This window comes from Schistocerca nitens, chromosome 7 (assembly GCF_023898315.1).
Source record: "Schistocerca nitens isolate TAMUIC-IGC-003100 chromosome 7, iqSchNite1.1, whole genome shotgun sequence".
NCBI classification, from domain to species: Eukaryota; Metazoa; Arthropoda; class Insecta; order Orthoptera; family Acrididae; genus Schistocerca; species Schistocerca nitens.
In genome coordinates, this window is record NC_064620.1 from 169,257,970 (window position 1) to 169,402,148 (window position 144,179).

The window sequence follows — 144,179 nt, forward strand, 5'->3', positions numbered from 1 at the left end:
AGTTAGTTTAGGGTTTTGTACAGAAGTAGTTTCTGTGTCTGCTGACACTGGATCATCTTCTGGCAAAATGTGGCTGCAAATTGTTTTGTTATTTTCTCTAGCTCCTTCACAAATTTTTCATCACACGGTTTTCTGATCATTTCTGTGCACCAGATTTATGTGCATAGCGATACATTACCTTGTAAATAAATATATTTACACAAATAAGGAAAGCTTTAAATAATAAAAGTCAAAGTAGTAGCACAAAATTATTTTTAAGATTTTGTAACCTTCTCTGATTAAATACACTCCTGGAAATTGAAATAAGAACACCGTGAATTCATTGTCCCAGGAAGGGGAAACTTTATTGACACATTCCTGGGGTCAGATACATCACATGATCACACTGACAGAACCACAGGCACATAGACACAGGCAACAGAGCATGCACAATGTCAGCACTAGTACAGTGTATATCCACCTTTCGCAGCAATGCAGGCTGCTATTCTCCCATGGAGACGATCGTAGAGATGCTGGATGTAGTCCTGTGGAACGGCTTGCCATGCCATTTCCACCTGGCGCCTCAGTTGGACCAGCGTTCGTGCTGGAAGTGCAGACCGCGTGAGACGACGCTTCATCCAGTCCCAAACATGCTCAATGGGGGACAGATCCGGAGATCTTGCTGGCCAGGGTAGTTGACTTACACCTTCTAGAGCACGTTGGGTGGCATGGGATACATGCGGACGTGCATTGTCCTGTTGGAACAGCAAGTTCCCTTGCCGGTCTAGGAATGGTAGAACGATGGGTTCGATGACGGTTTGGATGTACCGTGCACTATTCAGTGTCCCCTCGACGATCACCAGTGGTGTACGGTCAGTGTAGGAGATCGCTCCCCACACCATGATGCCGGGTGTTGGCCCTGTGTGCCTCGGTCGTATGCAGTCCTGATTGTGGCGCTCACCTGCATGGCGCCAAACACGCATACGACCATCATTGGCACCAAGGCAGAAGCGACTCTCATCGCTGAAGACGACACGTCTCCATTCGTCCCTCCATTCACGCCTGTCGCGACACCACTGGAGGCGGGCTGCACGATGTTGGGGCGTGAGCGGAAGACGGCCTAACGGTGTGCGGGACCGTAGCCCAGCTTCATGGAGACGGTTGCGAATGGTCCTCGCCGATACCCCAGGAGCAACAGTGTCCCTAATTTGCTGGGAAGTGGCGGTGCGGTCCCCTACGGCACTGCGTAGGATCCTACGGTCTTGGCGTGCATCCGTGCATCGCTGCGGTCCGGTCCCAGGTCGACGGGCACGTGCACCATCCGCCGACCACTGGCGACAACATCGGTGTACTATGGAGACCTCATGCCCCACGTGTTGAGCAATTCGGCGGTACGTCCACCCGGCCTCCCGCATGCCCACTATACGCCCTCGCTCAAAGTCCGTCAACTGCACATACGGTTCACGTCCACGCTGTCGCGGCATGCTACCAGTGTTAAAGATTGCGATGGAGCTCCGTATGCCACGGCAAACTGGCTGACACTGACGGCGGCGGTGCACAAATGCTGCGCAGCTAGCGCCATTCGACGGCCAACACCGCGGTTCCTGGTGTGTCCGCTGTGCCGTGCGTGTGATCATTGCTTGTACAGCCCTCTCGCAGTGTCCGGAGCAAGTATGGTGGGTCTGACACACCGGTGTCAATGTGTTCTTTTTTCCATTTCCAGGAGTGTACAATAAAAGAGAATTGCCTGTTAGATTCACAGCTACCTGTGATACCAATGCAAGAAAGGAAACCAATTTACTTGAGAAGTTGCATACTGCCTTCACTTCTGATGTTAATCAAATAAATGAAAACAAGCACAACACTTAAATCTGAAACACACCACATGTAAAACACCAGGAAGCTGACAGTGGAGCCAAGTGCAAAAAGAACAGTCATCAGTATTGTTGCCAATGCTGTTCTTATGAAAATGGTAAGGTCAAAGTATAAATTCCTGTAAGACTTTTATCAATGGAATAAACATTATTCTTTATACCAAACGGATTTTAGAAAGTCGCTCCATCCATATTTAAATATATTTAATCCTTAGAAAAATTATAATTACTTGTCACTGACAGATGTGCCAAACACTGGATGTGGGGATTTACTGTTTAATTTGGGGATAGCTGTGTTCAGTGATCATTACAATCGGTTTTCAATATGTATTGTAAAATTGGTTGTGATAGTTATGAGGCTATGGCTTGTCCAACTTCCCTTGTGTTGTGTCAGAGCCTAGGGCGGCAAATGAAGGGTAAGCACTATTGTGGCTGTGGGGCTAGGAATGTTGAGCGGGAAACATCTCTTGACAGTTCTGACAACTTTTGCAGCTCATACTACATTCTGACCACTTGCCGTGGTCATGGAAGTAACAAGATTTCATGAAAGTGCATTAAAGTGATGCTCATATTCAACATGTGGTACTTACTTGTAGCTATGAAAGTGATATGAAATTAAGACCAAAGCTCATTGTCAAACAATAAGGAGAGTATTGTGTATTAGCTACTGCAATACCACTCAATATCAGCTTGCGTAGATAGGCAACAGTTACAAGCTCAGTGACAAGCATCACAAAAACTTATGAATTCTGTGGTGTGTACCAAGCAGTACTATGAGGCATTGCCCAAGAAAAGTTAGTCAAATTATAAAATCTTTTTGTTGATTTATTTTCTATTCCAATGAAAACATCAATAGCAACATTGAGTGTACAAGCTTTTATGATCACCCAACATGGACAGTTTGGTGAGAATTTCAATCTTCAAGAAAATCACAATTGAATAAAAAACAAAACTGTACACCAGTGGCAGAATAACAATGCTGGAATAACAATCCTGACTCCAGCGAACAACTCAAGCCTGACTTATACACTGCTCGTAGCTTCTACCGCATTTTATGCTACTACTTATGCTCACAAGAAATTAATTAACTTAAGGATGGTTCCAGCAACACCAGAAATGGTTGCACTAAAGTGAAAGAACTTCACTACAGTTATAGGTAAAGTAAATCATAAGGATGTAGCAATGTCAGGCTGTGTCCTACCTGCTCCCATCCTGTGTATCAAGCAAAGTTGCACAGAAAAGTATTCAGGGTCATGATGAAAGAAACTTCATTATTTCAAGAAACCAATTCTGAACATTATATTCCACAATAATTGACACAACCAATCTGAACCAATGCGTTACATCATTAATGACCACTATTAGGTGACGTCCCAGCAAGTGTCTTAAGTTACCGCCCTTTTCCCAGTCTCAGGAAGCTATGTTGCAATAAATTGCTGACTGCTTTAGGGATCGGGTGTACCCTGTAAAGCCAGTATGCTGCATGCCAATTTCTCTCACGTCTCTTGCCAGAGCCTCCCAGTCTCGTAGCTGCTGTTTTTGCTGATGGTTGTGGTTGATGGTGGTGCACTGGACCGTATTGCCAGAGGCTGAGATGAATGGTGGCAACACTCTGAAGTCTCCACTGCCAGCACTCGTTGCTCATCTGGTAACATGCAACTCTCACTGGCAACAATCCATCTGTGCCTCCCCAGCAGTCCTGCCATTAGCAACAACTGAAATGTTGCTTCCTCCAAGCCTTCCCCCCACCAAGGGACACTCCCCTTTGTTAGAGTTACCAGCCTCCTGTTTCTTTAATATGTTTTGTCTTTGCCTGGTACAGAAAAAGATTTATATTTATTATTTACAATTTTAGATTAGTCTCTACTTCTCCCCTTGTTGCCAGTATCAAATTTAATTTTTAATTACTTTAGTTAGGTTAATGTTAGATATAGTGAGAATTAGTGAAGTTCGGTGGCAGGAGGAACAAGACTTTTGGTCAGGTGAATACAGGATTATAAATACAAAATCAAATACGGGTAATGCAGGAGTAGGTTTAATAATTAATAAAAAAATAGGAGTGCGGGTTAGCTACTACAAACAGCATAGTGAACGCATTATTGTGGCCAAGATAGACACAAAGCCCAAGCCTACTACAGTAGTATAAGTTTATATGCCAACTAGCTCTGCAGATGATGAAGAAATAGATGAAATGTATGATGAGATAAAAGAAATTATTCAGATAGTGAAGGGAGACGAAAATTTAATAGTCATGGGTGACTGGAATTCGTCGGTAGGAAAAGGGAGAGAAGGAAACATAGTAGGAGAATATGGATTGGGGGGAAGAAATGAAAGAGGAAGCCGCCTTGTAGAATTTTGCACAGAGCATGACTTAATCATAGCTAACACTTGGTTCAAGAATCATAAAAGAAGGTTGTATACCTGGAAGAATCCTGGAGATACTAAAAGGTATCAGATAGATTATATAATGGTAAGACAGAGATTTAGGAACCAGGTTTTAAATTGTAAGACATTTCGGGGGGCAGATGTGGATTCTGACCACAATCTATTGGTTATGAACTGCAGATTGAAACTGAAGAAACTGCAAAAAGGTGGGAATTTAAGGAGTTGGGACCTGGATAAACTGAAAGAACCAGAGGTTGTAGAGAGTTTCAGGGAGAGCATAAGGGAACAATTGACAGGAATGGGGGAAAGAAATACAGTAGAAGAAGAATGGGTAGCTCTGAGGGATGAAGTAGTGAAGGCAGCAGACGATCAAGTAGGTAAAAAGACGAGGGCTAATAGAAATCCTTGGGTAACAGAAGAAATATTGAATTTAATTGATGAAAGGAGAAAATATAAAAATGCAGTAAATGAAGCAGGCAAAAAGGAATACAAACGTCTCAAAAATGAGATCGACAGGAAGTGCAAAATGGCTAAGCAGGGATGGCTAGAAGTCAAATGTAAGGATGTAGAGGCTTGTCTCACTAGGGGTAAGATAGATACTGCCTACAGGAAAATTAAAGAGACCTTTGGAGAGAAGAGAACCACTTGTATGAATATCAAGAGCTCAGATGGCAACCCAGTTCTAAGCAAAGAAGGGAAGGCAGAAAGGTGGAAGGAGTATATAGAGGGTTTATACAAGGACGATGTACTTGAGGACAGTATTATGGAAATGGAAGAGGATGTAGATGAAGACAAAATGGGAGATAAGATACTGCGTGAAGAGTTTGACAGAGCACTGAAAGACCTGAGTCGAAACAAGGCCCCAGGAGTAGACAACATTCCATTATATCTACTGACGGCCTTGGGAGAGCCAGTCATGACAAAACTCTACCATCTGGTGAGCAAGATGTATGAGACAGGCGAAATACCCTCATACTTCAAGAAGAATATAATAATTCCAATCCCAAAGAAAGCAGGTGTTTACAGATGTGAAAATTACCGAACTATCAGTTTAATAAGTCACAGCTGCAAAATACTAACGCGAATTCTTTACAGACGAATGGAAAAACTGGTAGAAGCGGACCTCGGGGAAGATCAGTTTGGATTCCGTAGAAATGTTGGAACACGTGGGGCAATACTAACCTTATGACTTATCTTAGAAGAAAGATTAAGAAAAGGCAAACCTACGTTTCTAGCATTTGTACACTTAGAGAAAGCGTTTGACAATGTTAACTGGAATACTCTCTTTCAAATTCTGAAGGTGGCAGGGGTAAAATACAGGGAGCGAAAGGCTATTTACAATTTGTACAGAAACCAGATGGCAGTTATAAGAGTCGAGGGGCATGAAACGGAAGCAGTGGTTGGGAAAGGAGTGAGACAGGGTTGTAGCCTCTCCCCGATGTAATTCAATCTGTATATTGAGCAAGCAGTAAAGGAAGCAAAAGAAAAATTCGGAGTAGGTATTAAAATGCATGGAGAAGAAGTAAAAACTTTGAGGTTCGCCGAAGACATTGTAGTTCTGTCAGAGACAGCAAAGGACTTGGAAGAGCAGTTGAACGGAATGGACAGTGTCTTGAAAGGAGGATATAAGATGAACATCAACAAAAGCAAAACGAGGATAATGGAATGTAGTCAAATTAAATCGGGTGATGCTGAGGGAATTATATTAGGAAATGAGACACTTAAAGTAGTAAAGGAGTTTTGCTATTTAGGGAGTAAAATAACTAATGATGGTCGAAGTAGAGAGGATATAAAATGTAGACTGGCAATGGCAAGGAAAGCGTTTCTGAAGAAGAGAAATTTGTTAACATCGAGTATATACTTAAGTGTCAGGAAGTCGTTTCTGAAAGTATCTGTATGGAGTGTAGCCATGTATGGAAGTGAAACATGGACGATAAATAGTTTGGACAAGAAGAGAATAGAAGCTTTCGAAATGTGGTGCTACAGAAGAATGCTGAAGATTAGATGGGTAGATCACATAACTAATGAGGAGGTGTTGAATAGGATTGGGGAGAAGAGAAGTTTGTGGCACAACTTGACTAGAAGAAGGGATCGGTTGGTAGGACATGTTTTGAGGCATCAAGGGATCACAAATTTAGCATTGGAGGGCAGCGTGGAGGGTAAAAATCGTAGAGGGAGACCAAGAGATGAATACACTAAGCAGATTCAGAAGGATGTAGGTTGCAGTAGGTACTGGGAGATGAAGAAACTTGCACAGGATAGAGTAGCATGGAGAGCTGCATCAAACCAGTCTTAGGACTGAAGACCACAACAACAACAACAACAACAATTACTTTAGAAAAACACTTTTTGAAAGTCCCTCTCTTTCTTTCCACCAGTGACAGATGTCTTACTTGTTGCCAGGGTCACTCACCTTTCCCCCGCCTTGGTTTGCAACCCCACAGCAACTAAAGCATCTGTTTGGAACCTTGACACTTTATTGCACAACATCACTAACCTTTTTTTTTTATTTTGGCTGCAATACAACCTTTACACAGGAGGTACTTAGGGTACTATAACCATTCTTTGTACTGACAAGTTTGAAGTACTGTCTCCCACTGAACCGAAACTTGAGACAGTTCACTTGTTGGAAAGCCTGCTATGGCCTGTGTCAAGAGGAAGCACATGCAGGTGTGCTGTTAATCACTGGTAATTTGGACACATGATGAATAATGGTGCCCCTTAGGGAAGTGGCTGCAAGGGATGCAACTAGTGTTTGTGCCTGTGAGCCTTATTTAACATGTTGAAGAGGTTGCTGTGCCATCCATTGAGAGAGTTGGGTGCAAAACAATGCCAGTTGTCTTGGCTCTGAGGCCATACTTGGATCATTCCAGTTACTGACGGGGAAGAATGAGAACACTGTGAACCTAACTCTTCAATAGTTCCACGGCACGCTAGGCTGTGACTTTCTAGACTTGTACCTTAGGGCTGTCAATTGTAGGGTTCCTGTAAAAGGGGCACTACTACGCTACACACCAGAGGCTGCTGTCACGGCAGGTGGCTATTATTATTATTATTATTATTATTATTATTATTATGTCAAATATTTATAGTTGTAGGAGACCCCAGAGAAATTCCCTCTACAGATAATACTTTTGAAATCCTAGTGACCAGCTGTCAAAGCAGTCACAGCTCCAAAGATTGAAGCATTCCTAAACAACACTGGAGCTCACATGATACTAGGTACAGAAAGCTAACTGAAACCTGAAATCGACAGTATTGAGAATTTTTGGGTAAATTTAAGTGTATATCGAAAGGCAATTGGGGCACTGAGATGGTGTATTGGTCACTGCAAACAAGAAACTCAAATCCACCAAGATAGCTGCTGAAGCTGCATGTGAGAATGTTTAGTATCCGGGGTTGGTGAAAACTTATAATTGGGTCCATCTATAAAGTACCAGACTCCATCCCCAGATGTAAGCAAAAGCTATGGAGAAAAACTCACCACATACCAATGTAAAAATTTCTCAATCATACTGTCATCATTGGAGCACACTGTAATCACCCAAAAATGAATTAGAATATAACAGTTTTGTGAGGGGTAAGCATGAAAGACATCATGTGAGACAATACTAAGTACCTGCGCTGGAAAAGAATTTTTCACTCATTATATTAATATATTAGATTTAATGGTAACAAACAGATCTGATCTTGAAGATGTCCACATTGAAGTTGTGATCAGTTACCATGAGGCAGTTGAAGTAACAATGGTTACGAAAGTATTAAAGGAAACTAAAATAAATAGAAAAATTACACTGAAGCGCCAAAGAAACTGGTATAGGCTTGCATATTCAAATACAGAGATATGTAAACAGGCAAAATATGGTGCTGTGGTCGGCTACACCTACATACGACAACAAGTGTTTGGCACAGTTGTTAGATTGGTTACTGCTGCTGCAGTGGCAGGTTACCAAGATTTAAGTGAGTCTGAACTTGGTGTTCGCACATGAGCAATGGGACAAAACATCTCCGAGAAAGCAGTGAAGTGGGGAGTTTCCCCTACAACCATTTCACAAGTCTACCGTGAATATCAGGAATCCGGTAAATATCAAATCTCAGACATTGCTGCTGCCGGAGAAAGATCCTGCAAGAATGGGACCAACAATGATTGAAGAGAATCATTCAATGTGACAGAAGTGCAACCCTTCCACAAATTGTTGGGCCATCAGCAAGTGTCAGCATGCGAACCATTCAACAAAACATCATTGATATGGACTTTCAGAGCCGAAGGCCCACTCGTTTACCCTTGATGATTGCATGACACAAAGCTTTATGCCTCACCTGGGCCCATGAGCACCGACATTGGACTGTTGATGACTGGAAACATGTTGCCTGGTTGGACGAGTCTCATTTCAAATTGTATCGGGCGGAAGGACATGTACGGATATGGAGACAACCTCATTAATCCATGGAATCTGCATGTCAGCAGGGGAATGTTCAAGCTGGTGGAAGCTCAGTAATGTTGTGGGGTGTGTGCAGTTGGAGTGATACGGGACCCCTGGTATGTCTAGAAATGACTCTGAAATGTGATACGTACTTAAGCATCCTGTCTGATCATCTGCATCCATTCATTCCCATTGTGCATTCTGACAGACTTGGGCAATTCCAGTAGGACAATGCGACATGCCACGCATCCAGAATTGCCATGAAGTGGCTCCAGGAACATTCTTCTCAGTTTAAACACTTCCGCTGGCCACTAAACTCTCCTAACATTAACATTATTGAGCATACCTGGGATGCCTTGCAACGTGCTGTTTAGAAGAGATCTCCACTCAACTGTACTCTTACAGATTTATGGACAGCCATGCAGGATTCGTGGTGTCAGTTCCCTCCAACACTACTTCAGACATTAGTCCAGACCATGCCATGTCGTGTTGTGGCACTTCTGCATGCTTGCGGGGACCCTACATGATACTAGGCAGGTGTACCAGTGTCAGCGTACATGTTCAGTACACCAGATAAAGCGGCAGTAGCATCTTATGTCAAGGAGGTACTTGAAATATTTAGCACCGAGCAGGGGCATGTTGATGATGGATGATGATGGAGAGGGTTGTATGGGCGCATGACGACAAGGTCTTCAGCGCCCGCTCAGTAACAGATTGAGACGGGTGTCAAGAAAATACCCAGAACAGTAACTTAAAATAGAACGTAAAACACAGGTAACAAGGTTGGAAAAATATGTGCCTACCCACACCGAAACTTGGGACGAAGCATGCCATCAGCAGTAAAACATGGACAACACAAGAAGAAAGTGGTAAAGGGAGCTAAAGCAATATAGCAGATGGTAGTGGCTGGCTGACCACAAGGAAAAATGGGAGGAGCCAGTCACTTTGCAGTACACTAAAACCTCCAGCCTAAAAGTTTAGGCCACAGTCCAGACACATCACAAAACTTTAAAACTCTAGACACATGTCTCATCATTAGGTAAAATACAGGGCAGATCCCCATCAACTTGTGCTTCTGCCCTTGCATCACGGTATTAAACACAGTCTGTTAAAATGTGCTGGGAAGAGATGTGCACATCACAAAATGGGGGATCCTCCCGCCATAATAGAAAGCTATGTGTGAGAGGAAAGTGGCCAATCCGAAGACGTGTGAGGGTCTCTTCCTCCCGCCTGAGCAACTGGCAAGAGGAACGCCATGGCTGAGTTGTTGACTTCACCAACCGCAATTTATTGGCCGTCACTGCCAGCCATTCTTCCTCCCACAACTCCATGCACTTCTTGTGGAGTGCAGAAATGACACACTGCAAGGGAATAGGACACTGGACCACATCCTGCTCTCTGCAGGCCTCCTTGGCAGCCCGATCGGCCTGTTCATTGTCCCATATTCCTACATGACCAGGCACCCAGCAGAAGGACGCCTCCTTACCCCGCCATTGGAGCAAGTACAGTTGGTCATATATCAGCTGGACCATCTCCTCAGTTGGGTACAGATTCTGCAAGGATTGCAAGGCACTAAGTGAATCGGAGCAGAGGAGAAATCGATTGCCCTGAACACAATTCATCTGCTCCAGTGCCTTCAGGATCGTGTGGAGCTCCGCTGCGAAAACAGTACATTCATCAGGGAGGCGAATCCGGGTAACATGATCAGGAACACTACAGAACAGCCAAGGAAATTCTCTTGTTTAGAGACATCAGTGTAAACGACGGTAAAACTGTGATGCACATCTAAAATGTTAAAAAACAGAGATTGGAACGTACAATCTGGTGTACTTTCCTTCTTAAAATTAGTCAAATCTAAAATAAGTCTGGGTCTCTGGAGGAGCCAAGGTGGAAATCTGCTCCAACCGTGACGGAAAACATGAAGATCAGCCATTTCCATTGCAGAGAGGCTATCCTGTGCGCGAATCCCATAGGGCCGTGTCGCTCGTTGACGGTTATGAAACAGCCGTGCCAGAGGAAGCTGAGCAACGGTATGGTATGCAGGTGTGGACAAAGTTTTATACACCTGGCGCACCGTAAGTAGCCGCCGCCGCATATGAGGTGGCGGTTCACCAGCCTCTGCTCAGAGGCTTGGTATGGGACTAGTTCTGAATGCCCCAGTGGCCAACTGAAGTCCTTCATGGTGCACAACATCCAACATCTTTAAGTAAGAAGGCCTCTCAGACCCATACACCGTGCACCCATAATCGAGCCGAGATCGCACAAACGCCCTGTAAAACTGGAGCAGACAAGTCCTGTCGGCTTCCCGTGTCCCATGGCTAAGACATTTTAAAATACTTAAAACCTTAAGTGACCGTCATTTCAGGTCTTTTAAGATGAGGTAACCACGTAAGCTTCGAGTAAAAAATGAGCCCCAGAAATCTCACCGTGTCTTTAAAAATAAGGACAGTGTCTCTCATCCTCAGGAAAGGTTAAAATCAAATGAGAACGATGAAAAAGAACACATATGGACTTCTTGGTGGAATATAATATTCAGAATTGGTTTCTTGAAATAATGAAGTTTCTTTCATCAAAGCCTTAAACATTCATGACCCTGAATACTTTTCTGTGCAACTTTGCTTGATACACAGGATGGGAGCAGGTAGGACACAGCCTGACATTGCTACATCCTTATGATTTACTTTACCTATAACTGTAGTGAAGTTCTTTCAGTTTAGTGCAACCATTTCTGGTGTTGCTGGAACCATCCTTAAGTTAATTAATTTCTTGTGAGCATAAGTAGTAGCATAAAATGCGGTAGAAGCTACGAGCAGTGTATAAGTCAGGCTTGAGTTGTTCGCTGAAGTCAGGATTGTTATTCCAGCATTGTTATTCTGCCACTGGTGTACAGTTTTGTTTTTTATTCAATTGTGATTTTCTTGAAGATTGAAATTCTCACCAAACTGTCCATGTTGGGTGATCATAAAAGCTTGTACACTCAATGTTGCTATTGATGTTTTCATTGGAATAGAAAATAAATCAACAAAAAGATTTTATAATTTGACTAACTTTTCTTGGGCAATGCCTCATAGTACTGCTTGGTACACACCACAGAATTCATAAGTTTTTGTGATGCTTGTCACTGAGCTTGTAACTGTTGCCTATCTACGCAAGCTGATATTGAGTGGTATTGCAGTAGCTAATACACAATACTCTCTTTATTGTTTGACAATGAGCTTTGGTCTTAATTTCATATCACTTTCATAGCTACAAGTAAGTACCACATGTTGAATATGAGCATCACTTTAATGCACTTTCATGAAATCTTGTTACTTCCATGACCACGGCAAGTGGTCAGAATGTAGTATGAGCTGCAAAAGTTGTCAGAACTGTCAAGAGATGTTTCCCGCTCAACATTCCTAGCCCCACAGCCACAATAGTGCTTACCCTTCATTTGCCGCCCTAGGCTCTGACACAACACAAGGGAAGTTGGACAAGCCATAGCCTCATAACTATCACAACCAATTTTACAATACATATTGACAACCGATTGTAATGATCACTGAACACAGCTATCCCCAAATTAAACAGTAAATCCCCACATCCAGTGTTTGGCACATCTGTCAGTGACAGGTAATTATAATTTTTCTAAGGATTAAATATATTTAAATATGGATGGAGCGACTTTCTAAAATCCGTTTGGTATAAAGAATAATGTTTATTCCATTGATAAAAGTCTTACAGGAATTTATACTTTGACCTTACCATTTTCATAAGAACAGCATTGGCAACAATACTGATGACTGTTCTTTTTGCACTTGGCTCCACTGTCAGCTTCCTGGTGTTTTACATGTGGTGTGTTTCAGATTTAAGTGTTGTGCTTGTTTTCATTTATTTGATTAACATCAGAAGTGAAGGCAGTATGCAACTTTTCAAGTAAATTGGTTTCCTTTCTTGCATTGGTATCACAGGTAGCTGTGAATCTAACAGGCAATTCTCTTTTATTGTATTTAATCAGAGAAGGTTACAAAATCTTAAAAATAATTTTGTGCTACTACTTTGACTATTATTATTTAAAGCTTTCCTTATTTGTGTAAACATATTTATTTACAAGGTAATGTATCGCTACGCACATAAATCTGGTGCACAGAAATGGCCCTTCACTCTAAATACACCCTCACATCTTCCTTGTCCCAGGTGTTAGTAGACAACCCTCACATGGTTAGGTCGTCCTCGGTTTTCGTCAAAAAAGTAATTTGTCCTCTGAGCTTTAATTCCTTGAAGTGGAGCACACATATAAGTAACTTGTCTAGAAAACTATCATCTGTGTGGTATGGCCTAAGAATTTTAAAGGCTACAACAAGCAAATTGCTCTTCTTCAAGCCTTGCAACAACAAGGCGTCAGTTGCAACTTACTCTTAGACGTTTGGATGACTGGACGCAGAAGAGTGGTTTTAAGTTTTCCACAATAATTGACACAACCGATCTGAACCAATGCGTTACATCATTAATGACCACTATTAGGTGATGTCCCAGCAAGTGTCTTAAGTTACCGCCCCCCCCCCCCCCAGGGGATCCACAACTCTTTTGTGGATACGTGCGTAGCGAGCACGGGACCCCGAGCTGATGTGGCCTTCCTTCCTTTCCGGGCTGCATGCCTTCCCTTTCCGCATCCTTCCCCATCCCCCATCTTCGCCCCCCTCCTCACCTCTGGCTCTTTCTTTCCATTTCTCCCCTTCTGGGGTTCTGGTTTGTGCCTACGTCCGGAGACGGACGGTTGTAAATATACTACATTCTTCGCCTTCCTTGCTTGTAAGTCTTCATCCTTCCTTATCCTTCTCTTTTCCTTACCTCTTCTCTCTACCCTTTTCTCCGCTGCGGCGTTTGAGACCTCTCTTCTTTCCTTTCTCTTTTTTCCTCCCTGTGCCTGTCTGAAGGCCGACCCACGCACTTCCATGCGTAGCTGGTGACGGGGTAACGCGTAATTCCCCGCCCCGGGTAGACAGGTAGGACACGTACGTACCCCCTGGTAACGGCCAGGCCCAGGGAGGGGTGATTACCCGAGCTGATACCTTCCGAAAGTGCCGATTGGTCCCTCCGTCCGTTTGTCGGGAGGTGTGACCTGAGGTGTGAACAATCACCTAAGGCGGGTGTGCCCTCAGTGAGGGCCCCCACAAGGGAAGAGCGCGCCATCGGAGACGCCGGTAATCATGGGGGATTCTTCCGCAATGGTTTCCTCACCTTCCACTATGTCTGCTCACAAACGTAAGTTCACTGAGTCTCAGCCACAGTCAGTTCTTCCATCGTTGCCACAGTTCCTTGTTGTTTCTCGGTCTGACGAAGGTCACGACTTCTCCACGGTCAACCCTTTCATTATTCAGAAAGGTGTTGACGCAATTGCAGGTCCTGTAAAGTCTTGTTCCAGATTACGGACAGCACCCTGTTGTTAGAAACACACAGTGCCCTCCAGGCACAAAAATTGCTGCGTACTTCTCTGCTCCACACCTTCCCTGTCCGGGTGGAACTGCACCGTACCTTAAATTCCTCGCATGGAGTAGTTTATACACGCTCCCTCGATGGATTGTCTGACTACGAAATTCAGCATTACCTGTCTGACCAGGGCGTAACGGCTGTTCATAGAGTTCTGAAAAGGGTTGACACGAACATCATTCCCACCCGCACTGTCTTCTTGACATTTGACAAAGTTCAACTCCCATCGAAAATCAAAGCCGGCTATGAGATAATTTCCGTTCGCCCTTACGTCCCAAACCCTACGCGTTGCTATCGATGCCAGCGGTTCAATCACACCAGCCAGTCCTGTTCCAATCCGGCCAAATGTGTTACGTGTGGCAAGGATGCCCATGAGGGTGCTTGTCCACCTCCATCCCCTCGCTGCATCAACTGTATGGGTGACCACGCTGCTTCCTCTCGAGATTGCCCCGTTTTTAAGGACGAAAAACTCATCCCGGAAATAAGAGTGAAGGAAAAGGTGTCGACCTTTGCTGCTCGAAAATTATTCGCCAGTCGACAGCCCACCATGCCTCAGAAAGGAAAATACAGCGCTGTCCTTGCTTCTCATCGGCCAACAAAGGAGGCGGCCACGCAGACTTGCGACCTCACCTTTAGTACCACGGTCGTCAGATCGGCCAGCGCAAAGATCTCCCGTTCAACCTCACCACTTTCGCCTGCCCACTCTATGGCTCACCCTTCGTCGGGTTCTGCTAAATCTCGAGCCCAAAAGTCAGACGCCAAGTCTTCGAAAAAAGAGCATACTCGTGAAGAGTTTTTACGTACGGCAACTTCCCAACCATCGGTTCCTCCTTCCTCTAAACATCATACTTCCAAGAAGGCTACAAAGAAACCCAGTTCCTCTCCTTCTCCGCCAAGGCATGTCCCATCTACAGCACCACCTGGCGGAAGTCGCCCTCGGCCGTCTTCTGTGTTGCTGAGGCGCACTGCTGGCGGCCGATCAACCGGCAGGTCGCTGGTGGCAGGAGCTGCTCCTGACCAACCTATGGATCAGGATCTTCTGCCTTCGGCTGAATGCCATTCCATGCTGTCGGTCGCAAGCTCAGAGCAGTCGTTGAGTTGACAGCGACCTTGGTTACATTCCTCCATTTTCTGTTCACCCTATGTCCATTATCCACTGGAATATCCGCGGTATTCGAGCTAATCGGGATGAATTGTCGATCCTCTTACAATCCTACTCGCCGGTCATCTTCTGTCTTCAGGAAACAAAGCTGCGTCCCCACGACCGCTTTGTTCTACCTCATTTTCAGTCCGTCCGATATGATCTCCCCTCTGTTGAAGGCACTCCAGCACATGGAGGGCTCATGATTCTTCTCCATGAAACTCTCCATTATCACCCAATCCATTTAAACACCTCCTTCCAAGCTGTCGCCGTCCGTCTTTCCCTTTCCGGATACACGTTCTCTCTTTGTACTGTATACATTCCATCGTCCACACCAATGGCACGAGCTGATCTTCATCTTCTTGGTCAGCTTCCACCCCCATATTTGCTGGTTGGGGACTTCAATGCCCACCACCCGCTTTGGGGATCTCCACATCCTTGTCCACGTGGCTCACTATTGCTAGACGTCTTCCACCAAGCAGATCTAGTTTGCCTCAACACTGGGGTCCCTACATTTTTGTCTGCCTCCACGACAAATTTATCTCATTTGGACCTCGCGGTCGGTACTGTTCCGCTAGCTCGGCGCTTCGACAGGTTCGCCCTTGATGATACACACTCGAGTGACCACTTTCCATGTGTCCTTAGACTGCAGCCTCAACAGCCATATATGCGCCCGCGACGCTGGAAGTTTGCCCAAGCCGATTGGACACTTTTTTCGTCTCTAGCGACATTCGATGACCGTCACTTTCCCAGCGTCGACGATGAGGTCACACATATTACCAACGTTATTCTTACAGCTGCGGAACATTCAATACCACGCACCTCCGAATTGCCCCGGCGCCCCCCAGTTCCTTGGTGGAACGAGGCATGCCGTGATGCACTACGTGAGCGGCGACGTGCTCTCCGCGTTTTCCGCCACCATCCTACTTTGGCCAACTGTATCCGCTATAAGCAGCTCCGAGCGCGATGCCGTCGTGTCATCCGCGATAGCAAGAAGGCAAGCTGGAAATTCTTTATTAGCTCATTTAACACCTTCACTCCCTCCTCGGAAGTTTGGAGTCGGCTTCGACGGTTCTCAGGCGCACCTAGTTTCTCCCCGGTCTCTGGGCTCACTGTCGCGCATGACACATTAGTGGACCCCGTCGCAATTTCTAACTCGTTGGGTCAGCACTTTGCCGAGATTTCGAGCTCTTCAAATTACCCGCCAGCGTTTCTCCCGAAGAAACGTGCAGCGGAAGTGCGACATCTTGCTTTCTCCTCTCAAAATCGCGAAAGCTACAATACTGTTTTCTCCTTGCGGGAACTCCAACATGCACTCTCTTCTTCTCGCTCCTCCGCCCCAGGACTGGATGGTATCCACGTCCAAATGTTGCTGCATTTATCAACCCATAGTCTGCATTACCTCCTTCGCCTTTATAATCGAATTTGGACCGACAGTACTTTTCCCAGACGATGGCGGGAAGCTATCGTCGTTCCTGTTCCGAAACCTGGAAAGGACAAACATCTCCCCTCTAGCTATCGCCCCATTTCTCTCACGAGTAGTGTCTGTAAGGTTTTGGAGCGTATGGTGAATTACCGTTTAGCGTGGTGGCTGGAATCCCGCAGTCTTTTAACACCTGCCCAATGCGGATTCCGAAAGCATCGTTCTGCAGTTGACCATCTTGTTGCTCTCTCCACTTATGTCATGAACAATTTTCTCTGGAAACTCCAAACGGTAGCAATATTTTTGGATCTGGAGAGAGCATACGATACCTGTTGGAGGACAGGCATCCTCCGCACACTGTTCTCTTGGGGCTTTCGAGGCCGGCTGCCCCTTTTTCTTCGCGAATTTATGGCAGAGCGCACATTTAGGGTGCGGGTGAACACTACTCTCTCCCGCACTTTCTCCCAAGAAAACGGGGTACCCCAGGGCTCCGTGCTGAGTGTTGTACTGTTTGCCATCGCTATAAATCCAATTATGGATTGTCTCCTTCCTGATGTCTCGGGCTCCCTCTTTGTGGATGATTTTGCGATCTACTACAGCTCTCAACGGACCAGCCTTCTTGAACGACGTCTTCAAGGATGTCTCGATCGCCTCCACTCTTGGAGCATCGAAACAGGCTTCCGTTTCTCTCCCAGTAAGACCGTTTGTGTTAATTTTTGGCGACGTAAGGAGTTTCTTCCGCCCTCCTTACATCTAGGACCTGTCAACCTTCCGTTTTCAGACGCCGCTAAATTCTTGGGTCTTATGTTTGACAGAAAACTGTGCTGGTCCTCCCACGTTTCCTATCTTTTGGCTCGCTGTCTGCGATCGCTTAACACCCTCCGTGTCCTGAATGGTACCTCCTGGGGAGCGGACCGAGTGGTCCTTCTCCGCCTCTATCGCGCCTTAGTGCGCTCGAAATTGGATTATGGAAGCATAGTCTACTCCTCTGCTCGGCCGTCTATTCTTCGGCGTCTCGACTCTATCCACCACCGTGGATTACGTTTAGTGTCTGGAGCTTTTTACACTAGCCTTGTGGAAAGCCTTTATGCTGAGACTGCTGAACCTCCGCTGTCCAATCGGCGAGCAGTCCTTCTAAGTCGTTACGCTAGCCATCTATCTTCCATGCCTGCTAATCCGGCCCATGACCTTTTTTTCGACGCCTCCCTTGATGTAGGGTATGCAGGCCGCTCCTCCTCCCTACTACCCCCGGGAGTCCACTTCTGTCAACTGCTCCATTCTCTTTCCTTCCGCTTTCCTAAAACCTTCTTGACAACTTGGGGTACAGCACCGCCTTGGCTCCGTCCTCGGTTCTGCCTGCTCCATGACCTTTGTCGATTTCCCAAGGATGGTACCCCTACACTTGTTTATCGTCGGGCATTTGCTGCTCTATGTGCACAAATGACGGACGCCACATTTATTTACACCGATGGCTCGAAAACATCGTTAGGTGTAGGGAGTGCCTATATTGTTGGTGACACCCCAAATCAATTTCGGCTTCCCGACCAGTGTTCGGTGTATACTGCGGAGCTTTACGCTGTTCTCCAGGCTGTCCACTACATCCGCCGCCATCGGCGGATACAGTACGTTATCTGCTCAGATTATCTCAGCTCTCTCCTCAGTATCCAAGCTCTTTACCCTGTGCACCCTCTGGTCCACCGGATTCAGGACTGTCTGCGCTTGCTCCACCTGGGGGGCGTCTCGGTGGCGTTCCTCTGGCTCCCGGGACACGCTGGTATCTGTGGGAATGAGGCGGCCGATATAGCGGCCAAGGCTGCAGTCTCTCTTCCTCGGCCAGCTATTCAGTCGCTTCCCTTTACCGATCTACGGAGCGGTTTATGTCGAAAAGTTGCTCATTTATGGCATGCGCATTGGTCAACACTTCCCCATAATAAATTGCGGGAAGTGAAAGCCCTTCCTTGCGCTTGGACCTCTTCCTCCCGAACGCGTCGTCGGGAGGAGGTAATTTTAGCCAGACTCCGGATAGGGCACTGTCTTTTTAGCCATCGACATCTTTTAAGCGGCGATCCTCCCCCACTCTGTCCCCACTGCTCTCAGCTGTGGACGGTAAGACACCTTTTAATTGAATGCCCCTATTTTAATCCGTTACGCTCCCGTCTACAGCTATCGCCTGATCTCTCGTTGATTTTAGCAGATGACACGCGCTCAGCCGACCGCGTTCTCCAATTTATTAGTGACAGTGACATGACGTCAGTCATTTGAAGCCTTTTATGGGGACAACCAACCCCTTTCTGTAGTGGATTTTCAAGCATTCCTTCTGCTTTTAGTTTCTCCAATTTTATGACTTTGTTCCCATTGCTGCTGGTTTTCAATTTCGGTTTTTTACTGTTTCCTAAGTCACGGGCTGGGCGCTAATGACCATAGAAGTTTTGCGCCCTCAAAAAAAAAAAAAAGTTACCGCCCTTTTCCCAATCTCAGGAAGCTATGTTGCAATAAATTGCTGACTGCTTTGTGCACCAGCACTGTCACTGACCCTTCCTGATCCCCACACCCAACAATTATCACAACACAATGGAAACAACGTCCACGGAAAGAAGACACAAGAAAAGGGTAAATAAAATTGTGCAAAAAAACATGCAAAATATAGGGAAAGAAGTGGAGGAAGAATCCAGCCACTGCGGAGGCAAGGCCAATGCTAACTGAGGGACTCCAGTTCCTGAGGGAAATTCAAGGAATTAAAGCTCAGAGGACAAATTACTTTTTTGAAGAAAACCGAGGACGACCTAACCATGTGAGGGTTGTCTACTAACACCTGGGACAAGGAAGATGTGAGGGTGTATTCAGAGTGAAGGGCCAAAAGGCAGGGGCAGACTAGCAAAATATGGGTCTCTCTGAGGGGACATCCGCAGCTACTATAGGGGGCATGGCTCAATGTGGAGTAAAAAACTTTGGGTCAACTTCGTATGACCAGTACAAAGATGGCAGCGGATGATAAGACTCCTGCTGGGAGAGGGAAGAATGCCTTGTGATGGAAGTCTCCCTGATTGCATGAAGGTTATTAAAAAGGGGAGTGACCTCCCAAAAGTCAGCCCATGACTGAGCAAAATGGGATTTGATATGAAGCTGCAAATCTGCCCCAGATGTATAACCGAGAATGAGGGGCAGGTGGTTGAAGACTTGCTGTTACAGGGCACAGAGGCAGGAGGATCCTGCTCCATGAGGTCCATAGAAGCGTCAACATTCTTCTTCTGTTGGCCTGCGGAGTCCAAGGCAAAAATACAGTTGGTGGTGTGCACCGGCGACACGGGGTCGGCCAGCGGCCGGGTGAGGGTATCACATGGCGACTACGTCGAAGAGGATCTTTGAGTCAGCGAAGGAGACAGTTTGCCTTTAACCATGATCCTAAATTTGAGGTCGCATGTCTACAGGGCCATGTCATTTGTGGAGCGAGATGTAGCAAGAACAGTACTATAGGCACCATATTGTAGAATGCACACTTTCCAAAAGCCACCAACTTGCGAGTGACCAGGTGCGGCACTTTTTCCTTCACCCTGATCTAGAAAGCCCGTCCATTCAGGTACATGGGACAATTCGGGAGCAGGCAGTATGTCACCATTGCAGTTGATGCAGCAGGGAGAAGGAGGCGGACAATCGCCCTTGTGAGCATCCGTACCACAGGTTACATATTTGGCTGGGTGTCAACAGGACTCTCGAGTGGGGTTGTAATGATGACACTGGTAGCAGCACATAGGGTTCAGAATATATGGAGCAACTGTGATAACATAACCTGCTTTGATCTTGGACGGAAGAACCACTCTATCAAAAGTGAGAAAGAGAGAGTGTGTGTGGGCACTAAGGAGACATAAACTATTTCAGCAGCTGATAGACTGGAGTGACATCCTGATCAGAGAGGTACATTTGGAGTTTTGCCTCTGTCACAACATCGAGCAGCCTAGTGCATACACCACCATGGGAAGCATTCAGCTGCGAGGGTCTTTGAATCATTAGCCTTATTATGTTTATGTTTTGTAGCCATTGAATGTGAAGATGATTGGTTCATTGCGAGAAGAACCCCCTCCCCGATTACCAGTGTCTCTGATGGTGCGGTGCTTCCAACTGGGGACCTGCTTTATAAGTGGGCACACCCGCCTTAGGCAATTGTTAACACCTCCCGAATACCTGACAGAGGGGCCAATCCCCAGTTTGCGAGGGTAGCAGCTCAGGCAATCACCCCTCCCTGGGCCTGCGCTGTACCACCAGGGAGTTTGTGCAAACCCTACCTGTCGACCCCGGGCTGGGGATTACACGTTATCCAGTCACCTGTTACGAGTTAGATGCATGGGCCAACCTTCAGGAGCGCACAGGGAGGAAGACGAAAAAGAGGAACCTCAAACGCCAAAGCGGAGGAAGTATAGGAGAAGGTGAACGAAGAAAGAAAAAAGGAATGAAAAACAGTGGAGAGAATATTGACTACTGAAAATGCAGAATACATTTCCAAAACCAGCCCAGACATGTTCTCCAAGTGAGGGGAAAAAGAACAGCAAGAGGACAGACATGGAGCATGGAAGGGAAAAGATGCTGCAAAGGCTGGGGCCCCGTGGTAGCCTAGCAAGAACCTGCCAAAGAGTGGCCAGCCCCCTGGTGTCCGTCCATCTGTGTGTCGTCTATCTTTATAAATTTGATTTGTTGTTGTTACACATAGTGTTTGATGCTTTTGAGGCTATTAAGTAAATAAATAAATGTCTCTCTACCATGTTTCTTTGTTTTAAGTATTTACTAATTCTTTTTTCTTTCAATGCCTCTCCTACCCTTTGCTGAAAAGCTATTCTTTTTTATATGTTTATGTATCTTTTGTTTAATTTAGCAACCTGTTGTTACTTACAAGCTCAGCATTAAACAATGAAATAACAGTATCCATCAAAACTAGCCAGTACTGGTATCTGGATCTTGACAGTTAGTTCATAACACACTTCTACAAAGACTCTCTCCTAACTCAGCATTTGAATAAACTTATCTTCTTTCAGCACGTGTGAGTTTTACTTTTTATTTATATTAGCTATCTTCTCACTTACCCTATGAGTAATACAGGAATTTTTAAACTTTATTTTGTATTCGTCATGCATTCTGATGGGTGGTTACCACTCTGTCCACATATGTCTCAAGTACAGTTTTAAATAAAACTTCACTTACTATACAGCAAAAGGTTTTGCAGACTTTTGTAAATGATCATTCACCTCACGTAGTAGTGTTAACCACGCATGGACTGAAACCCGAGGAAATTATTTACTTTAAACTAGATGGCTATTTCCTAGGAAATAGCTACTGTAGACAGCATCATAAAGGTGGAGGTGTGGCAGTATTTGTTAGAGAGCAGCTCAAAGTAAATAAATTAAACCATCTAGATCTGTATAATAATGAAGACTTGACTGAAGTGACAGGCGTTGAACTCCATATCAAAGGTTGTGGAAAGGGCACGGTGAAACAGAAAATTATTGGGATTTATCGTCCACCAAAATTGGAGGTAGGGCGTTTCACAGATATTTTTAGTAGAATAGTGAGACACTGTGACCCAAACGAGGTAACAATACTTGGTGACTTGAATATAGAGGCAACATCTTGCAATAACCATAACAGCAGACTAATAGATACCCTTAACTCCTATAATCTTATGAATGCAGTAAATTCAGATACAAGAGTAACTCAGTCTACTTCTAGTAGAATAGACTACATAATACTAAGTAAAGAGGTAAAAGATAGTATTAGATGCTGGAATGAGGACTTCCACTACTCAGACCACAAATGTCAATTTGTAGATTATGAACACACAAGCACCCAAGAAAGGACTCAGATCTTAGAACATAAAAGAATGCTTAAAGAGAAAAACATTAATGCTCTTAAAAGTAAACTAGCATCTGAGGAATGTCAACTAGTTGTTCAGCAAAAAGGGTCCAAATAAAAATGGGCCAAATTTTATGATATTATTTTACAATATCCTGATTTTTGCTGCCCAGTGAAAGAAATTAAGAAAGTAGTAACTCACAACCAAAATGTAAAAAACTGACTCTTCCAGCTTACATTATTAAACTCAGGCAAAATATTGAGGATCTAAGTGTGCTATATAAGTCAACTAAATTGCAGATATTTAAGGATAAGTACAATCAAGCTAAAAAATAATTTCAGGAACAGCACTCAAATATAAGAAAACAGATCAGTCAACAAATATAGGGAAGACTTCATGGAATATAATAAATAGATATAGCAAAGCCATCCCTAAGTTAGATGCTCAAATAGACAGAATCCAACATGAAGGAAACCTTATTAATGATCCAGATAAAATCTGCAATATATTTAATGAATATTTTATATCTTCAGCTGTGAATCCAATTAATAACACAGGTCTGACTCTGATAGTAAAGCCTTACCCTAGGCTGGAAACTGCTTTTGAATTTAAGGAAGTGAGTGTGGAAGAAATAGGAAAAATAAAAAATAAATTAAAGAATAAGACCTCATCTGGCTTGGATGGACTGAGTAGTGTTATAATCAAAAATGCAATAAGGAATTAGTTGCAATAATTACCCATATGATGATCAACAGTAGTATCAGGGAGCACACATTTCCAAATATATTTAAGAGAAGTACAGTTAAACCTGTGCAAAAAAAGGATCGAAAGAAGAGCTATCAAACTTCAGGCACATATCACTAATGCCAATTTTCGGTAAAATATTTGAAATTGTTTTGTTGACACAACTTATTGATTATTTCACAAAGAATAATTTACTAGCAGAAACACAGCATGGCTTCAGAAAGCATCACAGTACCATTACGGCAATTACCGAATTTATCCACAAGTTGTATGATGCTCTGGATGAGGGAATGCAGACAGCAGGAATATTTCTACACCTTACTAAAGACTTTGACTCAGTGAACCATGAGCTACTACTAAGCAAACTGGAAACTTACAATATAAATGCCACATCCATACAACTACTGATCACTTATCTAACCAATCATAAGCAGTGTACAAAGCTGAGTTACGAAATTAATGATCAGATCATACATTTCCAATCCAGCTATGAAACAGTAAAACAACGTGTACCTCAGGGCTCCGTATTGGGCCCTTTCCTTTTCCTGATCTACATTAATGATTTAGAGGCACCTCTGTACTCACAATTAATAAGTTATGCAGGTGATACTTAACTTTTGTTCTTTTGCAAACAAACTAATGACTTGACATTGGCTGCAACTGATGGCTAAAGTCAAATAACTACTTACTTCCATGATCAAGGTCTAAAAGTCAATATTAGCAAATCCCAGCTATTACCATTTAAACTTGGTAATTCATACCAAACCTGTATTGATAATATAAGTGGCATCAAAAAAGTAGACACTGACAAATGTAAATTTTTGGGGATATACCTAGACGAAAATCTTAGATGGGTAGACCATATTAATTTTGTATGCAAGAAAATCAGCAGTTCACTGCACTTAATTAGCAAACTATCAAAATTAGGCACATGAACAGAATCCTAACACTGCAGAAAAGAGCAATCAGGACCATGCATCGACTAGGATACAGAGATTCATGTAGGGAAACCTTTGTACAATATAAATATCTAACAGTATATTCCTTGTACCCGTACAAATTAATAACATTCTTTGTGGACCATAAAAATAATGAAACTAAGTGCTCTGATGTGCATACCCATAACACAAGACAAAAAGATTGTTTCTTCAGAAACAGAACTAAACTACAGACAACAGATCATAGTCCTTGGATTAATGACCAGATATGGTTTAACAAACTGCTAAGTGCTATAACTTCTTCAGAAACAGAACTAAACTACAGACAACAGATCATAGTCCTTGGATTAATGACCAGATATGGTTTAACAAACTGCTAAGTGCTATAAGATGCCACAGAGGTAAAGTATTCAAAAGGGAATTAAAATCATTCTTAACTCTCAAATGTTTGTACTCACTGAATGAATACTGATATTAAAATGTAGCTATTCCTAAATGGAGGCCTAACTCTTCTATCAATACGATGTACTATTCTGAGGTGATTGTAATTTATAACAACATGCTGTAAATTCAAATACCTATACTATGTAACAACTGTATATTGCATTATGAAGTACTGTATCATATATTGCCAAGTGTACAAAAATTGTATAAAAATGCTATGGTGTAAAAAAAAAAAAAAAGAGAGAGAAGAAGAAGATAATAAATAAAATCACAAAGTTACATAGAGATTGTCATCTACACATGGAATGCAAGTTATTTTCAAGGAAAACACTTTACTAGCACAACATTCTCATGGAGATGATTATGCAGTTCCAGTGACACATTAGAAGAGAGGCACTGTGCATCACATGATGCTTACTGTTAAAATTCTGAAAATGCACTTTTATCACACGAGTACATCAACATATTATTTCCTTCTAAATCTACATACATACCACACTCTACAAGCCATCATATGGTGTATGGTATCTTGTACCACTGTTAGCAATTTCTTCTCCTGTTCCACTCTCAGAGTGAGGGGAAGAGATCTGTCTATATGCTTCTGCATGAGCCCTACCTTATCTTTGTGATCATATCAAGATTAATCAGACAGTAAAATAAGATAAATGAAACTTAAGACAGTATTATGAAAAGGATATATTACTACTCACCATATAAAAGGATATGCTGAGGCCTGCCCTCAGCCCCCCCCCCTCCCCTCAACCGGTCTCCCTAGTGCTCCTAGCTGCTCTGCCCTGTCCCCATCACATCCTTCCTTGCACCCACAAGCAGCACTTTACTGTCCCTGCCCCATATCCCTACCCTATCCTTCCACCTCCCTGCCCTAGCCTCCTCCTTACCCCCAGCATCCAAATTGCTTCTCCTGTCAGATGCAACTGCTCCCAGTCTGGCCTCAGTGGTCATGTGTGTGAGAGTTGTGCTTGCATAAATTTGTGTGTGTTGTCTAGTTTAGAAGAAGGCTTTTTAGCTGTAAGCTCACATGTTTAGCACATCTTTTTGTAGTGCCTGTGACTCTACATTGCCTCTATATGGTGAGTAGCTATCTATCTTTTCATAATATTATCTTAACTCCTTCCTGGATTTTCCATTGTTTGATAAATTAAACTATGGTTCTTCTAACACACTATTAGAAAAGAATTTTTTATATCTTTTTTTTCCCCACACTGGCTGCTGTAATAGTATTACATTATGTACTCTCTGCCATACACCATAATAACTCCTAACTCTGTCCAAATAAGCCTCGGAAGGCTCAATGGTATCAACCAACTGCCAGTAGGCATAACTGAATGGGGATATAGAAGGGCGTGTAGTCAGTGTTCCGCTCTCCCAGCTGTTGTCAGTTTTCATGACTGAAGTCGCTACTTCTCAGTAAAGTATCTCCTCCATTGGCCCTGAGGGCTGAGTGCACCTCATTTATTAACACTGCTGGGCAGACCCAGATGGTCGCCCATGCAAGTCCTAGCCAAGCCCGACAGGGCTCACCTTCAGTGATCTGACAGTAACTAGTGTTTCCACTGTGGCAAGGCTGTTGCCCATAGACAATAGTAAGGGTGTTTACAAAATATAAATTCAGATGTAGAAATTTTCAGTGTGTGTGTGCGTGTGTGTGTGTGTGTGTGTGTACATCAGTCAGGGTGGTAACTGCATTTCTCAATCATCTTTTTTAACCTAGAAGCTTACACTTAGCATCTTTACCTCACATCATAGCTTAAACTCTAAATGGTTGTTATATGAAAACTTTTATTACAACTATACACAAAATAAATTACTGCACAATTATTGCATTTGGATGTTACATATGTAGATTGATCTGGACCTACAAATTTCCAGTTATTGCACATTCACACTCACACATGCATATACAATTAAGTAGAACATACTTTAAATGAAACACACTTCATTCCTTCTGTACAAAAGTCAAAAGTTGAAAACAGTCGTCATTTAAATATAAATAACACTTAACTCTTTGAATGAGCCAGTGGAACATGGGTGTGAGAATATTGTTTCCCAAGTTCGCAGTATGCTAGCATACAGGAATAACTATCGAGGGTAGCTGGTGGTCCCCAACATTCACACGCATTTGTGGTCACAAATTTTAAAGTTCACAGCAACTTGATAGGTTTATTTGAAGTCTGTCCATTTCACTGTGGACAATTCACATTATAAAATATTCTGAGTGCCCTTAATTACTCATTTTCCCCATTTGTAGCATCAGCTGCTTGAGTCAGATAAACAGGCGTCCCCCCTCCAGACTGCGGGGCAACCTGTAACAGTTAATGAAGACACTTTAGTAAACATGTACAAGATCAAATTATATCACTGTAAGTTTGGTCAATAACACTAACAAACCTGTATGATCTGTGGCTGCCCTGCCTGCTGTATCGTCTGTAGTGGGGCCGTCTGAATTATAATTGGCTGATTTGTACCACCTTGCATCTGCATTCTTATCATTTGTAGTTGTTGCGGAGTTAACTGAATCTGTAAAATGGAACACACACAAATGAAGATAAGGAAACAAATTCTAAAATAATATACAGTACCACATGTACCGGTATGAAATGAGCGTTAAGATACAAATGTGTCGATAGGGAACATTTGTTGTGAACGAGCCTTAATTTTTTTTTTGTTTGGTTGGTATGACATCTGTCAAAGATATTTATTATACATCAAGTCATGGAACAAACAACATCATATGTTTTCATCGTGTTAACAATGTCGAATTTTGTACCAGAAAGTGATGATTTGCGGAAAGCATTAATTTTTTGTTTTCATTTGAAAAAAAGTGCTGCAGAGTCGCATCGAATGCTTGTCGGGACATATGGTAATCATGCTCTATCAGAAGCAACATGCAAAAGATGGGTTCAACGGTTCAGAAATAATGATTTTGATGTAAGAAATGAAGAACATGGAAGATCACCAAAAAAGTTCGAAGACGCCGAATTGCAAGCAATACTGGATGAACATGATACTTTGAGTCAGAAGAAAATGGCAGCAATGCTAAATGTTGCACAACAAACAATTTCTGACTGTTTGAAAGCTATGGGAAAGATCAAAAAGTGTGGAAAATGGGTGCCACATGAATGAAAGACAGATGGAAAACCGAAAAACCATTTGTCAAATTTTGCTTCAAAGACATGAAAGAAAATCAATTTTGCATCGAATTGTTACTGGCGATGAAAACTGGATTTATTTTAAGAAGCCTATACAGGAAAAATCATGCGTTAATCCGGGACAACCATCAACATTGACTGCAAAACCAGATCGATTCGGCAAGAAGACAATGCTCTGTGTTTGGTGGGATCAGAAAGGTGTGGTGTATCATGAGCTTCTAAAACCCGGTGAAACTGTGAATACTAATTGCTACAGACAACAAATGATCAATTTGAACTATGCATTGATGGAGAAAAGACCAGAATGAGCCAGAAGCCATGGAAAAGTAATTTTTTTACACAACAATGCACCTGCACACAAAGCAAAACTGGTTCAGGATACAATCAAAAGACTTGGCTGGGAGCTGCTACCCCACCCGCTGTATTCACCAGACTTGGCCCCTTCCGACTACCATTTGTTGTCATCAATGGGACACGCATTAGCTGAGGAACACTTCGATTCCTACGAAGAAGTCAAAAATTGGGTGTCTGATTGGTTTGCTTCAAAAGACTAACATTTATATTGGCGTGGTGTCCACAAATTGCCAGAAAGGTGGTCAAAATGTATAGAAAGCAATGGTCACTACTTTGAATAAAATGTTTTTACTTTTCAATTCAAAATTAGTGTTTCAATTTCACAAAAAAACGCTCATTTCATATCGGTACACCTGGTATAAATATGCTTCTTTGCACCAGTTGCAGACCTGCTGTAGACTGGAGGTATAATTCTTCTTAATGTTCAAAAATTTTAGAACTACAATAAACAAGCACATATGACATTTAATTTATTTTACTTATTTTGTAACAATCTAACACACTAATATATTATATCTAAAAACAAAGATGATGTGACTTACCGAACGAAAGCGCTGGCAGGTCGATAGACACACAAACACAAAATTCAAGCTTTCGCAACAAACTGTTGCCTCATCAGGAAAGAGGGGAAGGAGAGGGAAAGACGAAAGGATGTGGGTTTTAAGGGAGAGGGTAAGGAGTCATTCCAATCCCGGGAGCGGAAAGACTTACCTTAGGGGGAAAAAAGGACAGGTATACACTCGCACACACACACATATCCATCCACACATATACAGACACAAGCAGACCTTGGAGGTGAGAGCAACTCCTAGTAGCTGAAGAAAGATTATGGGTGAAAGTGACTCGGATGAAGAGCACCCCGCCTCCCTCCACCCCTGGTCAGACCAGGAGATGACAGGACCAGTGACAGGCAGTCCAAGCCGGGATCCCTGGCAACATCCCATGGCGGTGTGGAAGGTGAAGGTGACTCCAGTGCAGGATGAGGCCACGCAGGATATACTGAACTGGCGAGGGCAAGTCCGCCATCTGGAAGGCCACTGGAGCTGCTGCCAGTGGCTTTGAGGTCGCAGGCTCATCAGTCAGAGGTGCTGACACAGGGAAAAGAGGAGGCTGGAATACTGGTAGATAGGCAGGACCCAGTGACCATAGCACTGGAGAATATGGCAGTGCAGCCATGGGAGGGGGGGCACCAAGACGGGTAGCTGATTTCAATTGTGCTGGAACTCCCAATCTCTAGTCTCGATGGTGTAGATACGACAGCCGTTCTGATACACAGTGATTGGCCAGTCTCCAGGGGGGGCACCAACCAAAACCATGAGGCCAGACTACTGTCCCTGGTGGAAAGCTTACTACAGCAGAACATGATGGTGGGCGAGATCCTGGACAGAGGAGAGGAGCAGTGTCCTTGGCTGGCACCTGTGGAGAAGCTTGGCTGGGCCACAGGAACCAATAGCAGTTATCCGGTAGGCCATCAGAAAAAAAAACTGCTAATTCCTTCCTTGGCAGGAAAGTCTAGCAGATATTTTTTCTCATTTGGGTCGGACCATGCTCTCATCTTCCAAGTTAGATTGGGGGTGAGCAAACATGGGGAATGCCTGACTGCACACAGAAATCACAAAATGCCTGAGACAGGAACTGAGGTCCACTGTCAGAAATGAGAGTAATTGGGAGACCTTCCACATAAAAAAGTTTTGCGAGAGCCTGAATAGTGACTTCAATAGTGGCCAAGGAGAGGAGTACTGCACCGAGTATGGTAAATGTGAGAAAGCGTCAATGTCAATCAGCTAAAACACATTCAGAAATGGACCCACAAAATCCACATGGATGTGTTCCCAAGGCTGGGTTCCTGGAGGCTATGGGAGAATGAAGCCTTTGGATCCACTTGCTGACTAACACACTGGGAACACACAGCAACCAAACGCTCCAGCACCTGGCCAATACCAGGCCAGTACTTATGTCTATGAGCCAATGCTTTGGGGCAGGAACACCCCAGTAACCCTCATGCAACAGTTGCAAGACCTCCCGCCGCAAACTCCTGGGAATGACCACCCAGGGAGCTGCGTTGTCTGTGGAGAGCAAGAGGACATAGTCTAAGACAGGAAATGTTAGTACAAGACAAAGTAGTTATGAAGCGGATCAGAAGTGCGGTCCAGAGGACGACAAGACCAACCCTGCTGGATAAGGCAGACTACTTGCTTGAGAACGGCGTTGAACACTGTTGCCTCAGTGACTCAGGCACTAGTGATCAGAAACCCATCTACCGCTTGGCGGGAGATGATATACAAATGAAAATACACTAGCTCTTCTCAAACTTGGGTGTTGGGCCAACAGGCAGCCGGGATAAGGCTCCATATGGGCACAGTACTCAGTGGGGTGAAATGAATGTCATAGTTGTATTTGGAGAGAAACTGGGGACCCAGAAGGAAGGAAAGCACCTTGACACAGTGCCGACCTGAGGTGTTCGTTTAGTGTGGTGAAGGCCTAGTAACACACTGGAGACCAGGGTAGCAAGTAGAGATGATGTGCAGTGGTGAATGGCCCAGGAATGAATTGGCGGTAATAGCCAATTTTTCCCAGGAAGTCTGCAGTTCTTGCAACGATGAGGGATGCAGCACATCCATAATGTGCCAGGGTGAGACTCTCCACGTATCGGATGCCCTGCTGCAAGACGGCATGGATCACACACAAAATGATTGGAAAAATCTGGACTTCTACAGATTGCAATGCTGACCCATGACCTGGAGCTTTTGACAAAAGGCCCTGAGATTGTGCAAGTGGTAACTTGTAGTAGTCCAGTAATGATAATGTCATCCAGAAAGTTTAAACAGTACGGAATAGTGGACGTGACTTGTTCCAGAAAGCATTCAAAAATTGCGGAGGCTCATCTCAACCCAAACATCAACAACTGGTATTGATACGGGCCAAAAGACATATTACGAACCATGATATACTTGGGGACTCCTCATTCAGGGGTAACTGGTGAATTGGTGATATGTGTCAGAAATGTCAAGTTTGGAGAAGAATTGACCTCTGCTAAGTGTGTGAAAAGCTCCTCCAGATGTGGGAAAGGCTGTGTGTCACCAACAGACTGTGAATTCATAGTGACCGCAGAGTCGCAATTTACCTGAGGGTTTTTTCACGGTGACAAGGGGTGTGGCCCATTCACTAGAGGAAACGTGAACCACAATCCCGAAGCCAACTGCTTCAAGGTTAAGTGGACTTGAATGTTGTGACACACCCTAGGCTTTCTGCAAAGATATTCTGAAATTCTGAGCACAGAGATTCCAATGATTGATGGGGGCTTTGGCAGATCCTAATGTCTGGAGTTGGTGACAGAAAAGCCAAAGGGCAGAAAGATATCAAACCTAAAAATGTTTGCTAAACTAGCACAGTGGACAACAATAAAGGTAATAGGCCAAGTCACTGTTTTATAGGTAACTTCAGCCATGAATTGGCCAAGTAAGGGGATTTGCTGTTTATCAAATTCCCAAAGGCACCCGTTTACCAGTGACAGTGGCGGAGAGTTGAGATCTTTGTTTCCGCATTATGCAGGGAAACTGCTTTGCTGGTGTCTACATATGATGACAACAGGGAGTGCTGTCTAGAATGCCGTTCGTGTGCTGTGTGGAAGCCATTGGATTGACAGCTTGCACCACCACAGTATTGTCCTCCCTGGACACAGCTGGGCCATCTTGTATCACTACAACACTGCATCAGGCATGCAGCTGCTGACCAGCAGTGTGAGAGACCTCATACGACTGAGCAAATGACGAAACCTCTTCAAGGGATGAATTCTACAATTGGAGGGTCCATCACTGGACTGACTTATCTGGGGCAGTGCAGATGATAACATCGCAAACCATGATGCCTTCATACAATTCTTTTGACTTGGCCATGACCAAACGGCACTTGCTACTACGGTTGTGATGGTTCACGGCCCAGGCACGATACAACTGATGCGGCTGCTTCTTGCATACTGATGCACCTGCTTCTTGCATTGGTAGAATTCAACTCTAGCTGCCACGATGCATGTGCAGCAGCGATAATAGGAAGATGACAACAAACATAAATTGTCAAAGGACAACATGGAAGGTTCCTGCTATGGGATCAGCTGTTGCAACACCACACCTGATACATGGCATGAGAAATCCATGACAATGCAAAAGCAACCACATAATGAAAAACACATGAAAATATGACCCTACTCATCGCCAATGTATTCTTACCACAAGAACACACAGAAAATGATACTTTATTATGTCTCGAAATAACTTGTTACAAGTAGGCAGTTGCTACGGAGTGGTTACACTAATAGTCCGATAAGCCTAGCCAGAATGTAAACATTTAACTGAAGGCAAGAATGGCTGGGCCCAACTCTACAAGATGTCAGCTGGCTGGTAGCATGCACAGAGGAGAGGCTGTGTGTGCACATCCGTGAGTGGTGGTCTCCAATGGTTCTAATGTCTGCAGACTTCTGTGGTGTGTCTTACAACTGTGCATCGAGATCTTGGGTGTGCAATATATGCAGGTCAGTACACATACTGCTTCCTGTGGAGTGCATCCTTTGTTAGCCCAAACAGATGGAAATCGAAAGGTCCAGATGAGGAAGAAGAATCTAACGAAATTTTGTGAGCTCACCTCAGATGTGCAGACTTTGTATGCGAGGCTCTGCATTGGCACAGAGAAGGAGAAGTTAATTTGCATTTTTGTGGCGATGAACTTGCAGAAATCATTTCTTCCGTTTCCTGAGGGTAGCAGAACACACTTCAGAGGTGATTGTTGCACCCTGAGGGAGGAGACGAAACACAATAAACCCTTTACAGTCCTTTAAGACCGTTTCCAGGACATTACCAGCTGAGGGTGCAGCTTTGAACTTTCCCTTTGGAGGAGAGGTGTCACTTTTTTTTCCAGTTTGAAGTGATAAATCCATGTTTCATTTTCACTGCCTGGGACAATTTTCGGGCGGGGGGAGGGGGGAAGGGCTACAATCAGCCTTGCAATGTGCAGGCAATTCCACACAGATGGCTCTTCGTTGCTCAATCCCTCAATCACCTCGAATGAAAGTGTCCACGTTTCAACACTGCATGAGTCACAGGTGTGTGCACTCGGCTGGCACACGGTATATCAGACAGGTTTTCGCGACCTCGTTGCAATGATGACAGATGCCCGCGCCCCCCCCCCTCCCCCCAACAACTTACTGTGATTTTGTTCACTGCCAGGTCTCGGTATACATTCTGCAAGCACCTATGAATATCTGTGATGCTATGTTTTCCTCCCAAAAGAAAACGCCTCTGAAGAAAACGCCTCTGATACAGATGCCATTTTGAAGGCTACATATAGTACCACCAACTATTGGAACTTCATGAAACTATAGGGGAACATTCCTTGATGTCCCATTACAAATTTAGCATTTTTTAAACTAACATATGATGCGAAAAAAAGACACACATGTTGCAATACTTATTGAATGCCCCTTGTAAATTTACATAAAAAGTCTGCCTCAATCATGTACATATTACTCTTTTCAAAATATGCTACTACTATGAACATGTCAAATGCATCATAAACATAATTCACAAAGCACTATTAAAAATTTCCTCAAAAGTAACTAGTGAAGCCCACACACCATGGCCTAATACTATGACTCAGACCAAGGCCAAACAAAAACAAATAATTACCGGTACTTGCTGTATGTCTCCAGAGGGGGCAACAATTTGCTGGACTATCTGTATCCCGCCTGCGGGCTGTGCAGCAGCGACCTGCCCTGCCTGCTGCAGCTGGATGACCTGCGCTGGCTGCTGTGCAGCTGCCTGATGCTGCTGTGCAGCCACCGTTGTTGTAGTTGCGGAGTTTGTCCCAACTTGTGTCACCTGTACAATTGAATACTTCATCATCTGGACTTCACCAACTCATATATTTAATATTTACTTTATTGTTGTATGAATTTCACGAACAGAATTTTTATATCGAATTTTTCATAAATTATTCTGTAATATCTTGGCAGGTTAATGTGGCAGTACTTGAAAGATTTATCTCCTGTCCAGAATGAGGTTTTTAGGATGGAACACCTCAGAAGGGTGGGAAAATTAACAGGTCAGTTTCCTGACAGAGTAATCATTTCAGTATTCACCAGAAGTTATTTTGATTTGAGTTAAATGTCCTACTTTGTTAAAGAGTTGGAGTACAAGCTCTGATTGGATGAGGATAGGGCAAAAGTTAGGCAGAGCACTGGTTAAAGCAATGAACTTTTATTTGTAGGAGTGGATTTACAATCTAAACCAAGATTTGAGTTTTCTGTGGCTTCCCTAAGTTGCTGGGGGCTTTGAACATGAACCCCCGCCGTAACCATGGCACAGCCACAACTGGTGTTATACAGATATTTGACTCCAGGTCTCTTATTTCGTTAAAAGTCTGATTTTATGAAACTTTGATTCTTTGTTAAAGTTTAAGTCCCTTTATAACCAACTGGGTAATTCAATTCAAACATCGGGGAAAAGAAATGGCTTACCACCTCTAACAGGACCACGCCTCATAAGGCACTGTGGTGTTTCAACTAATCTCTGGACTGATGTCAGCTTTACCTTTAGCAGGCACATCTGTTTGTGAAAGTAATAGCTTAGCTATCAGTTTATGGAAAGCTCAATGCTTATTTCAAGGAGAGCGAGTTTCAGTTTCAAACTCAACATATTACAGATCTTGATGCTATTACAGCCACAGCACTGGCTCAGTTGGCAAAGGAACCATCATGGCATACTGTAGTTAGTTTTGAAGACAACAGATATTTGAGCTACCACTGTTGAAGAGTTGTCTGAAATCCATGAGTCCATTACCTTGAGCACTATAGTATAATGACAGAAGAGTCTCAGTACGGTAATTTTATTTTGCTTATTGTTGGAAGAGGTGTGACCACTACCAGATTACTTTTCACACGCTCGATACAACATAAGTTTGGAAAGCTCAAAAATGTTATTTTTGTGCATTCCATTAGTAACAAAATGGAAGGACTAGCATTTTATATTTAATGATTTGCACACTTTGCAACATTCGTAATACAGTCAGCAATAAATCCATTGAAGGTGCAAAAGTTTACTTTTCTTACAAGGGCTTTAGTCTGTCAATAGATTGGGAATTACAATATGCAGTAGTTTTTATACAATACATCATCAGCTTACACTGCAAGGGAAAGAAAAAAAATTCTAATCACACTGCAGCAATGTGACTATGTGAAGTACTACATATCAAGCCATATGACATTCCCCAACCATTATCCCTACCCCAAGGTTCCTACCCCTACAAACAATGCCACTTAAAAAATCTGCCCCATCCACCCTCCCACTACCACCTACTCTAGCCTACCATTGATAAATTCTACAATATCAAAGACAGAGCAACTTGCAAAGCCAAGCATTCTGTTTATTAACCCTTTGACTGCTACAGACATGCTCTCTGCATTCCGTCCATGGTTTTGTTGTTGCTGTACTGCTTGCCCAATGCTGCTCCCTGTGCTCAGAGACGGTTTTCCAACCACTATAAAATACTTACCATTTGATTTTACGAAAATATGTTTGCACGTTTACAGTCTGATATCTTCATCTGATAAAGCACTAGATTTCATTTCATTGTTCACCACAGTTACTGTGCTGCATCAAATTAATTAAACCATTATGTGAAATTTTAAAGAATCTGCAAAGGTAAAAACGCATTGTGTAAACTTTGTGTATGGCCGATTTTAGCTCGTAGATTGATGTGTATGAAATGCACACAAGATATCAAATTTTATTTAAAATGGAGCTCAGAATTCTCTCTCACTTCATTCTAAAGTTGTTGGTTTTTATATCCAGCAGATAGTGACGTGTGGCACATCAGGAATCATGCAGTAATAACCATTATCAATTTCATAAATGTTTCAAGGTATTGTAATGAAGTTTTTTTTTGCAAATGACAGCATACAAAGAAGCACATATGTTGCATGATAAATACTTGACACTTTTTTATTCACTGATATATGTAAGTAACTCTGCTGCAGCAGTGAGAGGGTTAGTTGAATGGGATATATAAATACATCAAGGAAAACACAGAGGCCGTGTTTCAATACGTCCTCAGTACCTGGGAGCAATGGGCACGACAAGTTAACTCATCCACAGATGTCAAAGGGTTAACTGGTGTCCATCCACACCATTTTATATACGGAATGAGCACCATTAAACTGGCTGAGTGCATGAATGGCCGTAGAAGACTTGTTCTCCTTGGGAACAGCCACTGCCCAATTAATGAACATACAGTACAGCAGGACCCAAGTGACCTGAATGCTTACTACATCACACAGGCTACTTCAATTCTCCAAATTTATACTAGTTTCCATGAACTTCAGAGATGGGAATTTGTTCTCAACATATCGTAGCATATTCCAACATCCTCCTGGAACATATTTACCCCTCTTATCATCACCATAATTTCATTATATTTTATATACTCCTTATTTATTTTATCCCATATTTCCTTAATTTTCTTTCTGCTTCTACTGCTTTGTCTTCATTCTTCCCTGTTGCCCTTTATCTTTATCTCTAGTTTTTAATCATAAAATTCAATTACCTTCCTCTTAGTGTTTTACATCTCACTCTGGCATCTTTGGAGTGAAGATTTCATGTACTATCTTTCACTACCTACTCTTTCTCATGCCCCCCCCCCCCCGCCCCCCCTGCACTCTCTCTTGGCTGCAAAAGTGAACTTCCATAAATTTTGTGAGTAAAAAATATTGTCATGAATAGCTACTTAAGAAATCTCAAACAAACAAGTTAACTACCAGTAAAAAGCCTGTTAGCAACAGCTTGAAACAATTGTATTGAGATCTGCTGGGAACAGCAGTATTATATATAAATAACAAAGGTAAATTACTTATCTGCACATGTTGGCAGCTGTTGTGACTGACAATTCGCAATTTTTCACAAACACAACTTTTATTGGTGTAAGTTCACAAGGTTGATGACTGAACAACAAACGAAAGGTAACAATAATGATGCCAGAGAAGTCTCCTAATCGAGGCAAACAAAAGTCCACTTCTAATTTTCCACAAAGCTTTATGGTAATACACACACACACACACACACACACACACACACACACACACACACACACACACTAGTAACAGTCCAATTCAGAGACGAAGACGTAATCTTCAACGGTCGCAGTACACGAGATCGGCATCCAGCGTGAACTTAACTTTGGGGCTGGTTCTAGCCCCTAAATAGCTGTCTCCAGCCAAGCGGGTTTTGGCATAGTGATACTTCCTGCAGGCTGTGGCTCAAGCTCCCCCTGCATGAAGTAGTGCTCGGAATGTGTCTGTTTCCATTATCTTGTATGTAAGTAGCCGGTGTTTACCATGATGCTTTTGGTACGCCTTGGGCATAGACAACCTCGACCTCTGTGGAAGGGGCTACCTTGGCTCCGGTATAACACCAGCCTTAGAAATAAACACAGATAACTGGACCAACCTCCTCAACAACCGAATGCAATTGTTGCTGGGGATTGTGGTTAAAGAATACTGAGATTAATTCTTTTGATAACCCTGAGAGATCAGAACTGCTGGCGCCATCAACTGTTTTGTGTGCTCTAGGTTCAGTATTTAACAATATATAAAAGGAAACTTTGCCACAGTTATTTAGAATTTTATTAAGTCTTCATCCTGACTGCATTTAGCTGGAAAACAGATGACATCAGAATTGGACAGTGAATAACGAAAGTTACAGCAATTAATACGAACTTCCTAAAACACATTGTTTCAGTTGGAGGATTATCTGATTAACTACTTAAGAGAATTAAACAAAGAAATTTATTTTTTGTTGCTAACAACAGCAAAAATGTTAGTTATACCTGCTCAACTGCAGCATTAGGAATAGCAACAGTCTGAACCTGTCCAGGCTGTACTATCTGAATAGTTGCTTGATTTGCTGATCCAGTTTGTTGATTTGTCTGCTGGAGAGCTGCTTGATGTTGCTGAGCTAGTTGAAAGTAGTAGTGTACCTGGAGAACAAAATCCTGTGTGGATTATGTTGCCAAAGTAAACACTAAATGGCAAGTGTAAAATAAGGACATTAATAAACTCTAGTTTGCCCTACATTATTGAAAAACAGTTTGCGGACACTTGGTCAACAATAGAAGGCAACTGCTGGTAATGGGGATGAATAATTAGCTAGGATATATCACAGCCTGAGGCTGTGGGAGCTTTGGTAAGACTACCACACAGAGGTTTCTCAGTGTAAGGTATCAGTGAGTCAATAAGATAATGCTCTATTGGAATTTGGAACGTAAATTATAAAACTGTGGAAAGTCCAGGATCGAAAAAATGGAAATGAGTGTATGGCATTGTTGGCGGGGAGGCCCTATTCAGGGAATTTCAGCCGCCAAGTGCAAGTCTTATTGCATTCAAAGCCACATTGGGTGATTGCGCGCAGGTGATGGGGATGAAATGATGAGGACAACACGACACCCAGTCCCCGAGCAGAAAAACTCTCCAACCCGGTCAGGAATTGAACCTGGGGCAGCATGCATGGGAGGCGAGCATGTTACCACCCAGCTAAGCAGGTGGACTTCCAGGATGGAATAACAACACTATGGAAAGGACAGATTGCTACTCATGACAGAGGAGGCACTGAATCACAGACTGAGGCACTGAATCACAGACTGGGGCAGTGAATAAAGATTGCTAAAAATATCAAGCTTTCAGACAAAGTCCTTCTTCCAAATTAGAAAACATGCTCACATTCACGCAAGCATAACTCACATACACTGACCAGTGTCTCTGGGCACTTGGGCCTGACTATGTGACTGTATCTGATGTGAGCACCAGTCTGCTGGTGAGGTGGTGGTGGTGGTGGTGGTGGTGGGGGTTAAGGAGGCAGTACTGGATGGGGAGGGAGCATGGGGTGGGGAGGAGGGGTAGCAGAGTAGGGGTAGGGGATGATGCTGCATTGCCCGTGGCAACATACAGAGATGAGGTGGGGACGGGACGGGACAGGACAGGACAGCTAGGTGTGGTGTCAAGAGGCTGTGCTGGGTGGGAGGGAGGGGGTGACAGAACATGAGAGAAGGTAGAGAATGGCAAAGGATGGTAGATGCATTGGTGGGTGGTTCTGGAATGATGGCTAGAAAGGGGATAGGTAGGTGGAGGATAAGGGCTAGCAAAGGTTGTCTAGGGGGGGGGGGGTGTTATGGGAATGAAATATATGTTGTAGAAAGTAGTAGAAATCTGCATGAAAATGATAATATTAAATTGGTGCACAGATGTATAACTCTTAACAAAGTAATGATAAACACTTTTCATGTTATCCAGGACAACCAAATGATATGAATATTTGGCTAATTAATGTCTGCAGATGATGTCAGTTGAAAGACTTTAAAAATGGAGTAACAGCAGCTGAAGAAATCAGAACTATGACAGTGAATACATGGTGACAAAGAAAGGTGAAGAATCATAGTTGGATGAAGCAGGGAGAAAAGAGAAGAGAGAGAGAGAGAGAGAGAGAGAGAGAGAGAGAGAGAGGACATAACAGTGAAATAAAGGTTGAATCTGAAGAGCTCATTTTCATGGAAGCTCTGTTATATATTCAGAGACCAATTAAAAATAATGTGTGTATGAAAGCAAACTAAATGAGATTGTGAAATATAGAAGAGAGTTTTCACTCTAGAGAACCAAAGGTGTGATATACAAACAAAATAGCAAAGAAGTGCGCATAAAAGTAAGAGTCATCCATCAGATGGAAAAAAACCATTCTGCAACAAAAATTTCACATTGTTTACAGATTACAAGTGTAACAACACAAGCCAGGTAAAGATTTTTCTTCACTGTCCACATCAAACGATTATTGCTATTTCTAAATTGGACGAAAACCTCACATTTAGTAGTAACTAGTAACGACAAAAACAAAAATATTTCCATTACCTGATCAGGATTCATTGAAGTCGTTCGAACTCCACCATCATCCCTAGATTTATTTGGTTTTAGCTCATCTCTAGGAACAATGTCAATCAAAAAATCAAACTGATCATACTTTGTGATAGCCATAGCAATATCATTCCTCTGCAAAAAAAAAAAAAAAGAAAACGATATATAATTTATTATGAATCAAAAATGTTTTGTGTAATAATTACAAACTGAACTGAAAACCAGTGACGAAAGGGTGAATACACAACATCTACAATTATCTACAGCCATACTCTTCAAACTACCATAAAGTGCATGTCAGAGCAGCACCTACACTTGTACCACATATCTGGGTTTCTTCTTGTTCCAGCTGTGTATTGAGCAGGAAGAATGACTGCTTTAATGTCTGTACACCCACAATTAGCCTAACCCAGTCTTCATGGTCCCTATGGGAGCAGTACATAGGAAGCTGTAGTATATTCCTTGCTTAAAACTGGTTCTTGAAACTTTTTATAGCACACTTTTGTGGGACAGATGTCAACAAACTTGAAGAGTCTGCTAGTTCAGGCTTTTCAGCATCTCTGTAATACTCTTGCATGGGTCATGCAAACATATCCACAGTCATGCTGCCCTTCTTTATAAACATGTAATATTCATTGTTAGTCCTTTTTAGTGTTGGTACCACACAATTGATCAATATTCTAGAATAGTTGCATGAGCGTTTTGTAAACTATCTCACTGTGTTTTCCCAATACCCTAGCAATAAACTGGCATGTGCCACCAGTTTTACGTAGAACTGAGGCTTTGAGAAAACTGTGAATCATTGCACCACTTTGAAATTTTATTTGTGCAGCTTTTGGTTTGTTAGCTGATTGGGGTAAGAGAGGTCATCAGTCCACCCATCAAGCGTTCGGTTGTTTGCAGGTAGTGACGTCCACCAGGAATGTGCTCAGATGAGGAAAGTACGCTGGAGTGGTAAAAGTGAGGCATTTAATGTAATACTAATGACAGAGCTGAAAAACGATTTACTAAGAATTAATTGTCTATGGATTGGATTGGTACCCAGGTTGGAAGAGGCAGGAGGTATCTCAGAGCTTAGTTATGCTGAGAGAAACCCCTCCTTCATCTGAACCCCCCCCCCCCCCCCCAACAACCTGATTAAAAGTGAAAACAACTGCAGAATATGGATGTCAGTAGGACCATGAATAACAAAACAAGATGACAGAAATAATTACGGCTGCACATGGGTGTGCCCTGGGGCTCTGTATGTAAAGGGGGCAGTTCCCACAGCAGACGCATCCCCAGTCCTTAACAGGCAAAGCATTAAAGAGGAGGATAGTCCTAATCAACAGAGTCCTACTCCTAAAAAAGGAAACAGGATGTGGCAAAAATATGTAAAACACCTAAAAGCAATTAAAATGAAGGAAAGGAGGGATGACAGATGCAGACGGCAAAGGTGACAGATGCAGACGGCAAATGTGACAGGGCTGAGGGTTCCCTGACCCAGCATGAAGCAGGAGACATTCCAAACATAACTACCCTGCCTCTGCCCTGAAGGTAGTTTAAAATGTTGTAAAACCTGAGAATAAAAACAACTGCCAGTAAAAATGGGGAAACAGTTCAGTTATCTGTGAGTTGCCTGCCAACACAAGAAGGAAAAAAAAAAAAAAAAAAAATTGGAAGACTATGCTTAGCATGGAGAGCCAGGAGCAGCAGCATTCCACTGGGATGAGCAAATGTCAGTAAGGGCCCACAACCACAATGTGGGGGCAATCCATTACGTAAAATTAATCTATAAACTGTGTGTCAGTATGGTATGACAGCTGCTAAGGTGGCATACAACAGTTGATGTCTTCAGGGAGGAACAGAAGGAAGGGTGCCATGCAGCAGTAATCTCCTTGATAATGCAGACTTTATTAGAGGGGGAGTAGCCCACCAGATGCTGCTCTATCTCTAACTGAGCAGAGGCTTAGCTGCACCTGCAAATCTGCACCTGGGGTTGTCTATGCAAATGAGGGAGGAGGGTGGCAAACAATTGTTCTCTAGCGAAATGGTTGGCCAATTCACTCCCTGGGATACTAACATGATTTGCAGCTAGTCCTAAAAACTGGGGCTGTGCAACAATGTGGGAGTGCTGGGTACACAAATAGAGTGCCTGACCTGCATTTTTGTTGGAGCAAGCTGGAAACCATGGGAAAGGTTCCAAGAAGAGGCCCATCAGATAGCACCTTGGAGCTGGCATTCAGCCACAGCTACAGTGTAACAAATGCAGAAGTCACTGACATACAGCACAGGGGTGACCACTAATCTAACAGAGGTCACTAATTTACTGATGTTGATGAGGAATAGTGTGACACTCAGCATGGAGCCCTACATGATGCCATCCTCTTGGACCTGTGGAGTGCTGAATGAAGTACCAACTCGCACCCAGAACAACTGTTGGGACAAAAACCACTACATAAAAATTGTTAGGAGCCTTGAAAACCCGTCATGGAGGGCAAGTAAAATGTGATGGTGCTAGGCAGTGTCATATGCCTTATATGGGTTAAAAGAGAGAACAATGAGGTGTTGTGCATTTATAAAAAGCCTCTCGGATAGTCATTTCCACCTAACAAGATGTTCGCTTGTGATCGTCCCTCCAAAAAACCACAATGATAGAGGGTCAAGAAGCCCCGAGTCCAAGAACACAGCATAATCTGTGGGTAATCATCCTTTTGAGCAGTTTGTAGAGCACATTTGTGAGGTTAATCAGCCAGTAGCTCTCAATGTTTGTTGAGTTTTTGTCTGGCTTAAGGATTGGGATAATGATACTATTTCACCACTGAAAGGAAAGACAAAACACTGTTGAGCCAAATACACTGAATAATAGTCAGATGTTGCAGAATGTGATTGTGAACATAATCAGGGCTCGAGGCAGAATTGTGAGATGAGGTCAGAGCCTGAAGAAATTCCCAGTCAGTGACGTAAAGGTTCATTATAGAATTCAGCATGTCAAGGGGTGAAGGAGAGAGGGATGTCTTCAATTCATTCTTTTTGTGCCCAGGAGGCAGCTGCATAAGAATATTATGCCAATGTCAGGTGGGTCACAAGGCATTCAGCAACAGCCAATGTGTCAGTACAGAGGCAATCCAGAAGGAAGAGACCTGGTGCAGCTGTTAATCTTCGGTGGCCCAGAAGACTACAGTGCTTGGTCCACACCAGGGATGAAGATGCAAATGTTCCCAGGGAGGAGGTAAGAGTACTCCCAGCATTCCTTTTTGTTTTTCAGTTATCAGTCTTCTAACTGGTTTGATGCAGCCTGCCACGAAATCCTCTCCTGCAGCAGCCTCATCATCTCAGAGTAGCATTCGCACCCTATGTCCTCATTACTTTCTGCATATCTTCCAATCTCTGTTTTTCCCTACAGTTTTTGCTCTCTACTTGTACAGTTCCCACTAGTATCATGGAAGTTATTTCCCAAGGTCTTAACACTCGTCCTATCATCCTGTCTCTTATTTCAGTCATTGTTTTCCATATGTCCCTTTGTTCACTGATTCTGTGGAGAACCTCTTCAGAACTTATCACTCCACCTAATTTTCAACATTCTTATGTAGCATTACATCTCAAACACTTCAATTCTCCTCTGTTCCGGCTTTCCCACTGTTCATGATCCACTACATACAATGCTATGCTGCAAACATACATTCTCAGAAATTTCTTCCTCAAATTAAGGCCTATGTCTGATACTAGTAGGCTTCTCTTGGCCATGAACCTTCTCTGCCTTGACTAGTCTCCTTTTTACATCATACTTGCTTCATCCATCTTAAGTTATTTTGCTTCCAAGCCAGCAGAATTTCTTAATTATTTCTACTTTGTGATCAACAACTTTAATGTTAAGTTTCTCACTACTCCCATTTCTGCTGCTTCTTAACACTCTGATCTTTTTCTGGTTTACTCTCATCCCAGATTCTGTACTCATTAGACTGTTCATTTGATTCTATGGATCCTGTAATTCTTCTTCACTTTTACAGAAAAGAGCAGTGTCATCTGCCAATCTTAACACTGATATCCTGTCACCCTGAATTTTCATCCCGTCCTTGAACCTTTCTTTTATTTCCATCATTACTTGTTTGATGCATAGATTGAAAAGTACAGGCAAAAGGCTGCATTACTGTCTTACACCATTTTTAATCCGACACTTCATTTTTTGTCATCCAATCTTACTGTTCCTTCTTGGTTCATGTACAAACTGTGTATCAGCCACTTTTCACTACAGCTTAACCCTATTTTTTCTCAGAATTTTGAACATACTGCCCCATTTTACATTGTCAGGTACTTTTTCTAGATTGATGAATTCTATGAGCATGTTTTTATTTTTCTTCAGTCCTCATTCCGTTTTAAAACACAGTATCAGAATTGCCTCTCTGGTGCCTTTACCTTTCCTAAAGCCAAACTGATTGCCGTCAAACATATCCTCTATTTTCTTTTCCACCCTTCTATATATTATTCTTGTCAGCAGCTTGGATGCACGAGCTGTTAAGCTGACTGTGTGGTAGCTCTCACAACTATGAGCACTTGCTATTTTCAGAATTTTGTGGATATTTTTTATGGAAGTTTGACAGTATATCGTCAATGTCATATATTCTACACCTCAACATGTACAGTCTTTTGTTTGCCATTTCCCCAATGCATTTAGAAATTACAATGGAATGTTAACTACCCCTTCTGCCTTATATGTTCGCAAATCTTCTAGAGCTCTTTTAAATTATGATTAATACTAGATCCCCTATGTCTTTCACGTCGATTATAATTTCTTCTTCGATAAAGTCGTTAGACAAGTCCTCTCCCTCATGAAGACCTTCATGTACTGCATTTGACAGTGGAACTCCCATTGCACTCAATTTTGCCACCCTAGCTACTAATTTCTACGAGGTTTATTCTGACTTTTCTATATGCTGAGTCAGTCCTTCTGAAACATTTCTTTTTTTATTTCTTCACATTTTTCCTGTAGCCATTTAGCCTTGGCTTCCTGCACTTCCTATTTATTTCATTCCTAAGTGATTTATATTGCTGTTTTCCTTGAACAATTCTGTACTTCTTTCTTTCACTGATGCACTAGAAAATATTGCTTCAGGAAACTAAAAGAATACACTCGGAAAAATTTCTATGAAGGCAACTGCAATTTGACATAGTGGGAAGACCGTATAAATTACTGGCTGAAATGGTTAATGGACCTACTGTCACTGCACAGTTCATAAAGTGGATGGCTCAGTGACAGCTGGAAGGAGGGAATCAGCAGAATATCTGCTAACCACCCTACTTCCTGATAGCATGGACACAGATACTGTAATACATGCACAATTTAGAAGTGAACAAGATAACAAATACGACAATCAGTTGTTGGTGATATTGTTTACTCAAGAAGTTGCTGTTGCAATTTCTTAAGTCAAAACTGGAAAGACACCAGAGCAGTTGTGATTAAAATGGGAAAGGATAAAGACCTGGCATCACCGAAAAGCTATAGACCTATTTGCTTATTAAAGGTCTTGGGCAAAGTTCAGGAATATCTGCTCTGTGATTAGTTGTAGGCACATAAGGAGCTCTTGGGTCTAAACCAGTGCCAATATAGATTCAAAAAAGGGAAGTCTATAGATGATGCAATTAATAGAGCTCTTCAAATTGTAGAAAATTCAACAATTAAGTATGCAGTCATGCTCACGACTGAAATCACAAGCGCATTAGACAATCTTTGGTGGCCTGCATGTTCGCATGCCTTCGAGATCTCTGGGTCCCCAAATGTACGACAGGCTTTGTAGATTATTATAGTGGGCATAGCATCCAGTGGTCCTTCGGGGCAGACCAAGGTAATCACAAAGGTTACGAAGGGATGTCCTCAAGGCTCCATAAGTGATCTGCTGTTCTGGGATCTTAGTATTGAATCCCTGTTGTATTTGTTAGATTCTACTGAAGGAGTTGTTGCATACACAGATGATATCTTTCTAGTTGTATCTGCACATTCCAGGGAAAGACTTGAGGAAAAAGCGAGTGATGTGTTTGCTCACATGCAGCATTGCTGCAAGAGAAACAAACTGTCTGTAGCTGTTCATAAACCCACATACATATTTCTGAAGAGAAGACTTCCTCTTGCCAGAAATCCTTCCCTGAAGTTTGACAGAATACCTGTAAAATGCAGCACTGTTTGTAGATATTTAGGCATTCTTCTTGACAAGGAAAGAACTTTTGTAGAACACACAAAATCTGTTACTCAGAAAGGCCCCAAAGATTGCCCATTGCTAACTATAATTAACCACTGTGTGTGATGCAGTCATAACATGAAGCTATATTCAGCATCGCTGTGGGCTTCACTGCCAGCATCTGTGTGCATAGCCTTAAACTAGGCAGCTACAAAACAATACTGCAACAAATTCAGTGGAGCATACTTCTGAGGCTCACCAGTGCCTTTTGCACTACACCTGTAGAGGAAATATTGGTGATCCTTGGGATATACCCAATGGATATTGTGATACGTTACAGGGCAGCGTTGTATTGGTTGAGGCATGAGCAATATGATCGTGTGTATGAGATCACATGAATGCATGTTACTGATAAAGGACATTTACAAGCCTGGAAGTTAGATGAATGCCAATCTGAGTGGGACACTATGAGCACTGCAAGGTATGTGTACAGGATATTGCCAAGCATCAGGAACAGGCTCAAACTGCATGACATTGCCTCTACTCGAAGTATGGTGCACCTATTAACAAGTCACAATCCATATCCTAAACACCTGCATCGAATGGGATATAGTAACACACAAGTCTGTGATTGTGGAGAAGGATATTCCGCTGATCATGTTATTCTCAGATGCCTTGTTTTTCACGCAGAGAGAGAGAGAGAGAGAGAGAGAGAGAGAGAGAGAGAGAGCAAAGATAATTAGACAGCCATCTGCAAACAACTTTAAGTGATCAAAACTTGTGAACTAAAGTCAATATGATGACCCTACCCCAACAGGCCATGAAGACCTAACAGTACCAACCATGTCATCTTCAGCCCACAGGCTTCACTGGATACAGATATCGAGGGGCATGTGGTCAGCACATCACTCCCCCAGCCATATGTCACTTTGTTAAATCAGTGCCACTACTTCTCATTCAAAGTAGCTCCTCAGTTTGCCTCACAAGGGCTGAGTGCAGCCCACTTGCCAACAGCACTCAGCAGACCAGATGTCACACATCCAAGTACTAGCCCAGCCTGATAGTACTTAACTTCGGTTATCTGACGGGAACTGATGTTACCACTGAGGCAAGGCTGTTGGCCAAAGACAATATGATAGCACATCAGCTATCTAAAAGGCAACTGCTTCAGTTGCAGTCTGTAAGATAAAGTGGATGCTCTGGATATGAAAATAATGTCCATAGGTTACAAGAAGCGTGTTCTCAATTATAGATCATGATAGGTACACACAAATTTACAAAAATTTCTCTCTTATAGTCGGCAAATCTTGAGTTCTTTCGAGGCTGTCAGTAACTAATGTAAGACTTTTTTTAAATTGGTTCTTCATTACACACACAATATAAAACATAGTATGTCGCCATGATTAATTAATATGTATGATCTGTGTAGAGCTTCTCCAGGTAACAGGTCGAAAATTCATAGCAATAAACTGAATTGAAATTTATTGATCAATTAAGTATTTCTTTTGTTACCCATGGCTTCTTTGCAGTTACCTTCCTTGTAACTATGTTTTTCTGTCCAACATCTGTGATTGCCCTTTTTATAGTTGTCCACTCTTCTTCATCTGAAATACCTACTCTCATATTCGTTACTGCAGTATCTACATCCTTAACAAACTTCAAACATGTATCATCATTTCTCAGTACTTCACTATCCCATTTCCTTCCCCACTGATTCTTGTGGATGATTCTTAAACTTCAGTCTACTCTTCATCATTACTAAATTGTGATCTGAGTCAGTATCTGCTCTTGAGTACACCTTACAATCCAATATCTGATTTTGAAATCTGTGTTTGACCATGATGTAATCCAGCTGGAATCTTCCTGTGTCTCTGGGTCTTATCTCAGTCTATCTCCTCCTCTTGTGATTCTTGAACAGAGTATTCGCTATAACCATCAGCAGAACTCAATTACTCTTTCTCTTTTCTTATTGCTATGGCCTAGACAATATTTTCCTGTAACCCTTTCATTTATTCCTTCCTCTACAAGTGTCTTCCAGTACCCCATTATTATTAGATTTTTATATTACTTTATGTACTGACTTTATGTACTGAATTACCTATTCAGTATCCTCACATACTTTCTCTCCATCTTCTGGCTGCGACATTGGTATGTATACCTGAACTATTGTTGTTGGTGCTGGTTTTCTGTCAAATATGATGATGATAGGGGTATCACTTAACTATTCACAATAGCTCAAACTCTGCCCTATCTTCCTATTCATAACAACTTCTACCCCTATAACAATTTTTTCTGCTGCTGTTGGTATTACTCTGTATCTGACCAGGAATCCTAGTTTCTTCATCAAGTTACCTTCCATTAGGAATGTGGATGCACTTAAGCCTTGAATGAACTGTGACAGAAATCCGAACAACAGGAGACTGACGTACTAGGACATATATTGATATTATGAAACAGTGCACTGATAATGGCTAGTCACTAGCCGAAATCGATTTGCTTGTTGATCATTGCTGATTCTTATGCGTTTCAGGAGTAGTTTCCCACCCCAAAGGCAACAGAGTACCCTGAACCTCTGCCCACTCCTCTGTCCTCTTTCAAACGGCCATTGGCAGAATGAGAGTGAACTCACGCTGGAAGCCTTCGGCCACCACTGCTGATAATTTTTTAATTGAAAATTTATACATTGGCTGGGTTCAAACATGGGACACTACTTCTACACCACAGGTGCATTCCTTCTTACCAAGTTTAATTAGATAGCGACACTTAGCACAAAGTCACAGAAAATTGTTAAGATTGGTCTGCACCTGAAATGTTGCAAGGCCCTGCAGCGATCCTGAACAGCTATTGCAACGTCTTTGGTCCACGGTGGCACCAGCTGTTGAGGGAGGGGACCTCTAGAAAGGGGAATAGCAGTTCCAGCGGCAAGAGTGATCATGCCAGAGACATCTCACACAATCTTATCAATGCAATCTGACAGAGGGAACAAAGGTAACAGCAGAGGCATACAATTGGCAGCTGGTTCTTCGAAGCACCCAACATGGCAGTTGGTCCATTTGAGAGTGGCAAGGAAGTGACAGGATTACCAGAAAGTGGTCACTGTTACACAGATAATAATGTAGTGACCAATGTGGTGAAGCCACATGATTGGGGGAAGAGATGGTTCAACGAACAACTGAAAAGATGCCACAGGCAGCACTGGAAGGGGTAGGAGTACCATCATTGAGGAGACACAGATAATGGTTGGTAAGAATCTGGTCAAGTAGAAGGCCCCTTCCAAACAAACTGGTACCCCCCCCCCCCAAAAAAAAAGGAAAATGGCGCGAAGTTGTTGTATTAAAGTGGGTGACTCAATGTAAGTGGCCCACCCAGAGGTAAGTAAACATTGCAAATGGTGATCGCTGAGGTCATCTGCACCCATACTTCTACTGCTTCAAAAGTGGTATGTGAACCAATATGCAGACCCCTCAAGATGCCCTCTCATGGCCTGTACATTTCCAGCAGAATGTACGATAACCACAGAGTGGCTGGGAATGGTCATCTGTGAAGTGTGTTTCTTATGGAGCAACATAAATTGCAGAGAGGAGTAAATAAGGTGTTGTAGTTCTGGCAATTGACAGTAATATCCCTTACAGCTACACTGAATGATCACATTATGGGTATCCAGATTAGACATGTAGGAGCCAGGAGGACTGGTCACGGCCCAGGATCACTGCCTGTCATGGATGGGGATGGAACCACACCCATGAGCACTGGTTCAGCATCTGATAGTGCAGGGAGATCTGACACTTCCAGGGTCACTTGAGCAGTCTTGCCCCAATATTATTCTCCTCCTCATCTTCCCCCCTCCCCCCTTTGCAGACTTTGGTGGGTGAGATTACTGTGAGGGCATATAAGCAATGAGGACATATATGCATTGAAGAGCAGGCAGACCTGGGACTCCAGGCCATAGTTCCTTCTGCCATTGGCTGGTGTCGTGCCTCAGATATGTGGGTTTCTGGGGAGAGGGTACCAAGAGGGAGTCCTGCCAGTGGTAGACACCAGAGGAGGAAGCTGCTTCTCCAGCCTGGTGCGGAAAGTGGTTACTCGAGATGATGCCGCAGAAACCACAAGAGAGGAGGAGGGTGGGATAACTGATTAGGAAATACTTGAAGCAGCATGTGTGTTGGCTGTGACTTTCACTTTATTGATCATCACCTCAAGAGGATGTAGGTGTTCATATTATTCTACGATAGGCGGTCGACAGATTTACATTCCATGATTTTATTTTATTTCTTGAAGAATGGGCAGACCGTTGGACGTGGAGATATTGCTCCATGTGACACACACACAAAGAAGGTTGTTCACAAAGACTAGCTTTGTGGAGTAATCATTCGCAGTTGCCACATTTTGGGTCAATCGTGCAGCAGCATGAACATGGCCGAAGTATAAGCATCAGAAGTACCTCACAGGTGGTGGGACATAATGCTTCATGTCATACCTGGACAGCATGATTTAAACTTTTTCTGGATGTACATTTTCTTTAAAGGCAAAGATAAAGGTGCCTGTACTCGTTTGATTATCTTTAGGAACTTTCTGGACTTGTTAGAGACTTGCGCTGCTTGAGATTAGCCTGTAGGTGCCTGTGTCTGGTGCATGAGGTCTCTGTGGAAAATGATTCCTTGGACCATATTCATAGTTGTGTGTGGAGCAATGGTCACTGGTATGTCGCCCAGAAGTTTGCATGTCTGAAGAGCTGTAGGCCGTGCAGCGGAAGCCGCTTTAATCAACAGCGGTCCATTGTGCATTTTTCCCCATGACTCAACTTATCCAAACTTATCTTCAATATGATCCCAAAAAATAATTAAAAATTAAAAGAGCTTACGGTTGAGCAACTCCAAGTCCATTGAAGACTATATTTTAACAGAAACTCTTAAATTTAGTTTTGCAATATTTTATAACTACAACGAATACTGAAACACAGAAATGTGAAGTCATTTCATGCTATTGCACTCAAAATAAATAAAATGTGCCTTAAAATTGTTTCCACATCCCAGGGACCACTTTCCGGGGACCATGGAATACTTCTACTGTAATGTGAACATTAACGTCATCAAACAAACCTGTAATGTCCTCCTCTTGTTGTCCTCAGTATGTATCCACGCTCTTAATGTTAATTCGTGAATAAAGATTTCAGCAGCCTTAGCAAATAGCATTGGCGCCTCGGCACTTATCATTTTAACATCTTCATCTAATTTCATTATCTTCTTGATTCTGGCTAAAGGCAGTGCTTGCGTTTTCAAGTCCATCTGTAATGAGGAAATTCGGCTTAACCATCTGAACAGGTTTATTAATTTGAAGAACTGGGAAAAAATCACACAGGTGCGGAATGAAAATTAGACGTTTTGCCTAATTTCATCGTCATACTCACCGTTCCAATCTTTTTTATTTCATCTGTAACACGATCCCAAAACGTAGCCAATGCCTGATGTGCCTCCGATTGCGCTTGTGGGTTTGAATTACCATCTGAAGATGCATCAGGCTCACTCTCCCCTTCAGCGCTGGAATCAACAAAATGTAAATTTATTGTGTCGTCCAGACTATGTCAATCTGTCACGCTTATTTACAAATATATCCTGACAGAGCACATCCGACATTGTTATGACAATCATACGTTCTCACGTCAAAATGCATTTGTCAACCACACGTATTTAAAAGGTTATAAACGTGTTACACTCTTGGCCATCTTGTCAACAAGCATACGTACGTATTTACGAAGAAAACTGACATGATTGGTGGTGTGCACACTTCCTTATCAGTTTTATTTATTTGCAGATATGTAGTTACAACATTTTACACAGTAGAATTACAAAACCCGCGTTTGTAAGAACTGTCCCAGCACCAATCACTGCGAATATGAGATACTCTCCAATCACCTAACAAAATGGACACAACTAGCGATCTGAATGGTCAAACCTAGTCCATAGAATATGCTGGCACACGATGTTCGAACATTGGCCACAAGAGGGCAGCCATGTAGTGTATGCGGATACGCGCTGCTGGAACTTATAATGTATGCGGATATCATCGGGAGCATGCAATAAAATGTGTGAAGATGCGGAAGTAGCAATGCATCGAAGGTTTTGTTGCTATTGATACGAAGAGTGAATTGCCTTTTAAAGTTTTATTTGTCGTCCAAATAAATCGAACTTTTAATTATTTGTTCACTCATGCATAATTTTTTTCAATGACAAGTTTATCTAGTTGTGTATAGTATTTACAAAAGCTATAATTTTTATATATATATATACTTGTGAGTGTATAATGTTTGGCCAGCCATTTGGTATAATTTGAACTGGATTTCGAAGAAGGGTTGGGAGGTAGGCAGAACAGCAGTTTATAAAGTTCGATGTAACAATGCTGTTTTTCCTTCGGGAAATAGGCAAAACTGTGTTTGAACGGGCACGAGTGTGAAATTGACTCCATCCTCGAGGACTTCGTTTTGGTGACGGATTGATCTGTAACGTAGCCTGAGGTCTAGGTTAGGTGGAAGACGATAATTTTATTTGCTGTTTGCCAAAACCAGCAAATGTGAATGCTAGATAAAGTTCGCTAACACACTGACCTGTCGCGTGACCTACTGTGTATGTTAACACTGTATTTTGACACACTTCGCCATCCATTTTAATGGACTTTTCAGTATAAAAACTAAATCAGCAAGGTAGATTCAGGAAATGCATATTATGTAACGGTATTTTGATGCAAATAATGCAGATACATCATACATAAACTTCAAAACACGGGAGGGGAGAGGAGTAGTACTGCTTAAACACATACCACCCATCGCCCGCCCTTTTTTTCTTACCAGATTTTTTTTTTCATTACTGATGATGATAATTAAAAAAGAAAAAGTACTGTTCAAGAGTCACTGTGCAGGACAAAGAGAAGCCCAAGCTTTAAATTATCTTCCCGTAATATTAGAAAATAACCGAATACAATGTACAAATTTTTGACACAGACACTATGTACCTTTGTTTTTACTGGAATATTATATTTTCAGAAAGTATTTTAAAAAAGTGCACATTGAAAATGCAACAGCTGTGATGAAATCCATTTGAGTAAATACAAACAAATTTATTTCCTGCCTGATGGCACACACTGTTAATCATTAGTTTTTAAGCTTTCCCAAGCATTTTGGTTGTGATGGAGTTCCCTGTACCAAGGGCGTTGTTTTGACTTTGGTGTTTCAGTGCTCAGTGAAAGTCTTGTTGCAGTATCATACCTCCCAGCTTATCTTCATCTACTTCCTTTTTGCTTGCATGTTAATAGATTTATCCATAATGGACACAGCCTGCAGCCGTGGTTAAAATATTGGATGCTTTGCACTGTTACTGCTTTTATTATTATTAATTTAAAGGCACTCTTGTTCTTCCATGAACTAACTTCCGAGCCACAGCATGCTTATCTTCAGATGTTACGTATTTACAGGGAGTTTATGTTTTGTATCAGATGCAGCTAGTTGCTGGAATAGAGGATCCAGTGAAAATAGTTGGAATTTATATATAGTCTTACTTGTTAGGCATAAAAATAAAGGGTAGTGGTGTTATTATGTTACATATAACTTCTGGAATTACATAATGTCTAAGTAACAAAATACCACCGCAATGATTTATTTATTTGCATAACAGCAAAATCTGTATAAATTCCAAGCATTTTCACGAGCACCATGCTTCCAGCGACTAGCTGCTCCTGATATGACACATAAAGTGCCTGTAAATATGTACCATGTGAATATGAGGCTGCTGCAGATTGAAAGTGGACTGACGGCAAAATGAAAGTGTATTTCAATAAAACATTACAAGGGGACCCATTTTGTAATGTGTAAACAGTTTTTTTGTGATACTACTGCATATTTAATCTATGTGATCTTTAGACCAATCCCTGCCATTTCCTCTTCATTTTGTCTGACATAAGTTATTGTTGTAAATTGGTAAGAGTGCCTGTCAGTAGTGAAGGCATGTCAAATTATTCACTTTACTGCCCTAGTCAATAATTATAAGAGAATAGAGGAAAGAAAGTTGACTCAGCTGACTGAAGATAAAGAGGAGTACTTGATACAAATTGTCAGCTGTGAGTAATGATGCAGGAAACATGATAAAATGGCGTAAACAACATGATGACTATAATACGACATCAGTGGCGATTCCCCCCCCCCCCCCCCCCCCCCCGCAAACGGGCTACATTATAGACCAGGTTTTTGTCCCCCCCCCCCCCAATTCGTTGGCTTTGTCACCTAACAGCAAAACTGTGAGTATATGCACCAAAATATGATATTACAGTAGCCACTAACTTAATGTCACTGGTCAAAGCCAACAACTTGTACTCAATATTTTTCTTGACCCATAACTGGTCTTCACTTTAAAAAGTGCCTCAAGAATAAATTATTTCTGCAATTTTAAATAATGTCATTTTAGCTATCAGAACTGTAGGAGACGTGCAAATTGTGGAAATCAGGAAACATTTGTATTAGCCTACTTATAAAATACAAACAGAATAGCTATCCACAACAGGAATAAAATCAAATTCAAGGATAATGATATGTATTGGAAACAGTATGCCTAATGAGAGCCAATTACTTAAAATAATACATACTTCCAAGCTTCCAGAACTTTGACAAAAATAGCCAAAAATATTCTATGCTTTTATAGGCCTTTCATGCTGTTTCATTTGATAATATGTTTCCTTAATCTGTGTCGTGTTTCACATACTTTAATTTACCGTACAAATGAACCATCTTCCACTTGCAGACCGAGCACTGCAATTCTTTATGGGTCCTATTGGAAATGGTATTCAATGAACTTTTTCTTACCCACCTAACCACTTACAAGGGGCCACTCAAATTTACAGAGAATTAAATCTGAAAGATGTAATTGGATTCTGTCACATCCACTAAGCATTATCTGGGATGACAGAACAGTAGCAGAAAATATGCGAGAACCAATTAGGGAGTCACTCCTTTATATTGTACCTGTGGACTGAAATTTATCTGGCCTCTCATTTACATGCACTTTTAATAAGCAAGTTTCACATTAAAGTGTATTCCAAATGGAAGCTGTAATATTATGTATTCTGTTGTGATTTCTGTTAGATCTTTATCATAATCTGTAAAATTATTTTAAAGATAGCTTCTTTAACTCCTTACATGGCACTGACTTAAAACACTGATGCTATCTGCTTGTGAAGAAAGTCATACAATGCCAAGACAATCTTATCAAGTGCTAATCAAAATGCACTTGCCTCAAACCAAATGGTTATAAGATTTCATATATATCTGCAGACAGTTAATGATATTTTAATGTCTTAAGATTAAAAACAATGGTTACAAGGCAAATAACATACGTGACATTTTAATTATAATCATGTTAAAAAATCAAAATGCTTACTGAATTACATATGATTTCATTCATTTACTTAACAACCTTGCAGTATGGCTTCCTTTTCGAATTCACAAATTAAGAGAAGAAGGTATCCTGGTTACATTTTCGGTAACCTTGCCAAAATCATTAATGATGTGGATTATAAAATTTAACTTTGGAGGCATAGATATTATGATACGAATTGCTCACAACTTGAAAATGGCCAGGGCTGTACTGATAGTGATGGAATTGTAGTATGGTGGTTGACTTAATTTGATACTTAGTTTGTTTCTGATACTGATGCTCCAAACTCATTGAAAACTAATGTTCAGAGGTAAATACAATGGAAAGATCTGAACTGAACTATATGAAATGCTTTCACAACAATTGGATCACAGTGTACAGCTTTTTATTAAAAAAAAAGGTGGAATTAACACAGAAATAAACTGAGCAATCAGCTGAATTCATCCTCCACATTAAGATATATCTCTCACTGTCTTGACTTCAAGGTAAAAATGTCTGTGGTATCTGCACACTTTCACTCCCTGATCTCTGTGTTCACTGTTGTCTATTATGCCAATGTCTGCAATCCTTGGTCAGAGACCTAAAATTTAAAGACCAGAGTTCTTATATTTGTGTGCCAGTACATGTATTGTGCAGTGTTTACATTGTAAATAAGCCCCTTCATGCAGTACATATAGGATAATTATATGAAGTGATACAAAACTAATATTTGCAGTTTAACATATAATTTCCTTCTTTTTGCAAGCAGTTCTTATAACTCTGAACTGAAATTTTTAAGGCAGCAGTAGTCAAAGTCAGCCATAATTTTGTGAGTGTAAGATGTTGATGGTTCTAATGACAACTAGATCTTTGTGTAAGAACATTCTACAGCTTTCTGATAAAAGTAATTTTAGCATATTATGTACATTGTAATCCGTTGGTACATTCTTGGATAGTTTAAAAAATGATTCAAAAATACTCTTTGCCAGTATGTTCCTGCTTACTATATTTATTATGTGATGTAAATAGAGGTACAATTTTCATTTCCTCATTCTAGCTCCTTTCTTCCCCTTCTTCCCAAAGTGTGATACTACATGACATGTATAGCATAATTTCTTGTAAGTGACTCAGAAGTGTAAATCAGCGACTTACAGTCTGATACAAAAAGATTTTAAAATTATTTCAACGTCTTTATTGTAAAAACAGATAACAAATTATTACACTTGCTTCGATCAACAAGTACTGCAGCAACACAGTTAATGATGGTCATCAGCTGGTTGTTTCACCCAGAATCCATGAGGAGCAAAGTGTTCATGGTGTCCATGTGTTGTAGGTCCTCTGTACACCTTGATCTGCACTCGACCATAGTGACCTGTGGGGAAAAAACACCCATTTTTATAGGGAACACACATGCATTCAAGTATGGGATTATGTCCAAATTATGACTGTGATCCTTTGGCATATTTTAATTTAGTCTAGGCTAAAACACCTGTTGTCAAGACTGTTAAATTTTGGAGTTTTTGCTACAAGTAAAGGTATAAAACACACAAAAAAGACATACTTGAAATTTTGAAAATGCCTATGGCAATATAACATGTTAAATCAAACAATGGAAACTCCAGGTTGGAATATCAACAATATAAGGAAAAGTTATATTGCTACTTACCCTAAAGATGATACATTAAGTTGCAGACAGGCACAATTAAAAGACACTTACACATTAGCTTCCAGCCTCAGCAATTCATCAGAAAAATGGAGAGAAAATCATAATTCATTCACACGAGCATACACTGCCAACCCCCAGCTAATGTGCAAGTTTTTTATTTTCCCCATCTTTATGGTAAGCAATGTGTCTTTTCTGTACATTGTTGATATAAAATGTTAAATACAGACAAGATATTCCATTCATCTCCTCAGTTGCTTATACACTGTTTTCATTACATTTACTGAAATATTTCTGGGCTATTACGTGTTGTGATCAAATGTTCTTTTGTGATAACATGTTTTATGCCAATCTGCAAAGTATATCATCAAGTCATGTCTGTGAGTCACTGCTCGCAGTGCCTTGCTGCTGACTGAAGTGACATTTTGTAGCAAGATATATCCACACTGTGGTGTGATTATCATGACCTATTTCTGAAATCTGAGCACAGCTAGCCATTGTCAGTCGTAATCGTTTATTATCAATACTGTCCAGCTGAGGGACTGGTGCACTTCCTTTCAGTCACAAAAGCCAAATACCACTGAGATGAAAGCCTTCCTCTGTATTATTATATGATAACTGGGAAGATGAAGGCATTCAATATAGTGATATCTGACTTCCAGTACTAAATAGGAAGTGCACCAATCTCCCACTGTGAGATAGTAGTAGTAGCACACAGCAACTAACAATGACCAACTGCAATTGAATTTCAAGAAAACACGTGATGTTAGGTCCTGGTGCAGATGTTAAAAAATGAAAATTCAGCCAAGCAGCAAGGCTCTTTGTGTACTGAAACAGTCATGACACTCTTGAATTTGTCCTCCACAGACTATGATGAACCATCAGAAGCATCTAGAAAACCCATTCAACTATGTCATAATATATGGCAATAACATAACATTTTGTGACATAAAATCATTTTCTTAGTAAAGTATTTAGGTGACAGTATGAAACTCTAATATAAGTGCATATACAGTAATGAACCAGATACCTGACAGTATAATGTTTTTCTTTGTTGAACAACATAATTAAATTTTTCAAAGTGATAACTGAACTGCGCTATAATTGTTTCTTTTACTTAACAACTCACCATGACCACTTGCAGCTGTTTCTAAATCTGAAGCACCTCTGGGAATAACTTGAGGAACAAATGATGATTCATCAACGACTTGATCATACACAGGTACAAGTTCTACTCTTGCAGCTGAAACCAGCCCAACACACACGCAGACAGCAACACAGGAAAGAATTGCCTGTTGACAATTGAATTTTGCTTACAGAATTTTAAAATGAAATTTGCTATAAGCAGTTGTTATTGAATTTTGTTATTAGCAGTATTACAAGACTAGAGTTAGGCTTGTGCTGACACAAACTCACCAAGTGGTTCATGATGTTGTCTGTTGTGATCTCCCTCTTGGAATGCATGACAGGAGATGCTATTCTGCCTCTTATATAGCCATGAAAATCTGAAGCCAAGCACAGAATGGTACGCTTCTCATGCAAAAACTGTTGCCCGATAAAACAAGAGGAGAGAGTTCACTCTTGGTGCAAAAAGCTTCCAACAAATGATGACTACTGAAAATCTGGAGCTGAACATCAGGAAAGAAAAGTGAAATCTGGGCAAGGAGGGTGAAAGTTTACTGGTGAAGCCACACAGTTTTGCTTCACTGGCTACTGTTTAAGAGAGAGCTATTCCAGTACTTCAGAGACAGAGCAGGTGGAGTGGGGGGCAGTGCAGGAGAGAGACGATGATAGTCTGCAAGCACTGTAATTGCAGCCAACAACTTTGCTAAATATTTATTAGTTTCAGTAATGAGGCTTTTCTTGCACTTCCAATAGACAATGGTTAAGCATGTCTCTTCAATAATGAGAGTGATATTGTTATTGTATTGTGGCTTATGTAGACAGAAGAGTACATGCTGAACTACATATGCTTTTTGAATTTTGTCATACCAGCCTAGATTAGCATTAATTAGCATCAGACAGTTCTGGAACAGCATGCATAATAAAGTTTTTCTGCTTAAGCCCTTTAGTACACTACTTTGAGGACTAAGAACTGGGTATACAGCTCTGATGCAGCAAACTCAGTGCACAGTATTTTGTATTATTACTTGTATTTATTTATCTGTTGGTCTTTCTACCAATATTAGCACTGAATGTTACAAATATTGAACATGTCATACTTTGCAATTATGCACTGACTATTCTTAAGGAATTCCTTAAATAACTACCTGAATTTAACATCAATTATAATCTTTGGCCTAATATAACACTTAAGATATCAAACAGAAAAAATTTCCTATGTTGTCATGTTATGTCCTGCAGATTTGAAAATGAGTTAATGTTGCAATTCGGAAAAGTGCCCACTCATAGAGAAGAACTGCATAACCTTGTTAAAGGGATTACACTTCTTCAATTACTGTAGGAATTCCATAAATACCAGCTAAATATGAGTTTCGTTTAGTTATCTCATTGGTCTCACAACTGCATCTCCGGTGACAGTGCAAATGAAAATTTTCTTGGAACATGATTTAACTTTATATTTTGTAGATGCAGGTTTTATTTTATCATATTTTCTGCAGTGCCACTAAAGAAATTGTTAATAGGTTTGCCACTGCTGAATTGTTACTGGTGCATACTGAACATTCAATATGGTATCATTTTCTGAATATGCAGTTACTGATAAACTTAGATTATAAGAATGGTTACTACTTACTTTCATTTCTTTTTAGTTGATCATAATATAACTGTGTCCTCGTTTTGACCTCTCCAATATCTCTTGTACTGATATGATAAAAATGGACCAATAGAAAATCAAATCATATATGCTAATCTATTTACGTAATTGTTGTAGTGTATTCTTTCGCGAGCCTTAACATTTTATTTCATACATGGTTTCCCTGGTTAAGCACTGGTTTGTTTCAACATTTTGAGTGGAAGTCTTTTTTGTGGTTGGAGGTATTTTACAGACATTTTTGCTTGTTATAGTTACAGTTTTCAAGGGAACATCATTTTGAAGTTAGTTTGTTCATTCATTCATCATGTTCCATAGATCCCATCAAGAAGGAGAATCTTCAGGGTTGTGAACTGAGTCAAAGTATACGTAACATAAGATGTAGACATCATACAAATTCAATCTGTGTACTGTATTAACAATAAACTGTCACTATATTGCTTAATGATAGTCACACTTACACCATCAAAATTTAATTGAGTTAATTTTGAAGGAAGCTGCTACTTTGAAAAAAAAAAAAAAAAACTGTGCCTCTTCAGTTTTAGTTTTATAGCTGCTGTTAATCTGTTATTAGTAGTGTAATATTTAGGCCTACTTGTTTACAAAGAATTTTTTTTGAAGAAAATGTTTTTGCATCTATAATTGATGAGTCTTATTTATAGTACATTATTACCTTTCATACATCTTTATAACAAAAAAAGGAAAGAAAATAAACCTTTCAGTCTCAATATTCAGATGATCTGTGGAAAAAGTGGTTAATGAGATTCGTTTTTAATTTTCTTTTAAATTAGTGGGGATTATTAATTATCTTACCAACAGAGCACATAACTCCATTCTTAACTGTGAACAAAGAAGCTAAGTTTACATGAAGATTATTTTTGTGACAGTGTAGAGCACAGTTCAGTTGAAATTGACTGTTACTGTCAATGACAGAAACCATTAAGGAATAAATGTACTGGAGAGTGAATGCAAGAATTTTATGATCCTTAAATAGGCTTCTGCAGTATGTTTGTTATCTACTTTACACAATATTCTTATTGCTCCTTTCTGCTGAACAAACATTTTATTTACTTTAAGTGCAGTGCCCCACAAGATAAATCCATAGAACAACAGGAACTGAAAATATACAAAACAGATAAGAGCATAAAATGCTGAATTGAGATTTTTGATTAATTTATCCATGTGTTGACCCCACTGTAATTTGTTATACAGATGGATCCCAAGAAATTTCACACATTGTGCTTTATTGAGTGAGTGTGTGACCATTAATTTCTATTTCTGAAGTTAAAAGATCATTATTGTTTGTTTCAAACTGCATTATATGAGGTTTTGTGAGGTTAAGATTTAAACTGTTAGCTGTTAACCACTTGTAGGCCTGTTGAGTTGTCACCTGAGCTGTGTCTGCTAAGATTTATTTGTACCCTCGATTAGGATGATTGTGTCCTCAGCAAACCTTACAGCTTTTGAATTTCCCTTAAAATCATTGGAAGATCATTTATAAAGATTAGAAAAAAGAATGGGACCAGTACTGATCCATGTGGCACTCCACATGTCATGTTCCTCCAATATGAAGTTATTTTCATGCCCGAGATACAGGGTGTTAATGAGATCCTCTGCTTTCTGTTATGGACGTGAGATTCCATCCATGCAACAGGGATGCCATTAGCACTGTAACACGTCAGTCTCTAAAGTAAAAGCTAGATTTTTCATTTACATAATTTTCTCATAAATACTTCACAATTTTCTTTGCATAGCTATTAAATAAGTTAATAATATCACTGAAAAACCTATGAGTGGTTTTTGTTGTGGTGAAGCTCACTATATACACATCGAAACAGATGTGTAGTATACTTGTGTAAGATGGCCAGTGTGTCCTTAAACATGTGATTTCAATGATATGTTTTTTTGTAGCCCCATTTACAATAATCTAGTCCATGAATTGGTTATTATTTTAGTCAGGCTACTCACTTTATTACATAGATAAATGCTTTCATGAAATTTGCACCTTTAGTGAGAGAAATGTTCAGATCCCCACTATGTCACAAATTTCTTATTTTAAGCAAGAGAAACTCAAGTTTGTTCATGAATTGCTTGAAGCAAGCCCACAGCCAGCAATAAAAAGTGTCACTTATAATATTTACTTCCATAACTTTTATGACAACTATTTTGATATTGTTTTTTGAGGGTAGGTAAAATAGTAAGTTCAGTGTTACATTTAATAAGTATTGCAACTGTTCCATTATACCTGTTAGTTTTAGAATAATGTCACACAATTTGGGGTTTGGCAATAACACAATCTTTATATCTATTAAGGCACTGCACTTACAAGATCCTATTTCATGAAGTCAGCAGTAAAAGGAATTGTGCCTCAGTAATAAGTAAAAGATTGTTCGTCAACTGTAACCAATTTTCGCAGTAGACAGAAGAAAATATTAAGAAGAGAACAAGACGTTAAGTAAACACTTTGAGAAGAATCTTGAAGATCAGGCAAGAAACAAATACAGCACTATATTGATCTGCAAAAAGTGTTCATTTCCCAAACAGTTTATTTAGGCAATAGGATTTTACTATACAAACAGTTAAGTGAGGGATGTTTTCTTTTTGAATGAAGGTTCTCTTTATAATATGTCGATTTATGCATTAAATATACTTCTCTGTGTCCTTACAGCATTCGACACCCTTCATATTGTCTATTTTGCAACCGCAATATTGGCTGCTAATGGGAAAAGAACGCAGAACCGGAGGTATCTGAAGGCGAGCACAGCATGAGGCAACAGAACATACACTCCTGGAAATGGAAAAAAGAACACATTGACACCGGTGTGTCAGACCCACCATACTTGCTCCGGACACTGCGAGAGGGCTGTACAAGCAATGATCACACGCACGGCACAGCGGACACACCAGAAACCGCGGTGTTGGCAGTCGAATGGCGCTAGCTGCGCAGCATTTGTGCACCGCCGCCGTCAGTGTCAGCCAGTTTGCCGTGGCATACGGAGCTCCATCGCAGTCTTTAACAATGGTAGCATGCCGCGACAGCGTGGACGTGAACCGTATGTGCAGTTGACGGACTTTGAGCGAGGGCGTATAGTGGGCATGCGGGAGGCCGGGTGGACGTACCGCCAAATTGCTCAACACGTGGGGCGTGAGGTCTCCACAGTACATCGATGTTGTCGCCAGTGGTCGGCGGAAGGTGTATGTGCCCGTCGACCTGGGACCGGACCGCAGCGACGCACGGATGCACGCCAAGACCGTAGGATCCTACGCAGTGCTGTAGGGGACCGCACCACCACTTCCCAGCAAATTAGGGACACTGTTGCTCCTGGGGTATCGGCGAGGACCATTCGCAACCGTCTCCATGAAGCTGGGCTACGGTCCCGCACACCGTTAGGCCGTCTTCCGCTCACGCCCCAACATCGTGCAGCCCGCCTCCAGTGGTGTCGCGACAGGCGTGAATGGAGGGACGAATGGAGACGTGTCGTCTTCAGCGATGAGAGTCGCTTCTGCCTTGGTGCCAATGATGGTCGTATGTGTGTTTGGCGCCGTGCAGGTGAGCACCACAATCAGGACTGCATACGACCGAGGCACACAGGGCCAACACCCGGCATCATGGTGTGGGGAGCGATCTCCTACACTGGCCGTACACCACTGGTGATCGTCGAGGGGACACTGAATAGTGCACGGTACATCCAAACCGTCATCGAACCCATCGTTCTACCATTCCTAGACCGGCAAGGGAACTTGCTGTTCCAACAGGACAATGCACGTCCGCATGTATCCCGTGCCACCCAACGTGCTCTAGAAGGTGTAAGTCAACTACCCTGGCCAGCAAGATCTCCGGATCTGTCCCCCATTGAGCATGTTTGGGACTGGATGAAGCGTCATCTCACGCGGTCTGCACGTCCAGCACGAACGCTGGTCCAGCTGAGGCGTCAGGTGGAAACGGCATGGCAAGCCGTTCCACAGGACTACATCCAGCATCTCTACGATCGTCTCCATGGGAGAATAGCAGCCTGCATTGCTGCGAAAGGTGGATATACACTGTACTAGTGCCGACATTGTGCATGCTCTGTTGCCTGTGTCTATGTGCCTGTGGTTCTGTCAGTGTGATCATGTGATGTATCTGACCCCAGGAATGTGTCAATAAAGTTTCCCCTTCCTGGGACAATGAATTCACGGTGTTCTTATTTCAATTTCCAGGAGTGTAGTTGAATTGCTTGGTTGATAAGTAATTCACAAAGTGCTAGTGTTGTTAATACAAAGCAAACATTGCATTATATCTACAACAACAGGTGCTGAAGTTGACATTTCATCAGAAAGGAACCCAAGGAATTTTACAGGGTGAGAAAGAAATGACAGATGAAATATTAGGGTTTTTGCAAGATGGGTCAGTGGAATGTGTGGTGTCATACATGCTCAACAGTGCGGTCAATGTACATGAGGGGTAGCATGATGATGATATGATATGTGCTTAACAAGTGAAAGTGATATTGAAACAGGTGTTGACCCATGTAGTTCATCATCCTTGTCAGACAGGCAGCCATAAATCCTTTCTCCAGTGAAATGAAGGAAAGGACAATCATTGTCCAAGGAACAGGTACTAAACATAATTATATACATGGAAGAACATCTGCAGCATAGGGAAGAAAAAAGTTAGGAACAGATTTTGAATAAGCCCACAGCAATATGACCATGTAGTGAATAAGAAAAAACTACAGGTATTCAATGGAGGACAAGGTACACTTGTTACAAAAACTGGTGCTTACGCCTTTCAAGGATGCTGGATACAGTTTACAGGATGTGCATCAAGTTGCACATGGCATACATTATGATGACTTCACGGGAAGCAGAGGATGGTACCATAATATCAAATAGTGCTGTAGAATTGGAAGACACAAGATAACGAAATTTCAGACAAAGCATCAACTTGATGATGCACAGAAAACTGCAGAAATGGACGTGAAAATATGTAAATGAGGTAAACAAACTTATCCCAGCATCAGTAAGGAACTTGTTTTCAACTCCGACCAGTTTGAAGAGAAAATGCATATGAAAGGAACACTGGAAATTAGAGGTACCAAGAGAGTTGTATCAGGATCAACTAACATCAGCGCCTTAAAGCATTCATATACAATTATGTGACTGTTAATCTGGATAGTAAATTGGCTGCGAAGTTGGTTATTGTGCTGCGAGGAGTTTGAGGTGTTCTGCCCCTCCCAATTCTGTCTCGTGCATGTGATCATGCAAGGGCGGTGGAAATATTTGTGTCACAGCAAGCAAGAGTGGGAAAATGGGCATAAGAGAGCTACAGCTGTGGCTTGATCACTGATTTTGGCTAATAGCTGGTCAAAATAACTTGCTTTTGCTTGATTTGTGGTCTCCATATAAAAATCATTCTCATTTAGTGGGAAGTATACAGCCTGAAAAGTGTGTGACATTGCAATCCATAACACCTGGAGCCACTGTACAAATTCAGCCTCTGGATGTGACTTTTTTCTGTGCCTATAAAACTTACATTGAAGTGCCAAAGAAATTGGTACAGGCATGTGTATTCAAATACACAGATATGTAAATAGTCAGAATATGGCGTGCTGCGGTCGGCAACGCCTATATAAGAGAACAAGTGTCTGGCATAGTTATTAGATCGGTTACTGCTGCTACAATGGTAGGTTATCAAGATTTAAGTGATTTTGAACAAGGTATTGTAGTCAGCCCACTTGTGATGGCACACAGCATCTCCGAGGTAGCGATGAAAAGGGGTTTTCCTGTACGACCATTTCAGAGTGTACCGTGAATATCAGAAATCCAGTAAAACATCAAATCTCCAAAATTGCTGCGGCTGATAAAGATCCTGCAAGAATGGCACCAATGATGACTAGAGAATCGTTCAATAGGACAGAAGTGCAACCCTTCCGCAAATTTCTGCAGATTTCAATGCTGGGCTACCAACAAGTGTCAGTGTGCAAACCATTCAATGAAACATCATTGATATGGGCTTTTGGATCCGAAGACCCACTCGTGTACCCTTGATGACTGCACGACACAAAGCTGTACATCTTGCCTGAGCCCGTCAACACAGACATTGGACTGTTGATGACTGGAAACATGTTGCCTGGTCAGACGTGTCTCGTTTCAAAGTGGATGGACATGTACGGGTATGGATACAACCTCATGAGTCCATGGACCTCGAATGTCAGCAGGGGACTGTTAAAGCTGGTGGAGGCTCTGCAATGGTGTGGGGCACGTGCAGTTGGACTGATATGGGACCCCTGATATGTCTAGATACAACTCTGACAAGTGGCACGTATGTAAGCATCCTGTCTGATCACCTGCATCCATTCATGCCCATTGTGCATTCCGATGGACTTGGGCAATTCCAGCAGGACAATGTGACACCCCACATGTCCAGAATTGCTACAGAATGGTTTTAGGAACACTCTTCTGAGTTTAAACACTTCTGCTGACCATCAAACTCCCCAGAGATGAATGTTATTGAGCATATCCGGTATGCCTTGCAACGAGCTGTCCAGAAGAGAGATCCACCCTCTCATACTCTTCTAGATTTATGGACAGCCCTGCAGGATTCATGGTGTCAGTTCCCTCCAGCACTACTTCAGACATTAATCGAGTCCTTGCCATGTCGTTTTGCAGCACTTCTGCATGCTTGTGGTGGCCCTACACAATGTACCAGTTGTTTTGGCCCTTCAGTGTATTATCGCACTATCTGCAGCTACACCTTAAGGGATAGCTGGTTCCATGGTAAGCTCCATGACAGACTGTTTTGCATTTGGTTGCATGCCAAACAATTCCATCAGTTCTCATCACTCCCTCCCCCTCCCCCCCTCCCGTTACACGAATATGATTCTATATGCATTCTTGAAGCATGGATACCTAGCTGAACACCCTGCACAGTTTGTAACTCTCAAGGAGTTTGTCTTTGAGCTTGTTGGTGTGAACTTTTATGATCAATGTGGTACACCATTTTTCATGTGGTGTTCATGGTGCAAGTTAATGGTTTGTTTTGAACATTTCTTGAATATCAGCGGTGTCCATTTTCTGAAGTGTAATACATTCATTCAACTTATTACAAAAAATAGGAGCCTGGGGAGGCAAGGTAATACTTCTGTGTAATTGATGGAACTCTAGGGGGGAGGGAAGTTGTAGGGAGTAAAAACAGTAGATGAAGACCATGGATTGAATACAGTAAGCAAATTCAAATGGATGTAAGTTGCTGTAGATACACAGAGATAAAGAGGTGTGCACAAGATACACTAATGTAAAGATCTGCAACAAACCAGTCCTCAGACTGATGAGGACAACAACAACAACAACAACAACAACAACAACAGCAGCAGCATCTTGATTGTGAAGGAGGCTGATCTTTTATGAAACTGTTGGATTGAATGTTTTATTATAAGAGGTAATTGCTTGAATAAGGGCAACCAGTTGAGGCTGAAACTTCCTGGCAGTTTAAAACTGTTTACCAAACTGAGACTCAAACTCAGGACCTTTGCCTTTCACTGGCAAGTGCTCTACTGACTGTGCTACTCAAGCACAACTCATGACCCATCCTCACAGTGTCAATTCTGCCAGTATCTTGTCTGGCAGAATTGACGCTTTGATGATGGGTAGCTCAGTCAGTAGAGCACTTGCCCGTGAAAGGCAAAGGTCCCAAGTTTGAGTCTCGATCCGGCACACAGTTTTAATCTGCCAAGAAGTATTATATCAGTGCACACTCAGCTGCAGAGTGAAAATTTCATTCTGGCCTGTTGAGGCTGTTACAAGAGCAATGGATTTACCACAGTACAAGGTTCAACTAATAGAAGTAGAAACATACATGTGTTCAGTAAAATAAATTAAGATGCAATAATATCATATCTAAAGTGGAAACTTGAGACATTTAGCTTTGGGTAAAAGCATCTTGAAGGAACTGTTGCTCAAGTTGAGATGAATAGTTGACCAAGCACTGAATAGATATGTATCTACCCGAACAGTTCATGATAGAGGTAACATTGTTGGTACACAGTCTCTCCAACTGTGACTAATGCACGAGTACAAAAAAAGCATAGGGCTTATTTTGCTGTCAAAAGAGCAGTGTGTGAAGTGAAACCACCCTTATCCTCCCCCCCCCTCCCCCCAATGGTAACCATAAGAATGGTAGCAGAAGCAATCTGCAAAACTACCATCCAATATACAATGAAGAGAGAAAAAAACTGGTACACCTGCTTAATATCGTGTAGGGCTTCCGCGAGCACGCAGAAGTGCCACAACACGACGTGGCATGGACTCGACTTATGTCTGAAATAGTGCTGGGGGGAACTGACACCATGAATCCATAAAGAGTACGAGAGGGGGGAGGATCTCTTCTGAGCAGCATGTTGCAAGGCATCCCAGATATGCTCAATAACATTCATGTCTGGGGAGTTTGGTGGCCAGTGGAAGTGTTTAAACTCAGAAGAGTGTTCCTGGAGCCACTATGTAGGAATTCTGGACATGTGGGGTGTTGCATTGTCCTGCTGGAATTGCCCAAGTTTATCGGAATGCACAATGGACATGAACGGATGCAGGTGATTAGACAGGATGATTACGTACATGTCACCTTTTTGAGTCATATCTAGACATATTAGGAGTCCCATGTCTCTCCAACTGCACACGCCCCACCAGCTTGAACAGTCCCCTGCTGACATGCAGGGTCCATGGATTCATGAGGTTATCTCCATACCCGTACACATCCATAAGCTTGATACGATTTGAAACAAGACTCGTCTGACCAGGCAGCATGTTTCCAGTCGTCAACAGTCCAATGTCAGTTTTGACAGGCTGAGGTGAGGCGTAAAGCTTTATGTCACGCAATCATCAAAGGTCATGAGTGGGCCTTTGGCTCCAAAAGCCCATATCGATGATGTTTCATTGAGTGGTTTGCGTGCTGACACTTTTTGATGGCACAGCATTGAAATCTGCAGCAATTTGCAGAAGTATTGCACTTCTGTTATGTTGAATGATACTCTTCAGTCGTCGTTGGTTCCGTTCTTGCAGGATTTTTTACCGGCTGCAGCAATGTCGGAGATTTGATGTTTTACCGGATTCCTGATATTCATGGTATACTTGTGAAATCATCATAGGGGAAAAATCCCCACTTTATTGCTACCTCAGATATGCTGTGTCCCATCGCTTGTGCACTGACTATAACGCTATGCTCAGACTCGCTTAAATCTTGATAACTTGCCATTGCAGCAGCAGTAACCGATCTAACAACTGCGCCAGACACTTGTTGTCTTACATAGGCATTGCTGACCACAGTGCTTCTGCCTGTTTACATATCTCTGTATTTGAATAGACATGCCTGTACCAATTTCTTGGCACTTCAGTGTATATGAGTACATAGCATATAGCCCCCAGTGACTGACACGATTTTCTTATTCTTATCAACCATACTTTCTAACTTATAAACTACTTTTGACGTGCCAAAACATACTAGAACAAATAAAATGTCTATAAAACGCTACACACTACAGCTTACTTGCGGTGAGACAGTCACAATTGCTAAAATCCAGTGCCCGTGGTCTCTGGCCTTCTGAGGAGGACCGCAGTTCTGGAACCACTGCATTCAGTGCTGTAGAATCTTAGAATGTACTCTGTGCTAAAATGTAATGAAGCATTTCAAACAGAACAAACCCTTCTATCTCAACCAGGATGGATTCCAAAAACACCAATCATACAAGACTTAACTCTTGCTTTTCATACATGACATCTGAAAATCAGTTAGGTGGATGCAGTATTTCTTGAATTCCAAAAAGCATTTGGTCCTGTACCACAACACTGATTATTAACAAAAATAGTATCACTTGGTGTGTCAAATACAATCTGTGACTGAAATGGGTGTTTCTCGGTAGGTGCCCACAGCATGTTATGGATGGAGAGTCGTTGACAGATATTGAAATAACTTCAGATATTCCCCAGGAAGGTTTGTTAGGGTCTGCACTGTTCATGTAGCACATTAATGACCTGGCACACAATATAAATAGTAACTTCTGACTTTTTGCTAGTGTCACAGGTACCTACATTGAAGTATTATCCGAAAAAAAAGTCCGCTCAAATATCCAGCTCTTTAAGATATACAAATTGGCAACTTGATTTAAGGCACAGTATCCAACAACTACAATATCAACAAGGCAATATTGGAATCATTCAACTCATACAAATACCTAGGTGTAAAAATTTGTGTGGATATGAAGTGCAATGATCACATAGGCTTAATTATACGTAAAACAAGTGGCAGTCTTTAGTTCAGTGGTTTGATTTTGGGGAAATGCAACCACGGTACAAAGGAGATTGCTTTCTAACTGCTGGTGCATCCCCTTCTATAATGTTGCTGAAGTGGGTGGGGCACATAGTCAATAACACTAACAGGGGATATTGAGTGTGTACGAAGAAGGGGTGTATGAATGGTCATAGGTTTGTTTCACTTGTGGAATGGTGTCACAGAAATGCTGAAAAACCTGAATTGACAGATGTTTGAAAATAGAAGCCATGTACCCTGTTAAAACCTATTTAAAATGCACCAACAACTAGTATTAAGTAAGGGATCTATAAACATTCTACAAATCCTTACACATTATTCCATCAGGGATCATTAAGACTAGATAAAACTAATTGCAGTGTGCACAGAAGCAATCCATATGTGAATGGAACAAGAAGAAACCATAATCCTTGGACTTCGTGATGATTTGCAGAGTATGGGTGTGGATATAGATATCTTGTAATAAAAACACAGGTTTTGCTACTGGAATTTGGAATGCCATTGGCATGTGCTTAGTGCTAGCATTAGATGGACCAAGTTACAGAAGTACAAGCAGTTTGGCAAAAAAAGTTGTTATTTCATTTGCTCAAAATGTACATACAAGTATATTAGAAAAAAATTAACACCCTTTAAAGACTTTTGTTGACAAAGTGGCATTAAGAAGTCCACTGTGCCCACTAAGTGCCCCCTCTGTTAGAGGTTTTTCAATTGTGACATTCTGGATTGGAAAGGGGGCAGGGGCTTAAAACTACCAACCATTGCTGCTACAATACCTCTCCATGAGGAGCTAAAACATGGACTGCAGCATAATGAGAATTACAAACTACAGCACTGATAATTAAGTTGGTTTGTTTCCCCAAACCAAATGGCAAATATGTTACAGCATAAATGACGTTTATTGCACTACATCAAAACTATTGTTCTTGTGAATAAGATGCTTGAAGACGAACACTTTAAGTGCTGTACACATAAATTATCAGTGACTTTGTGGATGATATTTCTGTATCCCTGAAGATACACAAGCACTGTTTGTTGTTTATGACACCCTAAAGTGCAGCAGAGTTAACACGTAAGTTCAAATTTCATGCTTTCAAGGAAAGTGGGAGGAACATAAAAGTCTGAACAAAGTGTGAGAAAAGCCAAATTCATCATGAGTTAGAAATAACATTCCAAACAGATACAGTGTGAAGTTCAAAATAACGCCAGGGCCGAAGATAGCAAACAAGGTATGAAGCAAAGAACAAAGTGACATATACTCCAGCAAACTAACTTGACCATGGCATGGGCCATACCTGAATAGCAAGTAGCTGCACCCACATCACACATGGTTCCTGCTTGCAGCAGCTGCAATGGCCCTGGCATTAATAGTTAGTGATGCTGTAGAATCTACACTGGCTGGTGACTTCAATTTCCTTATCACTGTTGCTGGCCATCAGGGACACAATAATATCTCTCCCCTCTTACTGTCAATGCCTACTGCATGGGATGTCACCTGAGCTGGTGACACAGGTATGTGAGAGCTGCTGGAAGTATCACATCTCTGTTGAAATACAACAAAATTATAACTGGTGCCTAGGGTGACTGACCATCACAGCTAAAGAACAAGTTTTAACATAACTTCATGATACTCATCCCTAGGCATATCAACATAGTCTCTATTAGCATGTGTGATGTGTATATTTACAATTGCACTAGTGACCTCAATGAAAACAGAGCTCTCCTAAAAGACGTTCCGAAAAATGACTGTTGGGTCAACATTGTAATATTTATGCTGAATATCATAGTTCAGTTGCTAAGCATATCTCCAGCACTAACAAACCGATCAATAAGAAAAGCATGATCTTAGTATAATTAATCTTTCCAATACACTTGTTATGTTCATTGCAGCTTTGCTTTGTATGTCTGACCATGAAGGTGCAAGGTGACTGAATTCGTGAAATATTTCTCACAGCCAAAACTGTTACATGAAAGTGACTTGAAAAAGAACATGTCAAATTCTTTTGTATTGTCCATAATTAATACTTGTGATACTCTATTAGATTTCATCTGACTTGGTAATAAAGATCACAACGATACTTCCACATGTAAAAAGAAAAAAAGTTGAATAAAATTTCAGTTCATTTGCTGCAGCTGTATTAAAACAAAAATTAATTTATCATTACACATTGTTGGGTCTAGTGGTCTAGTGGCAAAGTGGGTACATGGAAAGTGAAAGAAAGGAGGATTGAATCCTGGTTGCACCACGGAATTTTTCAGTCTGCCTTTAACCTAGCCTTCAACTCTCAATAATGTAAAGATTCGCCAGGAATGACAAATGGTTTTGATTTCTGGTAGAATTACTGGGATAATTTAGGGAAATGTAAAATGAGATCGTGGTGTCTAGTGAAAATACTTGAATAAGGCTGTTGAGCCACATGAAATTCTTACTCACATTCATTAATAATTCAAAAGATAGACCATCATATTATTGCTATTAAAAAAGGCCTAAGATACACAAAGTTGCTGTTTCAAATTAAACTTCAGTCATATTGACACACAGAATTATTTAATATTTTAATAATACTGAGTCCTTTGGCGGTCCACTCATAGTATTCTTTTCTAAATGTCCATCAGAGACTGAAGACAAAACAAGAGTAGACACACATTTAGAATAACAATATTTACTGATTTTTCATAAAAAGTCATTTCTCAATAAATGTTCCATGAGTTGGAGGTTGCCCTGTTGCACTTCCAATCCTTAATTTTCGTAGGCTCAGCTGCTGCTCTCTGTTGGCATTAACTACAATCATTTTTGCTATTTGTTTCACAATATTGTTCATAAAGTGCATTTCCATCAACTGGAAAAATATTCTCTTGGCACTCTGCACTGACACAGTTACACACAAAATAAAACAGAAATGGAACATTTCAGCTGATTTCTCATCCATTCTCTCATTCTTATTTAAAATAACTTTATTTCATTTCCATTTTAGTATCTTATTTATAATGTTTCAAGACATTCACTTGCAACTCTTTCTGGAGGAAAGTAAAAACTGTATGTTGCACCCACTAATAAAATTTGTTGTACCACGTCAGGGCAACATGCCTGTCAAGAGATCAGTGATGGGCAGAAGCATGATGGGGCTCAGGCTGTCTATTGTAGTGGAATATTTCATCCCTTGAGCCAGCTTGTCCATGCTTGCTTCACTGATATGGGCTGGGGATCCACTGAGATTGGAGGACAATGATCCACCAGTATGACATAGGTGCCCATAGGCTGCCATGACAGATCTCCGCTTGGCCCTGCAGTGGACCACACTTGCTAGAGTGAAGTTCACATTGAGATGGGGCAGGTGGTGGGCATGGGGGAGACATTCTATGCCAGCTGGAAAGCTAAGTAATGCTGAGAGGCAGTGGCTGGATGGATGCTGTGCCAAAGTTGTTGCGGGCATTTGGCCTGTTGTTTTAGGTACATGCTCTTGCCCTCTGTACTGTTTCAATGACAGTGGCCATCAATGACAGTACTCAGAAAATTTCATGTAGAGTGAGTTACATTATGGGATGCGAAAGGAAATTCATCTAACAAGTAAGATATACTGAGCAGTGGGATGATGATGTATGTGCCCACAACTGCAGTTATTGTTTCATCTTTTCTGGGAGCTTGGACTGGGGACTGAACAGTGAAATCAAGGGTTTATGGTTTGTGATCAAATGGAATCTCATGCCATACAAGTAAATGCGTAAATTATTGATTTCATAAATTGTGGTGGCTCTTGTTTGGCAGGTATATGCAATTGGTTGGTCTATCTGTCAGTATTTTTGGGGGACAATATTGCACCAGACCAATAATCTGAGGCATTTATCACAAGTGTAAGTGTTTTGTCTATAGTAAAAGTCACTAGCCATGGTGTGAATTTAAAATGCTGTTTCAGCTGCTTAAAGGTCTTTTGGCGAGTTGTGGACCATACAAACTTGATGCCTTTATTTCATAATTGGTTCAATTGGTACATAATGTGGGCCAGCTTGGGCATAAATTTCCCATAGTATGTAACCTTACCAAAGAACAAACTCAGTTCTTTCCGATTTTTGGAAACTGGCAATTTGTCTATGGCACTGATAAGCTCTGCTGTCAGCACTAACCCCGATTTATTTAATACATGTCTCATATACTTAATCTGAGGTTGAAAAAAACTGCATTTTTTGAGTCAACAGTGGAGAGCATTGGATTAAAGCCAATGTACAAGTGATTGTAGAATCTGCAAGTGTTGCTCACGTAGCCCATAATGATAATGCCAACCAAACAGCTGGCACACTGTGGTATCTTTTGGATGAACTGCTCTTAATACTTTTGGAAAATAGTGGGAGCATTTGTGACTTCAAGTGGTTATCTATTGAACTTATTCATTGCAAAGTATCTGTTGTGGTTCCAGATCTACTGGCAGTCAAATTTGAGTCCACCAAATCAATTTTTTGAGATAGTGGCCCCGATGTCTAACTTGGCTATCAAGTCTTTGGGATGAAGAATTGCATATCGATCTATATTAGACTGTGCATTTACTTGGCTTTGATGTCACCACAAATCAGTAGTCTCATTCGGTTTAATGATTACCTTGGGTGAAGCCTGTTGACTTTATGCGATGGGAGTGATGACATTCATGACCAGCAGTCCATTGAATTCCATTTTTAAAACCTTCTGCATTGTAAAATTTACTGGCAAATGTGGCTGGGATGAAGATTCTACTGATACACGAGCAAAATATTCTTTTTCACAGCCCAGCAAAGGAACAAATAAATGCCCACAGTTTTGGCATAATATATCTGGGAATGTACTTAGAAACTAAATTAAATTGCACATTGATCTGGAATCTGACCAGTGAAAATGCATCTAGCCCAGAAAGGTTGGTCGATACTGGCAAAGCTACTCCAATAAATGATCTATATACATTCACATACTTATCTGTTGCACTGCTCTGGCCTTTGAGAGGTACTGAGTGACTTATAGTAGTGGCATGCATAGATGCCAATACAAGTTCAAATTGATGAGTGACACTGTTGTGCCAGTTCCAACTTGAAACTCCACTTTATAGGAGCTGATTTTAAGTGTAATCACCAGCTTGCCAGAAATTTCAGTGGATGCTGTGGACAATGAATGATCTTATGCAGTGGAGTGTTGTATTTTGGTGGTGATGTTAGATGACTGAGACACACGTGAGCCGGAGGTTCTCTCTTATCGCAAACCTAGCAGACTCCTTTGCAATGCAGTGTCAGTGCTTGCTGCAACACTCAGGGCATAATTTGAGTCACATTTCCAGGTTTTGTTTACATGTACAGGATGGGGCTGAAGGAAACAATGGAGCAGAACAGCATGTTATTTTCACTGCTTGCACTGATTGGGAATTGTGGTGAACTATGTGCACAAGGCCGTAGGCACCTACCAATGTTGTGGAGTGCTTATTACCAACTACTGTTCTGTTACATACATGCCAGCCTTTTGCAGATTTCTTTTGAGTTGAGTAACTGTTAGTGCTCAGCAAAGTAGTGCTTGCTTCTGTGAATATTAAAATCCCAATGCTTACTGCGTGTGGCACTCTCTCTTGAAGTGGCGTTGCTTGGCAGCTATTCTCATGACCTGATACTTGCAATGACCAGAGGTGTGGTCCTTACTCTCCTGATGCGGAGTAGAGCAGGCCTCACAAGCAGGGACCTCCACCATATCAACCAGCACGGGCTCTGAAAACATCATGTGAAACTCAGTTCATACTTCTTCACATCTTGAAAGCTGTAGCTTAAAGTAGTAAGGTAGCTGCAGAATTTCTTGCTGCTGAATAGCATTTAACCTGAATGCATCTATGCTTATTATGGGAAAATATGATTTTAGGGGTACCAAGCAAAATCTGTGACTTGATTGAGGAATTCTTAGTAGGGAGGACACAGTATGTTAACTTGTATGGAGAGTCATCAACAGATACAGAAGTAACTTCAGATGAGTCCCTGGGAAGTACATTAGAATTTTTGCTGTTCATGTTGTACGTTAGTGATCTCTGCATAATATAAAACTAACCTACCTCAGACTTAAGGCAAATGATGCAGTTATCTATAATGAAGCTGCAGAAATATTCAGTCAAATCTTGATAAGATTTCAATGGGGTGCAAAGATTGGCAATTATGTGTAAAAGTTCAGAGCATAGGACACGTGATGTAGTCAGCCAACAGCAACATCGCTGTTAAGTAGCACGAACACACAAACAGGAAAAGTTAATAGTTTAAATTAACATACATAGTGTTGCTACAAGAAAAGCAAAGCTTTCACATCTAATATTGGTCTCACGCTGCAAGAGAAGCTTTCGCATATACTGTTGATCTTTCTTGCACGTGTTACACTTTAAGATATATCACACAAATGTGCAAGTAAAATTTTTAATAATGACATAAATGTCTGATCTCCAGGGTTCGAAATTCTTCTAAATGGCTCGTCATCAAAGAGTTGATTTTTAAATGAGAGTCAAATGCTCTGTTTTTTAATAAATTGATGGTACATTCTTGCACATAGTTCAACTTACGTAAAAGGATATTTACTTTGAAAGTAATGCTTTTCAAACCACTATTCGCAATATTTTCCCGCGACCTGTTAGAAATAGGTTCGTTTCAGCAGTTGGCAAAGCGCAGATAACAGGCGACACCGCGCTTGGGTAGCTATCATGACGTAGGAACCCGATGTCGTACGTGTAAAACATTGAAAGATCATACATTATGTCATAAAAGAAACAAGGCATCAGAGGATATGGCAAGAGCATCGGAATTTCGTGAAACATATTAAAATGTGCACATTTAAAGTGCATACTAGGCACATTCGTATGTCCAGATTCCCAATGAAGTATACCTCGACCTGATATTAAGCTTTTCAGTGTGGTTTTCGGGATGTAAATTTTCTCGGAGCACCAGTACTGTATTATATCATGCCTGGTTCTTTATTATGGCATAATGCCATACGTGCTAGAAAATGAAAACGTGCACTTGAAATGCAGCGAACAGTTGAAACTCTTTAGTAAACAGACAAAAAGAACTTCATTGTTCCGCAAGGCGATTTTAATGCTCGACTGTCAGAAAGGGGAAATAAAATAAAATCTGAAACTAAAGACATATTTTAGCCTACCGTAATTATGTGAATGTGTTTTAATTCACTTGATAGCTCCCGGCCACAAATGTCCGTTTTGTTTTCATTTGAGGTGAGAGTAAACAAGGGGAAACAGCAAAATCACTAAATGTAAACACGCGTCACGTGGAGACTACCTACTATAACTCAGACTGCTCTGCGCATCAGCCCCGGATCTACGACATTTGCGGAAAAAAAAAAAAATCGAATTTTCAAAATATGTTCATCTTGTAGCGCACATCCTTCGGAAAAGTCTGAAACATAAAACATATGAATTCGAGGAAATGTAAGATATATTATTTGGTCGTAAATATGCCAAAGTGCAGTGCCACGCCTCTTAATAAAGCATTTTTCTGCCGCACGTCCAAACTATATTCAGGAGAGTGGAAATTGAAATGCCCTGTGGTGCCTCTCCTGGTCCCAGTCGGCAGAATTGACAGCCTGCCCCTCTAAAAAAAAATCTCGCAATTAATTGCGGATGGGATTATTTGTAATCGAGAGAACAAGAACTCTTCAGAAAATCTGAAATCTTTATTGCCTATTAGTTAATAACTTGCTGTTTTGTGTGACATAAAATTAAATGTAGGATATATAAAACCAATACTGACAAGAGATAAGCAAGAAATTACACATTTCTTCAAACCTTAGCTCCTAGCATTTTTTTCTCTCTAAGCTTGCTACAGCTTTACATGGCGTGCTTTCCTTTCTGCGAAAGAATCTATTACCTCATCAAAGTTCGTCAAACGTTTTGCTACATGAAAAATCGAAATGTCGTTATCTAATACTGAAAAAGCTGTTAATACTAATAATACCCAAGACTGGTGTGGTTTCTGATATAGCAGCAATTTTGTAACACACCAAATAAACGAGACTGTTTTGGCACAAATGGCCATTTTTATAACACGACACAATATAATCGACGAAGTACCAATAGAAAATGCGTATTAGGCATACTACAAGCAAAATGCTTTATGTTAGGAAATAGTTTCACATTTCATTCATAAGCACCAGCTCCTTAAGCATGAGATCGAAAAGTAGTTTTACGAAATTTTTATATAAATTTTGGAATCGTCTTATGCTTCCATAATTTGTGTGATGCCCCCGTTTCTTCTCCTTCCTCATTCTAACAAACAATCTTGTTATCATCAATTCTGTAGCTATTGCTGCCACTGTCAAAATTTGTTCGCTGGATTAACTTCACTAACCCTGCCAGAATCACAGGTTTAGTTTATCCCGCGATTATTTTCCGGTTAGGCGTTATTACGTGTTCGAACAACACGTTTTCCGCGTAACTTCCAGAATAGAACTTACCCGGCTGCTAGCCGGGAACTGTATTACTGGTCCTTACTAGTGTACCGATCTGGCCAAAAATTTTCAGTCATAATTTCATTTTATTGGTTACACCGAGAAGAAATACGTAATCATTCTCGCCTGTTATTCCTGTCAGTCGTTTATTTCCATTCTGGTAGTCTGAATCTATGGATTTCGCTAGTAATTATAACAATGCTGATCATTCGCAAACCCAATCAACCACATAATCAGACAGCAATTGGCACTCATCCGTTCGGCTTTAGTCCCTCAGCTCGTATAGCCCCATCCCCTTTTGTCTGCGGAAAGTTTATTTCTAGATGCGACGAGGATTCTCCTGACAGAGATATCACGTACACTATGCATGCATTCAAAAGTCAACTTATGATTCATCCAGAAATCAACTTAAAATGTGTTCAAAAACTAACAGGGAAGCGTTTCAATATCATATGAATAATCGCTAGACAAACGTGCGCTGGATGCTAGGCGCTTTGTGAAACAAGTTTTTTTTCCTCAAGAATATGAATTTGGCGCCCCCTTTTCCCGGTAGCACATCTAGCTGCTAGCTGCGACTGCTTACACAGCCAACAGCCACGTTTCTGTAGCCAGAAGCGGGAGTATCTACTACTCAAACGTGACTCAACTGCGCATGCGCGTAACTGCAGTTATATAGGTCGTTGAAGCACTGCATAGTCTTCGTAAAGCCTTTGACACATTTTCAATTGGCAGACGCATGCAAGAGCACTGTGTCGTTGTTGTATATGGCGCATTTCCTATGCAATTTATTTTCGTGTTTTTCTCTCGTTTATGTTTTATTGTTGAAGTATTATTCTGCAGTGGCGGGATACAGTAATATCCTTTGTTAGAGTGTCGGTTCTTACCAGTCAAAATTACAAAAATTTATCTGAAAATTAAAACAACGAAAAATTCCCGGAATTATAAAATTATCCCGGGTTTTTCCCGGTTTTCTCCCGGATGAAAAAATTCCCGGGGTTTTCCCGGATCTCCCAGTTGTCCCGGGTCGTATAAACCCTGTATAACTACCAGTATGTAACAATTTGTTGGGATATGAAATAGAATGATCATCCTGCATTCAGTCATAGCTAAAGTGTGTGGCAGACTTAGTAGAATAGTACAGTTGGTGAGAGCTGATCCGTGGCAGCTGGCAGCAGTGTTGCCAGCTTCGAACTTTGTGAAGTGCAAATGGTTGTTCACCGAAACAATAGTCATCTATAGAGCTATGACAACACGTAGGCATTGCCACAGAGATGTCTACAAAATTGTGTTACCTAATTGGTTGAGATAGGTGTGCAAAATAGCTACACTAAGATCACTTCAACAATCAGGGATTGTCTCTTACCAACTTTTCTGTGATGAAATGCAATCAGTTTCTGAGGAGATTGCTTACAAAATACTTTAAGATATGTCCTAGAATATTGGTCACGTGTGTGGGACCTGTACCAAATAGGACTAACAGGGGATACTGACAATATAAAAAGGTGAGTTGCATGAATGATCACAGATTTGTTTGAGCCATTGGAGTGGGCAACAGAGATGTTGAAAACACTAAACCAGACACAAACTATCCCATGAAAGCCTACTTATAAAGTTTCAAGAACTGATTAAGTGATTAATCTAGAAATATACTAAAGCCTCCTACATATTACTCCTATAGGCATCATGAAGACAAGATTAGACTAATTATAGCATGTACAAAAGTGTTCAAGCACTCATTCTTCCTGCACTCCACTTGTGAATGGAACAGGAAGCAGCCCTAATAACTGGTACAATGGGAAAGTAATCTCTGCCAGGCACTTCAGAGTGGTCTGTGGAGAGTGGATGTAGATGAAAAATTGTTTATTCATATTTGCACATGGAGTAAGTCCTTGTCACCAACTTTTGCATCTCTGCAGATATGTAAACTTCATTTGTATTGTATGACACTCTTAGATTGCAGTGGAGCTGCCACTAAGTTTAAACCTCATACTTTTGAAGAAATTGGTGGAAACTCATACTTCAAATAAGTATGAGGAAAGCCACAGCCACCATGAGCTAATCATAACAGTCAAAACAAGTCTAGTGTGAACCTCCAAATATTTGCAATATATAGCAAACAACGTATGGAGCGAAAGAATAAGTGACATATACTGCAGCATGGTTATGGTTGCACTCAAATATTAAATAGCTCTGCCCACAACATACATGTTTCACACCTGCAGTGGTCTTAGTGTGAACCGTGTGTGGATATAGCAGTTTAATCCATGCAACAGTGGTTTGGGGAGAAAGTAAGCTCATGTTCCAAAGGTAGACCAACAGACTGTTAAGCATGTGGTTGGCTCATGAGCATAACATGTTTGCATTGTTTGAGATGGAGGGCCAATGTGGAAGCTGTCCTTATCACCTTGTCTATTTGCCCTGAGAGAGAGCAGGTTGCCGTTCCTTCATCAGGCTCTGAGCAGGAACTTGGGGCAGGTGTCTGCTAATTATAGGGACCGCCAATGTTGGGCACATTATGGAGTCCCTTAGGAAGCTAGCGTTCAGGGCTGGAAAGACAGCCAATGCGCGCTCGATAAGTCTGCTGGGGGGCCTCATTCGAGATGTGGAGGTGGCCTTGCCTGTGGCTTTCAAGCATACAGGATGCATTCATCTGCAAGTTGTGGTTCACGTTGGCGCCAATGATGCCTGTCGCATGGGTCCTGAGGCCATCCTCAGTTTTTACAGGTTGCAGATATGGTGAAGACTGCTGGCCTCATACACAGGATATAAGCAGAGCTTACAATTTGCAGCATCATTCCCAGAGTTGATCTTTGGTTTGGACACAAGTGGAGGGTCTCAACCATAGGCTTCATCGTCTGGTACAGTCTTGGCTGCAGAATTCTGGACCTGCATTAATGGTTGGGGATTTGTAGGACTCCTTTTGATAGGTCAGCGGTGCACTACACAAAGGAAGCAGTTACTCAGGTAGCAGAGAATTTGTGGAGTGCACATGGCGATTTTTTAGGCTAGGACGGTAGTTTGAGGTACTCTCATGAACACTTGACAGTCAATGTGCATATAGGGAAATCAGACAGTGTATCAGTAAATTGTCAAAGTATTAGTAACAGAGTTCCTGAATTTACTGCCCACCAGGAATGTTCTCAAACTTAAATTATTCTTGGGACTGAGAGCTGTCTAAATCACAAAGTAAAAAGTTCCGAGGTATTTAGTGAGCCCTTGATGTTTATCAGAAAGACATATTATATGCTGTACGAGGGGTAATATTCACTGCAGTTGACAAGAATATTGTCTCTACTGAGGTTGAAATTGAATGTGATAGTGAAGGTATCTGGTCATGCATAGCAGGTCCACATGAAACCAAGTTAATTGTTGGATTTTTTTTACTATCCACCCAACTCCGCTGTGACAGTTCTAGGCTCATTCAAAGAAAGTCTTTGGTCAGTTGTGCATAAATAACCAGATCATGCAGTACTAGCTGGTGATGACCTTTACCTGCTGGGTATAAACTGGGACTGTCTTGGATTCATTGCAGGGCGTACAGACAGAGAGTCTTGAGAAATACTTTTGAACATGTTTTCCGAAAACTGTCTTGAGCAGCTACTTTGGCAGCCCACACATAAAGGAAGTATCTTGGACCTTGTCACTTCAAACAGGCCGGACTTTATTGATAGTGTCAGCATAGAGACAGGGATTTGAAACAAATACTAACAAAGAGATAGAGGGGCTGGCCAGTACCTACCTCAGCTCAGTACAGCCGACAGATACACAAAACAGAAAATTTACATTCCTAGCTTTCGGAACTTTGTTCCTTCATCAGGGAGGAGAGAGGGGGCAAAAGGGAAGAAGGGAAAGTAGATTCAGTTACTCACAACCCAGGTTATCAAGCAACAGGGAAAGGTAAACAGGGAGGGTAGTACAGATGGAGGCATGGTCGTCAGAGGGAAGCCAAAGATATTCTACTGTAAGTACTGTGCCAGCTTCAAACCAAAGAGGATGCATACAGAAGTAAAGAGGTATATAGTATAAAGATAGACACAAGTATGTAGGAAGAAAAGATGCATGAATGGCTAAAGAGGAGAGGGAAAAAGGAGAAGACTGTAGAGTAAATGGGAGTGAGGTTGGTTAACGTAGGTCCAGTCCAGGGGGATGGCGGGATGAAGGGATGTGTTGGAGTGCAAGTTCCCATCTCTGCAGTTCCGAGGGACTGGTGTTGGGTGGGAGAAGCCAAGTGGCACGTACGGTGTAGCACGTTCCTAGGTCCCTAGAATTATGCTGGAGGGCATGCTCTGCTAGTGGGTATTGGACATCTCCTAAGCGGATAGTTCGTCTGTGCCCGTTCTTGCACTCAGCCAGTTTAGTTGTCGTCATACCGATGTAAAAGGCTGTGCAGTGCAGGCATGTCAGCTGATAAATGACGTGTTGTTCCACATGTGGCCCTACCTTGAATTGTGTAGGTTTTACCAGTAGCGGGGCTGGAGTAGGTGGTTGTGGGGGGATGCATGGGACAGGTTTTGCAGTGGGGTCGGTTACAGGGGTAGGAACCGCTGGGTAGAGAAGGTGGCCTGGGAATATGTGGGGTTTGACAAGAATGTTACGGAGATTAGGGGGGCGACGAAAGGCAACTCTGGGTTGTGTGGGGAGAATATTGTCAAGGGATGATCTCATTTCAGGGCTTGACTTGAGAAAGTCATATCCCTGGTGGAGTAATTTGTTGATGTATTCGAGGCCAGGATAATATTGGTTGACAAGGGGGATGCTTCTGTGTGGTCTGGGGGTAGGAACATTGTTGTTGGACGGGGAGGAATGTATTGCTCGGGAGATCTGTTTGTGGACAAGGTCTGCAGGATAGTTGTGGGAGAGGAAAGCACTGGTCACGTTATTGGTGTAATTGTTGAGGTATTCGTCACTGGAGCAGATATGTTTGCCACGAATACCTAGGCTGTAGGGAAGGAAGCGTTTGATGTGGAATGGATGGCAGCTGTCAAAGTGAAGGTACTGTTGTTTGTTTGTGGGTTTGATGTGGACAGAGGTGTGGATGTGAGCTTCAACAAGATGAAGGTCAACATCCAGGAAGGTGGCTTGGGTTTTGGAGAAGGACCAGGTGAAATTCAGATTTGAAAAGAAGTTGAGGTTATTGAGGAAATTAAGGAGTGTTTCTTAACCCTGAGTCCAGACCACAAAGATGTCATCTATAAACCTATACCAGGCCAGGGGAAGCAGCTGTTGGGTCATCAGGAAAGCCTCCTCCATGTGGCCCATGAAGAGGTTGGCATAGGACGGAGCCATCCTGGTTCCCATGGCCGTTTCCCTGATTTGTTTGTAGGTCTGGCCTTCAAAACAGTACCTTCACTTTGACAGCTGCCATCCATTCCACATCAAACGCTTCCTTCCCTACAGCCTAGGTATTCATAGCAAACGTATCTGCTCCAGTGACGAATCCCTCAACAATTACACCAATAACCTGACCAGTGCTTTCCTCTCCCGCAACTATCCTGCAGACCTTGTCCACAAACAGATCTCCCGAGCAATACATTCCTCTCCGTCCAACAACAATGTTCCTACCCCCAGACCACACAGAAGCATCCCCCTTGTCACCCAATATTATCCTGGCCTCGAATACATCAACAAATTACTCCACCAGGGATATGACTTTCTCAAGTCAAGCCCTGAAATGAGATCATCCCTTGACAATATTCTCCCAACACCACCCAGAATTGCCTTTCGTCGTCCCCCTAACCTCCGTAACATTATTGCCAAACCCCACAATATTCCCAGACCACCTTCTCTACCCAGCGGTTCCTACCCCTGTAACCGACCCCACTGCAAAACCTGTCCCATGCATCCCTGCACAACCACCTACTCCAGCCCCGCTACTGGTAAAACCTACACAATTCAAGGCAGGGCCACATGTGGAACAACACATGTCATTTATCAGCTGACATGCCTGCACTGCACAGCCTTTTACATCGGTATGACGACAACTAAACTGGCTGAGTGCAAGAACGGGCACAGACGAACTATCCGCTTAGGAGATGTCCAATACCCAGTAGCAGAGCATGCCCTCCAGCATGATTCTAGGGACCTAGGAACGTGCTACACCGTACGTGCCACTTGGCTTCTCCCACCCAACACCAGTCCCTCGGAACTGCGGAGATGGGAACTTGCACTCCAACACATCCCTTCATCCCGCCATCCCCTTGGACTGGACCTACGTTAACCAACCTCACTCCCATTTACTCTACAGTCTTCTCCTTTTTCCCTCTCCTCTTTAGCCATTCATGCATCTTTTCTTCCTACATAGTTGTGTCTATCTTTATACTATATACCTCTTTACTTCTGTATGCATCCTCTTTGGTTTGAAGCTGGCACAGTACTTACAGTAGAATATCTTCGGCTTCCCTCTGACGACCATGCCTCCATCCTTACTACCCTCCCTGTTTACCTTTCCCTGTTGCTTGATAACCTGGGTTGTGAGTAACTGAATCTACTTTCCCTTCTTCCCTTTTGCCCCCTCTCTCCTCCCTGATGAAGGAACAAAGTTCCGAAAGCTAGGAATGTAAATTTTCTGTTTTGTGTATCTGTCGGCTGTACTGAGCTGAGGTAAGTACTGGCCAGCCCCTCTATCTCTTTGTTAGTATTTGTTTCACATCTTTATATGAGATTTTCCATTAGTAATTTAGAGACTGGGGTTAGCAGCCATGACATCATCATCATCATCATAGCAATTATGGTTACGAAAGTTAACAAACCGGTTACGAGGGCTGGGAGAGAGTTTCTGCTAGGATGGAGTCCCAATTCAGTTTTACAAAGAGTATTCTACATCATTGGCCTATTACTTAGTTTTCTTTTATCGTGAATCTCTCAGCCAGCGCAGTGCCAAGTGACTGTAAAAAAAGTGCAGGTGACTCCTGCATATAAGAAGGGTAAAAGAATGGACCCACATAATTACAGATCAATATCCTTAACATTGGTTTGCTGCAGAATTTTAGAGAATATTCTGAGTCTGAATACAATAAATTTGCTACAGACCGAAATAGCTCACCTCCATGGATCAGAACGGCTTTAGAAAGCATTGCTTGTGCAAAACCCAGCTTGCTCTTTTCTCACATGGTATACTGTGAACTATGGATGAGGGGCAACAAGCAGATTCCATATTTCTATATTTCTGAAATGCATTCAACACAGTATCCCACTGCAGACCGTTAACAAAGGTATGTGCGTATGGAATAGGCTCCCAGGTATGTGACTGGCTAAAAGACTTCTTAAGTAATAGAATCCAGAACGTTGTCCTTGATGGTGATTGTTCATTGGACACAGGGCTAACATCAGGAGTGTTTCAGGGAAGTGTGACAAGACTGTTGCTATTTTCTATATACATAAATGATCTGACAGGCAGAGTGGGCAGCAATCTGCAATTGTTCACTGATGATGCTGTGGTGCACAGGAAGGTGTCAAAGATAAGTGACTGTAGGTTGATATAAGATGATCTACACAAAATTTCTACTTGGTGTGATGAATGGGACCTGGCTATTAATGTAGAAAATTGCAAGTTAATGCAAATGAGTAGGAAAAACAAACCCCTAATGTTTGGATACACCATTAGTAGCATGCTGCTTGACAGAGTCATGCTGTTTAAATATTTGTGCATAATGTTGCGAAGCTGTGTGAAATGGTGTGAGCATGTGAGGATTGTGGAAAGGAAGGCGAATGGTTGATTTCGGTTTATTGGGAGAATTTTAAGAAAGTGTGGTTCATCTGTAAAGGAGACTACATATTGGATGCTAGTGTGACCTATTTTTAAGTACTGCTCAAGTGTTTGGGATCCACACCAGGTCGGTTTGAAAGCAGATATCAAAGCAATTCAAAGGTGACCTGCCACATTTGTTACAGGTAGGTTCACTTATCACACAAGTATTAGGATATGCTTCAAAAGCTCAGGTGGGAATTCCTGGAGAGAAGAAGATCTTCATTTTGAACCTTGCCGAGAAAGTTTAGAGAACCAGCATTTGAAGCTGACTGTATAACTATCCTACTGCCACCATCATAAATTTCCTGTAGGGACCACTAACATAAGATACGAGAAATTAGGGCTCATAAGGAGGCATATAGACAGTCGTTTTTGTCTTGCTCTATCTGCGACTGGAACAGGAAAGGAAATGACTAGTTGTGGTACAGGGTACCCTCTGCCACACACAGTATGGTGGTTTGTGGAGTAAGTATGCAGATGTAGATGTAGTTATTCAAAAACGCTGCCTACCAAAAAAGTTACATAACCAGAAATGGAGGAAGAAACAAAATGAAATATTGTGGGCTAAGAGGGTATATGATGTTATTTCAGTAATTACAAAACTGCAATTTTATAAAGAACTTGGCAGTATAAGCCCACTTATCAGTACAGCACTGCACCCCCTATGTCCTAGATGCATGCACTTATTTGGTCTAAGAGGGCCTCATTTAACTGGTTCTTGATGTCCTGTACACTGGCACTGCACAAAGTTGGCTTCCAAGCTGGTCCCACACATGTTCTATCGGGGACAGATCTAGGGATCTTCAAGGCCACAAGAGTACCTTAACATCATGATGATACTTCATAAAGACACATGCCATGTGAACAAGCATTGTCCTGTTCAAAAAGACACTATGAGGTATGACACAGGATGTCTGTGATGCACCATTGTGCCATTTGACTTCTCTCAAACACTGCCAGCCATGACCTGAAGTCATACCTGATAGCTCCTCACTCCACGATGCAGGAATAACACCGCTTTGCCAATCCAAAACACTGAATGGATGGCGCCTCTTCCTCAGGTCACTGCTGTACTTGCCAATGATGGTCATCTGGAATAGAGAAGAACCATGATTAATCACTTAAACACAATGCTATACCTTTTATCAGCACTCCATGTTTCCCAGTGACAGCACTAATCTAAATGAAACCATTTCTGTTACAGTGTTAACAACAGCCTGTGCTTACGGCAGTAGTTCCATAGTGTGGCTGCTGCTAGTATCTGACCAATGTGCTGAATGACACAGAATGTTGCAAGGAGTTCATTACTTGTTCTCGGATGGCAGGCACAGATGTTGTAGTTATGATGTGCTAGGTGCACAATAGGTCTACCCCTCCTTGTGGTGGCCAGACATATTTGACCAGAACTTTTCCCCTCGAGTATGGCTGACCTCACAATCCCATTCAGTCCAACATGGGGCCACCGACATATCTGGATGTGTGACAAAGCTAGATATTGCACGATATGACCAGCTTGTCAAATGGAGACCCACAATGAGGCCCTTGCCCCTTTCAATCTCAGTCAGGTGGTGATAACACTGTCCCACATGAGTATGTGGCATCTCCATGTCCTCCCCAGTCATCACTCAACATCTGACACTGTTCACTCCCCTTATGTACCCTGCCAGGCCTGGTAATAACATGAATGCACTCTGGTAGCCATTCTACCTGGTACAGAGAACTGTAATGCCAATCATTTACATACCTGTCAGTGGTGTATACATGCCTAAAGTAACACTGAGATCTGACATGTCTTCTGGGTGCTTCACTTTTTTTGTCCCACAGTGTATCAGCAGAGTTTGTAACACTGTCAACTAATGTCACACGCACACTTAAGACATAGAATATTTTTTTAAATTCTTTTGTAATTAAATGTTGTAAAGCAATACTTATGATGAAATCCTGTAATTAACATTGAGTATCATGTGCATGTATTGAATTAATTATTTTTGTGTTAAGAGAAGCAAGATGACTGATCCACACATAGGAAATATTAATAGGAAGGGTGAAGTAATTATGAGTAAAAAAACCATGACTGCCTGGTTCTGGATTGGCAGAAATCAGTCGACTTCCTCTTGATAATATTTTGTGTGCGGTTGGTGCTATCGTAGCTGTTACAGAGCAGTTGTCATGTTGTGCTGAACCAGTGAGTACATGCGTAGTGCCAGCTGGCACTGCATGATGAAAGTGAGGTTTGTTCCCTCTGCTCTCCCCCCCCCCCCCCCTTTCTCGTTAGCCAATGTACTGAGAGAATGCAGTACTCACGTCTACACGTCTATCGTGCCTATCGTAGCTGTTACAGAGCAATTGTCATGTCTTGCTGAACCAGTGAGTACATGCGTACTGGCAGCTGGCACTGCATGATGAAAGTGAGGTTTGTTCCCTCTGCCCCCCCCCCCCCCCCCCCGCCCCTCCCATTTTCTCGTTAGCCAATGTACTGGGAGTCAATAGGCAGAACTTATGACCTCCACTTCCTCCCCTTCCCTGAGAATTCATTCAGAATGTTGTGAACAAACTACACTTGAATTTATTCTGAATAAGCAAAAACTTTTTATAGCAGTTTAATGATAATTATTGATGCAGTTACTAAAAACTTGTTCTCTCTGTTAATAATCATTGACTCATTATGCATACATAATAGTGGGTTCTGTAGAACACAATGAATAAACACACAGGAAGAGTAATCATATTCACCACGAAGAAAGACCAATCACATACAGATCCTACAAACATGCTTCACAATGTCTAATTGTCAAACAGCACCAATCTACCTCAAATCGGCAAAATTCAGAGTTACTTTCAGCACAACACTGCAAATGACAGATGACAATAATCAACAACCAAGGCAATAAACCTTTTTGTCAGCCAATATTCAGGGCATTATAGCCACAACTTGGAAAAGGCCGGGAGATACGGGAAGATTTCAATTAGATTAGATCATGGTCAGACAGAGATTCCGAAATCAGATACTGGCTTGTAAGGCGTACCCAGGAGCAGATATAGACTCAGATCACAATATAGTAGTGATGAAGAGTAGGCTGAAGTTCAAGACATTAGTCAGGAAGAATCAATAAGCAAAGAAGTGGGATACGGAAGTACTAAGGAATGACGAGATACGTTTGAAGTTCTCTAACGCTATAGATACAGCAATAAGGAATAGCGCAGTAGGCAGTACAGTTGAAGAGGAATGGACATCTCTAAAAAGGGCCATCACAGAAGTTGGGAAGGAAAACATAGGTACAAAGAAGGTAGCTGCGAAGAAACCATGGGTAACAGAAGAAATACTTCAGTTGATTGATGAAAGGAGGAAGTACAAACATGTTCCGGGAAAATCAGGAATACAGAAATACAAGTCGCTGAGGAATGAAATAAATAGGAAGTGCAGGGAAGCTAAGACGAAATGGCTGCAGGAAAAATGTGAAGACATCGAAAAAGATATGATTGTCGGAAGGACAGACTCAGCATACAGGAAAGTCAAAACAACCTTTGGTGACATTAAAAGCAACGGTGGTAACATTAAGAGTGCAATGGGAATTCCACTGTTAAATGCAGAGGAGAGAGCAGATAGGTGGAAAGAATACATTGAAAGCCTCTATGAGGGTGAAGATTTGTCTGATGTGATAGAAGAAGAAACAGGAGTCGATTTAGAAGAGATAGGGGATCCAGTATTAGAATCGGAATTTAAAAGAGCTTTGGAGGACTTACGGTCAAATAAGGCAGAGGGGATAGATAACATTCCATCATAATTTCTAAAATCATTGGGGGAAGTGGCAACAAAACGACTATTCACGTTGGTGTGTAGAATATATGAGTCTGGCGACATACCATCTGACTTTCGGAAAAGCAGCATCCACACAATTCCGAAGACGGCAAGAGCTGACAAGTGCGAGAATTATCGCACAATCAGCTTAACAGCTCATGCATCGAAGCTGCTTACAAGAATAATATACAGAAGAATGGAAAAGAAAATTGAGAATGCGCTAGGTGATGATCAGTTTGGCTTTAGGAAAAGTAAAGGGACGAGAGAGGCAATTCTGACGTTACGGCTAATAATGGAAGCAAGGCTAAAGAAAAATCAAGACACTTTCATAGGATTTGTCGATCTGGAAAAAGTGTTTGACAATATAAAATGGTGCAAGCTGTTCGAGATTCTGAAAAAAGTAGGGGTAAGCTGTAGGGAGAGACGGGTCATATACAATATGTACAACAACCAAGAGGGAATAATAAGAGTGGACGATCAAGAACGAAGTGCTCGTATTAAGAAGGGTGTAAGAAAAGGCTGTAGCCTTTCGCCCCTACTCTTCAATCTGTACATCGAGGAAGCAATGATGGAAATAAGAGAAAGGTTCAGGAGTGGAATTAAAGTACAAGGTGAAAGGATATCAATGATACGATTCGCTGATGACATTGCTATCCTGAGTGAAAGTGAAGAAGAATTAAATGATCTGCTGAACGGAATGAACAGTCTAATGAGTACACAGTATGGTTTGAGAGTAAATTGGAGAAAGACGAAGGTAATGAGAAGTAGTAGAAATGAGAACAGCGAGAAACTTAACATCAGGATTGATGGTCACGAAGTCAATGAAGTTAAGGAATTCTGCTACCTAGGCAGTAAAATAACCAATGACGGACGGAGCAAGGAGGACATCAAAAGCAGACTCGCTATGGTAAAAAAGGCATTTCTGGCCAAGAGAAGTCTACTAATATCAAATACTGGCCTTAATTTGAGGAAAAAATTTCTGAGGCTGTATGTCTGGAATACAGCATTGTATGGTAGTGAAACATGGACTGTGGGAAAACCGGAACAGAAGAGAATCGAAGCATTTGAGATGTGGTTCTATAGACGAATGTTGAAAATTAGGTGGACTGATAAGGTAAGGAATGAGGAGGTTCTGCGCAGAATCAGAGAGGAAAGGAATATGTGGAAAACACTGATAAGGAGAAGGGACAGGATGATAGGACATCTGCTAAGACATGAGGGAATGACTTCCATGGTACTAGAGGGAGCTGTAGAGGGCAAAAACTGTAGAGGATGACAGAGATTGGAATACGTCAAGCAAATAATTGAGGACGTAGGTTGCAAGTGCTACTCTGAGATGAAGGAATTCGTGGCGGGCCGCATCAAACCAGTCAGTAGACTGATGACAAAAAAAAAAAAAAAAAAAAAAACAACAACAACAACAACTGACAACCAACAATTGACGATATCAATTGCATCCTCTTTTGGGTAGATTCTACCGAGTTCAAATTCCTGCTCAATGAACACAAGGGAAGAGGTGTCCCTCACGAAATATTGACCAACTGTAACATCTGACTTCTACACATTCATCTTGCATTTTGTAGTACCAGAGCACAGTCTGTGAAGTGACTTCCTTCAGTTTTCCAAATGACTCAAAGGGTTTCTGTGTGACTAGAGTATACCATATAAGATAGGAACTTATCAGCTCTGTAATACAGTAACATAATGCAAATGCTGCTGATGTCACCGATGTGGATGACTGTAGGCTCCATACCTTTGCATGGACCTTGTCACATCCCACGTGGTGTCCAAGTTTTTGACAGCTTGCCTTTTCTTCAGGTGGAAATGCACATTTGAATGTTGAATGAGCTTGGCTTGGACTGATTTTTCCAGCAATATGAAAATAATTTTTTCAGTGCTTCAGATAACTTCTGCTCCACCCCACCTTTTCAAAAAATTCAGCTACAGCAATAATTGCAGTTAATGGCAGAGATTAAATCCTTGACTGCTCCTGATAGTGATAAATAAACAACAGTGGATCAAGCACACTCTTCTCAGTTGATCCATTAATCCGAATTCCTTGCATATTTCTCTCTGTTTAAAATTCCACAACTAGCTTGACTTTTTAAGAATATTACTGGCTAAATAAATGTGATACACTTTGGTGGTACTACAGCTTTTATTAAGAATAAAATAGCTTAACATCCCTTCAGTGGTGAAGTCATTAGAGGTGCGGAATACGCTCAGACTAACAGAAGAAAATGCCATTTTAAAAGAAATTATACCTGAAATGGAGTTATTTAGGAAATTCGTTAAAAATCTCTTGCTTGGATGAGTATTTGAATTGCCGTTCTCCCAGATGAGGATTCAGTACATTAACCACTAGCTCAGTAGTTCTTATGAGAAGTCAACAATCGACTGTCATCTACATCGTTACTCTGCAATTCAAACTTAAGTGCCTGGCAGAGGGTTCATCAAACCATTTTCATACTACTTCTCTTCTATTCCACTCTCGAATGGCACGTGGGAAAGAGGAACACCTAAATCTTTCCGTTTGAGCTCTGATTTCTCTTATTTTATTATGATGATCATTTCTCCCTACGTATGTGGGTGTCAACAAAATATTTACGCATTCAGAAGAGAAAGTTGATGATTGAAATTTCTTAAATAGATCTCACCACAAAGAAAACCGCCTTTGTTTCAGTGACTGCCACCCCAACTCGCGTATCATATCAGTGACACTCTCACCCCTATTGCATGATAACACGTAACGAGCTGCCCTTCTTTGCACTTTTTCGATGTCCTCCGTCAATCCTACCTGGTAAGGATCCCATACCACGAGCAATATTCTAACAGAGGTTGGACAAGTGCAACATAGGCTGTCTCTTTAGTGGGTTTCTCGCATCTTGTAAGTGTTCTGCCAACAAAGTGCAGTCTTTGTTTTGCCTTCTCCACAATATTATCTATGTGGCATTTCCAATTTAAGTTGCTTGTAATTGTAATTCCTAGGTATTTAGTTGAATTGACAGCCCTTAGATTTGTGCAATGTATTGTATATCCAAAATTTATTGGATTTCTTTTAGTACCCATGTGGATGTCAATGCACTTTTCTTTGTTTAGTGCTAATTGCCACTTTTCGCACCATATAGAAATCCTCTCTAGATCATTTTGTCATTGGAATTGATCATCTGATCATTTTACTAGATGGTAAGTTACAGTGTCATGTGCAAACAATATCACCTAGATCATTTATGTAAATCAGGATCAGCAGAGGGCCTATGACTACCTTGCGGAACGCCAGATATCACTTCTGTTCTACTTGATGATTTACCGTCTATCACTACGAACTGTGACCTGTCTGAGAGGGAATCACGAATCCAGTCACACAACTGAGACGATACTCCATATGCACGCAATTTGATTAATAGTCGCTAGTGAGGAATGGTATCAAAAGCCTTCTGGAAATCTAAGAATATGGAATCAATCTGAGATCCCTTGTCGACAGCACTCATTACTTCATGGGAATAAAGAGCTAGCTGTGTTGCACAAGAACGATATTTTCTGAATCTGTGTTGGTTATGTATCAATAAGTCATTTTCTTCAAGGTGATTCATAATGTTCGAGTACAGTATATGCTCCAAAATCATACTGCAAATTGAAGTCAGTGATATGGGTCTGTAATTCAATGGGTTACTCCTATTTCCTTTCCTGAATATTGGTGTGACCTGTGCTACTTTCCAGTCTTTAGGAAAAGACCTTTCGTCAAGTGAGCAGTTGTATATGATTGCTAAGAAAGGTGCTATTGTGTCTGCAAACTCCGAGAGGAACCTGATTGGTATACCATCTGGACCGGAAGACTTGCCTTTCTTAAGTGATTCGAGTTGTTTCGTAACACCTAAGATATCTACTTTTATGTCACTCATGCTAACAGCTGTTCTGGTTTCGAATTCTGGTGTATTTACTTCGCCTTCTTTCTTGAAGAAATTACAGAAAACTGTATTTAGTAACTCTGCTTTGGTGGCACCATCATCGGTAACATTTCTATCGCTATTGCGCAGTGACTGTTTTTTGCCACTGGTGTACTTTACATAGGACCAGAATCTCTTTGGGTTTTCTACCATATTTTGAGACAATATTTCATCGAGGAAACTATTAAAAGCATCTCGCATTGACGTCCGCACTAAATTTCGAGCTTCCGTGAAACTTAGCCAGTCTTGGGGATTTTGCGTTCTTCCGAATTTGGCATGCTTTTTTCGTTGCTTCTGCAACAGTGCTCTGACGTGTTTTGTGTACCATGGTGAATCAGGCCTGACTCTTATTAACTTATGCGGTATGAATCTATCTATTGCTGTCGATACTGTATCTTTGAATTTGAGCCATATCTGGCCTACACTTACATAATTAGCTTGAGAGGAATGGAGACTCACTCTTACGAAGACATCAAGCGAATTTTTATCTGCTGTTTTACATAGATATATTTTGCATTTATTTTTAGTGGATTTGGTTGATATGGTTTTGAGCCTCGCTACAATGACCCTGTGTTCTCTAATCCCTGTACCCGTCGTGACGCTCTCTATTAGATCAGGATTATTTGTGGCTAAGAGGTCAAATGTGTTTTCGCAACCATTTACAATTTGTGTGGGCTCATGAACTAATTGTTCAAAGTAATTCTCAGAGAAAGCATTTAATATAATTTCGGAAGATGTTTTCTGTCTACCACCGGCTTTGAACGTGTATTTCCGCCAACAAATCAAGGGCAGATTGAAGTCTCCACCAATTATAACTGTATGAGTGGGGCACTTATTTGTAATGAGATTCAAGTTTTCTTTGAAGCGCTCTGCTATTATATCATCTGAGTCGGGGGGTCAGTAGGAGGAGCCAATTATTATTTTGGTACAGCTGTTGATTATAACCTCTACCCATAGTAATTCACAGGAACTATCTATTTCTGCTTCACTACAAGATAAACTACTACCAACAGACACAAACATACCACCACCTACTTTATTTAATCTATCCTTTCTGAGCACGGTTTGCGCCTCTGTAAAAATTTCGGTAGAATTTATCTCCAGCTTAAGTCACCACCTTTCTGTTCCTATTATGATTTTTCTAGCAGTGCTTGAAGCTCTGGTACTTTTCCAATAACATGCAGAAGAAAAATTTGTGAAACAATGACAAAGTTTATGATATTTTCAACCTATGAATTATCTAGGCCAGCTGTTTCCCCAAATGACAAGAGTAAAATCCAGTGTGTCAAGTGTAAAAGGCAAGGATCAAGTGTTAGGCACTTAGTCATGATTTATAACCAACATTTTTGTTTCAGTATTGATGATTTGAGCTGATTCACCATTTACTAGGACCCGACAGGCAATCCGATCTGCCCTGAAGTTTGCTAAACTGTTTTGTTTCACATATATTGGTTCCCTCTGACACTGCTTTTAGTTTGTATTTCAATATAGAATGTGAGGTGTCATATTATCTACTTATAACTCTTAATTTTTCTGGTTCTTTAAAATGGCAGGCTTTACAAGGGATTACCAATTATTTAAACAAGAAATGAGTTGAATAATAATTTTATTTTATCAAAAGAAAAAGTCATAACATATTCTACAATATTACATAGGGAAAAAACTGCACAATATATCCATCACAGAACAGCTATCGTACAGTGAAGAAATCACACCTTATTCAGTGCGGTGATGAAATTGCACCTTATTCAGTGCAACAGTGTCCACCCATGCTGTGTTTGGGTCCCGCATAAAAAGGATTAAAAACTTTCAATAGCAGAGGCATGGGAATGTATTTGCATTCTTTGTTTTCATATATTTCCAGCACACATCTGCACTTCAAGTTTTTCCTTAGCATCTATCTCCAGCCTCAAATAAATAAAGGTGTTGTACATTCATGCATTTCCAGTCATCATATTTCTCACTGTCGTGTCGAAATTTCTGCAGAAAAAAAAAAAAAGAATATTTCAAACATGTATTTAGTCATTACAATGAGTGTTAAATATAATGCATATTGAAATAGGACTGATAAAAAAGACAGGAAGGAGGTACAGAATATGAATGTGCAAGTATATAGAAAGTGATTACACTGAAATACCTTCAAACTCAATTGCTTTCCATCATGTTAAGATTTAAAAGAAAGTCCAAAAATCTGATCTGGTTTCACAGTAACTTCCACCTCTTTTATTCATATACTAATTTCTTCATCTCAGCATACCTATTATGTCCAATGTTATCGCTAATTTACTTTACATATTTTAACATTTGTCTGCCAAATATCTTATTACCCTACTGCTTCTTCCACTCCAAAATGAACTATTTTTGAAAGTTTTAGCATATGTTCCACTAACTTGTGCTCTCTTCTCATAAGTGTGCAAAGATTTATTTCCACAACTATTCCTTCTGGTATATATTTTGTAGTTCAACAGTTGACCTAATTTCTAATACAGTTCCGAAGCACCCTATTTGAAATGCTTCCAATTTTCGCATAGTGCTCATAGTTCTATACATCAGACATGCACTCTCAGAAATTTCTTCCTCAATTCCATGCTACTAGTTGCTACTACTTTTTTTGGTGAGGGCAGCTTTGCTGACTTGTACCAAATCACTTGTGACCATTTCCATTAAGAAGCAGTCATCTAGATCTGCCCATCACAGCTGCAACATTCCTGCTGCACCTTGGTTCAGCTGGTACTAGACTGTTGCTATGATTCTTTTAATTATAGTTCATAACATTAATTTTTGGTTTGTTAATCCTTATAACCCACATCCTCACTAGGCAGCCCAGCACAGCATCTGTGTCTTGGACAGAGGAGGAGGAGGAGGAGGAGGAGGAGGAGATTAGTGTTTAACGTCCCGTCGACAATGAGGTCATTAGAGACGGAGCGCAAGCTCGGGTGAGGGAACGATGGGGAAGGAAATCGGCCATGCCCTTTCAAAGGAACCATCCCGGCATTTGCCTGAAGTGATTTAGGGAAATCACGGAAAACCTAAATCAGGATGGCCGGAGACGGGATTGAACCGTCGTCCTCCCGAATGCGAGTCCAGTGTGCTAACCACTGCGCCACCTCGCTCGGTCTTGGACAGAGCAAAATCTAGCAGTCTCTTCTGCTTGAAATTTTAATTCCATTCTGAGCTTTGCTTTTAGTTTAGATTCTACCACTGCAACATACAAACAACAGTGTCGATAAACTAACATACTACCTTATATTTTACTAATAAAAGTTTCTTGGGCTTCCAGCCATGTCAAGTGGTTTAAAATCCACGAGCTTTCAGCCGAGTACTCCTTGGCCATTGTCAAGTGGTGACTGTCTTCTGTTAGTTGCAGTCGTCCTTATATAGCCGTGCTGCCATCTGTGACATCACTGGTAACTGCTCCGGCACCATATACGGTAATGTTTGAGTTGTGCGGCCACCATGACCACTTCAACCTTCCGATGGCCAGGTCCCACACTCTGCTTAGCTGCAGGCCACCATTTTTATTACGTGTGTTGTCACAAATTTTTATTTCAATCGCTTCTTTTATTATTCAATCACTAAAACTATTAGTCCATGTGATAACAGATGTCTTGTCAAATACAATATGATGACCATTTTCTAATGCATGCTCTGCTACCGCTGATTTCTCTGGGTACCATGGACGAAAACATCTCTGTTCTACACAGCGCTGTTCAATCATACGCACAGTCTGTTTGCTATATAACTGTCCACACCCACATGGTATTTTATATATTCCTGGCGTTCTGAGGCCTGCGTCATCTTTCACAGGCCTCAAGAGTTTTGCTGGAGCCCTGAAGACCAAATCAATTTTATACCTTTTTAGGAGCCGGATTATCTTTCCTGTTATTGAGCCACAGAATGGCAAAAACGCAAACTTCTTTGAGCCCTCCTCAGGGTCTTTCCGCTTACGTATTTTCGAAAGAGAGCTTGCGAAATCCGAACTCTGGTGGTTGTTGTACCCGTTTTCCTTGAATACTTTCCATAAGTGGCTCAGTTCCTTCAGCAAGTTTTCAAAATCTGAGACAGTTTCGGTTCGATGCAGTAAGGCCCTCAGAACAGAACATTTCTGTGATGGATGATAGCTGTTAGGGTTCAGATATAAAAGAAGCAATCGAAATAAAAATTTGTGACAACACGCTCAATAAAAACGGCGGCCTGCAGCTAAGCACAGCATGGGACCTGGCCATCGGAAGGTTGAAGCGGGCGTGGCGGTCACACAAAGCAAACATTATCATATATGGTGCCAGAGTGGGTACCTGTGATGTCACGGAAGGCAGTGCGGCTATGTAAGGATGGCAGCAGCAACCAGAAGACAGTCACCTCTTGACAATGGCCGAGAAATACTCGGCTGAAAGCTCATGGATTTTAAATCACTTGACGTGGCTGGAAGCCCAAGAAACGTTTGCTAGTACATATTGTCGTGAAACTATGCACTCCTGTATTACCTTATATTTTGTTTAAGACAAATTTGTCTTTTTCATTATCTCCCCCTCCCTCTCCCTTGCCTATCATTTCTGCACACCTATTAGATTACTGGTGTACCTTCGTATTTAATTAGAGTTTGGATTTTAAAAGTCTTATGCTACCTTATGCCAGTGAAGGCTTTCTCTAGGTCTACAAACACCACGAACAGGAACATATTCTAGTTTTTAAATTAAATCATTGCCACCATTTGACTACAAGTTTTTATTATTTATTTCACTACTGCGATTTCGGCTGTAAAGCCATTTTCACGTGCAAGGTAAAAACTGAAACCAATGAAACAAATGGATAAAAAGTGCAAGGCGTAACATGATAACATATGATAAGCACGATTTAAGGAGGATCATTTACAAAGCCAGTGTCATACATGTCTGAGTGACATATCATCACTGAAATATTACAAAACATATAAGGATACAAATAACAGATGTTTCATCATAAGATCTGAGTGCAAATTAAAAAAAAGGATTACAGCTAATATTACATACGGTGGGCAAACTTTAACATACTGTGATAATGCTGGTCAATACAGTGCTGTAGTTAAGTGCAGGCCATTGATAATGTGGAGTATTGTGTGGTAATTAATTTTCTGCATTTGAAAGGGAACACGGATGTAAATGTTGAGTTGGTAGAAGTGAATGGCAACAATGCACTATCACATGACTCACTGGTTAGGTGAGGTGGAATTTCACAGTTTCAGTCAAGTCAAACAATTCTTAATGACGAAGAACGAGTGACAGACCACCTATCTGAAGAACTGGATATAACAAGAGAAGTGGAGGACCTGGTGCTCTAAGATAGACATATTATAATTGAGACAGCATAGTCAAAAAAGTAAATATCAATTGTGGAACAGTTTTCAAAATCTAGTATGTCATATTCTGAAAATGAACAAAAGTTGTCGCCTACCGAGTTCCACAACTACTCCTATCCATTCAAAACGCCTGCCAAACAAGGGCAGCAATAGGAATGTTGCAGCTGTGTTGTGCTAATCTAGGTGACAGCTTTAGCTGCCTTATCGCTATGGTCAAATGATGGATGATCATTATAACCTCAAGACAAGGGAAGCAAATGCAAGCATGTGAATTCATAGCCAGCAAAAAAGGAGAAGATGCAACCATCATAGGAGAAGGTCATGCTGAATGCTTTTTTTGAGCACAGGAGACTACTAGTGAAATCTCCTCATTAGGCTACATAATGGAATCAAGCCAAAGCATTGTGAATGTTTTTGGTTCCAATGTCCCAGCTCTTTTTGCACCAGACAGTCTCACATGCTGTTCCTTTGGGCTAATCAATTTTCAATTTTGTCTCCTTCCCTTTGCCCCCCCCCCCCCCCCCCCCCCCCCAAAAAAAAATCTTCTGAAATGGCACCCAGTGATTTTTTCCTCAGATGAAGAAATCAGTGTGTGGCAGGCACTTCCTGAATGAAAATGAGGTGTTTTTTGAGGTGGAATTTTTTCTGCACAGCCAAAATCCCTACTTCTACTACCAAGGTCTACAAGCCATCTGCCGTTGGGTAAAGTCATGATGAAGGGAGAATATGGATAGGAGGATTAACACCAGCACAAACACAGTTTCATTTTTCTACAGTTCTAAAGTGATAACTGGAACACTACCCCTCATAAATATCAATAATATGCCACTAAACGTGGCAGGCACATCATAAAAATTCTGGAGCTGACAAGCCAATGCGAAAAATGTAAAAAGTAATGCCAATGAATTTTTATCGCCCATAAAAGGGCAGTCAGAACATTCTGACATGTCAATTCGTGCATGTTGTTGTTCAAGTGTCTCTGAATCCTAAATCTGCTGCCATCTCTGAACATATATTCCCTCATGGGATTTTGGACCAATTCAAAACAAATTTCCACATATATTCAGTGAATGCTGGATGGAAAAACAATTTGCACTTTGATAACACCTGCTATTCTGTAGGTTTAATTTTCAATAGGCCTCCAGCAGAAATAGAGAAAAAAGATTTTTTTTCCATTTCAAAGGAGAGAGTAGAGGGTGTTTGGCACAAATTATTAAACTGTTTGGCAGATGCATTATAGGCACCTCGCCTCAAGGGAATGACAGTTACGGCACTCAATTAATGAAGCACACCTAACATATTTCTGAAGATGAGACAATATTGTCTTGAAATCGATTGTACATACATGAGACAAACACCAAAGTAAAGTAAAGGATGCAGATTTAAAGAAACTGTTTTTCATTTGGGGGGGAGAGGGAAGCAAATAATACTTTACAGAAATTGTGACAGTTATCCATAGTTTGTGGTCACATCATGCACTGCCGTATTCTTTCTCTAGGTATGCTAGTCTAGCAAGCTATGCAGAAGAGCCTCTATGGAGGTTGGTCAGTAGAAGAGAGATATAGACAAACTGAAAATTTGAGTTGTGGAGGTCTCTTTAAGGAATTTGGGAATTCTTACAAAAACTTCCCAGTACTCCTTAATGTTACCTGCTCCTTACAAGAAAATCAGTTTCAGTTATTTTGTGATTTACACAAGATACAATATGGAAAAATATTTTACATGTTAACTTTTCCTCGTAGTTTAGGTTTCATAGTGGGGTTCTGTATTTTGGTGTGAAGCTTTTCAAGACGTTGACATCTGAAGAAAATTAGAAATTATAATCATTATTAATTTGAAATCAGAATTAGGAAAATACCTTACTGGAATACAACTATATGGTTCCAGAGACCTTTTCAAGCTTCAAATATCTATGATGCCTATAAGCAGACTGATGCAGTGAATGAGAATTTATACCAAGGCTAGAATAAGAATCCAGGTCTCTCAACGGTGGCTTTGGAATTTTCGTCGTCTTTCAGTCTGCATATATACATTATACATGTGTGAGACTGGAAAAGGTCGCTGGAACCATATACTTCCAATTGATTAAAGCACATATACCTGGGATTCAGGCAGGATCCCCTATTTCGTTTGACGCGAGGAGCTATTCCAATACAGCTGGAGAGCCTCTGCAATACTGTTTGAGTTCAGGGGGAATACTATGTGGGCTCAGGCATGAAGGGGAATTTGGACTGAGGAAGGATGCGCGCTAAGGTATTCCATGCAGTTGAGCAAAGTCACCGTGACAGGATGGTATAGTGATTAGCACATCTGCCTAGTGGGCATGAGATCTTGTTTTGAATCTTGGCCTTGGTATAAGTTTTCATTCGTCACTTCAGTCTGCATATATACGTCATATCTTATTGGCTACTTCCAGAATTTACCCAATTATTTAGGTCCAAGCATTTAAGATTTATGTTACCTGCATGATAAGTACATCTATATCCATCTACACGACTACTCTGCAAATCACTCTTAAGTTCCTGGTAGAGGGTTCATCGAAGCACCTTCACAATAATTCTCCATTATCCCACTCTCAAGAAGTATGTGGAAAAAAGGAACACCTATATCTTTCTGTGCAACCTACGATTTCCCTTATTTTATGATGATCGTTTCTCCCTGTGTAGATAGGAGTCAGCAAAAATTTTTGGATTCAGAGGAGAAAGTTGATCATTGAAATTTTGTGAGAAGAACCAGTCGCAATGAGAAACACCTTTGTTTTAATTATGTCCACCCCAAATCCTGTATCATGTCCGTGACACTCTCTCCCCTATTTCTGGATAATACAAAACCTGCTGCCCTTCTTTGAAATTTCTTGATGTACTCCATTAATCCTATCTGGTAAGGATCCCACAATGAGCAGCAGTATTCTAAAATCTGTTTGGTAGATCTGTTGCATCTTCTAAGTATTCTGCCAATAAAATGCAGTCTTATGCTTGCCTCCCTCACAACATTTTCTGTGTGTTCTTTCCAATTTAAGTTGTTCATAAATGTAATTCCTATGTATTTAGTTGAAATTTACAGCCTTCAGATTTCATTTATTCATTGTGTAACCAAAGTTTAACAGATTCCTTTTAGTACTAATGTGGATGACCTCACACTTTTCATTACTTAGGGTCTGTTGCCAATTTTTGCACCATACTCATATTATCTAAATCATTTTGCAATTGGTTTTTATCTTCTGATGATTTTACTAGATGTTAAATGACAGAATCCTCTGCAAACAACCTAAGACGGCTGCTCAGATTCTCTCTTATATAATTTATATACACTCCTGGAAATGGAAAAAAGAACACATTGACACCAGTGTGTCAGACCCACCATACTTGCTCCGGACACTGCGAGAGGGCTGTACAAGCAATGATCACACGCACGGCACAGCGGACACACCAGGAACCGCGGTGTTGGCCGTCGAATGGCGCTAGCTGCGCAGCATTTGTGCACCGCCGCCGTCAGTGTCAGCCAGTTTGCCATGGCATACGGAGCTCCATCGCAGTCTTTAACACTGGTAGCATGCCGCGACAGCGTGGACGTGAACCGTATGTGCAGTTGACGGACTTTGAGCGAGGGCGTATAGTGGGCATGCGGGAGGCCGGGTGGACGTACCGCCGAATTGCTCAACACGTGGGGCATGAGGTCTCCACAGTACATCGATGTTGTCGCCAGTGGTCGGCGGAAGGTGCACGTGCCCGTCGACCTGGGACTGGACCGCAGCGACGTACGGATGCACGCCAAGACCGTAGGATCCTACGCAGTGCCGTAGGGGACCGCACCGCCACTTGCCAGCAAATTAGGGACACTGTTGCTCCTGGGGTATCGGCGAGGACCATTCGCAACCGTCTCCATGAAGCTGGGCTACGGTCCCGCACACCGTTAGGCCGTCTTCCGCTCACGCCCCAACATCGTGCAGCCCGCCTCCGGTGGTGTCGCGACAGGCGTGAATGGAGGGACGAATGGAGACGTGTCGTCTTCAGCGATGAGAGTCGCTTCTGCCTTGGTGCCAATGATGGTCGTATGCGTGTTTGGCGCCGTGCAGGTGAGCGCCACAATCAGGACTGCATACGACCGAGGCACACAGGGCCAACACCCGGCATCATGGTGTGGGGAGCGATCTCCTACACTGGCCGTACACCACTGGTGATCGTCGAGGGGACACTGAATAGTGCACGGTACATCCAAACCGTCATCGAACCCATCGTTCTACCATTCCTAGACCGGCAAGGGAACTTGCTGTTCCAACAGGACAATGCACGTCCGCATGTATCCCGTGCCACCCAACGTGCTCTAGAAGGTGTAAGTCAAGTACCCTGGCCAGCAAGATCTCCGGATCTGTCCCCCATTGAGCATGTTTGGGACTGGATGAAGCGTCGTCTCACGCGGTCTGCACGTCCAGCACGAACGCTGGTCCAACTGAGGCGCCAGGTGGAAATGGCATGGCAAGCCGTTCCACAGGACTACATCCAGCATCTCTACGATCGTCTCCATGGGAGAATAGCAGCCTGCATTGCTGCGAAAGGTGGATATACACTGTACTAGTGCCGACATTGTGCATGCTCTGTTGCCTGTGTCTATGTGCCTGTGGTTCTGTCAGTGTGATCATGTGATGTATCTGACCCCAGGAATGTGTCAATAAAGTTTCCCCTTCCTGGGACAATGAATTCACGGTGTTCTTATTTCAATTTGCGGGAGTGTAGATAAGGAACAATGGAGGGCATACCTTGGGAAATGCCAGAAATCACTTATGTTTTACTCGTTGACTTTCTGTCAGTTATTACAAACAGTGACCTCTTTGACAGGAAATAATGAATCCAGTCACATAACTGAGACAATATTCCATAAGCACACAATCTGATTACAAGTCGCTTTTGAGGTATTGCATCAAAAGCCTTCTGGGAATCTAGAAATATGGAATACATTTGAATTCCTTTGTTGGTAGCACTCAACACTTTGTGTGAGTAAAGAGCTAGTTGTGGTTCACAAGAATGATATTTTCTAAATCCATGTTGACTATGTATCAATAGACCACTTTCTTTGAGGTAATTAATAATATTCAAACACAATACATGTTCAAAATCCTGCGGCATATCAACGTTAATGGTATGGCCCTGTAATTTAGATTATTACTTCTGTTGCCTTCCTTGAATATTGGTGTGACCTGTGCAACTTTCCAGTCTTTGGGTATAGATCTTTTGTAGGGCAAGGGGTTGTATATGATCATTAAGTATGGATCAATTGCATCAGCATACTCTGAAGGGCACCTTACTGGTATACAACCTAGACCAGATGACTTGCTTTTATTAAGTGATTTAAGTTGCTTCACTACTCCGTGGATATCTGCTTCTAACTGCATGTTTACAGTTGTTCTTGATTCAAATTCTGGAATATCTGCTTCCTCTTCTTTGGTGATGGAATTTCAGAAGGCGGTGTTAGTAACTCTGCTTTAGCAGCTCTGTCCTCAATGTATTTCCATTGCTCCTGTGCAGAGAAGGCCTTGACTGTGTCTTGCTGCTGGCATAGTTCACACACGACCAGAATCTCTTTGGATTTTCTGCCAGGTTTCGGGACAAAGTTTCATTAAGGAAACTACTACAAGTGTCTCTCATTGAAGTCTGTGAAAGATCGCCAATCCTGGGGGTTTTGTGTTCGATTAAACTTGGCATGCTCTTTTCATTCTTTCTGCAACAGTTTTCTGACCTTTTTTTGTACCATGATGGATCAGCTTCGTCATTTGTTAATTTATTTAGTATAAATTTATCAATTGCTGTTGACCCTATTTCTCTGAATTCAAGCCACATCTTGTCTACACTTACAGTGTTAATTTGGAAGGAGTGGAGATTCATTCTCAGGAAGGCATCAAGCAAATTTTTGTCTGCTTTGTTGAACAGATATATTTTTCACTTATTTTTGGTGGATTTGGGAGTTACGGCACACAGTCTTCCTATGACAATCCTGTGTTCACTAATTGCTTTATCCATTTTGATGCTCATTGTTAGCTCAGGATTATTTGTTGCTAATAGGCCAAGTGTGTTTGCACAACCATTCACTATTCGAGTGGGCTCATGAAATAATTGCTCGAAATAATTTTCAGAGAATGCATTTAACACAATTTCGGATGATGTTTTATGCAGACCTCCAGGTTTAAACATGTATTTTTTCCAACACACCAAGGGTAAACTAAAGTCTCCACCAACTACAATTGTAAGAGTCAGGAACATGTTTGAAATTAGAATCAACTTTCAGCAATTTTATCATCTGAGTTGGGAGGTTGGTAAAAGGATCCAATGATTATTTTATTCCGGTTGCCAGGAATGACGTCTATCCATACTAACTCACAGAAAGTATCTACTTCAATTCTGCTACAAAATAAGCTACTTCTAACAACAACAACTGTTGTAGCCTATCCTTTTTGAAAACCATTAGATCCTTCGCAAAAATTTCGGCTGAATTGGCTTCAGCTTTAGCCTGCTTTCAGCGCCTATAACGATTTGAGCATCAGTGCTTTCTATCAGTGCTTGGAGCTCTGGTACTTTCACAACACAGCCATGACAATTTACAACCGTTATAGCAATGGTTACTAGATCTGTGTTTTTCCCGTGTTCAATCTGCATCCTTTGAGACTGAACCATTTTGGCATTTCCCTGAGGTACTCTAATCTAAAAAACCATCCAGTCTACACCACACAGCCCCTGTTACACATGCAGCCACCTCCTGCATGGAATGAGCTTCTGATCTATTTAATATAATCTGAAATCCCACCACCCTATGGTGAAAGTTGAGAAATCTACAGCCTACATGGTCACAGAACCATCTGGGCCTCTGATTCAGGCCCTTCATTAGGATGTGTAATAGAGGTCTGCAAGCGATCCTGTTGACTACCGTATTTACTCGAATCCAAGCCACACTTTTTTCCGGTATTTGTAATCCAAAAAACCGCCTGCGGCTTAGAATCGGGTGCAAAGTAAGTGGGAGTCCTGAAAAATGTTGGTAGGTGCCGCCACAACTAACTTCTGCCGTCGAATATATGTAGCGCTACACAGGCATGCTTTGCAGGCACAAAGATAAATACTGGCGCCAAAACCTCTGCACCAGTAAATATATTAAAAAAAAAAAAAAAACAAGTGGAAGACGAGCTTTTTTCTCCGCCCCGAGTTTCGACCACTGCATTTTCATACATTATCCAACGAAGTAAATACAAATTCCGTATTGTTCATCTTCGAATGTAGCAGCATTTCGATGTACTACGAAAATCCGACTGGCAAGTCTGTTTGGGATGTTTGTCTTTATGGCCAACTCTACTTTCTGAATTTTTTTCCTACCTGCGAGAAGAGATGGTTGCTAATAGGAACTTTTATGAATTGTGAATCACATGCACTATTATCTTCATCATAAGAATGATACGAATAGAAACATTTTGCCATGCATTCTTTCGTGTTTTCTGATATCTCATTTAAATCCTGTCTGCCTAATAAACTACGAAACTACAGTGAGACAACAGTAAACGCGGAAGAATATACGTATCTTGTCATGTTTATATTCGTATTATTCTTATGGCTAATAGTGATACAGTCAGAAATTAAGCACAGCAATTGACTAGATTTTTAAATCTAAGATGACTCTAATTTCTGTGCAGAATGTAATGTACTAAAGAGGCATCTGCAAAGATTTTCAAATGGATGATGATTAGTGTTTTAGTGCGCACAACAAAGAGGTTATCAGCGCCCGTTCAAATGGAGAAAAATTTTCGCTAAACTCTCGTTCAGAACATCTTCTATCATACGCAGTCTATTATTTGGTTCTTGTTGATCATTATCAAAGAAAGCAGCAGTGTAAGTAACAATAAATAGCAGTCTCTTGCCATTGTTTTGCTAAGATGATTCCTCTCTTTTTTTTTAATTGTTAACTGCGGTAGCGTGCACAAAAGCAAGTCATGCCGCGAGCGGCGACAGGTTGTAACCACTCATTATCAGAATGCGACAAACAATGCATGACACAGTACAGTAATGCATTTTCAGCTTACAGTGACGTAAACACCTATAACTAAGAGAACGGCACTTATCAGATCAAAGAAAAATAAGCAATCAATTCAAACCAGACGAAGCACGTGAAAAAGGAAGGGTACCCGTATAAATACGGACGGAGTGCCTGACGCATAGCAATGGCCACCTGGTAAAGCTTAACTGCTTAGCTTACGACTCGAACCAAACTACTGTAGCTGTATCGTCATTCATTCGACCTAGATTGTGTCTCATATTACAATGGACCAACTTTGTTTCGATTTGGAGGTGTGGCCTAAAACTTTTCTTTCCCCTTGAATTTCAAGTCTCAAATTTCAGGTGCGGCTTAGATTCAGGAAAATTTTTTTTCCTTGATTTCAAGTCTCATTTTTCAGGTGCGGCTTAGATTCGAGTGCGGCTTAGATTCGAGTAAATATGGTATGCTGCAAATGGTGAGCTCTGCTTTCATCTCGCAAGCAAGACAGGCAGCCTTTACCAATTCTAATAGCTGCTCAAAACCAGAGACAATCTCTTCTGAACCAAAGCAACACACATCATTGGTACCAACATGAGCCACCTCCTGCAACTGGCTGTACCCTGTGCTCTTCATGTCATACAGAACGACACATTTCACATCTGGAGTGACTCCACATGGCATGTACATGGAGTGCACATTGGTTTTCTTCTCCTTGGCAGCCATATCCTCCCAGCTACCAGTAATCCCACCCTTTGTGGCTGCCCAAATCTTGCAGGTTGATAGGTTTCCCTTGAAACAGGACAAATGACTGCATTTGGCTGAGGGACATTGTCAGCCACAGATAACACCTGGGAATCTGTTTATCAAACTAAACCTGGGGAGGCCTTACACTGACCCCCCCCCCCCCCTCTCCCCCCACCCCCTCCGGGAAGTCTTTTGCAGCCTGCCACACCTGGAGGCAACCTCCCACTCGACTACAGGTGAGGGGTTACCCTCAATGCAAGCAGTAACTGGGTTGGCCACCTGTATGGATCAATCGGTGGACTCGTGGGTGATGCTGGACATCCGTTTGATCCCCACGGATAGCCCACAATAGTGATGTTCATCCATTGCAGCCTCAAGCTTTGTAGCTGAAGCCAACATGGCCTGGAGATCAGAGTGAAGTGTCGTCAACTCAACTTGCATCTACTCATAACAATCACAGTCCCTATCCGCACTAAATACGTTGGAAAACTACAAAACACAAACAAACAACTATCGACATGCGCTACGAAACTCTACAGAATGCAAGAACTGTGTCTAATAAAATGGATTAGCATGCATAGATACAAAAACTAAACTACCAACACACACAGGTGAGATTAAGTAATTCGCTCCAGGTTAGGAACTTGTAAAATGTCAAAAAGTTGGTTACTTTCTGACACAAACAAAATATATTAAATTAACTCACAGAAATTCGAAAAACTAAACTACCAAAACACATAAATGAATCTACGAAATTCGCATCTGGTTAGGAACTTGTAAAATGCCACAAAATCAGTTACTTCCCTGTTGCTGCTTTGTCTTGGCCGGTGGCTGCTGCCTTGTTAATTGTAAACATGGCTATATTCTTACAGTACATAACTACTGATCTAACATTGGAAACTCCAGGTAGGAATATCAACAATGTAGAAAAAGATGGGTTGCTACTTACTGTGAAGAAGACACATTAATTTGCAGACAGGCACAATTAAAAGACACTTAAATAAGGGTTTTGGCCACAGCCTTCATCAGCAAAAGAGAAAAACACACCATTCATACCCACAAGCAAGCACACCTCGTGCACACACACGACTGCCAACTCTAGCATCTCGAGCTGGAATGCAACTATCACCAGATGCATTCTGGTCCAAGATACTGTAGTTGGTGGTCATGTGTGCATGAGGTGTGCTTGCTTGTGTGTGTTTCTTCTTTGTTGATGATGGCTGTGGCCAAAAGCTTGCTTTAAGTGTCTGTTAATAGTGCCTGTCTGCAACTTAATGTGTCTTCTTTATGGCAAGTAGCAATCTGCTTTTCCTGCTTGTTGATAACCACTGATCTGTCGTAAATCTCAGTGTGGTCATGTAGATACTAAGCTGGCAACAGGAGATAAATAGTAATTACTTAATATAGCTGAGAGAGCAGCAGCTACTTAACCAAACTAAGCTTGTGCAGGCACAACTTTAACAACAGTTAATTATTAATGTGGTTTCTAACAGCTGCTCATTTTCTAAGGTGTACATTCACGTGTTTCACAACCCTGAAGGTGCTTCTTTCTAATGGGATCTATGGAAGCATATAAATAAATGAAATAATTAACAGGGATGTGTGTTGGGCATATAGATTGCAGCTGGTAAGAGCACCGCTTGAGAAAGGGAAGAGATTATGATCAAATATGGCTGGCTGCATGATGATTTTACCTGCTTTTGTCTTGAACATGAGTTCATTGTTTTAATCACTGTTCCACCTTTCTTGACCACAGTTAAATTTAACTATAGAGCACATTTCACTTCAGAATGAAACATTCATTTTAAAGTTATTACTGACTGATGATACTGTGTGAAACTGAATACTGTACAAAGTATTTCATTTCTTAATATACATAGGTGATTGTCTACATGAACACAAACAGCGTACCAAGTAACACAACAGGGAAAAACTGCAGCTTATCGATACATAACATGACATTTACTACACTGTATGATGCAAGGGTGACCTGGAAGGTGCCAGTTCGTGATGTAGCCCTTGAATAATTTGCATGTTACTGACTTATCCATCATCGTTCACTTTACCATGTGTAGAACATACCTATATCTCAGCTGTTTGGAAAACACAGCTGCATAGTGCCAACTTCTGTTGGTTGCGTAGGTCATGACAGCAATTGTATCATTATAAAAACAAAGCCACATAGCTTTCACAACGATATTACAATTCCATGCATATCCTATATCTGAATGTGCTGTGTAAACCTAAATACATTGAGTATAAAATGATAAATACTTACTTTGATGTAATAACATCCCCTGGTATGTAAAATGGATTACACACCACATCAGTATATAGGCTGTGTAGTTTCCGAAACATCTGAAAAATGCCACATTTGGAATCTCTCTTTTAACTGCAGAATATATGAGTTTTTCAGTATAGATCAGGCTTAAATGACTTACCGTTCTGACTTCATTGTCTCGCAGAAGAGTGTTTGAGGATTCAACAACAATTATAAATTTGATTTTTGTGTTTGTTACATATCCAAATCTTTTAAATCATTAAGGCAAATATCAATATTTCACATGTATTTTTAAAGGAACAATAAACTGCATAACTTTATGATCTCAGGATAGGAAAACTTCACTTGAGAAAAGTACAAAGTTATGTAGTAGAAATGCTGTTCATTATTTAACTTTAGGAGCTGAAACATTTGGTAGCTACAGAAGTATATTATGGTATCCCAGCTTTTCATACTATTGGGTTCTTCCTTGGAGAGGAGGGAGGAATATGTTGGGGAAGATTAACGAGAGGGTCACATCACTCAGACTCTAAGATGAAAGGGACTCACCTGTTGTGAGGATGAGGGGAGACAAGGATAAAAGGGGAAGCTCGTACTATGTCTGACATCTCTCGCTTCATTTTTGCCTCTGTTCATCCTCACAACTGTAGGGACCCTTTCATCCAATGGTCTAAGTGGCTTGACCTTCCTTTTTAACCTTACCCAATGTATTCCTCCCTCCTCCCCAAGGAAAGAAGTAATAGCTTAGGAGGCTAATATTTCAGGATAGGTTAGGGGATTTGGAAGAGATACATAACACCAAACACGACAGAGTGTGGTTACTAGAAGTGACTGGATGCAAGGGGGAGGAGGGTGGGGGGGGGGGGGGTTTGGAGATTATAGATATTAGATACAACAATAACCTTAAACATAAGATATGTTTTAAAAATAAAGAAATGACGTTCCATGAAAATATATTATACTGGTCTCTTTCGTATGATGAGGGAGAATTACAAAAACTGACTAACGTTAGCAAATCACATGACGATGAAGGAGGAACTTAGGATGGAGGTAGGAGAACAGCTATTGAAGGACTCCACAGTGGGAAACTGTGGGTGCAATAACAAAAGCAAGACACTAAACAAGAGTAGTATTTGGAATAACATGTTCGTCCTTAATTTATTTTTTGAGAGGGGGAGAAATGGGAAACTGTCTTGGCAAGGGCCAAATAGAACTAAAAATGAAACCGACTGTTTATCACAGATTGGAGAAACTGTGCACGCAGTGACTGCCTTAAACCACTTTCAAAAATGCAGGTGATCATAGGCTCCAAAGATGTAGAGTAAAAATATGTAAGTCAGAAAGAAACAGATTCATCAGGTAAGAATTTAGAAATGTACATGATAACAATTTATTTAAGAATGTATCACATTACCTAAGTAACAGGGTTTTTGCCTCGGGAAATGAGAACGCTGACATAAACCAGGGCTTAGTAATTAATAAAGGTACTTACCCAAACAGCAAACGATTTGGATAGCATGAAGAAGGCACAGGAAAATGAAATCTCAACTGGAATAACTTAGCTGTTAAACAGAAACTGCAGAATGTACTCAATTACACAAAAACATTCAGGTACAAAAAATGTTGGCAAGAGAGAGAGAGAGAGAGAGAGAGAGAGAGAGAGAGAGAGAGAGAGACTGAAAACTACAAGGGTATGAAAAAGATAAATCAAGACTTCTTTTGGACAGATACAATATTTAATGAGTTAAGGCATATGGCGACACAAAGTGAAAAAAAGAGAGAAAAATTACACAAGCATTCAAAAATTCTTTACTCATAAATGTTTCTACAATTCAAGAGCGAATCACAAACACTGGTCGTAAATAATGAAAGAAACATTATAGAAATAATTCCATTTGAGGGGCATGAAGTCATTTAAGGTATGAAAAATGGGAAGTTTTCAGCTGCTGGAAAAGTTGTACTAAAGGAACTCCAAATTATTTACAAAACGTTTGTAACTGAAGACAAGTCTACAAAACTGGAACAATAAAATAATTATCTCATTTACTTATTCTCCTTCGCAAGAGAGGACACACACACACACACACACACACACACACACACACACACACACACACCAGCTTTCTTGCTGCACTGTACAAAATGTTCACTGTAGTTATCATTATACACATAGAAAGAACACAGGATTTTGATAAAGCAAAGGAACAAGTGGACATTAGAAGCTAATAAATAACAATTGACCATTTGCACATATATCTCCTCTCACCCCTCTACCTATCCCACTATTTCAGTCGCCTCAAGATCAGATTACAACAAGGACTTCAAATTACACAGTGAAAACTCTATTTGCCATCTGACTCAATCACAAAGTTTTAAATATATAGTTTTTGCTAAACAATGTTGGTTGGTTGATTTAGGGGAGGGCAACAAACGGTGAGGTTATCAGTCCCAGCTAAATAATGTACTACACTTTACTAGTGTTCTGTGCATCACAAACTAATGGCTAAAGATTGACCACATCTTCTCATTTTCTATACTAGGCTACATATTAGTAAATTATTTCTACAGAAATAGTTACAAGTGGGAGTACTGCAGTTTTCATTAAACAAGGTTTGACATAATATTTTAAGTTTCAGCATCTCAGTGTTCCTTTGGTTTAAATCATTTTGTGCACAGATGAACGTGAGCCACAAGTCACTGAAGTCTGCAGTGCTGATATAATTTCATTTAAGAGCTTTACCATTCACTGGCTTTGTGGGAGATAAGAATCATGGTCGTGGAACAAGTCACTTGTACATTAATGAATCAAAATGTGGCAGACTACTGTTACAGGTTGCTTTTGCAATTACTGTTTGAGATTATTGTCAGATATTAGTAAAATCATAGAAAAACAATGTGTAACAGGTTAATGCATAAAAAGAATATTATCACTGATACTCAGCGTGGCTTAAGGAAAAATTAATTGGCAACTATTAATTTGTATGAAACCCTATAGGTGCAGTGGACAAAAAGTAAAATGCCACTGACATTTTTTTAATTCTTGGCTTTCTGAATCACAACAAATTGCTGAAGAAATTCCCAGTATATGGCATTAGAGGACTGGATCAAAATTGTTCACATGATACTTGAGTAACAGGTAATAGACAATACAAATAAAATATGAACTACAGGAAAGTACTAAGACATGTTTCTCAGTCAGAGAAATTCTAACAAAAGGAGGTGCCCAAGGACCCATTCTTGGGTCAATCCTCTTCTCCTGTACAAAGATGACTCAGAACTGAAAACTGAATCAAAAAAATTACTTTTTTTGCAGATGACAAGCATTCTCATCATAAGAAAGAACTCAAGTCGACTACAAGCAAGTGCAAATAAAATAGAAACCCAACTAAATGGATGGTTTGAGGGGAATAAGCGATTGAAAAATGTCAGAGATGTAACATTCCTGAACTTCTGTATTAAAGCTGATGCTTGCAACACCAGTGTGACAAACTCCCAAAAAAAAAAAAAAAAAACACAGAAAAAGAATTCTAAGCATTTAGCTCCAAAATGACTTCAAATGGGATACATATATAAACAAAATAAATGGCACACTAAATAAAACACTGTAGTCTATGTTAACTTCTGTTACAAGAAGTTTTCACACTGTCAGACTTGTCTACTTTGCCCAGTTTCACAGTATGTAAGGAATTATATTCCATAAGGAATTAATTCTGGGGTAGTATGTCATCTAATTCTGTCATTTTCGGAACTCAGAAAAGGTATCTACGGGGTCTGGTAGGGTAATAGGAAAAATGATTTTGTAAAGTTTCGACTTTGAATTACTACCTTCCTTCATTTGAGCCAGTTACTTTTGCAATTTTAAGGATCAACAGGCCTGAAATACAAATTATGCTGTTGGATTCATTAAACTGTTGGTTCTAAATGACATCACAATAAGTTTATATTTACCAATTAGGTCAGGGGCAGATAGAAACTACAATCTCAAAGCATGGACTGGATGATAAAAATTCCAAAATAAGCAATTTTTGAATGGAATTTATCAAACAATAGTAAAACTGAGACAGTGGGTAACATACCCCTTGTCAGTACACATAAACACAGCACGAAAATATGCGGCTACCTCACATGGATATCAATGGAATTTTCATAAATGAATTAAATTTGTTCTCTACACTTTTGCTGAGATGGTTGCGGCAAAATACCTAAAAAATCATTCCTATCAGCATCAAATATGTAGTCTTGCTATACTTGGAATAGCTTCTTAATGGCACACCAGAGCTGCATAGGTATAGTTTATAGGAGTTTCTTTTTCCAGAAAGAACCGAGCAGTACATTTGCTGCAGCTTTAATTGAAGATTGTGTTGGCACAGATCAACCAAAATGATCTTGGTCATGTTCACCAGAAACTTCATCTTCAAGTTCATAATTAAGTACTGGCAGCTGCTCCTCACCTTCAAGGTCATAATTTGGTTTTCTTTTCCTCTCCTTGTTGGTATTATCCCTCTTTTTCTCTTTTCTTCCCTGTGGCTTTCATCAGCCGACATAAAATTGTTTTATTTGTTAACACTTCTCTATACTGAAGCTGTCACAAATAAGGATCAATTTTTCTTAGAGTGGGAGTGAAGTTGATTTCATGCAATTATGACTAACTTTGCAGAAGAAATCTAAAAGACTATTAATGAAAAAGGCCTCATCTTTGAAAGGCTGTTTTTAAACGTGAGGAATGCAATTTTGTCCTTAAATCCAAGACATGTTCTTGCTCTATGGGCGGAACTATTACATGGGCTAGGTCAACATTACAAACAAGTGAAGGAGCTGGAAGGGGTTCAGCCAACAGTCATGTGCCCAATGAATTGGTGCATGAAGTGCTGGAAGATGTAGGACTCAGTGTGTTATGAACAGAATGTCTGTATTGTCGCAAGTCAGCAGGGTCAAATAAATCTACTGAAAAATGTGTGGAATCAACTGAAAAAATTCCAATGGTAAGGAATTTCCACTTAATGTTGTGCCGTTTTGTGACACATTTTCATTGTTGGGAGTTGCTTGTAATCTTTGTCTCTGAGCAGTGCCACCCCATGTGTGCTGAAGCTGAGGAGGAAGCTTGGAGCAGCCTGTTGAGGAGTCTTGTGTGGGTTTCCAAACTAGAAGGTTGGCTGGAGTAATAGTTAATGGACTGCTACTAGTAGCTTTTGAGTGATATTTCTGAGTGGAATTGAATTATATGGGAAGATGGTGGCTTAGTGGCATTATTTTTGCAATGGTACCTGCAGAACATTGTTTGTTTTAATCTGCCCTGGAATGTGGCTGTGGATGACTGAAATTAAGCTTCTCAACATAGAACACGGTGCATCTAGTTGAGCGTAGCTGAATTTCCAAGAGCAAATATTTTGTGCATGGCTGCACTCCACTGAAGCACATATGTAATGCTAGTGGTATGTTCTCACTGTTCTTAATTGTAGAGTGTTTTTATGATGTGTTCCCTCTTCTCAGTTCTTTGATTTGAATTGATTTGTCAGGAATACCTGTAGCCTGTTTCCAGACTCGGGTGGGGGGAGGTTGGTTGTGCAATGGGCTTACAATGGAGATAGCATAGCATGTGTGTCACTCCGGACTGGTTACAGTAACTACAAATGCAGCTAGAGATGTACTGGGGTCAGTTGTATGATGGAACTTGTCACTGTGGGGGTTGTAAGTGAATGGTACATTGCTCATTTGTAAGGTGTTGCATTCTGGACAACAGCTAAACCTGGTGGTCTGTGTGTTAAACTTCCTTAAAATTTTGGATCACGGAGGTCCGCAGGAAGTGTCGAAAGACCTCTTACAAGCAGTTATTTTAAATATCTATTTTCAGCAAGAATTATGTTGTTGTTAATTAACTGAATGCATAGTATGGTTGTCTCAGGGATTTCAAAGTTTAGTAATACCAATCGTATTAGTTATTTTATGAAGAGTATTTTAAGCTTGTTCATTGGCATGACTGTTATGTTTTACCACCAAGCTGGGAGTGACTTATTACGATACAGTATATATTAAGTGCCTGAGAGCTGGGTAGGGATTATGACTGTAAGCTTATCTTTTGGCCAAATTCTATGGTCCATTTTCAAGATGAGTAGAGACTCCATTGTATATAATGTTTAAGTGGCTGCTCATATTTATTTGGCTGCTTGAAGGCTGCAGAGCAATGTTGGCGTTCAAGAAGTGAAGGCACTCATTCTTTTTAGTCTAAACTGTTGAATTAACCTTTGTATTTTGTATATGAGTACTTGTGCCATGAAATATGGAACTGGAAGAAAACCTAACAACGGTACAATAGGACACACTCTGCCATGCACTTCACGGTGGTTTGCTGAGTATGAATGTAGATTTTCATTTGTATTACATGTCTGTATGTGAGGGATAAAAAGTTTAGTGAACTACTGATAAAACTGAGGCTCCTTCATCCAATCACTTGTTCAAGCAGCATAAAATATCCCTGGGTAGGCGTTACCTGAAGTCCATGGAAATGCACTATACTTACTTACGATTAGTGATAGCAACTGTTTGCAGCAATGTAGGCTACAATACTCGCTGAATCCCTACCTGATCCCGCAGATGCCCTATTTAGTAGATTTTCCTTTCCCCGAAGAGCTCTTACCCTAGTGAGGTCACTGTCAAACCCAGAACCATCACAACTGTACCCATAGCATGATTTTTCATCATCTTTTAGCCCACACATTTCATACCTATTCTTCAGTTCATTGTAGAAGGGGTAAATTACAAATGGATCTCTAAGTGTTTGGGGCTTTTGAAGGTGCTCAAGTTTCTTCAAAGAAATGTGGAGGTTGCGTTTCATAAAGAATTGATACTAATCCTCACAGGACAGACACCTTTAAATGGAGTTCCATAAATTCTGTTAAACGTATTGTTGCACAAATGATTTAGGTTGTTCTTTGTCACATGGATATCCTATTTCTGCATGAGCATTAATCAGCTGACCAGTGTAGCTTCAAAATGTGGAGGAAGAGCTTGATGATGCTCGAGGTCTAATTTATCCAATGGTATCTTATAACACAAAGGTAAACAAAAATTACAATAGAATTATGAAACTTCCTGGCAGATTAAAACTGTGTGCCGGACCGAGACTGGAACTCAGGACCTTTGCCTTTTGCGGGCAAGTGCTCTACCATATAAGTGCACACTCCGCTGCAGGGTGAAAATCTCATTCTCGATACAATAGAATTATGATAATCCTGTATAAGGGTTTAGTTTCCATTTCTTCTTTTCATTCTCAAGTGCAGACTCTAGTATTTGCCTGACTTTGGAAAACCTTAAGCCCCTTCTGTGTCCCTAAATGTTTTATCTTTATTTATAACAACAGCCCTTGACTTCAGTTACAGTGTAACTACAATTTAGTCACCTTTTAAGGTAGGTTCTTGGCATTTTCCAAAATCTCACATGGAATAAGAATGTCATACTGTTTTGCATTCTCCACTCAGTAACTCTACATAATTACCCTGCTTCGGAACATTTTAGGGGAAAATACAAACATGCAATGGGTCTTATTTAGTATGAAATTAACCATTTTTATTGTTATAACCTTGTTTGGGACTGATAAAAGCTTAATACACAATAATATGTGCTTAAATTATCAATAAATCAAGGGAAAAAATAATATTTTCTTTTTCCTTGAATATGGACCTAACAAACTGCTACAATTTACAAAATTCAGCATGAAGGGGGAGGGAAAATTACATAAAAATAATAAAAAAAGATGGCCAAATACAATGCTAACAATTAAACCAAATTTTTCCTTAAAAATTTGGCGTAACTGAAATGTGTGTGTGTGTGTGTGTGTGTGTGTGTGTGTGTGTGTGTGTGTGTAGGGGGGGGGGGGGGAGAGGAGCTATGTAGACAAGATTTTTCTTGGATGAATAAATATGGTGAACTATGATTTTGAAAACATACTTACATCGAGTATAGATTTAAGTGTCAGGAAGTCGTTTCTGAAAGTATTTGTATGGAGTGTAGCCATGTATGGAAGTGAAACATGGACGATAACCAGTTTGGACAAGAAGAGAATAGAAGCTTTCGAAATGTGGTGCTACAGAAGAATGCTGAAGATAAGGTGGGTAGATCACATAACTAATGAGGAGGTGTTGAATAGGATTGGGGAGAAGAGAAGTTTGTGGCACAACTTGACTAGAAGAAGGGATCGGTTGGTAGGACATGTTTTGAGGCATCAAGGGATCACAAATTTAGCATTGGAGGGCAGCATGGAGGGTAAAAATCGTAGAGGGAGACCAAGAGATCAATACACTAAGCAGATTCAGATGGATGTAGGTTGCAGTAGGTACTGGGAGATGAAGAAGCTGGCACAGAATGGAGTAGCATGGAGAGCTGCATCAAACCAGTCTCAGGACTGAAGACCACAACAACAACAACACCACTTACAAGGAAAGGTTTGCTATGATTTAATGTTCTCTACCTAAGCGGGACACTTATTTGTGCTACATATTTAGCCAATAGCACTACTTGTGCCTACTTTTGTATGCCAACAGTCTGCCGGCCTATTACTACATTTTACTTTCATGTGTTGTTTCAGGCTGAATAAGGCGAAGTTTTAGTTACATTGTTGGATTTAACAACAGCCACAGGACACGAAAATTTTAAATTAAATATGCATCACAAACATATAAAAGTTTGTTCCATAGCACATTACCCCAGATCTACATATTGGGCCTTATTAGTTCATACTGAACAAACCACAATTTGAAATTGGTGGTCTTCAAACTGTCATCTCCCCAGGAAGCAAATAGTTGAATGCCCATCTGATATGAGGGGTACTGAGAAAGTAAAATACTCTGGGTGGACCAAAACTAGCACTGCTTCTTTGCGGTGGGCAGAGGAATCTACAAGGGCTAAGGAAGCGAAGCACCTACAGAAAAACACTCAGTTCATGAGGTTGGGTGTCCTACGCAGAGCTAATAACCAATGACAGGGGACCTATGCGATTACGAATGTCACATATGCCATGGCTGAATCATGGTTCACATTCGAAAGCCACATGTAATATCCGAATGGGAGCTTCGTGTCCCTTCGAAGTCAAGAAGAGTAACTCCAAACTATCAATACTGAAGGCTAATTGGGCATCAGGCGATAACTAACTGTAATATGTCTAATTATACCTAATATTCAAAAAGCGTACAGGATACATTTTATGTTCTTCTGTTGAGTATAGCAAACCAAGATATAATTCTCTAACATCTGCCGTAGTTTTACCAACTGATGTTAATTTTTCTTCAACCACATCTAGAGAAGTATGAACCTTGTAGTGAAACTGCAGTTCGAGTTCTGGGTTCAAGCATGATATATATTTTGGCGAATTCTGAAAAGAAAAAATACGAGTTGTAGGCACTAAGAAGTTATTGTGAACAGATGTGGTAAGACATTATAAAAGATTCCTCACATCTTTGCCTATTATAGCAACACAAACAGCCATGGCGACGATAAAATATTATTTCATATTCTTACGTCAGATACTGAATGGAAACAATAACAAATTTTTTTATCGTGTGACACTGTGACAGCTCTGCTCATAGATGTTGTACTTGCCGCAAGTGAACATGAGAAGCAGTGATCTCTGATGAGAAGTGAAAACTGTAAACATTGAGCATTTACTGCGAACCTCACATATGCCAGATTTCCATAGGCAATGAAAACTTGCACATCATCGCCTTCGGAAGGCTAGAATTGTTACCGAAAGCGCGACCACGAAACGGGCAGTTTGCAAGATGCAGCCATCTAAAATAATTCGTACTAGATAAACATATTCTGGGTCAAGAGCTTACAGAATGGCTAAGGGGAAAAAACAGTCCCAGAAAAATATTTGGTACGAAAGTGAATTTCCCACAGAAATATTAAACGAGTGACAAACGCCCCAATAAAAGAGTTGCGGTACGACATAAACATCGATTCATACTTGACATGATGGAAATGGTTGAAATGGAACCTCAAAACTCTCCATAATACATATCAAATGGGGTATTCACACAGACCGTCAACGGATTGGAACTTGATAGAACAGGACGTCTGGGACAAAGTTTCCCTCACAGAAAGTTTTAAGATTGACGTTGGTGGGTGACTGGCGTTGTTGTCTGCTAATATCAGTAGTTAAGATATTTTCGACGTGTCGAATTATAATAGTGGTTCTTGTGCTTCTGCGTCTTCTTATTCTTTATTTTTGTTCTTTTGCTTTGTTTTCGCAACGCATTGCAAATGCGTCATGACGACTTGGACTTTTTTCCAATTGAGTGTTCTTCTACAAGAGAGACTAGATATCTGAAATCGACAGATGATTAACGTTTCAAGTAAGTGGCTAGCGAAAAGGTCTACAATTTGAACAGATTTTCTTTGGCTCTCTTGATCGACGATGTCATCGTTCTTAATACTAGGCCTGCCACTCCGTTGTTAATCGCGAACATTTTTTCAGCCATTTTGAAATCCTTGTCGCCAATTTCGATCTTGATTGTCACTCATTATTTAAGGTCCATAGACTAGGCATGAGTCATGATGTGTTTCAGCAGCTGAAGATCCTTTGCCCTTACAAAATATAATCACACTGCGCACTTCACAATTGGCGGGATGTATTATTGTCTCAGCCATTATGATCTGCTCTCACCGACTGGCAAACAACTACTGAATCAAACCAACATTGTAGTAGTTTCCTAAGGCGTCGGTAAACAATGCTGCATGTGTGAAACTTCATTCAGGCCTATTATCGCCGGACGTTAGTTTTGGGATAGGTTTCGTATATTCCGACTTTTTATATCATTGATATATAACTTCACTTTCATCGCTTCTTACAAGGTTAAGCGAAGTGATGTTGTGTTAACGCTCTATCTAGAGTGAACACCATTTGCCAATCAGATTGTCTGCCATTCTGTTTCATTTCATTGATGTCTACTGTGAATCGGTGTTCTATCATATTTCATGGATCGCATGAGGAGAGGTCTCTGGTATGTATTGGTGTGTGGAAAGAACTCAAAAATGTATGTTTAATTTAAGTGCAGTACAGTGAAATGAATTTACATTACTGTATTAAAATGCTAATTCTAATGATAAAATAATCTAAAACTTTACGTTTACGAGGCATCTACAGCTAAACAAAATTCTTATCCAGATCAGTGTGTCATAATATTCTTGGAGTACTAAGTTCCTTTTTATTTATTGCAACTCTTCTCGACATCTCTCATTTTGAGACATATCAGTCTTCACTTAAAGTAATGTACTGCTCTGTTGCAAAACTTTTTATCAAGAATTTCTTAACTGCTTCTCAAAAGATGGGTTTCTCACGTTCAGTACATGCTGCCATGGAATACCTCTCATTAGTCATTGCAAATAAATTCACTAATATGAATATGCCCCTTACTACACCATACAATTTTTAAAATTATAAAATTCTGTTGGTTATGATAAAATACAAAGTTAATTAAAGATTATGCTTCTGAGTTTAGTAACATATTAAGCTATCTGAGTAACCAGTCGTTTATCAGTCGAATGTTTCCTGAGTGGCTGAAATTTGCTAAAGTTATCACACTGTTTATGACAGGAGATAAAAAAAATATGGTCAAATTTCTACCCAATTTCACTTAAACCAGCATTCTCGAAAATTTTAGAAAAGTTAATATAAAATTGGCTTCTTAAACATCTGACAGCAAATAGGATATGGTCGAATCAATAGTGCAAATTTCTAAAGGGTTCAGATATTGAGAAGGCTCCCTAAATATACAGTGAAAATGTACTTACTTCATTAGACAATAAATTACAGGCTACTAGTATATTTCAGGATCTGTCAAAGGCATTTATTTGTGAAACCACAATATCCTTTTAAGTAAATTGCAAGTATAACATTATGGTTAACAGGAAATGCTGCAGAGTGGTTCAAATTCTATATTTCTGAAGGGAGATAAAGGGTTTCATTAGACAAGAGACGTGTACTAAATTATCAGGCATCATCCAACTGGCAAATAATTGCATGTGGCGTCCCACAGGGTTCTATCTTAGTACCCCTATGGTTTCATGTATGGTATATACACTCCTGGAAATTGAAATAAGAACACCGTGAATTCATTGTCCCAGGAAGGGGAAACTTTATTGACACATTCCTGGGGTCAGATACATCACATGATCACACTGACAGAACCACAGGCACATAGACACAGGCAACAGAGCATGCACAATGTCGGCACTAGTACAGTGTATATCCACCTTTCGCAGCAATGCAGGCTGCTATTCTCCCATGGAGACGATCGTAGAGATGCTGGATGTAGTCCTGTGGAACGGCTTGCCATGCCATTTCCACCTGGCGCCTCAGTTGGACCAGCGTTCGTGCTGGACGTGCAGACCGCGTGAGACGACGCTTCATCCAGTCCCAAACATGCACAATGGGGGACAGATCCGGAGATCTTGCTGGCCAGGGTAGTTGACTTACACCTTCTAGAGCACGTTGGGTGGCACGGGATACATGCGGACGTGCATTGTCCTGTTGGAACAGCAAGTTCCCTTGCCGGTCTAGGAATGGTAGAACGATGGGTTCGATGACGGTTTGGATGTACCGTGCACTATTCAGTGTCCCCTCGACGATCACCAGTGGTGTACGGCCAGTGTAGGAGATCGCTCCCCACACCATGATGCCGGGTGTTGGCCCTGTGTGCCTCGGTCGTATGCAGTCCTGATTGTGGCGCTCACCTGCACGGCGCCAAACACGCATACGACCATCATTGGCACCAAGGCAGAAGCGACTCTCATCGCTGAAGACGACACGTCTCCATTCGTCCCTCCATTCACGCCTGTCGCGACACCACTGGAGGCGGGCTGCACGATGTTGGGGCGTGAGCGGAAGACGGCCTAACGGTGTGCGGGACCGTAGCCCAGCTTCATGGAGACGGTTGCGAATGGTCCTCGCCGATACCCCAGGAGCAACAGTGTCCCTAATTTGCTGGGAAGTGGCGGTGCGGTCCCCTACGGCACTGCGTAGGATCCTACGGTCTTGGCGTGCATCCGTGCGTCGCTGCGGTCCGGTCCCAGGTCGACGGGCACGTGCACCTTCCGCCGACCACTGGCGACAACATCGATGTACTGTGGAGACCTCACGCCCCACGTGTTGAGCAACTCGGCGGTACGTCCACCCGGCCTCCCGCATGCCCACTATACGCCCTCGCTCAAAGTCCGTCAACTGCACATACGGTTCACGTCCACGCTGTCGCGGCATGCTACCAGTGTTAAAGACTGCGATGGAGCTCCGTATGCCACGGCAAACTGGCTGACACTGACGGCGGTGGTGCACAAATGCTGCGCAGCTAGCGCCATTCGACGGCCAACACCGTGGTTCCTGGTGTGTCCGCTGTGCCGTGCGTGTGATCATTTCTTGTACAGCCCTCTCGCAGTGTCCGGAGCAAGTATGGTGGGTCTGACACACCGGTGTCAATGTGTTCTTTTTTCCATTTCCAGGAGTGTATTTTAAAGGCTTTTCTTAGCAGGAAATGTAATTATAAATAATAAAAAAGAAATAATTTAAGCCATAGATATAGTCCATGGCTGTATAAATATTATATGCAGCCGCTGGAAACATTTGAAGGTTTTTGATCATCGTATTATTGGCGAAAGACGAAGAGTCACCTTTTGTTTTCTAGGTGGTGTCCAGACTGGACATATGTGGCACACCGCCCTTAATATTATATTATTTCATTATTTTATTCACTAGTCGCAACCAAACAGCACTCCTAATCACATTATGTAATGGTACTTTTAAATTGTGTTGTTATTTCATAATACACTGTTACTAATAACCTATCTATGTTTTATTTTGTCTTTAGTCATTGTAAGATTGTTGGATGGATTGGCATGGAAAAAGATTGTGTACCTTTAAGCAAAAAGTCGTCCAGCTCGAACCACCATCATCTTCGGATGATGTCATATTACAAAGTCCAAATTTACTGAAAACACAGTTAAAAATACGTGAACGGACCTTTAACGAAAATGCCATACTCAAGCGCTGAGAGTTTGTATAAATTTTTTTAAATACATTACTATAATTCATTGTATCGTCTCGACCCAGTTGTGAATGAACAAAAAAAATTAATTGAAACACCAATGCCCATTTATATTACCAAATTCCAAGTTTTTTGTTTGAAAATTATACAGACATTGCAATAAATAGCGAATCTAGTGAAGTCTTAGAGAGATCAGTTAACGAAAATATCGTAGACATTAATAAATAGTACCTAGTCAATTGTGTATCATCTAACTAAGAAAAAACAAATGACATGCCATTCAGGACTTGTATGAGATTTCCCACCAGTATACCTGAAACATAACGAGAAACAGATAGAATAAGTTGACAGTGTTAAATTCTTGAAATTACAGCATGATAATAAATTCATCTGGGAAGAGCACACCACAGAACTGCCGAAGCACCTAAACAAATCTTTATTTGCAATGTGACATAAAAATAAAAAAGCTGGCACACTATATTTACTTTCACTTCATAATGTCATGCGGGATTATTTTTTGGAGTAACTTATCAAGCTAAGCTAAATTTTTGTGGGCCCAGAATCGCGTGAGCCAGTCCCTGTGGCCGAGAGGTTCTAGGTGCTTCAGTCCAGAACCGCACTGCTGCTACGGTCGCAGGTTCGAATCCTGCCTCGGGCAAGGATGTGTGTGATGTCGTTAGGTTAGTTAGGTTTAATTAGTTTTAAGTCTAGGGGACTGATGACCTCAGATGTTAAGTTCCATAGTGGTTAGAACCACTTGAACAATTTTTTGGAACTTGTGGTAGGAATTACTTGTGGTGTGAACTGAAAAACAACCTGCCGGGGGCCGTTTAGAGAAATATGGATGTTAGTTACAGCTTCCCAGTATATTCATTCTTCAATGAAATTCCTAATTAAAAATATATCTTTTTCAAACTAACAGTTTTGTCCATGGAATCAGTACTAGAAATAAGAGTAAACTTCACAAAATTTAAAGTCACTTATGTTGGCCAAAAGTGTGACCATTTTTCAAAAATACAAACTTTCAATAACCTGCCAGCAACCATAAAAATACTACAAATAAAGTTCAATTTTAGAGGAGGCTAAAGGATTTATTGGTGACCAATTTCTTCTAGTCCACTAACGAATTTCTTTGTAGAACCAACTGATGTTTGTGTGTCACTAATAATATCAAACAATGTGAGTATTAGTGTAATCTGACTTTTTTAGAAATTCGGTACAGTTATGTGATCCTTAGAAATGTAATCTTGCTGCATCCAAATTGTGTATTGGCAAACCTTTCTTTATTCATTCATCTAATAAAATTTCTAAACTGGATTTGTGACATCCCAACTCTGAGATACAACCAGCACATCAAATGAAAATTAAGACTGTTCCTCCTTCACAACTCCTTCTTTACCACAGAGAATTTCTCGAATAGAAATAGTCACTTACACAGTAAAAAAACCTGCAAATAACCACTACACATCTACACTCCTGGAAATTGAAATAAGAACACCGTGAATTCATTGTCCCAGGAAGGGGAAACTTTATTGACACATTCCTGGGGTCAGATACATCACATGATCACACTGACAGAACCACAGGCACATAGACACAGGCAACAGAGCATGCACAACGTCGGCACTAGTACAGTGTATATCCACCTTTCGCAGCAATGCAGGCTGCTATTCTCCCATGGAGATCATCGTAGAGATGCTGGATGTAGTTCTGTGGAACGGCTTGCCATGCCATTTCCACCTGGCGCCTCAGTTGGACCAGCGTTCGTGCTGGACGTGCAGACCGCGTGAGACGACGCTTCATCCAGTCCCAAACATGCTCAATGGGGGACAGATCCGGAGATCTTGCTGGCCAGGGTAGTTGACTTACACCTTCTAGAGCACGTTGGGTGGCACGGGATACATGCGGACGTGCATTGTCCTGTTGGAACAGCAAGTTCCCTTGCCGGTCTAGGAATGGTAGAACGATGGGTTCGATGACGGTTTGGATGTACCGTGCACTATTCAGTGTCCCCTCGACGATCACCAGTGGTGTACGGCCAGTGTAGGAGATCGCTCCCCACACCATGATGCCGGGTGTTGGCCCTGTGTGCCTCGGTCGTATGCAGTCCTGATTGTGGCGCTCACCTGCACGGCGCCAAACACGCATACGACCATCATTGGCACCAAGGCAGAAGCGACTCTCATCGCTGAAGACGACACGTCTCCATTCGTCCCTCCATTCACGCCTGTCGCGACACCACTGGAGGCGGGCTGCACGATGTTGGGGCGTGAGCGGAAGACGGCCTAACGGTGTGCGGGACCGTAGCCCAGCTTCATGGAGACGGTTGCGAATGGTCCTCGCCGATACCCCAGGAGCAACAGTGTCCCTAATTTGCTGGGAAGTGGCGGTGCAGTCCCCTACGGCACTGCGTAGGATCCTACGGTCTTGGCGTGCATCCGTGCGTCGCTGCGGTCCGGTCCCAGGTCGACGGGCACGTGCACCTTCCGCCGACCACTGGCGACAACATCGATGTACTGTGGAGACCTCACGCCCCACGTGTTGAGCAATTCGGCGGTACGTCCACCCGGCCTCCCGCATGCCCACTATACGCCCTCGCTCAAAGTCCGTCAACTGAACATACGGTTCACGTCCACGCTGTCGCGGCATGCTACCAGTGTTAAAGACTGCGATGGAGCTCCGTATGCCACGGCAAACTGGCTGACACTGACGGCGGCGGTGCACAAATGCTGCTTAGCTAGCGCCATTCGACGGCCAACACCGCGGTTCCTGGTGTGTCCGCTGTGCCGTGCGTGTGATCATTGCTTGTACAGCCCTCTTGCAGTGTCCGGAGCAAGTATGGTGGGTCTGACACATCGGTGTCAATGTGTTCTTTTTTCCATTTCCAGGAGTGTATATAAATATGTTATATGTCTGTTCCATTGACATGTTCCTCATCATTACATGTGTCATGAGTACTACCTATGGAACAGGTAACAATTCTTTCAAAGGGATGGATCTGAATTTCAACCATTTTTATTGAGAATGTGCGCATCCAGCACCAATCTAATCTTAACAATAACTGTCTTTCTTATTACCACTGCTTTGTTACCCAAGGACTATCAGATTTCTCAATGATACCCCTTTGGTCATATTATATATTTTCTTGTCCACAGGTTCCCTAACACTCAGAGCAAGAATATAAGATGGTTTAAAAATGATATGTGATCTTTAGTTTTAAATTTTTCGTTATAACTCTCAATTACCCCTTGTCTCACTGTAAATGTCTAGGCACTATATGATTAAACCTGTTTTAACTGTTCTCTTTTCTTGTATTTCAATCCTAACAGTCTGTTACATTTACTCTTAACCTTATTTTCCTATAGGTTTTCCCTTCTTCCTCAACATTTCCTTTCTATTCATCATTGTCGCTGGATCTAACCCTCTTTTGAGTTTTATCTTCCAATTATTAACATAATCAGTCAGGTCTCTCTGTACCTATCCTCTGCTTAACCTGACTGAAGTTTGATCAGTATTTACATTTATTCATGTCACTTCCCTAGTAATTCCAATAACATACCATGACTCATCTTCCAGTCCATACACACAATAACACAGATAAACTGGTAGCAACTACTAGTAACATAGGTTGGTGGACTGTATTCCTGATATTTAGAATGTCACCATTATACTGCCTTTCAATACAATCAATACGTTGTACATTGGTGACAAGGAGAGACGGATATCTTCAGTAATTTTTATTTCTTCCCCATACATCCTTAGACAATAAACTAAGTTGACTCTCTGTATCCATCAAAAATTATACTAACTTCCCTCCTATAAAAACTTATACTATTCACGTTGAAATTTTTCATTCAGAATCTACTCTTTCTTCAAACAACTCTTTACCTAAAGCATTCTGTCACTGATCGCCTAAAAATGCACTCTTGAACTTACTATCATCCCAAAAAGTTCCATGCATGGTTTTAGGATTATTAGTATACCCCTGTATTTATGTGTTCACTATCCCACTTTAGTCCTATTCGCTATGAGACCTGTACAGGTCAGCAGTATTCTAGGATGGATTGTTTGAATGTCTCCCAAGCAATCATCTTTGAAGACTCACTGTATGTTACCAACGAAATCTGTCAAAAACTGGGACAACAGATAATACCAAACCTGCACAACTGGGACCATCTAGCTATAATGAGTATTTGCAAACAGATAAACTACAGACATCGTGCCTTCATACACAAAAACTGAAAATACTATGAAATATTTCTCCTGTATGTATTTACTTTTACATCTGCAAATACCTGTGTATGTAATTAATAATTTATTTTGTAATTAATGCTTAATGAGTGAATGCCTGAAACACACTCCCTTTTTCCAATGAAGGTGTAGAGTTTTTGAACAGCTTTGGAATCATAGAAAATCCAAAAAACAACTATTGTATTTCATACACTGATCAATAAAAGAATTGAAGTGTATCATAAGCAGCCTCTTACTTAATCCCACTTGCCTGTCTTATGACAATCATAATTACTATTATCACTTACTTTCTGCACTATCTTATGAAAGTCATCATTACTAAACAAGCCTGCTTTTTTGGCTTCCTTAAGAGAGTTATAACTATCAATCCAGTAGTCTTCTTAGCTATATTAAGAGAGTCATAATTGATAACGATGCCTGCTCTCTTGACTTCCTCGAGAGAATGATAGTTACTATAGGTGCCTGCCCTCTTGGCTACCTAAAGAGTCACAGTTGCTAAACAGGCATTCTTTCAAGGTTACCTTAAGAGATTCACACTCTCTAAACAAACCTGCTTTCTCAGATATGTTAAAAGAGTTACATTATCTAGACAGGCCTCTGCTAGTTTCCAAACTTCACAAAAGCTCACCAGCAGACATAGCAGAACTAGCATACCCGGAAGAAAGGACATTGCAGGGTAATGGCTTAGCTGTGAGAGTGAATCATGCGTCAAGCCTTGACAGCTCTGTTGGTAAGAGCATTGAATGAGGAAGGCAAGATTCTGGTTCCAGTCCTGGTCTGGCAGACAGATGTAATGTGCAAGGAAATTTCAGAATAGTGCACACTCCACTGCAGCATGAAACTTTCATTCTGGAAACAATCTCCAAGGTTGTCGTGAAGTCAGTTCTCCACAGTCCTTTCTTCCAGGAGTGCTAGCCTCACAAAGTTTGAAATCGTCAAGGCATTCAACAAACAAAGTTCTCACGTTTGTGGGACATATAGCAAATGGGATAACAGTTGGATATTGTATGTATACAAAGAAGGCAGCATAAATGATCACAGATTTGTTTAATTTAAGGAAGAGCATCATGGAAATGTCGAAAAACTTGAATTGGGAGAGATAGACGCAAATTATCCCATGGATAATCTCAAAGTATTTCTATAGGATTCAGGTCAGGACCTTGTGCAGCCCAGTCCACTACAGGGATGTTATTGTCGCCTAACCAGTCGGCCACAGGCCGTGCATCATGAACAGGTGCTCAGTCGTGTTGAAAGATGCAATCGCCATCCCAGAATTGTTCTTCAACAGTGGGAAGCGAGATTGTGCTTAAAACGTTAATGTAGGCCTGTGCTGTGATAGTGTCACGCAAAACAAAAAGGTGTGCAAGCCCTTTCCATGAAAAACACGACCACACCATAACACCACCACCGAATTTACTGTTGGCACTACACACGCTGGCAGATGACATTCACCGGGCATCTGCCATACCCACACCCTGCCTTCCGGTCGCCATATTGTGTACCGTGATTCGTCACTCCACACAACGTTTTTCCACTGTTCAATCGTCCAATGTTTACGCTCCTTACACCAAGCGAGGCGTCGTTTGGCATTTACCGGCCTGATGTGTGGATTATGAGCAGTCACTAGACCATGAAATCCAAGTTTTCTCTCCTCCCACCTAACTGTCATAGTACTTGCAGGGGATCCTGGCGCAGTTTGGAATTTCTGTGTGATGGTCTGTACAGATGTCTGCCTATTACACATTATGACCGTCTTCGACTGCCAGCAGTCTCTATCAATCAATAGACAAGGTCAGCCTGTACGCTTCTGTGCTGTACGTGTCCCTTCACGTTTCCACTTCACTATCACATCGGAACCAGTGGACCTAGGGATGTTTAGGAGTGTGGAAATCTCGTGTACAGACATACAACACAAATGGAACCCAATTACCTGACCACGTTCGAAGTCCATGAGTTCCGCGGAGCGCTCCACTCTGCTCTCTCACTATCTCTAATCACTACTGAAGTCGCTGATATGGAGTACCTGGCATTAGGTGGCAGTACTATGCATCTAATATGAAAAACAAATGTTTTTGGGGTTGTCTGGATACTTTTGATCACATAGTGTAAATGAAACTCTGTGATCTAATGTTTTGTTTCATCATTTGCAATGCATTTTGCAGCTGTTGTAGACAGCTGCTGTGTCACTGATCTAAGCTCATTCATACAGTCCTTTACCTGAACACATGCATGTAAAATACAAGTGAGAAGCTCCTTTGTGTCCATTGTGATGTGCACATTGAAATGGTCAGTAAATACTATACTATGTAGCTTAATGTCACTCTGATTGTATCCACATGTGATTGCGGGTGATGGGCATGATGTTGGATGCAGTTAAGAAAATGGCATGTGTTGATTTCGAATTTTTTTTATTTATAATCACCAATACTATCACCCCTTTTCTCCTGACTCATTGTTTAGAGTGGAGTTATTTTCATTTTATTAATAATACTTATTTGCAGTTGTTAATTGAGTTTTTATGTAAAACAGAGGGTCATTTCAAAAGTTCTACACAGTGTGAGACAGTAGTACCTCACAACGAGGGTGGGATATTTTTAAGGAAAAACACATGGAAGGTGGACCCACACATTCGTAATGTCATTTCATGGAATACATTTTATTGCTTAACAAGAATTATTATGATTAAAAATTAAAAGCATTGCCAAAAATGAATAACAATGCTCACAATAATTTAAAGAAGGATCAACTGATTAGTAAAAAACTTTAACAATTTATACCATTAAGAACAGGTCTTAAAGCCAGGAATATACATAAGTCCCCAAATTCAACTAAGAAGTCACATCAATCAGGTGTGGCTACAAACTGGTTCAACAAGTGGAGTTTTACCAGTAAAATGAATTAGAAATGGCTGTGACGAAAAGTACTAATAATTCCTAAACATGGATAAAACTTTAAATAAATAGACAATACACACTCATAATACAGAAAGGATAACAAGTCATGCCACTGATTGTGGGTGTTGGAAAGCCCTTAAAATTTATAAATCTTAATAAAATCCCTTAAGTAATAAAATACACAATCCCCCTAAATACAAGAAAAGATGGAAGGCATAAATTTAAATGTGACTCCCATCTGCTACACACCAGCAGAAATATTGACAGTAATTCTTAAAAATACAAGAAAAGCTGGCAAATTACAGCAGATGGCTATCAAAAGCAACAAGCAAAAAGCAGGCAAGTTTCACAGTGAATGGAGTTAGCTAATGCCTGTGGGTAAAAAAGGAAAACTCAACAGTTCATACTCATAAGCAAATGGCTGTAAAACTTAATGTGCTCCAGAACTACCAATAAGGATGCAAGGTTTAAACAAGTAGTTAAAGAGCGAATACAGTGACAAGGAACTTAGGACTTGCAGAACTAGCTTTAAAGCTTAGGTGCTTGATGAATTCACGATACTGAATAGATCAAGAGTCCCATAATTAAATAGCGACACTCTGCTATGGCAGGTATGAAACGATCAAATTTACTTAACTTGAGCCAACATGAAGCAGTTGGTAGAGGCCCCTGATTGTGGGTCAACCTAGATGTTATGTGACAATGGAAGTATCACTGCAGCTCAAAGAAAACACGTCTCTGGTCCAGGCCCAGTGTTGTCCACTGCCAGAACTAGCCTACCATCACGTATCAGAAGGGAACAGTAATCTGTCCAAATAACCCTACAAACTAGCATATCTAGAATGTAGGCAATTTTAACTTATTCCAGAAGTGACTACACATACAGGTTACAAGCTTAACAATGCTTAAAATTACTTGACAATTGTTGTTGTTGTCGTGGTCTTCAGTCCAGAGACTGGTTTGATGCAGCTCTCCATGCTACCCTATCCTGTACAAGCTTCTTCATCTCCCAGTACCGACTGCAACCTACATCCTTCTGAATCTGCTTAGTTTATTCATCTCTTGGTATCTCTCTACGATTTTTGCCCTCCACACTGCCCTCCAGTGCTAAATTGATGATCCCTTGATGCCTCAGAACATGTTCTACCATCCGATCCCTTCTTCTAGTCAAATTTTGCCACAAATTTCTCTTCTCCCCAATTCTGTTCAATACCTCCTCATTAGTTATGCGATATACCCACCTAATCTTCAACATTCTTCTGTAGCACCACATTTCGAAAGCTTCTATTCTCTTCTTGTCCAAACTATTTATCATCCATGTTTCACTTCCATACATGGCTACACTCCATACAAATACTTTCAGAAACGACTTCCTGACTTGAAAATTAACAATCAGTGCCTGAAAATCCAGTTACTAGGGCATTCTCATCTATAAAAAGTGATTTGCCTCCGACACAGATTATGTTGCAATTTCAATTTCTCACTTCAAGTTACAATGGAGAAGTTCGTACAGTTGCACTGAATAAGGCGTGGAACAACATATTATTATCAGTTACACCGACTGATGACCACCCACACAACCACTCGGAGGTCTGATTCCACATTAACACAGACATGGCCTTACAATAACAACTACCAATAAGGGGTATTATTGGCTCCAATCCAAACAGGTGATCTTCCAGGTGCCATAAAATTTGAGTTTGCAGAGTTGGTCCAGAACTTTCTGACGAGGCTGCACATGGCGTCCGCTGCTCGTCCCACAACTCTCCGCTATCAGTCTTTAATCCAACAAGCAAAGCTTGCTTCCAGCCGATTTAATCATTCACGGCTTCTCCATGCTCATGCGGACAGGAGGAGTCCTCCGAAACCTACAACTAGCCAGCCATGTGCCCTCCAGCTAACCTTCAGTACTAGGGCCCGCCAAAAACCAACACCACACCCCTTCACCAAAGGTCCTAGCCCACAACATATGATCACGATCGATATCGGCAGGCCGAGTAGTTACTGGCGCCAGCAGAGCACCATGCCCGCCAAAATAAAGTCGCTACAGCTCAGACAGAATTGAAGAAAGTAATTTATTTTACAAAATACATTTACAGGCCTCCAATATAATCTCCATTTTTGGTTATGACAGCTTTCCAAAGTTTTGGAAACTTTTGTAATCTGGATAGGAGTCCTTCGTTGTTGAACTATCTGATTTCTCGAGCCACCTCACTGGAAGCTTCATCAATTGTATCAAAATATTTTCCACGGAGTATTCCTTCGATTTAGGAAGCAAATCAGAGTCTGGTGGGCTCATATCAGGAACGAATGGTGCAGGGGGAAGTGTTTCACACCTGTATCTGTCGAGTGTTTCTCTTACTGGTAGCGTAGGGCAACATGCGGCCTTGCACTGTCGTGCAAAACGACACCAGCTGTAACTATGTCAGGCCTTCTTTCACGAATTTCCGGGCGCAAAAAATTTTGCTGAAACAACAACTTGTAGTACGCATCTGTTACAGACGTCCTTTGGGACACTTTATAGCTATGACTCCATTCATGTCATACGCAAAGATTATCATCAGTTTCACCTTTGATTGTTGGCGGCGGAATTTCTTTGGGCGTGGAGAGTCGGAACTTTTCCATTGTGACGACCGAGACTTCATTTCTGTTTCAGAACCTCGTATCCAGGTTTTACCAAGTGAAACTGTTATTTTCAGAAACTGTTCTCCTTCTCTTCGATAACGTTGAAGCAATTCCACTGCGACTCGTTTTGCGAACTGCTTTCTGCTTTTCTCTGAGGTCATGCGGAGCCCATCTGGCAGAGATTTTCTCATCTTTAACTTTTAAGTTATAAACTGAATTGATAAACAGTCCTACCTCACATGCAATTTACTCACATTTTTTCATCGATCCAGTCTCAAAATATCATTATCAATAACCCAACGGATGTAGTCTGTAGCAGTTGATGGTCTTCCACTTCCTAGGTTGATCTCAATGCTTACCAGAACTTCACGGAAACGAGCAGATAACTGTGCTACGATCCACCGCACTATTCCCACACAACTCTCTCAAAGCGTTGTAAATTTCTGATGGATTTTTTCCACACTGGGATTCGATTTTGATGTAGGAACGCTGATCACTGCGTGTAATCCGACCTGACTCAGTTTCTGCTTCCATTTTAAAACTGAATTACTCACAGCACAGCCACACAAATCAGCAAACACTTACAGGACAGTCATCCCTAAAGTCTCTTTCACAACTGACATGAATTTCAACTAGATCACGCTACCGTAACGGTCGCGCATGCGCAGTGTGCAGGATTTTTGAACTGACCTCATACGTTCTGATGAACAACAGTTTAGAATTGATGAATGAGTAAGCGTGATGTTGCCAGTGACCTACACTACAGTGTTGGGGGGGAGGGGGGGGGGTGAAGGGATTGAATTGTTAAGTATGGACCTTGCTGTTGTCTGTCGTTGGCATCGTATTGCAAAGCTATGTAATCGTGTTGTAGTCAGTTGGTAGTGAATTACTGAATGATCAGAAAGTGACTGCCCTTCTCCTACCATTATTTGTGTTACTGGTAGACTGCATCAGTCTCTTCCATTCAGAAATTGCCGGCACTTATATCATGGGCTGTATTGAGTAGAGTCACTTACCATACACATCCACAGAATATCTTCCAAGATGGGTGTGAATTTGTCTAGTGGAATGGGACTTATCATTTTCAAGTCTAGGACTGTAATCTGCTGTAAGGTATTGCTTGACTTATGCTGAAATACCTGAAGTTCCTTAACACTTAAGTGACCTACTTCCATTGCAGAGGGAGCAAATTTAAGATTTTGGTCCTCTTTAGATTTTGGGAGAGGTGAGACTGGATTGATGCATTTGATAACCCTCATCCTGTGGGAAATTTTCGAGACATTGATAGTGCAGACAATAAAATCAACGTTTTCGAGTAATTATTGAGAGCATGTAACACCGGGGCCAGACTCTTCTGTGTGACAGACAGTTGACGACTTCAGCTGTTGAGTTCTTTACATAACAGCACACTTTACTGCAAATAAGTACTAACTTAATAAACTGAAAATATCTCCGCTGTACAAACACGAACTCAGTGGAGCTATTTTGTCTACTCAGATAAGAGAAGTGGACAGGAAATGCTGAAGAGATATAGTCTGTCTGCAAACTGGAAAACGATCAGCGGTTATGGTGGGGGAAGTTACCTTTCCCAGAACAGCGCTACAGCTGCCGTACAGGATAACTACGGGTCAAGTTCTCCTTCAACAGTGCAGAACATTGTGCAGAGATTTAAATACACTCATGTTCATAAATTAAGGATAATGCTGATACATAGTGAAACAAACTCTGGTGGGCGGTTTACGGGTTTAAATCACCTCGGGGTATGACCATGCAGTGCATTTGACCTGCGGTTGTCGCACGGTGGCGCTGGCTGCAGTCCACATACGCAATGTGTGTTGGTGCATGTCAGAGTACGGTGCAGCGAGTAAGTGTGCAGACGTTCTCAGACGTGCTAATGGTGACTGTGTGTTGAAAATGGCTCAAATAACACATATTGATGACGTTATGAGGGGTAGAATACTAGAGCGACTGGAGGCTGGTCAAACACAGCAGGTCGTAGCACAGGCCCTCCGTGTGCCACAAAGTGTGATCTTAAGATTATGGCAACGATTCCAACAGACAGGAAACGTGTCCAGGCGCTACAGTAGGCGACGTCCACAGTGTACAACACCACAAGAAGACTGATATCTCACCATCAGTGCCTGCAGACGGCCACGGAGTACTGCAGGTAGCCTTGCTCGGGAACATACCACAGCCACTGGAACAGTTATCTCCAGACACACAGTCTACAGACGACTGAAAAGACACGGTTTATTCGCACAGAGACCTGCAAGGCGCATTCCACTGACCCCTGATCAGAGGACAGCCTGTAAACCCTGGTGTCGAGAACACAGTACATGGTCATTAGGAACAGTGGTCCCAGGTTATGTTCACGGACGAGTCCAGGTACAGTCTGAACAGTGATTCTCGCCGGGTTTTCATCTGGCGTGAACCAGGAACGAGATACCAACGCCTTAATGTCCTTGAAAGGGACCTGTATGGAGGTCGTGGTTTGATGGTATGGTGTGGGATTATGACTGGTGCACATATACCCCTGCATGTTTTTGACAGAGGAACTCTTAACAGGTCAGATGTATCGGGCCGTCATTTTTCACCAGTATGACCGCCTTTTCAGGGGTGCAGTGGGTCCCACCTTCCTCCTGATGGATGATAATGCAGGGCCCCACCGAGCTCCCATCGTGGAGGTGTACCTTGAAAGAGAAGATATCAGGCGAATGGAGTGGCCTGCCTGTTCTCCAGACCTAAACCCCATCGAGCACGTCTGGGATGCTCTCGGTCGACGTATCTCTGCACGTTTTCAAGCCTCTAGGACACTTCAGGAGCTCCGACAGGCACTGGTGCAAGAATTGGAGGCTATACCCCAGCAGCTGCTCGACCACCTGATCCAGAGTATGCCAACCCGTTGTGCAGCCTGTGTACGTGTGCATGATGATCATATCCCATTTTGGTGTCGGGGTACATGCGTAAGAAACAGTGGCGTTTTGTAGCACATGTGTTTCGGGACGGTTTTCTCAGCTTATCACCAATAGTGCGGACTTACAGATCTGTGTCGTGTGTGTTCCCTATGTGCCTATGCTATTAGCGCCAGTTTTGTGTTGTGCCACGTTGTGTGGAAGCACGTTCTGCAATTATCCTTAATTTATGAGCGTGAGTGTAGATTCTGTTGATATGCTTTTCTTGAGTTAGTATTATTAGTAAGTCATATCTGTATTCCAAGTAGTGTTAGCGCACGCCTTCCCCCGGTGTGTCTATGCACTGACAAGGAACTCTTCAGTGTGATGTCGCAAAAGGCTGACGTTCAACCACGCAATATTAGTTGTTAATGGCTACAGGGGGCATGGCTGGAGGTATCCAATGGCGAACACAGGATGAGGCTACGGAGCGTAGTAGAGCTGCTTATTTGACGAGTATCCCACAACAGAGCTACATCGCTAGCGGTGTCAATACAAAGCAGAGCAATGGCAACAATAAACAAAGCAATAATTGCAATCTATCTACTGCAACACTTGACGAAGTTGAAATTTCGTCAGAAAGGAACCAAAGGAATTTCGCAGAGCGAGAAAGAAGTGGGAGATGAAACATGAGCGTTTTTGTGAGATGAGTCAGTGGAACGTGTGGCGTCGCATACGCTCGAACGAGCAGGCAATTTACATGAGGAGTACAATGATGACGATACGTGCTTAACAAGTGACAGCGATATTGAAACAAAGTGTCCAGCCATGTAATCCACCACACTTGTCGGACAGGGAGTCACTAATCCCATGTCCAGTGAAAAGTGGTAAATAAACGTTGTCCAAGAAAGGGTACTGGTATCTGGAAGACCATACACAGTATAGTAAAAAAAAAAAAAAAAAAATAAAATAAAAAAAACACAATTAAGAACGGATTTCTAGTAAGTCCACAGCATTATGGCCGTGTAGTGCATAAGAAAAACTACAGATATTCAAGGGAGGACAGGCCCTCTTGTTACAAAAACTGGTATTTGCGCGTTTCAAGGATACTCGAAACGATTTATACAGGATATGCATGATAGTGACCTGCTACGTTATGCATATCAGATTGCGCGTGACGTAGATTACAATAAGTTCTAGGGAAGCAGTGGATGTTTGCATAACTTCAAACAATGCTACAGATTTTGAAGATGTAAGATAACGAAAGTTCAAATAAAACGTCAATTTGCGATGCGTAGCAAACTCGCAGTCGGCCCCAAAATTTGAAGAGAAGATTAGCAAACGTATCTCATCGTTCAGTAAGGAACTTGTTTTCAACTCCAATCAGTCACGGTTTGAAGAGGAGATGCATACGAAGGGACAGAGGAAATTAGAGGTACCAATAGAGTTGTATCAAGATCAGCTGACATTAATGCCTTAAGCGTTCGCATTCAGTTATGCCCACTGGTTACTAAATTGGCTGGAAAGTTATTTATTGTGAAGCGAGGAGCTGGAGGTGCTCTGCCCCTCGTGTGTGTGGCCTTGCAAGGGCAGTAGGGAATATTTACGTCACAGCAAGCAAGAGTGGAAAAATTGACGTAACAGAACTACAACTATAATTTGAGCACTGCTTTTGGCCAACAGCTGGTCAAAATAACTTGCTTATGTTTGATTCCTGGTCTGCGTATAAAAAAATCATACTGATTTAGAGCAAACTATCCCTCTTGAAAACAGTGTAACATTGCAGTTCACATTACATGGAATCACTGGACAAATTCAGCCTCTGGATGTTTGACTATAAGACATGTTATCGCACTATCTGCAGCTACGCCTTAGAGGATAGTTCCACGATAAGCTCCCCTTCATACTGTTTCGCATTCGCTTGCATGCCATCACAAATGGTTCAAATGGCTCTGAGCACTATGCGACTTACATATCACAAATGGTTCAAATGGCTCTTAGCACTATGCGACTTAACTTCTGAGGTCATCAGTCGCCTAGAACTTAGAACTAATTAAACCTAACTAACCTAAGGACATCACACACATCCATGCCCGAGGCAGGATTCGAACCTGTGACCGTAGCGGTCGCTCGGTTCCAGACTGTAGCGCCTAGAACCGCACGGCCACCCCGGCCGGCGCATGCCATCACATTCAGTCAGTTCTCAAATACAAGGTGTTACAAAAAGGTACGGCCAAACTTTTAGGAAACATTCCTCACACACAAAGAAAGAAAATATGTAATGTGGACATGTGTCCAGAAACGCTTACTTTCCATGTTAGAGCTCATTTTATTACTTCTCTTCAAATCACATTAATCATGGAGTGGAAACACAAAGCGACAGAACGTACCAGCGTGATTTCAAACACTTTGTTACAGGAAATGTTCAAAATGTCCTCCGTTAGCGAGCATACATGCATCCACCCTCCGTCGCATGGAATCCCTGATGCGCTGATGCAGCCCTGGAGAATGGCGTATTGTATCACAGCCGTCTACAATACGAGCACGAAGAGTCTCTACATTTGGTACCGGGGTTGCGTAGACAAGAGCTTTCAAATGCCCCCATAAATGAAAGTCGAGAGGGTTGAGGTCAGGAGAGCGCGGAGGCCATGGAATTGGTCCGCCTCTACCAATCCATCGGTCACCGAATCTGTTGTTGAGAAGCGTACGAACACTTCGACTGAAATGTGCAGGAGCTCCATCGTGCATGAACCACATGTTGTGTCGTACTTGTAAAGGCACATGTTCTAGCAGCACAGGTAGAGTATCCCGTATGAAATCATGATAACGTGCTCCATTGAGGGTAGGTGGAAGAACATGGGGCCCAATCAAGACATCACCAACAATGCCTGCCCAAACGTTCACAGAAAATCTGTGTTGATGACGTGATTACACAATTGCGTGAGGATTCTCGTCAGCCCACACACGTTGACTGTGAAAATTTACAATTTGATCACGTTGGAATGAAGCCCCATCCGTAAAGAGAACATCTGCACTGAAATGAGGATTGACACATTGTTGGATGAACCATTCGCAGAAGTGTACCCGTGGAGGCCAATCAGCTGCTGGTAGTGCCTGCACACGCTGAACATGGTACGGAAACAACTGGTTCTCCCGTAGCACTCTCCATACAGTGACGTGGTCAACGTTACCTTGTACAGCAGCAACTTCTCCGACGCTGACATTAGGATTATCGTCAACTGCACGAAGAATTGCCTCGTCCATTGCAGGTGTCCTCGTCGTTCTAAGTCTTCCCCAGTCGCGAGTCATAGGCTGGAATGTTCCGTGCTCCCTAAGACGCCAATCAATTGCTTCGAACGTCTTCCTGTCCGGACACCTTCGTTCTGGAAATCTGTCTCGATACAAACGTACCGCTCCACGGCTATTGCCCCGTGCTAATCCATACATCGTGATTTCCCTAAATCGTTTCAGGCAAATGCCGGGATGGTTCCTTTGAAAGGGGCACGGACGATTTCCTTCCCTAACCCGAGCTTGCGCTCCGTCTCTAATGGCCTCGTTGTCGACCGGACGTTAAACACTAACCTAACTTAACCTAATCAATACATGAAATGGGCATCTGCCAACTCCGCATTTGTAAACATTGCACTGACTGCAAAACCACGTTCGTGATGAACACTAACCTGTTGATGCTACGTACTGATGTGCTTGATGCTAGTACTGTAGAGCAGTGAGTCGCATGTCAACACAAGCACCGAAGTCAACATTACCTTCCTTCAATTGGGCCAACTGGCGGTGAATCGAGGAAGTACAGTACGTACTGACGAAACTAAAATGAGCTATAACATGGAAATTAAGCGTTTCCGGACACATATCCACATAACATCTTTTCTTTATTTGTGTGTGAGGAATGTTTCCTGAAAGTTTGGCCGTACCTTTTTGTAACACCCTGTATATGCATTGTTTAAGAGTAGATGCCTAGCTGAACGTTCTGCACGATTTGTACCTCCCAAGGAGTTCGCCTTCGATCTTGATGGTGAGAACCTTTTGATCACTGTGGCATGCCATTTTTCATTCGGTGTTAGTGGTGAAAGTTAATGGTTTTTTCTGAACATTTCTTGAAGGTCGACGATGTCCATTTTGTGAAGTGTAATAAATACATTGCCTAGAAGGTTGATCTCTGCACCTGCCAGTCACTCATTTTCTGTCGCTCTCCTCATGCATATGATAAGTCACTAGCAGCTAATATTTTTCGTGTCATAATTGTCAACACAACACTTTCAAATGAACCTTACTAAAGATTAGCTTGCGAACTCACTCAAGGGGTTCTTTGTGAGTCACCAGTGATTCACCAGGTGCACTGCGGAAGGGTGTGTATAACTTCGTGAAACACCCTGAAGCTGCCTCTTGTTATGTAGTGGGGTAGAGAGACAAGGAGTAGAAGCGCCTGCTCGCTTTTCATTTTAGGGAGCTATGAAGAAGGGAAGTGCTTGACCATTATCTGGTGAGATCTTCCCTCACGCTTCTAACCTCACGCTTCTTGACAGCAGTGCTGTGGGATGGATTTTATGTTGTTTGACACCATTGTTTTAATATTGCAATGTTGTAAGTGGGCTGATTCTGCGACGGCAGCGCTGTGCAGTGCTTTGCACTGGATCTCTTTGTAAGAGGCTCTGTGGCTGGTCGGACTCGTTGTTGTGAGTTAATCGCCAGTAGTGTTGGGCAGTTGGAAGTTAGTCTCCAGCAGTGATGGAAGTACTGTTGGGCAGATGGAGGTGAACAGCCAGCAGTGATGGATGTTAAATGTGAGAAGTTGGCATTGATGGAGGGTAAGGTCTGAAGTGTTAGCGTAGGCTAACGATCTGGAAGTATCCGACTTGGTGATTGAAAATTGTTCATGATTATATATCTTTGTACTGGATGTCAATGCCGATTTATATTCGTGTTTGAACTGGTTGTCACATTATTAAGGTAAAAAATACATTATTTGGTTTGCAACAAAATCTTTCTTTTGATAACCATATGCCTATTAGTAGTTAGTGGCTTCAGTAGTTAGAATCTTTTCTGTAACTGGCAGTATTGACGCTCCCTGTATTGCAGAAGTTCCCGTAATGAAGATTTTTGTAAGTGCTTAATGAAATGTATAGGTTATTGTCAGGATCGCTTCTTATTCAGGGCCATCCTTTTGTTTTAATTATTTGAAGTCAGGTTGTAATTTTTTTGAGCAGTCAGATTGCGTTGCGCTAGAATATTGTTGGTCAGTGTTGACATGATAAGAAAAAGTAAAGGGAAAGTAGGCCCAGTACATTCAGTTTTACTCAGCTGTTTCAGAATCAAATAACGTAGATGTTTCATCTTCTCAGTCATTCAGCAATTTAAGTACAGACACACACATTTAAATAAAGAAGTTTCAATGTAAGCTGTTGTAAATGACCTTTTGATAGTCTGAGGATTAAAACCGGTTGTAATAATGAAGTACAAATAATGAAATACTTATTACCTGCTCTTGATGGTGGAACTATGATCTTTTTTTAAAAATAGAAAGGAATTGTGTATAAGACGACCAGTGTGTTCCATTTAGGTGTGCTCCTAATGTGTATACAGGGGGTAACAAAAATATGGAAACGCTGAAAACACATCACCATGACTAGTATGATACGGGAAACCAGCTTGCATTCAAACCTGTTGTCGTTTCTGTGGTGGTAAACAAAATTCTCTGAGGTCGAATGCCCCCTTTGATCAACTTCGGACTTTTCTATACCATATCATTCGTTACCTCTGTGCTGTACTCTCAAGAACTTGTGGTATGGAATTATACTGTATAGTGGCTTGGACAGAGGTAACGCCGACCCTTCCAATACATCAGTGCTTCAGTCTGCAAGTATTTATTACTAGGAGATAAACTACTGAGATATTGTGATTGAGAATTACGCTGAGAAATTATCGCCCAGATCAACGCTCGAATATTGCCCTGCAGACGACTGATGTTCTTGCCGCCATCGATTATTTGCGTTCAATTTGGAAATGTGTTGCAATATTCATTGCAAGCTCCCTTAGATAACAGTGCCCGGAGAGTGTGACCACCTACTATCACGGTGTACATGAGAGTTCGGAATGCTGGCTACCATCTCATGTTGCTCCCAAATCAGGCACTGCAATAATTATATGGAGAAGGAACATTGATTTCAGTATCGCCTGAAGCTCCACTCTCAAATGAAGCTGTACACCAACAGGAAATAATATTTTAAACAAAAATACTGAAACGTCGAGTGTCTCCCACCTTTCGTTCAGATAAAGTTTCGGCGGCTTTCGTGTCAGTATCACTGCTCATTTCATCAAGTAGCTTCTCACGAAGTGACCTCACAAGGCTGATCTGTCCCCATTCCAGCGCATTCCGTCATAGTCTAATCAGAGGTGGTCACTGGGAATCAAACGGAGGACATGCGCAATAGAATCCAGCAGAACTAGCCAGCAGGTCTTTCCTTTTTTGAGTGAGTGGTTCTATCGCCATAAGAGCTACACTTTACCAAAACTGCGTTTGTTAATTTTGGTACACTACATAAACGACGTAGTAAGTGGTAGGATTACAGGTAGTATCGATAAGATTGATAGAGAAAGAAAAGTAAATGAATGTGTAAGAGAGAAAATGGGAGCCGAACACTGCTCTTTGTTTTCTAGTGTGTTAAGTTGTTTGTATTGCGCATAATTAGTGCAGAATATCATTCAGATATTTTACATCCTTACATAATAAATACTGCATTATATAAGTAATAAAATTTATTT

The 144,179-nt window shown here is 41.4% G+C and overlaps 3 protein-coding genes across 5 annotated transcripts; all 3 read right to left on the reverse strand.

Moving 5' to 3' along the window:
• Window positions 1-26,442: 26,442 nt before the first annotated feature.
• LOC126195808 (nuclear transcription factor Y subunit gamma-like) lies at window positions 26,443-52,241 on the reverse strand. 2 transcript variants are annotated; one of them, XM_049934444.1, is made up of 8 exons: window positions 52,021-52,241; window positions 51,685-51,814; window positions 51,377-51,562; window positions 40,123-40,260; window positions 38,055-38,204; window positions 33,863-34,054; window positions 27,070-27,198; window positions 26,443-26,984 (listed from the first exon to the last, which is right to left on the reverse strand). In XM_049934444.1, the coding sequence occupies exons 1-8, from the start codon at window positions 52,041-52,043 to the stop codon at window positions 26,907-26,909; spliced, it is 1,026 nt and encodes a 341-aa protein (XP_049790401.1). In that variant the 5' UTR covers window positions 52,044-52,241; the 3' UTR covers window positions 26,443-26,906. The 2 variants fall into 2 exon arrangements, with proteins under 2 accessions (XP_049790401.1, XP_049790402.1); XM_049934445.1 differs by lacking the exon at window positions 52,021-52,241 and adding an exon at window positions 51,928-52,013.
• A 4,652-nt stretch (window positions 52,242-56,893) lies between these two features.
• LOC126195810 (uncharacterized) lies at window positions 56,894-96,189 on the reverse strand. Of its 2 annotated transcripts, XM_049934448.1 has the most exons (4): window positions 96,054-96,189; window positions 87,572-87,683; window positions 75,964-76,117; window positions 58,492-58,627 (listed from the first exon to the last, which is right to left on the reverse strand). In XM_049934448.1, exons 2-4 carry the CDS (start codon window positions 87,681-87,683, stop codon window positions 58,567-58,569), a joined length of 327 nt encoding a protein of 108 aa, XP_049790405.1. In that variant the 5' UTR covers window positions 96,054-96,189; the 3' UTR covers window positions 58,492-58,566. The 2 variants fall into 2 exon arrangements, with proteins under 2 accessions (XP_049790404.1, XP_049790405.1); XM_049934447.1 differs by lacking the exons at window positions 75,964-76,117; window positions 87,572-87,683; window positions 96,054-96,189 and adding exons at window positions 56,894-57,044; window positions 58,752-60,594 and having other exon boundaries at window positions 58,465-58,627.
• Window positions 95,928-120,363, reverse strand: LOC126195809 (trafficking protein particle complex subunit 2-like protein). The gene is made up of 5 exons (XM_049934446.1): window positions 120,154-120,363; window positions 119,900-120,072; window positions 110,869-110,956; window positions 110,706-110,785; window positions 95,928-96,318 (listed from the first exon to the last, which is right to left on the reverse strand). Exons 1-5 carry the CDS (start codon window positions 120,184-120,186, stop codon window positions 96,273-96,275), a joined length of 420 nt encoding a protein of 139 aa, XP_049790403.1. The 5' UTR covers window positions 120,187-120,363; the 3' UTR covers window positions 95,928-96,272.
• Window positions 120,364-144,179: the final 23,816 nt, after the last annotated feature.

Excerpts from the sequence above, each read along its gene's own strand:
- LOC126195808 (XM_049934444.1), bottom strand. The coding sequence starts at position 52,043 with ATGTCAGTTTTCTTCGTAAATAC. Across the intron at positions 51,563-51,684 it reads AAATAAAAAAGATTGGAACG|ATGGACTTGAAAACGCAAGC; the intron begins GTGAGTATGACG and ends TCCTCATTACAG. Across the intron at positions 26,985-27,069 it reads GGCAGCCACAGATCATACAG|GTTGCCCCGCAGTCTGGAGG; the intron begins GTTTGTTAGTGT and ends TAACTGTTACAG.
- LOC126195810 (XM_049934447.1), bottom strand. The coding sequence starts at position 58,799 with ATGCATTCCAAGAGGGAGATCACAACAGACAACATCATGAACCACTTG. Across the intron at positions 58,628-58,751 it reads ACAACATCATGAACCACTTG|GCAATTCTTTCCTGTGTTGC; the intron begins GTGAGTTTGTGT and ends AATTGTCAACAG. Across the intron at positions 57,045-58,464 it reads AACAGCTGCAAGTGGTCATG|GTCACTATGGTCGAGTGCAG; the intron begins GTGAGTTGTTAA and ends TTTTCCCCACAG.
- LOC126195809 (XM_049934446.1), bottom strand. The coding sequence starts at position 120,186 with ATGGCTGTTTGTGTTGCTATAATAGGCAAAGAT. Across the intron at positions 120,073-120,153 it reads TTGCTATAATAGGCAAAGAT|AATTCGCCAAAATATATATC; the intron begins GTGAGGAATCTT and ends TTTTCTTTTCAG. Across the intron at positions 96,319-110,705 it reads GGGGATGTTATTACATCAAA|AAATTTCGACACGACAGTGA; the intron begins GTAAGTATTTAT and ends TTTTTTCTGCAG.